A 109,077-nucleotide genomic window follows, 5' to 3' on the forward strand; every position below is an offset into this window, starting at 1 on the left:
TCTCTGTGTGTTTCTGTGTTGTCTCTCTCTCTCTGCTTGTGTGTCCCCGTGTCTATGTTTTGTCTCTCTCAAATTTATCAATCGTTGGAAGAACGTAATCAACCAGGTGGGGCGTTGATTGTTTTGTTGGCCGACTCTGTGTTATATTGCATTATATTTCCAAGTTTACTATGTTTGTTCTCATTCATTTGTACCTGATGATGGTCGCTTGTGTTGCAATCGAAACGTCGTATTCTATTATTATTAAATTTCTTTACCATTACGAATTGTCTGGGAATCAAAGCCAAGCAAGTTTCTTACCACAGTGACCGCACGAGACGTGAAACAAACGCTGCGCGTGTAGTGGGTGCAGGGAGATTGGAGACGGCGTGTAGAGGCAACACGTTGATTTAACGACAACGGTAACAGCAATAGTAGCGGTCCCTAACACAAAGGGGTAACGGCCCCTTAACCCGCTACCTGGGGGTGGTACGGCCCCCGGACAAGCGTGGCCTATCACTGGGACCACGGGCTCTCTCGCCTCCGGCTAACCGTGACCTAGGGGAGGCTACACTAACCCGACCCAGCCAAGGTACGGGTCTCGACCACTGTCTCGCTCGGTCCCGGCCCTTACAAGGACGTCGGGACCCGGGGGCTCCCAGGGTCTCACCACTAGCCCGCTCGGTCCCGGCCCTTAGAAGGGCAGCGGGTCTGGGGGAATTGATAGGACGAGTGGAAATGAAGTAACCTCTGAGCTATTTTAATTAGTCATTAAATAATACAACAAAATTAATGACATTCAAAAAGTAATTTACATTAAACACGTATTAGAACATTGTAACTTCAACCATCTCTTAAAGCAACGTGTATTACTAATTACTCATTCGTTAGCCCCCATTACTCAATCGCGACTTCACGCTCATCAGCCAGCCATCTCAGTCAGTCGACCCGTGGCACCTGGGTCTGCCCCGTGACCTCCTGCCAGCGGGCGTTCGACACTTCACGTGGCCTCAGGGTGCACATAGCCTGGCACAAGCGTCGTGGTGACGTCACCGCCACTTAGTGGCGAATGGCGGTTGTTGTTGTTGTTGTGTATGTGTGTATGTATGTGTGTGTATGTGTGTGTATGTTGGTATGTGTGTGTGTATGTGTGTGTGTGTATGTGTCCGGCAAAACAACCCCCTACCTCCTCGCGGTGCCGGACGAGCAACTCTGTCGTGGACAGTGCTGTGGGGGGAGATCCAATTTTGATTGGCTCCTCCCCTCATGGCATATGTGTCCACCACAGGGGCTAAACGGGGGCTCTGGACGGGTGCGAGGGGCTGGTAACCCCTCCACCTTCAATTAATTACCACGAAACCACGAGGTAAACTGAAATATGTAACTAATAAGCTTGTGCCGGAGGCCCCCGGGGGCCAGGCGTCTATGACGTCTCCTGGCCAAACCCCAATTGGCGGAGCCAGGAGATTGAATATCCACCCTCGGGGCTCCTCCAGAAACAACGAAAAGCCACTACGGGTGGCCACGTGGAATGTTCGAACGCTCACTGCGGAGGAGAGGCTGCCACTCCTCTGTCGGGAGCTGGACCGGTACCGCCTGGATCTATGCAGCATTCAGGAGGTCCGGTGGACCGGCTCTGGCTCCTGCCACCATGAGGGGTGGACAGTCCTCTACTCGGGGCAGCAGACTGCCAAACAACACGGTGTGGCTCTTCTTTTGAACAAAAGAATGAAGGGGGCGTGGGAGCGTGGCGGTGAGGTGTGGGAAGCTGTAAGCCCCAGGCTACTTTGGGCTCGCCTTCCCATCAACCCGAGGCGAGGAATGGTGGTCGTGGTTACTTATGCCCCCACCGAAGATGAACATCCGTGGAGGGATGCAGGCAAAGCCGATGAGTCAGATGCCTTCTATGACCTCCTGTCACAGGTGCTGGCTAAAGTGGCCCCTCCGGATAGAGTCATCATGTTGGGTGGCTTTAATGCCCGAGTTGGTCATGATACTGGCACCTGGTCTGGAGTGATTGGAGGGCATGGGCCAGATCAGCTCAATAACAACGGTAGGAGGCTGCTAGATTTTTGTGCAGCCCATGGGCTTGTAATTACCAACACGCTGTTCCAGCATCGGCGCATCCACACAACATCATGGATGCATGCCGGGTCCAAGCAAGAACATCTGCTGGACTACATAGTGACGGACCAGCGGATGCGAGCCTATGTCCTTGACACCAGGACCTACCGTGGAGCTGATCTGCCCTCTGACCATCGACTAGTCATCTGTAAGATGCGCCTGCCATTCTTCCACTCCGGTGGTGGGTGTACACCCAGGACCCCATTCCAACCTAAAGTGGCCTGGTCTCAGTTATCTGATGAAAGTTGCAAGCGAGAATTTCATCATCACTTGCGGCTGGGATTGGCATCGTCCCCGACTCCTCCTGATGTCGAGGGTAAATGGGCGAGGTTTAGGACTGTGACTCATGCAGCTGCAATGGCTGCTTTGGGTACACGGTCCAGACCTCCCCAGAGACCCTGGCTGACAGAGGAGGTGTTCAGGATGGTTGAGAAAAAGCGACAGGCCCACTGTCATCGGCTACAGAATCCCACGTCAGAGAATGAGGAGGCTTACCGCAGCCTTCGCTCGGAGGTTCGGAGAGCCGTGAGGCGCTGCAAGGATGGGTGGTGGTCGCGGGTTGCTGCGGAGATGGAGTCTGCCTCAGTGGCCTGCGATCACAAATCTCTATTTAACTCCATCAAAAAAGTAACCTGCAGCGCCACACCTATTACCATCATTAGGGGAAAAAACGGTGATCCAATCTCCGACCCCCAGGAACAGGTTTGCAGATTTGCTGAGCATTTCTGTGAGGTCATGGGGGAGGGAAAATCCCTCAGCCAGGAAAACATCGTGGCACAAAGTGAGGATGACCCTGCTGAGGCTGTGGTGCCTCAAATATTGGAAGAAGTCACCCCCTGTGAGTGGCTGGCTGATGTGCCATCTGTTGAGGAAGTACTGAAGGCGATCCGGAGTCTGAGACCAGGAAAGGCAGCGGGCAGAGATGATCTCCCAAGCGAAATGCTGAGGGAGGGTGGCGTTTGTGCACAGACTGCCCTATATGACATCATAACAATGGTCTGGGCCGCTGGACGGGTTCCGCAGGATTGGAAGGATGCCCTGGTGGTCCCCCTCTTTAAGAAGGGGGACTGCATAGACTGTAACAACTACAGGGCCATCTCACTCCTCAGTGTGCCGGGAAAGGTCCTGGCAAGGATTATTCAGCATCGCCTTGCCAGGCACGCTGAGGAGAGGCTTTCGGAGCCCCAATGCGGTTTCAGGAAAGGGCGGTCCTGCACAGATGCCATATTTTCTGTCCGTCTGCTACAGCAGAGGTGTAGGGAATTCCAACAAGACCTACATCTCTGCTTTATTGACCTGGTCAAGGCCTATGATACCATCAGTAGGCCTGGGCTCTGGGTCGTTCTTCGTGCTTTTGGAGTACCTGACCCTCTGCTCACGATCATTAAGGACCTTCATGATGGTGAGCGGGCCCGGGTAAAACTATATGGCCGGGTGTCAGAGCCATTCCCTGTACACCTTGGGGTGCGACAGGGATGTCCTCTGGCTCCCACATTATTTAACATCTATTTTGACCACGTAGTTTGTGAAGCCTTCAATAGCTGTACCGGGGGAATCTCCATATGGTACAGATATAATGGGAGGCTAATCGATGACCGGGTGCGGTCAAGGGATGGCTCCCTATTGCTCAACCACGTTATGTATGCTGATGATTTGGTAATAGCTGCTCAGTCAGAGGAGGAGTTGGAGACGCTGCTGCTGAGACTGGAGCGTGCCACTAAGAGGTGGGGCCTTACCATCAGCCCCACCAAAACTAAGCACCTGCCTGGGTATTTTGTACCATCGGACACTCCACCCCCACAACTCCCAATCGGTGATGGGGCAGTTGTGGAGAGAGTGGAGAGTTTCCCATACCTGGGTAGTGTGCTTATGACTGGCTCCAGTTTAACAGCAGAGGTCTCACTCCGAATCAGTCGAGCGGCAATATCTTTTCATCGGTTGCGTAACGCTGTGTGGAAGCTACCTGGTCTGTCGCTCCGCACTAAGCTTCAGGTCTTCTCGGCCACTGTCATTCCCTCCCTTATCTACGCTTGCGAAACGTGGACCCCCCTAATGGAACATCTTCGCCGGTTAGAAACATTTAGGCTGGCCTGCCTACGATCCATCCTGGGTTTAACCAGACTGGATTGTGTGAGGAGCTCACAAATCCTTGAAAGATCTGGGCAAGGTCCCATCGGTGAGCTCCTCCGGCGGGCAAGGCTGCGATGGCTGTGTCATGTAGCCCGCATGCCCAGCCAACGCATCCCGAAACAGCTTTTGTTCGGCCGGATTGAGGGGGTTAAGCGGGCGCGGCACGGGCTAGAGAGGAGATGGAGTGATGTGGTACAGGAGGACGTGGAGCTGAGTGGACTTGCCGATGACTGGTACCAGCGGTGTCAAGATCGACCTCTGTGGAGGAGGCTCGTGAAGGATGCTACTGGGCAGTTGGAGGTAGTCGCCCTCCAACAACAACGAAGGGCGGAGGAGCGACGCTCACAACAACGAGCGGAGCGCCGGGTGGCTAAAGCACAGCAGGTTGGCACAGTAGGGGGCACAGGTGGTGCATCAGCCAGTCATCTCAGTCAGTCGACCCGTGGCACCTGGGTCTGCCCCGTGACCTCCTGCCAGCGGGCGTTCGACACTTCACGTGGCCTCAGGGTGCACATAGCCTGGCACAAGCGTCGTGGTGACGTCACCGCCACTTAGTGGCGAATGGCGGTTGTTGTTGTTGTATGTGTGTGTGTATGTGTGTATGTGGGTGTGTATGAGGATGTATGTGTGTGTGTATGTATGTGTGTATATGTGTGTGTATGTATGTGTGTGTATGTGTGCATGTGTGTATGTATGTGTGTGTTTGTATGTATGTGTATGTATGTGTGTATGTATGTGTGTATGTGTGTGTATGTGTGTGTATGTATGTGTGTGTATGTGTGTATGTGTGTGTGTATGTGAATGTGTGTGTGCGTATATGTGCGTGTATGTGTGTGTGTATGTGTGTGTGTGTATGTATGTGTGTATGTGTGTGTGTATGTGTGTGTGTGTATGTGTGTGTATGTGTGTGGGGAGCGATAGTGTAGCGGTTAGCGCGCTGCGCTATGAACCTGGCGACCCGGGTTCGATTCCCGCTCACGGCCAACACCAGTGACGATTATTTGAACCGGTCCCGGGCCTCCCCTAGGTCGACTCAGCCTCAAATGAGTACCTGGTGTGGTGTGTAAACATCGCCACTAGGGAGACAAAGGCGGTCGGGCGTGGTGCTGGCCACCCACCCCCTCGTGTACCGTTCCGGCCTTCATAGGTGCTCGCTAACAGCACTTGCCCCTACAGTCTGTTAAGGCTATATGGGGGATCTTTGTCTTTGTATGTGTGTATGCATGTGTGTGTGTATGTGTGTATGTGTGTGTGTATGTGTGTGTGTGTATGTGTGTATGTTGGTATGTGTGTGTATGTGTGTATGTGTGTGTGTGTATGTGTGTATGTATGTGTGTATGTATTGGAAGAAGTCACCCCCGTGAGTGTCTGGCTGAGGTGCCATCTGCTGAGGAAGTATTGAAGGCGATCCGGAGTCTGAGACCAGGAAAGGCAGCGGGCAGAGATGATCTCCCAAGCGAAATGCTGAGGGAGGGTGGCGTTTGTGCACAGACTGCCCTATATGACATCATAATAACAGTCTGGACCACTGGACGGGTTCCACAGGATTGGAAGGATGCCCTGGTGGTCCCCCTTTTTAAGAAGGGGGACCGCACAGACTGTAACAACTACAGGGGCATCTCACTCCTCAGTGTGCCGGGATAGGTCCTGGCAAGGATTATTCAGCATCGCCTTGCCAGGCACGCTGAGGAGAGGCTTTCGGAGCCCCAATGCGGTTTCAGGAAAGGGCGGTCCTGCACAGATGCCATATTTTCTGTCCGTCTGCTACAGCAGAGGTGTAGGGAATTCCAACAAGACCTACATCTCTGCTTTATTGACCTGGTCAAGGCCTATGATACCATCAGTAGGCCTGGGCTCTGGGTCGTTCTTCGTGCTTTTGGAGTACCTGACCCTCTGCTCACGATCATTAAGGACCTTAATGATGGTGAGCGGGCCCGGGTAAAACTACGTGGCCGGGAGTCAGAGCCATTCCCTGTACACCTTGGGGTGCGACAGGGATGTCCTCTGGCTCCCACATTATTTAACATCTATTTTGACCACGTAGTTCGTGAAGCCTTCAATAGCTGTACCGGGGGAATCTCCATATGGTACAGATATAATGGGAGGCTAATCGATGCCCGGGTGCGGTCAAGGGATGGCTCCCTATTGCTTAACCACGTTATGTATGCTGATGATTTGGTAATAGCTGCTCAGTCAGAGGAGGAGTTGGAGATGCTGCTGCTGAGACTGGAGCGTGCCACTAAGAGGTCGGGCCTTACCATCAGCCCCACCAAAACTAAGCACCTGCCTGGGTATTTTGTACCATCGGACACTCCACCCCCACAACTCCCAATCGGTGATGGGGCAGTTGTGGAGAGAGTGGAGAGTTTCCCATACCTGGGCAGTGTGCTTATGACTGGCTCCAGTTTAACAGCAGAGGTCTCACTCCGAATCAGTCGAGCAGCAATATCTTTTCATCGGTTGCGTAACGCTGTGTGGAAGCTACCTGGTCTGTCGCTCCGCACTAAGCCTCAGGTCTTCTCGGCCACGGTCATTCCCTCCCTTCTCTACGCTTGCGAAACGTGGACCCCCCTAATGGAACATCTTCCCCGGTTAGAAACATTTAGGCTGGCCTGCCTACGATCCATCCTGGGTTTAACCAGACTGGATTGTGTGAGGAGCTCACAAATCCTTGAAAGATCTGGGCAGGGTCCCATCGGTGAGCTCCTCCGGCAGGCAAGGCTGCGATGGCTGGGTCATGTAGCCCGCATGCCCAGCCACCGCATGCCGAAACAGCTTTTGTTTGGCCGGATTGAGGGGGCTAAGCGGGCGCGGCACGGGCTAGAGAAGAGATGGAGTGATGTGGTACAGGAGGACGTGGAGCTGAGTGGACTTGCCGATGACTGGTACCAGCGGTGTCAAGATCGGCCTCTGTGGAGAAGGCTCGTGAAGGATGCTACTGGGCAGTTGGAGGCAGTCGCCCTCCAACAACAACGGAGGACGGAGGAGCGACGCTCAGAACAACGAGCGGAGCGCCGGGTGGCTAAAGCACAGCAGGTTGGCACAGTAGGGGGCACAGGTGGTGCATCAGCCAGTCATCTCAGTCAGTCGACTCGTGGCACCTGGGTCTGCCCCGTGACCTCCTGCCAGCGGGCGTTTGACACTTCACGTGGCCTCAGGGTGCACATAGCCTGGCACAAGCGTCGTGGTGACGTCACCGCCACTTAGTGGCGAATGGCGGTTGTTGTTGTTGTGTATGTATGTGTGTGTATGTGTGTATGTATGTGTGTGTATGTGTGTATGTGTGTGTATGTGTTTATGTGTGTGTATGTGTGTGTGTATGTGTGCATGTGTGTATGTATGTGTATGTGTGTATGTATATGTACGTGTATGTATGTGTGTGTATGTATATGTGTGTGTATGTGTGTATATATGTATGTGTGTATGTATGTGTGTGTATGTATGTGTGTGTATGTATGTGTGTATGTGTGTGTATGTGTGTATGTGTGTGTATGTGTGTGTGTGGGGAGCGATAGTGTAGCGGTTAGCGCGCTGCGCTATGAACATGGCGACCCGGGTTCGATTCCCGCTCACGGCGAACACCAGTGACGATTATCTGGACCGGTCCCGGGCATCCCCTAGGTCGACTCAGCCTCAAATGATTACCTGGTGCGGTGTGTAAACATCGCCACTAGGGAGACAAAGGCGGTCGGGCGTGGTGCTGGCCACCCACCCCCTCGTGTACCGTTCCGGCCTTCATAGGTGCTCGCTAACAGCACTTGCCCCTACAGTCTGGTACAGGCTATATGGGGGATCTTTGTCTTTGTATGTGTGTGTATGTGTGTGTATGTATGTATATGTGTGTGTATGTGTGTATGTGTGTGTATGTGTGTGTGTATGTATGTGTGTGTATGTGTGTATGTGTGTGTGTACGTTGAACTCTTTCTGTCACACCACCACCGCACGTTGCCCAACCGTGCTGAAAGACGACAACAACAAGCGGCAATTATAAAGAGTTATCGGTGTAGTGTGTGTTCATCAGGTGAAGGGACGAGACTGTCTCGAGAACAGGCCACTTGTGTTGAAACGTCGTGAGAATTTTATCGTGTTATTTTATTTTATTAATTTATTACTTTACTCTCATTCTACGTGGTGACTTTACCGAAAGAACCAAAGAAGATGAAAACGCGTGTGTAGTGACTGCGACTGTCACCGCGTGGTGCCGGGCTTACGAAGCCACGGCGGACGATGCGTTGGCATCACGTGCGGCCCGCTCACCGGGCGTGGCGCCGCCGGGGCTAGCGGGGGGCCTGGCTGAGCGCCGGTCAGCGCGGAGGCACCGCGAGCGGCGTGCGGCGCGGGCCAGCCGGGCTCGCGTTGGGGCACGACACGCCGGTTGACCCGCCGGCACGCGGCCGGACGACGTTGGAGGGGGGCTGCCGGGCGGTCACGTGGCGTAGAGGAGCTCTCGGGGAGCCTTCGGGAAAGAGGCGGAGAGATCCGGAAGGTGGGCGGGGCGAGGGGCGGAGCCAGCCCCGGCCCGGGCCGATGTGACGGGGGCCCCGCGAGGGCCCCGGGGTTTTTCGTGTTGCCAGCGATGAAGATCCACGTCGGGGGGAGAAGCCTCTAGCCATGCGGTCTGGGACCCAGCTCAGGGTCCGGGCCGGGATAACGAGCCGTGTCCGGTGCTGCCGTAGCGTAGCTAGATGGGCGTTCAACACCCAAGCGTGGCTTGTGTTATGTTGAGTCGGTGAAGTGGTGTTGCTCCCTAGACAACGTCTGCGACTCAGTTGGAGTTGCTACATGTGTATATAAAACATGTAATAATAGTAGGGCTTTTACCCTTTTTTTGGGGAACAAAACTGAAACCTTTTTACAAGGATTCATGCTACTGCATTAACCACAATACCTGCAGTCAAATTGCAAACAAAAAACACACTATGATAATATTTGTGGCATTGTCCTTGAAACTGATTGGTCCACACCAAGGGACGGCTTTCTTTCTAAGGGACAATGCATCATATATTATCACACATACACACACATACACACACACACATACACACACACATACACACATACATACACACACACACATACACACACACATACACATATACGCACACACACATTCACATACACACACACATACACACATACACACACATACATACACACATACATACACACATACATACACATACATACAAACACACACATACATACACACATGCACACATACACAAACTGATTGGTCCACACCAAGGGACGGCTTTCTTTCTAAGGGACAATGCATCATATATTATCATAGTATGTGTTTTGTTTGCATTTTGACTGCAGGTATTGTGGTTAATGCAGTAACATGAATCCTTGTAAAAAGGTTTCAGTTTTGTTGCCAAAAAAAGGGGAAAAACCCCTACTATTATTATTACATTTTGGTACTGGCAAAGGAGGTCTAATGAAGATAAAAACATGCATTTGAACAAACGCAACAATCATCCGGGAAAATTGTTCTCGGAGCGCAGCTAGAAAAAAAAAGCACAAACGTTTTAAGAGACGCAACATATCATTTACTGCAGATAGTTTCACATCAATCACTCAATCTCGGTCAACGCTCACCACCACTATTGCCAGACATTGTGTAACAGGTAAGAGGCGTAGCCCTGCAATTCTTACCTGTGCCACTGCTGACAGATGGGGCTCCACGAGAGGGGGCTCTGGAGAGCCCCTTTGAGGCGGGCGGGGTAATTTTGACTCTTTCACGTTGGCCAGACGTCTTCGAAGAGGATTTTGTACACGATACATATATATACGTTATGAACCTGTGACCAATGCCGACTGTTACACTTCTAATAGGATACTCGTAAGCAATGCTCTTAGGCTTGACAGGAATTGAACGATGTGTTGTACCGCACATTTTCCACGAATGCTCAGACCACTTTGGTGTGTGTGCATGTTGTATACTCCCCACAGGATTATAAGATAGGCGTCGTTGTGGTCTCATAGTTCAACAATCTTTAGGATCCGACGGTGCATTCCATAACTAAAGGTTAATCCTCTGTTCATTATGATGAACGGAACATGAAAATGACTTTTTTTATGTGACTGAGCGTACCCAGCTATATTTTCACATAGCTCAGTGCCATGATACTACTACTCAGATTTATGTTCCATTAGAAGTTAAGATTACGGTTAAAAGTCACGACTTACTTGCACGCACTTTACGTCGGTAACGCTAAACACACAAACGTTCATTGTGAACGATCAAAGACAACTGTCTGACGTTGTGACTTAAAAAAGTGTTTTAACAGAAATTCAGGCAATTTAAAACAACACGTCATCACAATTTCTTGGCTGTACGTTCTGTTTGTGTGTAACCAGTTTTCTGCGGCAAGACATAAAGTCAAATTGTGTATACGCACTCAATAAAATGCATCCCACGACAATTGTTTTTGTGGAATTTCTTTTTTAAAACATGAACATTTAAGTTTGTAGTTGGCACGTTTTTAACGCGGCAATGAAAGTTGTTTAAAAGTCAAAAGCCTCTGTCTCTCTCTCTGTCTCTCTCTCTGTCTCTCTCTTCTCGTCTCCACTGTCGCTGCCCGTCGGAGCTCGGCGTCTGCGGCTCCTCTCATAGGTGGGCGTCCCCGGCCCGAACGCTCCCAGGAAGCCCTCCTGTGTGGCAGCAGAGAAACAGAACGAAAAGAGAGCCCCATCATCATCGTCATCACACAGCTGCTGCTGCTGCTGCTACTCAGCCCCGAGCTGTAAATGCTCTGCTGATACGCCTGGCATTGTCCTTGTGCTGGTCGCCTTTTGCCGTTGTTCTCTGATCTGATACTTGGTGGTGAGTCACTGGTAGAGAGACACTGGGTAGTGAGACACTGGGTAGTGAGACACTGGGTAGTGAGACACTGTGTAGTGAGACACTGGGTAGTGAGACACTGGTTAGTGAGACACTGGGTAGTGAGACACTGGGTAGTGAGACAATGGGTAGTGAAACACTGATACAGAGACACTGGGTAGTGAGACACTGGGTAGTGAGACACTGGGTAGTGAGACACTGATTCAGAGACACTGGGTAGTGAGACACTGGGTAGTGAAACATTGGGTAGTGAGACACTGATACAGAGACACTGGTTAGTGAGACACTGGGTAGTGAAACACTGGGTAGTGAGACACTGCTAGTGAGACACTGGGTAGTGAGTCACTGGTACAGAGACACTGGGTAGTGAGACACTGGGTAGTGAGACACTGTGTAGTGAGACACTGGGTAGTGAGACACTGGTAGTGAGACACTGGGTAGTGAGACACTGGGTAGTGAGACAATGGGTAGTGAAACACTGATACAGAGACACTGGGTAGTGAGACACTGGGTAGTGAGACACTGATACAGAGACACTGGGTAGTGAGACACTGGGTAGTGAAACATTGGGTAGTGAGACACTGATACAGAGACACTGGTTAGTGAGACACTGGGTAGTGAAACACTGGGTAGTGAGACACTGCTAGTGAGACACTGGGTAGTGAGTCACTGGTACAGAGACACTGGGTAGTGAGACACTGGGTAGTGAAACACTGGGTAGTGAGACACTGCTAGTGAGACACTGGGTAGTGAGACACTGCTAGTGAGACACTGGGTAGTGAGACACTGCTAATTAGACACTGGGTAGTGAGACACTGGGTAGTGGGACACTGGGTAGTGAGACACTGCTAATTAGACACTGGGCAGTGAGACACTGGGTAGTGAGACACTGGGTAGTGAGACACTGATACAGAGACACTGGGTAGTGAGACACTGGGTAGTGAGACACTGGGTAGTGAGACAATGGCTAGTGAGACACTGGGTAGTGAGACACTGGGTAGTGAGACACTGCTAGTGAGACACTGGGTAGTGAGACACTGGGTAGTGAGACACTGGGTAGTGAGACACTGCTAGTGAGACACTGGGTAGTGAGACACTGGGTAGTGAGACACTGCTAGTGAGACACTGGGTAGTGAGACACTGGGTAATGAGACACTGGGTAGTGAGACACTGATAGTGAGACACTGGGTAGTGAGACACTGGGTAGTGAGACACTGCTAGTGAGACACTGGGTAGTGAGACACTGGGTAGTGAGACACTGGGTAGTGAGACACTGGGTAGTAAGACACTGGTGAGTGAGACACTGCTAGTGAGACACTGGGTGGTGAGACACTGGGTAGTGAGACACTGGGTAGTGAGACACTGGGTAGTGAGACAATGGCTAGTGAGACACTGGGTAGTGAGACACTGGGTAGTGAGACACTGGGTAGTGAGACACTGGGTAGTGAGACACTGGGTAGTAAGACACTGGTGAGTGAGACACTGCTAGTGAGACACTGGGTGGTGAGACACTGGGTAGTGAGACACTGCTAGTGAGACACTGGGTGGTGAGACACTGGTGAGTGAGACACTGGGTAGTGAGACACTGGGTAGTGAGGCACTGGGTGGTGAGACACTGGGTAGTGAGACACTGGGTAGTGAGACACTGGGGAGTGAGACACTGGGTAGGAGTCTAGGCCATAGAGAAGACTGCTTCTACTGCTGTATCTGGTGTAGGCCGACCAGTTCTCAAAGACAAAGCGTGTGCACTGAGCGACTTCCGAGACACGTCGAGTAGAAGGCTTCTTATTTATTAAGAGCACACGGGGCGACACACTTCGTAACACAGCTGCACATAGACGATCCTAACACACAGCCCATCTCCGGCATACGCTGCGCCAGCTGTCCGACTAGCGTAGCGGCGGCGGCAACGGAGAGGGTGTTGCAGAACAGCCACGTGGTCGGAGACGAAGGGATCACGACGAGCAGAGACGCAGCCAGGACCCAAGACCTGCTAACAGCCCCGAACCTCTGGTTTCGGTCTCCCTTATATATGCCGGGCGTGGCCAAGCTCCACCTCTGGCCACGCCCCTTTCCAAGCTCCACCTCTGGCCACGCCCCTTTCCAGAACCTTCGGGCTGGTTCATCCCCCGCTCCTCCTGATGTCGAGGGGAAATGGGCGAGGTTTAGGACTGTGGCTCATACAGCTGCAATTGGCTGCTTTGGGTACGCGGTCCAGACCTATCCCCATAGACCCTGGCTCACAAAGTAGGTGTTCAGGCTGGCTGAGAAAAAAGCGACAGGCTTTTGTCTGCAGCATCCCACGTCAGAGAATGAGGCTTACCGCAGCCTTCGCTCGGAGGTTCGGAGAGCCGTGAGGCGCTGTAAGGACGGTCGGTTGTCGCGGGTTGCTAAGGAGATGGAGTCTGCCTCAATGGCCCATGATCACAAATCGCTCTTTAATTCCATAAAGAAGTAACCTGCAGCACCACACTTATTACTATGATTAGGGGAAAGAACGGTGATCCAATCTCCGACCCCCAGGAACGGGTTTGCAGATTTGCTGAGCATTTCTGTGAGGTCCTGGAGGAGGGGAAATCCCTCAGCCTGGAAAACATCGTGGCACAAAGTGGGGATGACCCTGCTGAGGCTGCGGTGCCTCAAAGGTGTCGAAGAAGTCACCCCCTGTGAGTGGCTGGCTGAGGTACCATCTGTTGAGGAAGTACTTAAGGCGATCCAGAGCCTAAGACCAGGAAAGGCAGCGGGCAGAGATGATCTCCCAAGCGAAATGCTGAGCGAGGGTGGCGTTTGTTGAAAAGTTTTGTCCACACAGTACACGTCTTTTGGCGTTGCTGAAACCGTTCGTTGCCCGTCCCGCGCTCATGTTGCTGCTGTGATAGGTTATTGTCTTTTATAAATTTGAATGGCGATCCTTTATTTATTTATATATGCATCTACGTAGTTGGTTTACGTCATGTTATTAGAAATGGCAGTACGGGGATTCAACCGCTAGGTGGCAGCTGCAGCATTGCTTTGATGATCCGGAGTAAGAGAGAGACGCCTATTAGCATTGGACACGGAGTAGACGACAGAGGTAGCTCAAATGACAGAGGACAATTATTTACTCATTCAGTTTCTCAACGGGGATAGCTACCCCCCCCCCCAAACCATCAACAAAAGCAGTGGCCATTTATCCCCGCGGCTGAATCATTTTGGTGGCGCATGCCAGCTTTACCACGTTCGCCGCTTGTTGCAGAAATTCACCGTTCAAATCCGGCACTCACCCTGCTCACGGCTGCCGTTGCATTAACCGTAAACATACGCGCCTTCCACTTGACAGTCGGATGTTAAAGACCTCACAACGTCTGTCGCAAGATCACGCCATTGTGTGCTGCTGTCACGGTCCCGATTTGCCAAATAAAAAAAATGACCCGCAGATTGTAATAGACAGCACTCGTAGAAGACCCCTATGGCTGAAGTATGGCAGGGGCCTCCTGAAAGAGTCATGATACTCATTGAGGTTGTCCTTGATAAACAAGCGAACACCTGGAATTACACGCAATTTGGATGACTCTCAGCGGCGAATAATATCTGAACCGGTCCTAGGTCCACACTACTTCACAACCCACACTGATCAGCATGGTGAAGTATGGTCAAACAACCTAAATGACCCAACATGGTGTAATCAGACCATTATTCAGCAGTATTTTCACGAAAGGGCTGGTGGGAAAGCATGGTCCAACAATTCCCATGACCAATACTGTTGGGGAATCCTTCATCCAGCGGCGGATTGACAAAGTGCCGCATAAATCTTTACTGGCGTGCTGCATCAGCAACCGTGATACGCAGTGCATATGAAGAAAGAAACACCTTGATTAAAAAAAAATCTTTAACTTAATTTTTTGCCCAGCTGTCCTTTGTTGACGACGTTTAATGGCGCCGATGCATGTATAATCCATTAACAAGCAAGCAGAGTTGGTGGATAACACAGGCATTGAGATGCCATGCTGCGCAGCCGCCCACCCACCTCCAAGGCAACTGAATGCTGTGTGATCTGTAGCAGACAGTACAGTTCAGCAGTTTTCAAATAATTAAATCGTGGACATTTGTCAATCCACTGCTAGACAGATGGATGCGTCTGTGCCATGTTGGTCACGATGGTTGTATGACCATACTTCGAGGTGGCGAGATGTTAACTACCTCGCCTGGTATATAGGAGGTCGTGGGTTAGATCCCGACCCTTACACGTGTATATTTGGAGTTTTAATTTCTCTCTCATCGTGGTCGCATGGATTTTTCTCCGGGGCCTCCGGTTTTTCCCTCTCCACATTTAGAATCAACGTGCGTTTATAGAGTATTTGGCTGCTATAAATTTCCCCATGATGAGCCACTTCGTTGAGCTATCATTTGTGATAGCCAGATCGTTCATAAAAAAGAGCTATATAGCTCTGGGCCTTACCTGGTAAAATATATATTTTTTATTTAGTTTATATGGTGGAAGCCAGGGACTAGTTCAGATATAGCTCCTCACTGTGATGTTAGCCGTGGCTGGGAGTTGAACTCGGGTTCAATCGTATGGTGTGCTGACCACTATGTATTTTATAGCTTTATTTTGGTGATTTCTAAAACAGATGGTTAAGCCATGTTTCTTGCGGAAGTGCGGAGTTGGCCTGATAACTTGAATGTAACTTGTCTTATGGTTGTTATTGTTTGTCTTGCATCACACTGGGATTTTTGCACACAGCGTTGTAATACGGTGTTTTTTTCTGTAAGATTTGCTGGTTTATCCAGGATGTTTCTGTTGCGCGTCGTCGTCGCTTTAAGATGTTTCTCTGTTCATACTTTGTTGCGGTTGCACCCGACTCAAGAGCCGCATGGCTCACAGGGCTACACCTAATGAATGAAACTTGAAAACTTGAAACTGCCCTACATGACATCATAACAACAGTCTGGACCACTGGACGGGTTCTGCAGGATTGGAAGGATGCCCTGGTGGTCTCCCTCTTTAAAAAGGGGGACCGCACAGACTGTAACAACTACAGGGGCATCTCACTCCTTAGTGTGCTGGTAAAGGTCCTGGGAAGGATTATTTAACATCGCCTTACCAGGCATGCTGAGGAGAGGCTTGCGGAGCCCCAATGCGGTTTCAGGAAAGAGCGGTCCTGCACAGATGCCATGTGATCTGTCCGTCTGCTACAGCAGAGGTGTAGGGAATTCCAACAAGACCTACACATGTCTGCTTTATTTACCTGGTCAAGGCCTATGATACCATCAGTAGGCCTGGGCTCTGGGTTGTTCTTCGTGCTTTCGGAGTCCCTGACCTGCTGCTCACGATCATGAAGGACCTTCATGATGGTGAGCAGGCCTGGGTAAAACTACGTGGCCGGGAGTCGCAGCCATTCCCTGTACACCTTGGGGTGCGACAGGAATGTCCTCTGGCTCCCACATTATTTAATATCTATTTTGACCACGTAGTTTGTGAAGCCTTTTCATCTGGTACAGATACAATGGGAGGCTGATTGATGCCCGGGTGCAGTCAAGGGATGGCTCCCTATTTCTCAAACATGTTATTGGTGGTGGTGTTGGCGGTGGTGGTGTTGGTGGTGGTGGTGTTGGCGGTGTTGGTGGTGGTGGCGACGTTAGTGGTGTTAGTGGTGGCGACGGTAGTGGTGTTGGTGGTGGCGGTGGCGACGGTAGTGGTGTTGGTGGTGTTAGTGGTGGCGACGGTAGTTGTGTTGGTGGTGGCAATGGCGACGGTAGTGGTGTTGGCGGTGGTGACGGTAGTGGTGTTAGTGGTGGCGACGGTAGTGGTGTTGGTGGTGGCGGTGGTGACGGTAGTGGTGTTAGTGGTGTTGGTGGTGGCGACGGTAGTGGTGTTGGTGTTGGCGGTGGCGACGGTAGTGGTGTTAGTGGTTAGTGATGGCGATGGTAGTGGTGTTAGTGGTGGCGACGGTAGTGGTGTTAGTGGTGGCGACGGTAGTGGTGTTGGTGGTGTTAGTGGTGGCGACGGTAGTGGTGTTTGCGGTGGTGATGGTAGTGGTGTTAGTGGTGGCGACGGTAGTGGTGTTGGTGGTGGCGGTGGCGACGGTAGTGGTGTTGGCGGTGTTAGTGGTGGCAACGGTAGTGGTATTGGTGGTGGCGACGGTAGTGGTGTTGGCGGTGTTAGTGGTGGCGACGGTAGTGGTGTTGGTGTTGGCGGTGTGTAACCCCTCACCCAGCCTCCCTGCTCCATGAACCACGGCTTGCGTGTGATCAACAGCACAGCGGCCACCGCGTCCGTCAAGGGCCACGACTTCTCCAAGTCGCCCAGACGACCGGAGGCCCTCAAGCTCTTCACGAGCAGCGCGCAAAACACCACCATGGACAGGACGCCTTCCCAGTTCATGGGCCCGCCGGCGAGAACCTTCCAGGCCATGGTCACGACCAGCCGGAGCGGCTCCGCCTCCCTCGCCAGCTCCTCCGTGCGGCTCGCCAAGTCCGGGATGGAGGCTTCAAGCTGAGCGAGCAAGATGTCCCCTTGGGTGTCGAGCACCTCCTGCAGCTGCTCCACACGCTGCCGGACGAGCCGCTGGGAAGCCTGGAGCTCCGACTGCAACTCCTGCGCCTGCCGCCGCAGTTGCTGCACCTGCCGCCACAGTTCCTGCCAGTTCTTGAACTGCCGCAGCTGCTCAAACTGCTCGTGCTGCGTCAGCTGCAGCTGCTTGAACCGATGCATTAGCTGTAAGTCCTGGAGCCGATACTGCTCCTGCACCTCCTGGAGCTGCTGCTCCTGCACCCCCTGGAGCTGCTGCCGCTCCTGCTGGAGCCGCCGCACGAGCTGCTGTTGCTGCTGCACCTGCTCAAGCTGCTCCTGCACCTCCTGCACATGCTGGAGCTGCTGCTGCTGGAGATTCTCCGCCCGCTGCTGCTGTTGCTGCTGCGCCAGCTGGAGTTGTCGCTGCACCTTCGGGAGCTGCTCCTGCAACTGCTGAAGCTGCTGCTGGTGGTGCTGCTGCAGTCCCTGCTGCACAGGCTGCTGCTGCAGTCCCTGCTGCACAGGCTGCTGGTGCTGCTGTCCCTGCTGCACGGGCTACTGGTGCTGCTGGTGCTGTCCCTGCTGCACGGGCTGCTGCTGCTGCAGTCCCTGCTGCACGGGCTGCTGGTGCTGCAGTCCCTGCTGCTGGTGCCGCTGCTGCTGTCCCTGCTGCACAGGCTGCTGGTGCTGCTGCTTGTGGAGCTGCCGCCGCTGCTCCGCCTGTTCTGTCAGGTGAGCCACGTAGCCGGAGATTAGATCGGAGGTTACGACGGTCAGCAGCTGCATCGCTTCATCCTCCTCCTCCTCCTCGCCGCCGCAGCCACCGACCCTCGCCTGAATCCCACCTGCAGAATGCGACGCGGCATGGGCAGAGGCCGCAGGCTGCATGGCGGTGTAGGCCTCAGTGGCGGGCGTTGACGTCGTTGTTGCTGATTCTGCTGCTGCGGGGTCGTTGATGTCGCGAGGCAACTGAGAAGGTGGAGGAGGGGGACGAGGTGGAGGTAGAGGAGGCAGAGGAGGTGGCGACTTCGTGCCTCGCTGGGAGCTGTTTGTCTTCTCCCTCCATTCACATTTGGTTCTCGGTGATGGCGTAGGATCGATCCGTGGATCTATTCGGTATCGAGGGAAATCGATTCCTCCACGCGATAACGTTCGAATCGACTTCGATTGCAATCCGTCGGTCGATTTTGACCTCGATTCACGATCCGCACGCGAGGGGGCGGGGCCAAGTGGGTCGACGTACAGTGCAAAATCAGTTCTGAGACAGAGATCCATAGACTACTCATAGAGACCCATAGACTACTCATAGAGACCCATAGACTACTCATAGAGACCCATAAACTACTCATAGAGACCCATAGACTACTCATAGAGACCCTTAGAGTACTCATAGAGACCCATAGACTACTCATAGAGACCCATAGAGTCACTGCACAGAGACCCATAGACTACTGATGGAGACCCATATACTACTGATAGAGACCCATAGAGTCACTGCATAGAGACCCATAGACTACTGATAGAGACCCATAGACTACTCATAGAGACCCATATACTACTGATAGAGACCCATAGACTACTGATAGAGACCCATAGAGTCACCGCACAGAGACCCATAGACTACTGATAGAAACTCATAGAGTACAGATAGAGATCCATAGACTACTGATAGAGACCCATAGAGTACTGATAGAGACCCATAGAGTACTGGTAGAGACCCATAGAGTCACTACACAGAGACCCATAGACTACTGATAGAGACCCATAGACTACTGATAGAATCAGAATCAGAAAGGGTTTTATTCGCCATGAAAGTTCACACCGACATGGAATTTACTTTGGCAGGATGGTGCATACATTCAACATATAGGAATCTAAAATCTTCAAAAAGTTTTAAACAAGTGTTACTATAATAAGGGTTAAAAGTCTAACACCAAGGGGCTGAAGTATATAAAATTGAATAAATATCGAATATAAAATAGCTTTAAGATATAATTTAAAAAATACAAATAGGTTAACATAGTTAATATCGGCAAGGTGTCATTATGTAGATAAAATGTTAATATCAGTGTTAGCCCTTGGCCTTGTTTAACAGGCCTGCAGCAGATGGGAAGAAACTGTTTTTATGGCGTGAGGTTTTGGTCCTGATGGACCGAAGCCTTCTGCCGGGGGGGAGTAGCTGAAACAGAGAGTGTCCAGGGTGGGAGAAATCGGCCATAATCTTCCTCGCTTGCCTCATGGACCTTGTCGTGTGCAGGTCCTCGAGGGTTGGTAGATTGCAGGCAATTACCTTCTCAGCAGTGTGGATGATACGCTGCAGTCTGCTCTTGTCCTTGGCAGTGGCAGCAGCGCACCAGACGGTTATGGAGGAGGTGAGGATGGATTCAATGATCGCTGTATAGAATTACACCATCATTGTCTTTGGCAGGTTGAATTTCTTCAGCTGCCGTAGAAAGTACATCCTCTGTGCAGTCTGCTTAACAGCGGATGTCAAACAAGCCACTGTGTCACTCACAACGCACATTGCATGTTGGTGTCACGGTCAAAATTGTGGCAATTCCAGTAACACTATCCAGAAACTCCACAAGGGAGATGAAGCGTCAATGATCGCCCCCTACCGACAGACTCATGTCCACGTGCAGGCCGGTGCAGGGCCACCTTGTGCCACACAGGGGCAGCTGCCACTAGGGGGCGCCCTTCCATTGTTTGAGATGAGGTTCGATACGAAACACCGAGTTGCTGAGGCAATTAGGCAAGCGACTTATGAGTGCAAATATGTTGTTTATAACGTAGTGAATGCTTGGGAGCTTGTCTCTCTCTCCTGCTCACAGATTTACCCAGCCCACAGCTCCACAGATACCAGCCGCTCCTCCTGGGCAGGTTCGGTTACATACGGTGCAAAATAAGTTCCAGATACACACAGAGACTCACACAGAGACCCATAGATTATCACGGTTGGCTAGGTATGGTGCGAAAGAAGTTATATACACACACAGAGACCCATGGATTAACACGGTTGGCTACGTACGGTGCGAAAGTTACAGATAAACAAGTTTGAGTCGCGGAAGTTGACCGGGCGCGTGTTGCTACTGACAGTCGTTGAATACGGTTGGATAGACGCTGATAGAGAGACACACACACAGACAAGACAGGCGGACAGACACAGACAAGAGGAACACAGAGACGACAGAGAGACACAGGCAGAAAGAAACACAGAGGCAAACAGATGACACAGACGGACAGAGACAGAGAGATGTTGAATCGAACACACTGAACTTGCTCCATTGAGATTCCTCGATCTTCGCAATGCCCGGAAGTTATTCTTATTTTTATTGATTTAATTGCGTGTGTGTACGTGCAGGCAATGTGGGATATCGATGTACACAGATATGAACAAGATCAGCAGACAAGACGTCTTTAATTTAATCGGTCTCTCCACGAAACAAAGGAATGTTGAACACGAAATATAAATCCCACGGCCTTCGTGCGAGTCCATAATTACTGCAGCATTGCTTCAGTGCAAGCCAACTGTGGACCGGTTTTGGTGGACACTGTGTGTGTACACTGTGTGTGTACACTGTGTGTGTGTACACTATGTGTGTGTGTACACTGTGTGTGCAAGCCAACTGTGGACCGGTTTTGGTGGACAATGTCTCAACAGCAGTGGGGCTTGCTTCAAGCCATGGTTGTGAACATTCAGACGTTAACCAGCAAGGGGCATTTATAGTCCAAGTTTGACAAAATCTACGTCAACACGTAAGACAAAATTAGAATTCGTGTTGTAGAGAATGTATCTCCTCTACGTGTAACTTTAAGGTGGTATGCCTTGTAACTGATGAATGATCCGAGTGTGCTTCCTATGTCAAAGACAATGAGTTGCTCCAGATGCTTCCTGAAACACAAAAGTACCCTTTGACCTGTATCACGAGAACAACGGGTCTCACCTGAGTTATCTGTACAGGTTACTTCCAAAAACACACACACTTTGTCCTAACATCACTTATTCAATGTTTGACCCTTATAAAAAATAAAGTGATGCATGTACACACAAAATCAGACAAGTGTTCATTCTAAATTTCGATTTAAAGCTTTCGTGACTGCAAGGATTCATCTTAAGTCACGTAGAATGAGAACAATATAAGAAATTAATAAAATAACACAATAAAGCAATTTCTATGACCAGTCTATTTCTATGATCAGTCACAAGCTAATCACTCAGCTATTTCAATGCTAAATTCTCCTGTTTTATATGTAAACCCCTTTGTCAAGGTGCCTCACCTCTCTAAACCAGCTTAAAAGACGCTACGAATCTTAACGTTCATTGAAGCTCTGTCGTCCCGACAGGTTTGTTCCTTTCACCTGAAGGCCACTTGTGTTGTGGCCGAAACGTCGTGAGAATTTCATTGTGTTATTTTATTATTTTATTCTCATTCTACGTGACTTTACCGAAAGAACCAAAGAAGATGTTCATTCTAAATTATTGACTGGAATTTTAACAAAATTTAATTACTGCAGTGAAATCTACTGCATCAGATAACATCTGATTAAAAAGCTATTTTAAAAAAATATGCACCATCTGCTTAACAGTGGATGTAAAACATACTATTGTGTCATTCAAAACGAGTAGGCCCTTGCATGCTGGCGAATTCTAACCATTAGCGACAAATTACACAACTGAGATGAAACATCAATCATCGCCCCCTACTGACAGCCTCTTGTTCACATACTCTTTGGTTCTTTCAGTAAAGTCAAGTAGGTAGAAAAAATAATAATAGATCACGACGTTTCGATCGTAACACAAGCGGTCGTCCTCAGGCGGAAAAAAATAATAAATGCAGGCCGGTGCAGGGCCACCACCCTGTGCCACACAGGGGCAGCTGCTACTTGGGGATGCTCTTCGAGTGTTTCAGACGAGGTACAAAACTCCGAGTTGCCGAGGCGATTAAGCAAGCACCAAGTAAATGCAATTATTATGATAACATAGTGAATGCTTGGGGGCTTCTTGGCTCTCGCTCCTGGCTAGAGATCTCCCCAACCCACAGGTCCACAAAGACTGGCCGCTCGCCCTTACTCTGCAGGTTGAACCTAAGAACTGAGTGTTCAACTTCAAATTCTTGTCATTAAAGGCCTGTGACAAAGGTGCATCCATTGTAGCGACATTGTCTCAAGCTTACACATCTACCGGGTCTCCACTTGACTTTGAATTGTCTCGGAAGAAGTCCACCCACACCTCCACTTCCACAAACTGCTGGGAGTTGCCTCGCTCTGCCTCACAGTCAGAATTCTCCTCCTGCTTCACGTTGTCTCCATTGATGTGAAGGTCCCATTTTGGAGTTGAATCTTCATCTTCACATTTCACTTTCACTTCTTCGCTCTTCACCATCACTTCTTCCCTCTTCACCATCACCTCTTCATATTTCACCTCGATACCTTTAAAAGTGTCCAAGCTGGGATTTTCGTCCGGTTCTTGTTTCATGAGGGATGGGCTTATTGTGGCACTTTGACTTTCACAAGCTGATTTCAGACTCCACTCCTTGCAGATCTTCTGATGCTTCCGTGTTCTCTGGTGTACTTGAAGATTTTATGAATGTGCAAACGCCTTCCCGCAGAGTGCACCTGAAGGGTTTCTCTCCCGTGTGTGTTCTCTGGTGTACTTTAAGATGTGGTGACTGTGAAAACGCTTTCCCGCACAGAGTGCACCTGAAGGGTTTCTCTCCCGTGTGTGTTCTTTGGTGTACTTGAAGACGTGATGACTGTGCAAACATCATCCCACACACACTGCACTTGAAGGGTTTCTCTCCCGTGTGTGTTCTCTGGTGTACTTTAAGATGTGGTGACTGTGAAAACGCTTTCCCGCACAGAGTGCACCTGAAGGGTTTCTCTCCCGTGTGTGTTCTTTGGTGTACTTTAAGACGTGATGACTGTGCAAACATCATCCCACACACACTGCACTTGAAGGGTTTCTCTCCCGTGTGTGTTCTCTCGTGTACTTCAAGATTTGATGACTGTGCAAACATCATCCCGCACAAAATGCACCTGAAGGGTTTCTCTCCAGTGTGTGTTCTCTGGTGTTTTTTAAAAACAGATGACAGTGAAAATGCCTTCCCACACACAGTGCACTTGAATGGTTTCTCTCCTGTGTGTGTTCTCTGGTGTTCTTTAAGAACAGATGACTGTGAAAATGCCTTCCCACACACAGTGCACTTGAAGGGTTTCTCTCCCGTGTGTGTTCTCTGGTGTCTTTGCAGATTTGATGAATGTGCAAACGCCTTCCCACACATCGTGCACCTGAAGGGTTTCACTCCCGTGTGTGTTCTCTGGTGTGTTAGAAGAGCAGATGAATGTGCAAACGCTTTCCCACACACAGTGCACTTGAAGGATTTCTCTCCCGTGTGTGTTCTCTGGTGTATTACAAGAGCAGATGAATGTGGAAACGCCTTCCCACACACACTGCATTTGAAGGGTTTCTCTCCCGTGTGTGTTCTCTGGTGTGTTACAAGAGCAGATGAACGTGCAAACGCCTTCCCACACACAGTGAACTTGAAGGTTTTCTCTCCCGTGTGTGTTCTCTGGTGTATTACAAGAGCAGATGAATGTGGAAACGCCTTCCCACACACACTGCACTTGAAGGGTTTCTCTCCCGTGTGTGTTCTCTGGTGTCTTTGCAGCTGTGATGAATGTGCAAACGCCTTCCCACACACAGTGCACTTGAAGGGTTTCACTCCCGTGTGTGTTCTCTGGTGTGTTACAAGAGCGGATGAACGTGCAAACGCCTTCCCACACACACTGCACTTGAAGGGTTTCTCTCCTGTGTGTGTTCTCTGGTGTTCTTTAAGAACAGATGACTGTGAAAATGCCTTCCCACACACAGTGCACTTGAAGGGTTTCTCTCCCGTGTGTGTTCTCTGGTGTATTTTAAGAGCAAATGACCGTGCAAATGCCTTGTTACACACAGTGCACTTGAAGGGTTTTTCTCCCGTGTGTGTTCTCTGGTGTCTTTGCAGCTGTGATGAATGTGCAAACGCCTTCCCGCACATCGTGCACCTGAAGGGTTTCTCTCCTGTGTGAGTTCTCTGGTGCCGTGTCAAATTTCCAGTCCGATCCGTGCTGTATGCACGCTGGTCGCATTGTTGACTTGTCATACCGAGCTGCGCTGACTGCCTTTGCTCCATCAGACCAGCGTCAGCTGCAGACAGAAAAAAATAATATCCACACCATCTACACGTCAGTATCGAGGCACAGAGGAATGCATATATACACAGTAACACGTGACTTACACGTCTATACTTATTCATATATTCATGATGCAGTGAAAACGTTTCCCAAATTCACCACAGGGCTGTTGTGGCACACAATGAGAGGGCAAATGGTTATAAACATGCCTGGAAGCCCTCGTATCTTCAAAATGAATGTTCACCCAAAACTCCCGAGTACACAATTTCAGCTGTCTGGCTACAAAAGGAATATATACGAGAGCTAAATTCAGATGACATAGCAAAGGGTGTTGAAAACAATACTATTTGTGTTAGGCAGAAATTCATAAATTAATGTTCAATCGCAACTTCGCGGTGTGAATCCATGCTCAGATGTCCTTGAATGCTGGGATGAACAGTTCCGATTTCAGCTGCATGTGCGTGCTGTGTTAACTTCCTGTTTCCATTATTATAAAGAGTTCCAGAGGAAAACAAAAGTAAACTATTGTTACGCTACAACCTCCGTGTTCAACAGAGTTAATAGACGTTACTGCAAACACAAACTGTACACTGTCACTGGGTAAACAGGCGGTGGCGTGTCTAGAATCACGCCTGGCCACCTTCATCTGCTTGGCATGAATGCTTCCTCACTCCACCAAGTAATTAATTGAGGATCAACGAACATATCCGAGGCTAACTGGAGTTGAGATGTTAACTACCTCACCTGGTATACAGGACGTCGTGGGTTCGATCCCGACCCTGACGCCTGCTGTATATTTGGAGTTTGCGCGTCTCTCCGTATAGCGTCTTTGACCGATAGACATTGACACACGTATTCTTGTTGATTTCGGTAAAGTTACGTAGATAGAAAATAACAATAACAGATAATACAATTACATTAAATAAAAACCACTTGTGTTGCGATCAAAACGACATGAGTTTTTTTGCTTTATTTACAATTATTTGTTTATTTTTATTGTTATTTTCATTTAATTTTCTATCTACGTGACTTTACCGAAAGAACCAAGAATATTAATTCATGTAGTCACCAAAGTTTTAAGTCAAAACATTCACACACGTAGACAAAGCCTCACCTTGTGTTGTTGTGGGCAGGTCCCTTCTGATAACAAGAGCGGTATAGCAGCTCAAGCGGGCTTGGCCTGCTAAGAAAAGTACGAAAATAAAAACTGCGTGAATATTTACAATAAAACAAAGTTACAAAGTGGCGAGCCGGGTGAAGACAAATTAAACTTAAGCGAGATAATTAAAGTAAACGCAATCAGGCGAGGGCAGGAGGCAAGGCCCCACGTGGCTAGGCCCCGCGTTGTAAAGTTCCAACCTGGACACCGATTCCCATGCTCGCTGCTACTCAACTGACATCCCTACGAGAGAGAGAGAGCGAGGCTCTACCTTGGTAAACAACAACAACAACCACCACCACCACCACAACAACCACCACCACCACGATGAGAATTTATCACCTCGGATTTCAGTGCAGGAAGCGATAGCTTCCTGCACTGCTTCCTGTTTACCTCGTGACGTCACGCGGCAGCAGGTACCGTGACGTCGCTTCCGGAGTACGAGTCACGCTCCTCCCACAATGAGCTGCTCCGTAAATAAAGAAATTATATAATTAATAAATTGTGCTAATGTAACCCGTCTCATATGTCGTGGGTGCTGAACCCGTCGCAATAAGCTCGTGACGGCTTTAACGAAGACATTATGTTAATGAGTTGCCGTCACTGGGCGTAGCTTTGCCGAAATAAGGATTGCTACTGGAACGCAATCAGCAGTGACCCAAGATGAGGTGACGTCACGCTCAAGAGTGCGGTGGAATACCTTGGTGACATGACGTCACTAGCGAGGTACACCGCCCCCTGGCGTTTCACGCCGATGAAGTAATGCTGAGTGGTGACGTCACAGAGCAGGGATTGGAGTTTAAGTTGATTTAGATTCATTTTCTATTGCTCCCTCCCTTGGGTGCGTGGGCTCAGCTACAACAACAATGTGGACATTATTGTGTATACACTGTGTGTGTATACACTGTGTGTATACTGTGTGTGTACACTGTGTGTGTACACTGTGTGTGTGCACTGTGTGTGTGTACACAATGTGTGTGTGTACACACTGTGTGTGTGTGTACACTGTGTGTACACTGTGTGTGTGTACACTGTGTGTGTACACTGTGTGTACACTGTGTGTGTGTGTACACTGTGCGTGTACTCTGTGTGTGTGTGTACACTGTGTGTGTACACTGTGTGTATACACTGTGTATGTACACTGTGTGTGTGTACAATGTGTGTGTACACTCTCTGTGTGTACACTGTGTGTTTACAATGTGTGTGTACACTGTATGTGTGTACACTGTGTGTGTGTACACTCAGTTTAACACGTAGGCTTTCGCGACCAATATTATTCATAATAAAGGTTCTTGGGTTAGATCGCGTTTATTTATAAATGTGTCGTAACCCTCCACCACCCGACACGGCCAATCAGCAAAAAAAAAGTGTCACGTTGACAAAGACAGATAATTCACTACTTCAGCCCACCGGTGTGTTGAAGAGTTAATCCACATTTACAGTTTGAGTACGACGTTTCGCTGGTAAATACTTCCAGCATCATCGGGCAATTCGCCAAAATGGTAAAGCCCTCGCTTGCTCCCGGTTTCATATAGGGCAGCAGGGTGACGTCATCACTTAACTCATCAGGTGCAGTGATTAGAGGCGGAGGGGGGGGTGTAATGTAATTATATAATCGATTAGTAATCAGTCATTGGTTATGATTAGTAATGAGTTGTAGATTAGTAATTCTTTAAATCAAAATGTAATGTGTATTATTTAATAATACGCTTCCAGGCCGCACTAAGCCGGTAGCTGTCAGAGCGATTAAAGTTATTCTTGTTCCTCTCAATTTCAATGGATTCTCTAATTAGTCTTTGCCAGTAATAAGAGAGGAACAAGAATAACTTTAATCGCTCTGACAGCTACCGGCTTAGTGCGGCCTGGAAGCGTATTATTAAATAATACACATTACATTTTGATTTAAAGAATTACTAATCTACAACTCATTACTAATCATAACCAATGACTGATTACTAATCGATTATATAATTACATTACACCCCCCCCTCCGCCTCTAATCACTGCACCTGATGAGTTAAGTGATGACGTCACCCTGCTGCCCTATATAAAACCGGGAGCAAGCGAGGGCTTTACCATTCTGGCGAATTGCCCGATGATGCTGGAAGTATTTACCAGCGAAACGTCGTACTCAAACTGTAAATGTGGATTAACTCTTCAACACACCGGTGGGCTGAAGTAGTGAATTATTTGTCTTTGTCAACGTGACACTTTTTTTTTGCTGATTGGCCGTGTCGGGTGGTGGAGGGTTACGACACATTTATAAATAAACGCGATCTAACCCAAGAACCTTTATTATGAATGTGTGTACACTGTATGTGTGTGTACACTGTGTGTGTGTACAATGTGTGTGTACACTGTATGTGTGTACACTGTGTGTGTACAGTGTGTGTACAATGTGTAGGCACACTGTATGTGTGTGTGTACACTGTGTGTAGTGGGAGGCACAGGTGGTGCATTGGCCAGTCATCTCAGTCGACCCATGGCATCATTTCGTCATTTTTTTCATTTTTTTTATTTTTTTATTTTTTTATTAAAATGTTAATTTATTTTTATTTTTTATTTTTCTATCTACGTGACTTTGCCGAAAGAACCAGGAATATGGTAGCGCATTCTGTATTTATTGCCGAGGTTCAAGGTTCAAATCCGACAGGCACACCTGGCTACCCCAGTAACATTCACCACAACATGCGCAGTCTGCTTAACAGCGGATGTCAAACAAACCACTGTGTCACTCACAACGCACATTGCATGTTGGTGTCACGGTCAAAATTGTGGCAATTCCAGTAACACTATCCAGAAACTCCACAAGGGAGATGACGCGTCAATGATCGCCCACTACAGACAGACTCATGTCCACGTGCAGGCCGGTACAGGGCCACCTTGTGCCACACAGGGGCAGCTGCCACTAGGGGGCGCCCTTCCATTGTTTGAGATGAGGTTCGATACGAAACACCGAGTTGCTGAGGCAATTAGGCAAGCGACTTATGAGTGCAAATATGTTGTTTATAACGTAGTGAATGCTTGGGAGCTTAATTGTCTCTTGCTCCTGCTCACAGATTTACCCAGCCCACAGCTCCACAGATACCAGCCGCTCCTCCTGGGCAGGTTCGGTTACGTAAGGTGCGAAATAAGTTCCAGATACACACACAGAGACTCACACAGATACACACAGAGACTCACACAGAGACTCACACAGATACACACAGAGACTCACACAGAGACTCACACAGATACACACACAGAGACTCACACAGAGACTCACACAGATACACACACAGAGACTCACACAGAGACTCACACAGAGACCCATAGATTATCACGGTTGGCTACGTACGGTGCGAAATAAATTACAGATAAACACTCCTTTGAGCAAGTTTGAGTCACGGGCCGTGCAAGTTGACCGGGCGCGTGTTGCTACTGACAGTCGTTGCATACGGTTGGATAGACGCTGATAGAGAGACACACACACAGCCAAGACAGGCGGACAGACACAGACAAGAGGAACACAGAGACGACAGATACAGGCAGAGAGAAACACAGAGGCAAACAGATGACACAGACGGACAGAGACAGAGAGATGTTGAATCGAACACACTGAACTCGCTCCATTAAAAGAGATTCCTCGATCTTCGCAATGCCCGGAAGTCGTTCTTATTCTTATTGATTTAATTGCGTGTGGTGTGTACGTGCAAGCAATGTGGGACATCGATGTACACAGATATGAACAAGATCAGCAGACAAGACGTCTTTAATTTAATCGATCTCTCCACTAAACAACGGAATGTTTAACACGAAATATAAATCCCAAGGCCTTCGTGCGAGTCCATAATTGCTGCAGCATTGCTTCAGTGCAAGCCAACTGTGGACGGGTTTTGGTGGACACTGTGTGTGTACACTGTGTGTGTGTGTACACTGTGTGCAAGCCAACTGTGGACCGGTTTTGGTGGACAATGTCTCAACAGCAGTGGGGCTTGCTTCAAGCCAAGGTTGTGAACTGCAGTAAAATATAATGCATCAGATAACATCTGATTAAGAAGCTATTTGAAAAAAAAAATAAGCACCGTCTGCTTAACAGTGGATGTAAAACATACTATTGTAGTGTCATTCAAAACGAGTAGGCCATTGCATGCTGGCGAATTCTAAACATTAGCGACAAATTACACAACTGAGATGAAACATCAATCATCGCCCCCTACTGACAGCCTCTTGTTCACATACTCTTTGGTTCTTTCAGTAAAGTCACGTAGGTAGAAAAAATAATAATATATCACGACGTTTCGATCGTAACACAAGCGGTCGTCTTCAGGTGGAAAAAATAAATGCAGGCCAGTGCAGGGCCACCACCCTGTGCCACACAGGGTCAGCTGCTACTTGGGGATGCTCTTCGAGTGTTTCAGACGAGATATGATACAAAACTCGGAGTTGCCGAGGTGATTAAGCAAGCAACTTGTAAAAGCAATTATTATAACATAGTGAATGCTTGGGGGCGTATTGGCTCTCGCTCCTGGTTAGAGGTCTCCCCAACCCACAGGTCCACAAAGACTGGCCGGCCTTACTCTGCAGGTTGCACCTAGGAACTGAGTGTTCAACTTCCCATTCTTGTCATTAAAGGCATGTGACAAAGGTGCATCTATTGGAGCGACATCATCTCAAGCTTACACATCTACTGGGTCTCCACTTGACTTTGTATTGTCTAGGAGCAAGTCCACCTACACTTCCACAAACTAATGGGAGTTGCCTCGCTCTGCCTCACAGTAAGAATTCTCCTCCTGATTCACGTTGCCTCCATCGATGTGAAGGTTTGCCCATTTTGGAGTTGAATCTTCATCTTCACATTTTACCTTCACTTCTTTGCTCTTCACCATCACCTCTTCATATTTTACCTCGATACCTTTAAGTGTCAAAGCTGGGATTTTCCTCCGGTTCTTGTTTCATGAGGGATGGGCTCATTGCGGCACTTTGACTTTCACAAGCTGATTTCAGACTCCACTCCTTGTGGATCTTCTGATGCTTCTGTGTTCTCTGGTGTACTTGAAGATGTGGTGACTGTGCAAATGCCTTCCCGCACACACTGCACTTGAAGGGTTTCTCTCCCGTGTGTGTTCTCTGGTGTACTTGAAGATTTGATGAATGTGCAAATGCCTTCCCGCACACACTGCACATGAAGGGTTTCTCTCCCGTGTGTGTTCTCTGGTGTCTTTGACAATTTGATGAATCTGCAAACGGCTTCCCGCACAGAGTGCACCTGAAGGGTTTATCTCCCGTGTGTGTTCTCTCGTGTCTTTGAAGATGTGACACATGTACAAACGCCATCCTGCACAGAATGCACCTGAACGGTTTCTCTCCTGTGTGTGTTCTCTGGTGTAATTTAAGATGTGGTGACTGTGCAAACGCCATCCCACACACAGTGCACTTGAAGGGTTTCTCTCCTGTGTGTGTTCTCTGGTGTTGTTTAAGACCAGATGACTGTGAAAATGCCTTCCCACACACACTGCACTTGAAGGGTTTCTCTCCTGTGTGTGTTCTCTGGTGGGTCTGAACAACTGATGAATGTGCAAACGCCTTCCCGCACAAGGTGCACCTGAAGGGTTTCACTCCCGTGTGTGTTCTCTGGTGGGTCTGAAGAACTGATGGCCATGCAAATGCCTTCCCACACACAGTGCACTTGAAGGGTTTCTCTCCAGTGTGTGTTCTCTGGTGGGTCTGAAGAACTGATGGCCATGCAAATGCCTTCCCACACACAGTGCACTTGAAGGGTTTCTCTCCAGTGTGTGTTCTCTGGTGTACTTGAAGATGTGGGGACTGTGCAAACGCCATCCCGCACAGATTGCACTTGAAGGGTTTCTCTCCCGTGTGTGTTCTCTGGTGTATTTTAAGAGCAGATGACCGTGAACATGCCTTCCCACACACACTGCACTTGAAGGGTTTCTCTCCCGTGTGTGTTCTCTGGTGTATTTTAAGAGCAGATGACTGTGAAAATGCCTTCCCACACACTGTGCACTTGAAGGGTTTCTCTCCTGTGTGTGTTCTCTGGTGGGTCTCAAGAACTGATGGCCATGAAAATGCCTTGTCACACACAGTGCACTTGAAGGGTTTCTCTCCTGTACGAGTTCTCTGGTGCTGTGTCAAATTTCAAGTTTTAAGTCAAAACATTCACACACGTTGACAAAGCCTCACCTTGTGTTGTTGTGGGCAGGTCGCTTCTGATAACAAGAGCGGTATAGCAGCTCAAGCGGGCTTGGCCTGCTAACAAAAGAAAATAAAAACTGCGTGAATATTTACAATAAAACAAAGTTACAAAGTGGCGAGCCGGGTGAAGACAAATTAAACTTAAGCGAGATAATTAAAGTAAATGCAATCAGGCGAGGGCAGGAGGCAAGGCCCCGTGTGGCTAGGCCCCGCGTTGTAAAGTTCCAACCTGGACATCGATTCCCATGCTCGCTGCTACTCAACTGACATCCCTACGAGAGAGAGCGAGGCTCTACCTTGGTAAACAACCACCACCACGACCACCACCACCACAACGATGAGAATTTCTCACCTCGGATTTCAGTGCAAGCGCGCACACGGCAGCTTCCTGTTGCCTCGCGACAGCAGGAAGTAGTATGACGTCACTTCCCTCCCACGAGAGGCTCTGTAACTGAATAAATTATGTTAATGTTGCCGGCCCATATGTGGAGGGATTGGGGCGTGGGCGCTGAACCCGTCGCAATAAACTCGCGACGGCTTTAACGAACACATTATGTTAATGAGCCGCCAGTCATTGGGCGTAGCTTTGCCCAAATAAGGATTGCCACTGGAACGATATAGGCAGTGACCCGAGCGGAGGTGACGTCACGCTCAAGAGCGCGGTGGACGGGGGAGGGATGAATACTTTGCTGACATGACGTCACTAGCGAGGTAAACGTCACCCTAGCGTTTCACGCCGAGGTAATGCAGAGCGGTGACGTCACAGAGTTGAAGTTTAAGTTGATTTAGATTCATTTTCCATTGCTCCCTCCCTTGGGTGTGTGAGCTCAGCAACAACGTGGACATTATTGTGTATACACTGTGTGTGTGTACAATGTGTGTGTACACTGTGTGTATACACTGTGTGTGTGTCACTGTGTGTGTGTACACTGTGTGTGTGTACACTGTGTGTGTACAGTGTGTGTGTACACTGTGTGTGTGTACACTATGTGTATACACTGCGTGTCACTGTGTGTGTATGTACACTGTGTGTGTGTACACTGTGTGTGTGTACACTATGTGTATAAACTGTGTGTGTACACTGTGTGTATGTACACTATGTGTATACACTGTGTGTGTCACTGTGTGTCACTGTGTGTGTGTCACTGTGCCTGGCACAAGCTTGGTGGTGGGTGTACACCCAGGACCCCATTCCAACATAAAGTGGCCTGGTCTCAGTTATCTGATGAAAGTTGCAAGCGAGAATTTCATCATCGCTTGCGGCTGGGATTGGCATCGTCCCCGACTCCTCCTGATGTCGAGGGTAAATGGGCGAGGTTTAGGACTGTGACTCATGCAGCTGCAATGGCTGCTTTGGGTACGCGGTCCAGACCTCCCCAGAGACCCTGGCTGACAGAGGAGGTGTTCAGGATGGTTGAGAAAAAGCGACAGGCCCACTGTCATCGGCTACAGAATCCCACGTCAGAGAATGAGGAGGCTTACCGCAGCCTTCGCTCGGAGGTTCGGAGAGCCGTGAGGCGCTGCAAGGATGGGTGGTGGTCGCAGGTTGCTGAGGAGATGGAGTCTGCCTCAGTGGCCCGTGATCACAAATCTCTATTTAACTCCATCAAAAAAGTAACCTGCAGCGCCACACCTATTACCATCATTAGGGGAAAAAACGGTGATCCAATTTCCGACCCCCAGGAACAGGTTCGCAGATTTGCTGAGCATTTCTGTGAGGTCCTGGGGGAGGGAAAATCCCTCAGCCAGGAAAACATCGTGGCACAAAGTGAGGATGACCCTGCTGAGGCTGCGGTGCCTCAAATATTGGAAGAAGTCACCCCCTGTGAGTGGCTGGCTGAGGTGCCATCTGCTGAGGAAGTATTGAAGGCGATCCGGAGTCTTAGACCAGGAAAGGCAGCGGGCAGAGATGATCTCCCAAGCGAAATGCTGAGGGAGGGTGGCGTTTGTGCACAGACTGCCCTATATGACATCATAACAACAGTCTGGACCACTGGACGGGTTCCGCAGGATTGGAAGGATGCCCTGGTGGTCCCCCTTTTTAAGAAGGGGGACCGCACAGACTGTAACAACTACAGGGGCATCTCACTCCTCAGTGTGCCGAGAAAGGTCCTGGCAAGGATTATTCAGCATCGCCTTGCCAGGCACGCTGAGGAGAGGCTTGCGGAGCCCCAATGCGATTTCAGGAAAGGGCGGTCCTGCACAGATGCCATATTTTCTGTCCGTCTGCTACAGCAGAGGTGTAGGGAATTCCAACAAGACCTACATCTCTGCTTTATTGACCTAGTCAAGGCCTATGATACCATCAGTAGGCCTGGCCTCTGGGTCGTTCTTCGTGCTTTTGGAGTACCTGACCCTCTGCTCACGATCATTAAGGACCTTCATGATGGTGAGCAGGCCCGGGTAAAACTACGTGGCCGGAAGTCAGAGCCATTCCCTGTACACCTTGGGGTGCGACAGGGATGTCCTCTGGCTCCCACATTATTTAACATCTATTTTGACCACGTAGTTCGTGAAGCCTTCAATAGCTGTACCGGGGGAATCTCCATATGGTACAGATATAATGGGAGGCTAATCGATGCCCGGGTGCGGTCAAGGGATGGCTCCCTATTGCTCAACCACGTTATGTATGCTGATGATTTGGTAATAGCTGCTCAGTCAGAGGAGGAGTTGGAGACGCTGCTGCTGAGACTGGAGCGTGCCACTAAGAGGTGGGGCCTTACCATCAGCCCCACCAAAACTAAGCACCTGCCTGGGAATTTTGTACCATCGGACACTCCACCCCCAAAACTCCCAATCGGTGGGGCAGTTGTGGAGAGAGTGGAGAGTTTCCCATACCTGGGCAGTGTGCTTATGACTGGCTCCAGTTTAACAGCAGAGGTCTCACTCCGAATCAGTCGAGCGGCAATATCTTTTCATCGGTTGCGTAACGCTGTGTGGAAGCTACCTGGTCTGTCGCTCCGCACTAAGCTTCAGGTCTTCTCGGCCACGGTCATTCCCTCCCTTCTCTACGCTTGCGAAACGTGGACCCCCCTAATGGAACATCTTCGCCGGTTAGAAACATTTAGGCTGGCCTGCTTACGATCCATCCTGGGTTTAACCAGACTGGATTGTGTGAGGAGCTCACAAATCCTTGAAAGATCTGGGCAGGGTCCCATCTGTGAGCTCCTCCGGCAGGCAAGGCTGCGATGGCTGGGTCATGTAGCCCGCATGCCCAGCCACCGCATGCCGAAACAGCTTTTGTTGGCCGGATTGAGGGGGCTAAGCGGGCGCGGCACGGGCTAGAGAAGAGATGGAGTGATGTGGTACAGGAGGACGTGGAGCTGAGTGGACTTGCCGATGACTGGTACCAGCGGTGTCAAGATCGGCCTCTGTGGAGGAGGCTCGTGAAGGATGCTACTGGGCAGTTGGAGGCAGTCGCCCTCCAACAACAATGGAGGGCGGAGGAGCGACGCTCACAACAACGAGCGGAGCGCCGGGTGGCTAAAGCACAGCAGGTTGGCACAGTAGGGGGCACAGGTGGTGCATCAGCCAGTCATCTCAGTCAGTCGACCCGTGGCACCTGGGTCTGCCCAGTGACCTCCTGCCAGCGGGCGTTCGACACTTCACGTGGCCTCACGGTGCACATAGCCTGGCACAAGCGTCGTGGTGACGTCACCGCCACTTAGTGGCGAATGGCGGTTGTTGTTGTTGGCACAAGCTTCGTGGTGACGTCACCACCACTTAGTGGCGAATGGCGATTGTTGTTGTGTCACTGTGTCACTGTGCGTGTACACTGTGTGTGTACACTGTGTGTGTGTGTACACTGTGTGTGTACACTGTATCACTGTGTCACTGTGTGTCACTGTGTGTGTGTACACTGTGTGCACTGTATGTACACTGTGTGTACACTGTGTGTGTACACTGTGTATACAGTGTGTGTACACTGTGTGTGTGTACACTATGTGTACACTGTGTACACTCTGTGTGTACACTGTGTGTATACACTGTGTGTGTACACTGTGTGTGTACAGTGTGTGTGTACATTGTGTGTATACACTGTGTGTACACTGTGTGTGTGTACACTGTGTGTACACTGTGTGTGTACACTATGTGTACACTGTGTGTACACTGTATAAACTGTGTGTACAGTGTGTATGTGTACACTGTGTGTGTGTGTACACACACACAGTGTACACTGTGTGTATAGACTCTGTGTGTACACTGTGTGTATAGACTCTGTGTGTACACTGTGTGTTTGTACACTGTGTGTGTGTGTACACTGTTTGTGTCCGCATTGAACCGAACCCCCGGCAAGGCCATTTACTTAATGACGAGAGAAAATTCACACAAAATGTCCTTTTCAATGAAGTCTTCCAGATGTAAATTGATACAAGCTTTTAATGAGGAAATAAAATCATCTAATTAAAAACACAACACAATTCCAAGATGTTTCATTTTAAAACTTCAAAACGGAGCATGGGGTACTTGCGTGAATGTGTCTTTCGTGTTCAAATGTTGTGACTTTCCTGGCCTGAAGGCCGTCAATGTGTTGGACCCTTATTGGTGCACAGCGTCTCAACAACAGTAGTGGGGTTTGCTTCAACCGATGGTCACGAACATCCAGACGTGAATCAGCAAGGTGCATTTCTAGTCCCAGTTAGACAAAATCTAGGTCAACACGTAAGACAAAACTACAATTCGTGTTGTAGAGAATGTACCTCCTCCTATACGTGTAACCTTTAAGTGGTATGCCTTGTAACTGATGAATGATCCGAGCGTGCTCCCTATTTCAAAGACGATGAGTTGCTCCAGAGGCAGACGCTTCGTGAAACACAAAAGTACCCTTTGACCTGTATCACAAGAACAACGGGTCTCACCTGAGTTCTCTGTACAGGTTACTTCCAAACACACACACACACTTTGTCCTAACATCACTTATTCAATGTTTGACCCTCAGACAAAATATTACATGTACGCGCACAATCAGACAAGTATTAATTCTAAATTATTGACGGGCATATTAACAAAATTGAATTACTGCAGCGAAATTGACTGCATCACGTTACATCGTATTAACAAGAAGTTATTTTACAAATACGCACCGTCGGCTTAACAGTGTATGTACAACGTACTATTGTTGCATCATTCAAAACGAGTAGGCCGTTCCATGCTGGCGTCTGGGTCAAAATGTAGCAAATTCTAAACATCACGCTACAAATAATAGATCACGGCACTTCGATGGCAACACAAGCAATCGTCATCAGGTGGGACAAGCACAGCAGCAAGAAGAAGAAACTGCTGGAGTAGGCGCCTACTACTTCAGCAGTTTCTCTTGCTGTGGTTGTCCCACCTGATGACGATTGCTTGTGTTGTGATCTAAACGCCGTGATCTGTTATGTTTCTACCCACGTGGTGACTTTACCGAAATAACTCAACAGTGTGGATTCCTGCAGTCACGAAAGCTTCGAATCAAGATTGCCTACAAACTACACAACTGAGATGACGCATCAATCATCGCCCCCTACTGACAGGCTCTTGTCCACATGCAGGCCGGTGCAGGGCCACCACCTTGTGCCACACAGGGGCAGCTGCTACTTGGGGATGCTCTTCAAGTGTTACAGACGAGGTACGACATAAAACTCCGAGTTGCCGAGGCGATAAGGCAAGCACCGTGTAAATGCAATTATGATAACATAGTGAATGCTTGGGGGCTTATTGTCTCTCGCTCCTGGTAAAAGATCTACCCAACCCACAGGTCTACAAAGACGGGCCGCTCTTACTCTGCAGGTTGAACCTAGCCATTGAGTGTCCAACTTCACGTTCTTGTCATTAAAGGCCTTTGACAAAGGTGCATCTATTGGAGCGACATCATCTCAAGCTTACACATCTATCGGGTCTCCACTTGACTTTGTATTGTCTCGGAGGAAGTCCACCCACACCTCCACTTCCACAAACTGCTGGGAGTTGCCTCGCTCTGCCTCACAGTCAGAATTCTCCTCCTGCTTTACGTTGCCTCCATCGATGTGAAGGTCCCATTTTGGAGTTGAATCTTCATCTTCACATTTTACCTTCACTTCTTCCCTCTTCACCATCACTTCTTCACATTTCACCTCGATACCTTTAAAAGTGTCCAAGCTGGGATTTTTTTCCGGTTCGTGTTTCATGAGGGATGGGCTCATTGCGGCACTTTGACTTTCACAAGCTGATTTCAGACTGCACTCCTTGTGGATCTTCTGATGCTTCTGTGTACTCTGGTGTGTTTTAAGAGCAGATGACTGTGAAAATGCCTTCCCACACACACTGCACTTGAAGGGTTTCTCTCCCGTGTGTGTACTCTGGTGTGTATTAAGAGCAGATGACTGTGAAAATGTCTTCCCACACACACTGCACCTGAAGGGTTTCTCTCCCGTGTGTGTTCTCTGGTGTGTTTTAAGAGCAAATGACTGTACAAATGCCTTCCCACATACAGTGCACTTGAAGGGTTTCTCTCCCGTGTGTGTTCTCTGTTGTGTTTAAAGAGCAGATGAATCTGAAAATGTCTTCCCACACACAGTGCACTTGAAGGGTTTCTCTCCCGTGTGTTCTCTGGTGTTTTTAAAGAGCAGATGACTGTGCAAATGCCTTCCCACACACAGTGCACTTGAAGGGTTTCTCTCCCGTGTGTGTTCTCTGGTGTGTTTTAAGAGCAGATGAATCTGAAAATGCCTTTCCACACACACTGCACTTGAAGGGTTTCTCTCCTGTGTGTGTTCTCTGGTGTGTTTTAAGAGCAAATGAATCTGAAAATGTCTTCCCACACACACTGCACTTGAAGGGTTTCTCTCCCGTGCATGTTCTCTGGTGTCTTTGAAGATGAGATGAATCTGAAAATGCCTTTCCACACACACTGCACTTGAAGGGTTTCTCTCCTGTGTGTGTTCTTTGGTGTGTTTTAAGAGCAAATGAACCTGAAAATGTCTTCCGACACACACTGCACCTGAAGGGCTTCACTCCCGTGTGTGTTCTCTGGTGCTTTTTAAGAGATGAATGTGAAAATGTCTTCCCACACACTGCACCTGAAGGGTTTCTCTCCCGTGTGTGTTCTCTGGTGCTTTTTAAGAGTAGATGAATGTGAAAATGTCTTCCCACACACTGCACCTGAAGGGTTTCTCTCCAGTGTGTGTTCTCTGGTGTGTTTAAGAGTAGATGAATCTGAAAATGTCTTCCCACACACAGTGCAATTGAAGGGTTTCTCTCCTCTGTGTGTTCTCTGGTGTGTTACAAGAGTAGATGACTGTGCAAACGCCATCCCGCACATCGTGCACCTGAAGGGTTTCTCTCCTGTGTGTGTTCTCTGGTGTGTTACAAGATCAGATGACTGTGCAAATGCCTTCACGCACACACTGCACTTGAAGGGTTTCTCTCCTGTGTGTGTTCTCTGGTGTTTTTTAAGAGTAGATAAATCTGAAAATGTCTTCCCACACACACTGCACTTGAAGGGTTTCTCTCCTGTGTGTGTTCTCTGGTGTTTTTTTAAGAGTAGATAAATGTGAAAATGCCTTCCCACACACTGCACTTGAAGGGGTTCTCTCCCGTGTGTGTTCTCTGGTGTGTTTTAAGAGCAAATGAATCTGCAAATGTCTTCCCACACACAGTGCACTTGAAGGGTTTCTCTCCCGTGTGTGTTCTCTGGTGTCTTTGAAGATGAGATGAATATGCAAATGTCTTCCCACACACAGTGCAATTGAAGGGTTTCTCTCCTGTGTGTGTTCTCTGGTGTGTTACAAGATTACATGACTGTGCAAACGCCATCCCGCACATCGTGCACCTGAAGGGTTTCTCTCCTGTGTGTGTTCTATTGTGTTTTACAAGATCAGATGACTGTGCAAATGCCTTCATGCACACACTGCACTTGAAGGGTTTCTCTCCCGTGTGTGTTCTCTGGTGTGTTTTAAGAGCAAATGAATCTGCAAATGTCTTCCCACACACACTGCACTTGAAGGGTTTCTCTCCCGTGTGTGTTCTCTGGTGTCTTTGAAGATGAGATGAATATGAAAATGTCTTCCCACACACAGTGCAATTGAAGGGTTTCTCTCCTGTGTGTGTTCTCTGGTGTGTTACAAGATTACATGACTGTGCAAACGCCATCCCGCACATCATGCACCTGAAGGGTTTCTCTCCCGTGTGTGTTCTCTGGTGTTTTACAAGATCAGATGACTGTGCAAATGCCTTCACGCACACACTGCACTTGAAGGGTTTCTCTCCTGTGTGTGTTCTCTGGTGTGTTTTAAGAGTAGATAAATCTGAAAATGTCTTCCCACACACACTGCACTTGAAGGGTTTCTCTCCTGTGTGTGTTCTCTGGTGTGTTACAAGATTACATGACTGTGCAAACGCCATCCCGCACATCGTGCACCTGAAGGGTTTCTCTCCTGTGTGTGTTCTCTGGTGTTTTTTAAGAGTAGATAAATCTGAAAATGCCTTCCCACACACACTGCACTTGAAGGGTTTCTCTCCCGTGTGTGTTCTCTGGTGATTTTTAAGAGCAGATGACCATGAAAATGCCTTCCCACACACAGTACATTTGAAGGGTTTCTCTCCTGTGTGACTTCTCTGGTGCCGTGTCAGATTTCCAGTTCGGTCCGTGCTGTATGCACGCTGGTCGCATTGTTGACTTGTCGTACCGAGCTGCGCTGACTGCCTTTGCTCCATCAGAACAATTCTGCAGAGGAAGCGTCAGCTGCAGACAGAAAAAAAGAATATCCACACCATCTACACGTCAGGTACAGAGGAATGCACACGTGACTTACACGTCTATACTTATTAATATATTCATGATGTAGTGAAAAAAATTCCCAAATTAATCAGATTTGATGAACGTGCAAATGCCTTCACGTACAGAGTGCACCTGAAGGGTTTCTCTCCACGGGCTGTTATGGCACGCAATGAGAGGGAAAATGTCATTAATATGCCTGGAAGCCTTCATATCTTCAAGATGAATGTTAACCCAAAACTCTAAGCACACAATTTCGGCTGACTACAAAAGAAATATTTATGAAAGCTAAATTCGGCTGACATAGCAAAGGGTGTTGAAAACAATACTATTTCTGTTGTGCAGAAATGCATTAATTAACGTTCAATCGCAACTCAGGTGTGAATCCAGGCTATGTCCTTGAATGCTGGGGATGAACAGTTCCGACTTCAGCTGAATGTGTGTGCTGTGTTCACCTGTTTCCATTCGTATAAAGAGATCCAGAGGAAAACAAAAATAAACTATTGTTTTTATATATCCTCGTGTTCAACAGAGTTAATAGACTTTACTTCAAACACAAATTTGACACTGTCACACACTGCCATGAGTAAACAGGTGGTGGTGTGACCAGAACCATGCCTGGCCACCTTCATCTGCTCAGCATTAATTCTTCCTCACTCCACCAAGTAATGAATCGAGGATCAATCAACATAGCCGAGGCTATCCGTGTCTCTGTCTCTCTCTCCCCGTGGTGAAGGTGTTCCCCTCCACACATTCAGAGTCAACAGCGGCACGTGCTTAGCGTCTTTGACCGATAGATACATTGACGCACGTATTGTTGGTTCTTTCAGTAAAGTCACGTAGATAGAAAATAAAGATAACAGATTAAATTTAATAAGATAAAGACCACTTGTGTTGCGATCAAAATGTCGTGGGTTTTTTGCTTTATTTAAAAAAGAATATTCTTCATTTAATTTTATTTTCTGTTATTTTAATTTATTTTTTTATCTACGTGACTTTACCGAAAGAACCAAGAATATTAATTCCTGCAGTCACCAAAGTTTTAAGTCAAAACATTCACACACGTTGACAAAGCCTCACCTTGTGTTGTTGTGGGCAGGTCGCTTCTGATAACAAGAGCGGTATAGCAGCTCAAGCGGGCTTGGCCTGCTAACAAAAGAACGAAAGTAAAAACTGCGTGAATATTTACAATAAAACAAAGTTACAAAGTGGCGAGCCGAGTGAAGACAAATTAAACTTAAGCGAGATAATTAAAGTGAATGCAAATCAGGCGAGGGCAGGAGGCAAGGCCCCGGGTGGCTAGGCCCCGCGTTGTAAAGTTCCAACCTGGACATCGATTCCCATGCTCGCTGCTACTCAACTGACATCCCTACGAGAGAGCGAGGCTCTACCTTGGTAAACAACAACAACAACAACGACCACCACCACGATGAGAATTTCTCACCTCGGATTTCAGTGCAAGCGCGCACACGGCAGCTTCCTGTTACCTCGCGACAGCAGGAAGTAGTATGACGTTACTTCCCCCCCACGAGCAGCTCTCTAACTGAATAAATTATGTTAATGAGGCTGGACCCTACGTGGAGGGATGGGGGCGTGGGCGCTTAACTGTTCGCAATAAACTAGCGACGGCTTTAACGGAAACATTATGTTAATGAGCAACCAGACACTGGGCGTAGCTGTGCCCAAATAAGGATTGCCACTGGAACGATATCGGCAGTGACCCAAGCGGAGGTGATGTCATGCTCAAGAGCACGGTAGACGGGGGAGGGCTGAATACCTTGGTGACATGACGTCACCAGCGAGGTACACTTCACTCTGCGCGTTTCACACCGATGAGGTAATGCAGAGTGGTGACGTCACAGAGTTGGAGTTTAAGTTGATTTAGATTCATTTTCCATTGCTCCCTCCCTTGGGTGTGTGAGCCCAGCTACAACAACGTGGACATTATTGTGTATACAGTGTGTGTGTGTACACTGTGTGTGTGTACACTGTGTATACACAGTGTGTACCCTATGTGTACACTGTGTGTGCACTGTATGTACACTGTATGTGTGTACACTATGTGTGTACACTGTGTGTGTGTACACTGTGTGTACACTGTGTGTGTGTACACTGTGTTTGTGTACACTATGTGTGTACACTATGTGTGTACACTGTGCATACACTGTGTGTGCACACTGTGTACACTCTGTGTGTACACTGTGTATGTACACTGTCTGTGTACACTGTGTGTACATTGTGTGTGCATTGTGTATAAACTGTGTGTGTACACTGTGTGTGTGTACACTGTATACACTGTGTGTGTACATTGTGTGTGTACACTGTGTGTACACACACACTGTGTGTACACTGTGTGTGTACACTGTGTGTGTACACTGTGTGCACACTGTGTGTGTACACTGTTTGTGTGTACACTGTTTGTTTCCACATTGAACCGAACCCCCGGCAAGGCCATCTACTTAACGTTGAGAGAAAATTCACACGAAATGTCCTTTGCAATGAAGTCTTCCAGATGTAAATTGATACAAGCTTTTAATGAAGAAATAAAATCATCTAATTCAAAACACAACACAATTCAAAGATGTTTCATTTTAAAACTTCAAAACGGAGCATGGGGTACTTGCGTGAATGCGTCCTTCATGTGCAAATGTTGTGACTTTCCTGGCCTGAAGGCCGTCAATGTGTTGGACCATTATTGGTGCACAGCGTCTCAACAACAGCAGTGGGGTTTGCTTCAACCGATAGGTACGAACATCCAGACGTGAATTAGCAAGGTGCATTTCTAGTCCCAGTTATACAAAATCTACGTCAACATGTAAGACAAAACTACAATTCGTGTTGTAGAGAATGTACCTCCTCCTATACGTGTAACTTTCAAGTGGTATGCCTTGTAACTGATGAATGATCCGAGCGTGCTCTCTATTTCAAAGACAATGAGTTGCTCCAGAGGCAGACCCTTCGTGAAACACAAAAGTACCATTTGACCTGTATCACAAGAACAATGGGTCTCACCCGAGTTCTCTGTACAGGTTACTTCCAAAACACACACACTTTGTCCTAACATCACTTATTCAATGTGTGACCCTCAGACAAAATGATACATGCAAGTATTCATTCTAAATCATTGATGGGCATATTAACATCGAATTACTGCAGCGAAATTGACTGCATCACGTTACATCGTATTAACAAGAAACTATTTTACAAATACGCACCGTCTGCTTAACAGTGTATGTACAACAAACTATTGCTTCGTCATGCAAAACGAGTAGGCCGTTGCATGCTGGCGTCTGGGTCAAAATGTAACAAATTCTAAACATTACGCTACAAATAATAGATCACGGCACTTCGATGGCAACACAAGCAATCGTCATCAGGTGGGACAAGCACAGCAGCAATAAGAAACTGCTGGAGTAGGCGCCTACTACTTCAGCAGTTTCTCTTGCTGTGGTTGTCCCACCTGATGACGATTGCTTGTGTTGTGATCTAAACGCCGTGATCTGTTATGTTTCTACCCACGTGGTGACTTTACCGAAAGAACGAGAGAGTATGGATTCCTGCAGTCACGAAAGCTTCGAATCAAGATTGCCTACAAACTACACAACCGAGATGACGCATCAATCATCGCCCCCTACTGACAGGCTCTTGTCCACATGCAGGCCGGTGCAGGGCCACCACCCTGTGCCACACAGGGGCAGCTGCTACTTGGGGATGCTCTTCAAGCGTCTCAGACGAGGTACGATACAAAACTCGGAGATGCCGAGGCGATTAAGCGAGCACTGCGTAAAAGCAATTATCATGAGAACATCGTGAATGCTTGGGAGCTTATTGGCTCTCGCTCCTGGTGAGAGATTGTCCCAACCCACAGGTCCACAAAGACTGGCCGCTCTTACTCTGCAGGTTGAACCTAGGAACTGAGTGTTCAACTTCACATTCTTGTCATTAAAGGATTGTGACAAAGGTGCATCTATTGGAGCGACATCATCTCTGGCTTACACATCTACCGGGTCTCCACTTGACTTTGTATTTTCTAGGAAGTCCACCCACACCTCCACTTCCACAAACTGCTGGGAGTTGCCTTGCTCTGCCTCATAGTCAGAATTCACCTCCTGCTTCACGTTGCCTCCATCGATGTGAAGGTCCGATTTTGGAGTTGAATCTTCATCTTCACATTTCACCTTCACTTCTTCGCTATTCACCATCGCTTCTTCCCTCTTCACCATCACCTCTTCATATTTCACCCCGATACCTTTAAAAGTGTTCAAGCTGGGATTTTCTTCCGGTTCTTGTTTCATGAGGGATGGGCTCATGGTGGCACTTTGACTTTCACAAGCCGATTTCAGACTCCACTCCTTGTGGATCCTCTGATGCTTTTGTGTTCTCTGGTGTACTTGAAGATGTTGTTGCTGTGCAAATGCTATCCTGCACGGAGTGCACCTGAAGGGTTTCTCTCCCGTGTGTGTTCTCTGGTGTGTTACAAGAGGAGATGACTGTGCAAACGCCTTCCCACACACACTGCACTTGAAGGGTTTCTCTCCCGTGTGTGTTCTCTGGTGTTTTTTAAGAGCAGATGACTGTGCAAACGCCTTCCCACACACACTGCGCTTGAAGGGTTTCTCTCCCGTGTGTGTTCCCTGGTGTACTTGAAGATGTGATGAAAGTGCAAACGGCTTCCCGCACAGAGTGCACTTGAAGGGTTTCTCTCCTGTGTGTGTTCTCTGGTGTTTTGTAATAGCAGATGACTGTGCAAACGCCTTCCCACACACACTGCACTTGAAGGGTTTCTCTCCCGTGTGTGTTCTCTGGTGTTCTACAAGAACAGATGACTGTGCAAATGCCTTCCCACACACACTGCACTTGAAGGGTTTCTCTCCCGTGTGTGTTCTCTGGTGTTCTACAAGAACAGATGACTGTGCAAATGCCTTCCCACACACACTGCACTTGAAGGGTTTCTCTCCCGTGTGTGTTCTCTGGTGTCTTTGAAGATTAGATGAATCTGGAAATGCCTTCCCACACACACTGCACTTGAAGGGTTTCTCTCCCGTGTGTTTTCTGGTGTTTTTTAAGAGTAGATGAATCTGGAAATGCCTTCCCACACACACTGCACTTGAAGGGTTTCTCTCCCGTGTGTGTTCGCTGGTGTCTTTTAAGAGCAGATGACTGTGAAAATGCCTTCCCACAAACACTGCACTTGAAGGGTTTCTCTCCTGTGTGTGTTCTCTGGTGGGTCTCAAGAACTGATCGCCATGCAAATGCCTTCCCACACACTGTGCACTTGAGGGGTTTCTCTCCTGTGTGAGTTCTCTGGTGCTGTGTAAAATTTCCAGTCCGATCCGTGCTGTATGCACGCTGGTCGCATTGTTGACTTGTCGTACCGAGCTGCGGTGCTGACTGCCTTTGCTCCATCAGACCAGCGTCAGCTGCAGACAGAAAATAAGAATATACACACCATCTACACGTCAGTATCAAGGCACAGAGGAATGCATATATACAGTCACATGTGACTTACACGTCTATACTTATTCATATATTCATGATGCAGTGAAAAAGTATCCCAAATTCCTCACACGGGCTGTTATGGCACACGAGAGGGCAAATGGTTATAAACATGCCTGAAAGTCCTCGTATCTTCAAAATGAATGTTCACCAAAAACTCTTAAGTACACAATTTCGGCAAAGGGTGTTGAAAACAAAACTATTTGTGTTATGCAGAAATGCATAAATTAATGTTCAATCGCAACTTAGAGGTGCGAATCCAGGCTCAGATGGCCTTGAATGCTGGGATGAACAGATCCGACTTCAGCTGCATGTGTGTGCTGTGTTCACCTCCTGTTTCCATTCTTACAAAGAGTTGCAGAGGAAAACAAAAATAAACTATTGTTTTGATATAACTTCCGTGTTCAACAGAGTTAATAGATCGTCTTTGGTTCTTTCAGTAAAGTCACGTAGAATAAGAATAAAATAATAAAATAAAACAATAACATTCTCACGACGTTTCGGCCACAACACAAGTGGCCTTCTTCAGGTGAAACGAACAAACCTGTCGGGACGACAGAGCTACAATGAACGCTGCTAAGATTTGCAGCGTCTTTTAAGCTGGTTGAGAGAAGTGAGGCACCTTGACAAAGGGGTTTACATATCAAACAGGAGAATTTAGCATAGACTTTACTGCAAACACAAACTTGACACTGTCACACACTGGCACGGGTCAAGAGGCGGTGGCATGTCCAGAATCATGCCTGGCCACCTTCATCTGCTCAGTATTAATGCTTCCTCACTCCACCAAGTAATTAATTGAGGATCAACGAACATAGCCGAGGCTAACTGGAGTTTGTGTGTCTCTCTCCGTGGTGAGATGTTAACTACCTCACCTGGTATACAGGAAGTCATGGGTTCGATCCCGACCCAGACGCCTGCTGTATATTTGGAGTTTGCGAGCCTCTCCATTTATCGTCTTTGACCGATAGACATTGATACACGTACTTGATGAGACCTCCTTTGCCAGTAACAAGATATAGTAATAGGTTTTACCCTTTTAACTGGCACAAAAACTGACACCTTTATTCAAGGCATCATGTTTGCAATAACCACAACACAAGCAGTCAAAATGCAAACAAAAGGGTAAAACCTATTTCTATATCTTGTTACTGGCAAATGAGGTCTCATCATGTAAATGCTCACCCCGAGCCCTCAATACTCTGATAGTGTGCTGTTTTTGAGTTGTACGCCTTTTGGCGTCTTCTGGTCCAACACCAGTGGAAACTAGGCTCTAAGAAAAGCCGTCTTGGGTGTGGACCAATCAAATTCAAGGACAGTGCCAATATTATTATCAGAGTTGTCTCTTTTGTTTGCATTTTGACTGCTTGTGTTGTGGTTATTGCAAACATGATGCCTTGAATAAAGGTGTCAGTTTTTGTGCCAGTTAAAAGGGTAAAACCTATTTCTATTGACACACATATTCTTGGTTCTTTCGGTAAAGTTACGTAGATAGGAAATAATACAAATAATACAATCAAATTAAATAAAGACCACTTGTGTTGCGATCAAAACGTGAGTTTTTTGCTTTATTTACAATTTTTAAAATTATTTTTATCTGTTATTTTTATTAAATTTTCTATCTACGTGACTTTACCGAAAGAACCAAAATTATTAATTCCTGCAGTCACCAAAGTTTTAAGTCAAAACATTCACACACGTTGACAAAGCCTCACCTTGTGTTGTTGTGGGCAGGTCACACACGTTGACAAAGCCTCACCTTGTGTTGTTGTGGGCAGGTCGCTTCTGATAACAAGAGCGCTATAGCAGCTCAAGCGGGCTTGGCCTGGTAACAAAAGAAAATAAAAACTGCGTGCATATTTACAATAAAACAAAGTTACAAAGTGGCGAGCCGGGTGAAGACAAATTAAACGTAAGCGAGATCATTAAAGTAAATGCAATCAGGCGAGGGTAGGAGGCAAGGCCCCGCGTTGTAAAGTTCCAACCTGGACATCGATTCCCATGCTCGCTGCTACTCAACTGACATCCCTACGAGAGAGAGGCTCTACCCTGGTAAACAACAACAACCACCACCACAATAACCACCACCACAACCACAATCGCAATGAGAATTTCTCACCTCGGATTTCAGTGCAGGAAGCGATATCTTCCTGTTACCTCGTGACGTCACGCAGTAGCAGGTGACATGACGTCACACCGGGGTGCGAGACACGCTCCTCCCACAATGAGCTGCTCCGTTACTAAATAAATTAGAGAATGAATAAATTATGTTAATGTCCCATCCGATATATCGTAGGTGCTGAACCCGTCGCAAGAAACTCGCGACGGCTTCAAAGAACACATTATGTTAATGAGCCGCCAGTCATTGGGCGTAGCTTTGCCCAAATTAGGATTGGCACTGACCCATTCACTCATTATACACAGGTTCACTCATCGTGTGCTGGCTCACTCACACATCAAACACTCACACTGCCGCTGACTCGCTCACACATCATACACCGACTCGCACATCATACACTGACTCGCACATCATACACTCACTAACGCTGCTGCTGACTCACTCACACATCATACACTGGGAGTGTCGTGCTGCCAGCTATGGCTACAGTGTTTTGTCGTCCGTGTTATATGTCGTTTATTGTTAAATTTAAAATCACAGTTCTTATGATTACTGTTGTTACATTGTTTTCTTAGCTTTATTTTGGTGATTTCGAAAACATATGGTTAATCCAAATTGTCTTATGGTTGTTGTTGTTGGCTTGCACCACATTGATTTTTGCACTCAACATTTTAATACGTTTTTTGTGTGTGGAATATTTGCTGGTTTATTCCAGAATGTTTCTGTTACGCGTTGTTGCTTTAAGATGTTCTGTGTTCAAATTTTGTTTGTTGCGGTTGCACCCGACTTAAGAGCCGCATGGCTCACAGGGCTATACCTAATAAATGAAATGAAAACTTGAAACGAAATCGGCAGTGACACAAGCGGAGGTGACGTCACGTTCAAGAGCGCGGTGGACGGGTGAACACCTTGGTGACATGACATCACTAGCGAGGTACACCTCCCCCTGGCGTTTCACGCCGATGAAGTAATGCTGAGTGGTGACGTCACAGAGCGGGGTTGGAGTTTAAGTTGATTTATTCATTTTCCATTGCTCCCTCCCTTGGGTGCGTGGGCTCAGCTACAACAACGTGGACATTATTGTGTATACACTGTGTGTGTGTGTACACTGTGTGTGTGTGTACACTATGTGTGTGTGTACACTGTGTGTATACTGTGTGTATACTGTGTGTGTACACTGTGTGTGTGTGTACACTGTGTGTGTGTGTACACTATGTGTGTGTACACTGGGTGTATACTGTGTGTACACTGTGTGTGTACACTATGTGTGTACACTGTGTGTGTACACTGTGTGTGTGTACACTGTGTGTACGTATATACACTGTATGTACATACACAGTTTGTGTACACTGTGTGTGTGTATACTATGTGTGTGTGTACACTGTGTGTATACACTGTGTGTACACTATGTGTGTGTGTGCACACTGTGTGTACACTGTGTGTGTACACTGTGTGTGTGTACACTGTGTGTACACTGTGTGTGTACACTGTGTGTGTGTACACTGTGTGTGTGTACACTGTGTGTGCAAGCCAACTGTGGACCGGTTTTGGTGGACAATGTCTCAACAGCAGTGGGGCTTGCTTCAAGCCATGGTTGTGAACATCCAGACGTGAATCAGCAAGGAGCATTTCTAGTCCAAGTTCGACAAAATCTACGTCAACACGTAAGACAAAACTACAATTCGTGTTGTAGAGAATGTACCTCCTCCTATACGTGTAACTTTCAAATGGTATGCCTTGTAACTGATGAATGATCCGAGCGTGCTCCCTATTACGAAGACAATGAGTTGCTCCAGAGGCAGACGCTTCGTGAAACACAAAAGTACCCTGTGACCTGTATCACAAGAACAACGGGTCTCACCTGAGTTCTCTTTACAGGTTACTTCCAAACACACACACACTTTGTCCTAACATCACTTATTCAATGTTTGACCCTCAGACAAAATGTTACATGCACACGCACAATCAGATTTGAACAAAATTGAATTACTGCAGTGAAATAGACTGCATCAGGTTACATCGTATTAACAAGAAGCTGTTTTTAAAAAAATATGCACCGTCTGCTGAACAGTGTATGTACAACGTACTATTGCCATTTGCACGCTGGCGTCTCGGTCAAAATTGATAACATTCTAAACATTACCTACAAAGTCACGTAGAAGGGAAATAATAAGATAATAAAATAATCAAATAAAATTCTCACGACGTTCGCAAGCAGCCGAAACGTCGTGAGAATTGTATTATGTTTAATTTTTATTATCTTATTTCCCTTCTACGTGACTTTACCGAAAAAACCAAGAAGATGAATCCCTGCAGTCACGAAAGCTTTAAATCGAAAAATTACCTACAAACTCCACAACTAAGATGCCACATCAATCATCGCCCCCTACTGACAGGCTCTTGTTAACATGCAGGCCGGTGCAGGGCCACCACCTTGTGCCACACAGGGGCAGCTGCTACTTGGGGATGCTCTTCGAGTGTCTGAAACGGGATACAAAACTCCGAGTTGCTGAGACAATCTAGATTTGAAGTTTGTGACTGCAGGGATCCATACTCCTTGGTTCTTTCGGTAAAGTCACGTAGGGGCAATTAAGCGGGCACCATATACATGCAATTGATAAAATAGTGAATGCTTGGGAGCTTATTGGCTCTCGCTCCTGGTTAGAGATCTACCCAACCCACAGGTCCACAAAGACTGGCCGCTCTTACTCTGCAGGTTGAACCTAGGAATTGAGTGTTCAACTTCACATTCTTGTCATTAAAGGCCTGTGACAAAGGTGCATCTATTGGACCGACATCGTCTCTGGCTTACACATCTACCGGGTCTCCACTTGACTTTGTATTTTCTAAGAAGTCCACCCACACCTCCACTTCCACAAACTGCTGGGAGTTTCCTCGCTCTGCCTCACAGTCAGAATTCTCTTCCTGCTTCACGTTGCCTCCATTAATGTGAAGGTCCCATTTTGGAGTTGAATCTTCATCTTCACATTTCACCTTCACTTCTTCGCTCTTCACCATCACTTCTTCACATTTCACCTTCACTTCTTCACTCTTCACCATAACTTCTTCCCTCTTCACCATCACCTCTTCACATTTCACCTCGATACCTTTAAAAGTGTCCAAGCTGGGATTTTCTTCCGGTTCTTGTTTTATGAGGGATGGGCTTATTGTGGCACTTTGACTTTCACAAGCTGATTTCAGACTCCACTCCTTGTGGATCTTCTGATGCTTCTGTGTTCTCTGGTGTACTTGAAGATTTGATGAATGTGCAAACGCCTTCCCACACACACTGCACTTGAAAGGTTTCTCTCCTGTGTGTGTTCTCTGGTGTCTTTGAAGATGAGATGAATCTGAAAATGTCTTCCCACACACACTGCACCTGAAGGGTTTCTCTCCCGTGTGTGTTCTCTGGTGTGTTTAAGAGCAGATGACTGTGAAAATGCCTTCACACACACAGTGCACTTGAAGGGTTTCTCTCCCGTGTGTGTTCTCTGGTGTTTTTTAAGAGTGGATGAATCAGAAAATGTCTTCCCACACACACTGCACCTGAAGGGTTTCTCTCCCGTGTGTGTTCTCTGGTGTCTTTGCAGATTTGATGACGGTGAAAATGCCTTCCCACACACAGTGCACTTGAAGGGTTTCTCTCCCGTGTGTGTTTTCTGGTGTCTTTGAAGATGAGATGAATCTGAAAATGTCTTTCCACACACAGTGCACTTGAAGAGTTTCTCTCCCGTGTGTGTCCTCTGGTGTTTTTTAAGAGTAGATGAATCTGAAAATGTATTCCCACACACACTGCACCTGAAGGGTTTCCTCTCCCGTGTGTGTTCTCTGGTGTGTTTTAAGAGCAGATGACCGTGAAAATGCCTTCCCACACACACTGCACTTGAAGGGTTTCTCTCCCGTGTTCTCTGGTGTGTTTTAAGAGCAAATGAACCTGAAAATGTCTTCCCACACACACTGCACCTGAAGGGTTTCTCTCCCGTGTGTGTTCTCTGGTGTGTTTTAAGAGCAGATGACCGTGAAAATGCCTTCCCACACACAGTGCACTTGAAAGGTTTCTCTCCCGTGTGTGTACTCTGGTGTCTTTGAAGATTAAATGAATCTGAAAATGTCTTCCCACACACACTGCACTTGAAGGGTTTCTCTCCCATGTGTGTTCTCTGGTGTCTTTGAAGATTAAATGAATCTGGAAATGCCTTCCCACACACACTGCACTTGAAGGGTTTCTCTCCCGTGTGTGTTCTCTGGTGTTTTTGAAGATGAGATGAATCTGAAAATGTATTCCCACACACACTGCACCTGAAGGGTTTCTCTCCCGTGTGTGTTCTCTGGTGTGTTTTAAGAGCAGATGACTGTGAAAATGCCTTCACACACACAGTGCACTTGAAGGGTTTCTCTCCCGTGTGTGTTCTCCGGTGTTTTTTAAGAGTAGATGAATCTGAAAATGTCTTCCCACACACACTGCACCTGAAGGGTTTCTCTCCCGTGTGTGTTCTCTGGTGTGTTTTAGAGCAGATGTCCGTGAAAATGCCTTCCCACACACACTGCACTTGAAGGGTTTCTCTCCTGTGTGTGTTCTCTGGTGCATCTCAAGAACTGATGGCCATGCAAATGCCTTGTCACACACAGTGCACTTGAAGGGTTTCTCTCCTGTGCGAGTTCTCTGGTGCTGTGTCAAATTTCCAGTCCGATCCGTGCTGTATGCACGCTGGTCGCATTGTTGACTTGTCGTACCGAGCTGTGCTGAGTGCATTTGCTCCATCAGACCAGCGTCAGCTGCAGACAGAAAATAAGAATATCCACACCATCTACACGTCAGTATCGAGCCATGGAGGAATGCATACAGTCATACGTGACTTACACGTCTATATTCATTCATGTATTCACGACTAGCTGTACTACCCGGCTTTGCCCGGGCCTTGGATCCACCACTTCCGGCCGCCTTTGTCTCCCCAGTGGCGATGTTCACACCGCAACAGTTACTCGTTTGAGGATGAGTCGACCTAGGGAAGGCCCAGAAGCGGTTCAAATAATCGTCACCGGTGGTGGCCGTGAGCGGGTATCGAACTCGGGTCGCCGGGTTCGTAGCGCGGCGTAGCGCTAACCGCTACACTACAATGCGTTACACTTCCACATGCACACAGACACACACAGATACACACATAGACACACACAGACACAGATACACACATACAGACACACACAGACACACACACAGACACACACACACACACAGACAATGCTAACCGCTACACTACAATGCGTTACGCTTCCACACACACACACAGACACACACGGACACACACACAGACACACACACACACACACAGACACACACACAGACAACGCTAACCGCTACACTACAATGCGTTACTCTTCCACACACAGACACACACACAGACACACACACACACAGACACACACACAGATACACAGACACACACACAGACACACACACACAGACACACACAAACACACACACACAGACACACACAGATACACACACAGAGACACACACACAGACACACACACACAGACAACGCTAACCGCTACACTACAATGCGTTACTCTTCCACATGTGAGGGTCACGTGACAGATTTGACGTCACAGCTCACTTGCCGTGCAAAAAATCTATACATTATTGAGCTCCCCTCCCCCCCCCAATAAAACACAAAAGTGTATTTGTATAATGTTTGTATGGTGTACAGTCTGGAAAGTACCCACATGGCAAATTTCCAGTTTGTTGCATGTCGGGAAGTACGCTAAACATTTTGAACAGTCAACACACACAATCACAACTTTGCCTTTTATATATATTTGGAGATGCAGTGAAAAACCTTCCCAAATTCATCACGCGGTTTCAGTTTTTTTATTTTCAGTTATATTTATATTGGTTATAGTCCCGTGAGCCATTCGGCTCTTGAATCGGGTGCAACCACAACAAGCAACAAAACAAAAACACGACCAAGAAAATCATCTTACAGTGACTGTGTGTGACTGTGCAAACAGCACTGTCATGGCACGCAATGAGAGGGCAAATGTCATACATATTCCTGTAAGCCCTCGCATCTTCAACATTAATGTTGCCATAGAAACGTTGTGGGGTTTTTTGCTTCATTGTAAAAAAGAAAAATTATCATGTTATTTTTATTTATTTTTCTATCTACGTGACTTTACCGAATGCACCAAGAATATTAATTCCTGCAGTCACCAAAGTTTTCAGTCAAAACATTCACACACGTTGACAAAGCCTCACCTTGTGTTGTTGTGGGCAGGTCGCTTCTGATAACAAGAGCGGTATAGCAGCTGAAGCGGGCTTGGCCTGGTAACAAAAGAAAATAAAAACTGCGTGAATATTTACAATAAAACAAAGTTACAAAGTGGCGAGCCGGGTGAAGACAAATTAAACTTAAGCGAGATAATTAAAGTAAACGCAATCAGGCGAGGGCAGGAGGCAAGGCCCCGCGTGGCTAGGCCCCGCGTTGTAAAGTTCCAACCTGGACATCGATTCCCATGCTCGCTGCTACTCAACTGACATCCCTACGAGAGAGAGCGAGGCTCTACCTTGGTAAACAACAACAACCACCACCACAACAACCACAACAACCACAATCGCAATGAGAATTTCTCACCTCGGATTTCAGTGCAGGAAGCGATAGCTTCCTGTTACCTCGTGACGTCTCACGGCAGCAGGTGACGTGACGTCACCTCCGGGGTACGAGACACGCTCCTCCCACAATGAGCGGCTCCGTAACTAAATAAATTAGATAATGAATAAATTATGTTAATGTCGTCGTCCGTCACGTCGTGAGTGCTGAACCCGTCGCAATAAACTCACGACGGCTTTAACGGATACATTATGTTAATGGCGGCGCCAGTCACTGGGCGTAGCTTTGCCCAAATAAGGATTGGCACTGGAATGAAAACGTCAGTGACCCAAGCGGAGGTGACGTCATGTTCAAGAGCCCGGTAGACGGGCGAGGGGTGAATACCTTGGTGACATGACGTCACTAGCGAGGTACACCTCCCCCAGGCGTTTCACGCCGATGAAGTAATGCTGAGAGGTGGCGTCACAGAGCGGGATTGGAGTTTAAGTTGATTTAGATTCATTTTCATTGCTCCCTCCTTTGGGTGCGTGGGCTCAGCTACAACAACAACGTGGACATTATTGTGTATACACTGTTTATGTGTGTACACTGTGTGTTTACACTGTGTGTGTGTACACTGTGTGTATACACTGTGTGTGTGTACACTGTGTGTGTACACACGCTGTGTGTGTGTGTACACTGTGTGTGTACACTGTGTGTACAGTGTGTGTGTACACTGTGTGTGTGTACACTGTGTGTGTATACACTTGGCAGTCCCGGGGAGTCCTCCACCCCCCCCACCACCCTTCACCACCCCCCCCCACCACCCCCCACCACCCTCCACCACTACCCCCACCACCCCCACCACCCTTCACCACCCCCCATCACCCTATACCCCCCACCACGCCCCCCATTACCCTCCACCACCCCCCATCACCCTGGTGGTGGTGGTTGTTGTGATGTTCTGACACCAGTCAGATCAACACCTTCACAGCCACTGCTGCTGCTGCTGTTTGTTTATAGGCAGAAGGTGTTCACGCCACGTCCCTTTCTCTGTGTGTGTACACTCTGTGTGTGTGTACACTGAGTGTGTGTAGGTGTTCACGCCACGTCCCTTTCTCTGTGTGTACACTCTGTATGTGTGCACACTGAGTGTGTGTAGGTGTTCACGCCACGTCCCTTTCTCTGTGTGTGTACACTGTGTGTGTGTGTGTACACTGAGTGTGTGTAGGTGTTCACGCCACGTCCCTTTCTCTGTGTGTGTACACTCTGTGTGTGTGTACACTGAGTGTGTGTAGGTGTTCACGCCACATCCCTTTCTCTGTCACCATTTTAATTCTGGGCCAAAGAGGTCCCGCAAACGTAAACATTTTCTGTTTAAAATGTAACACGAACATAATGAATTATATTCTTGGTTATTTCGGTAAAGTCACGTTGAAGGGAAACAATAAAAAAAATATATAAAACAATAAAATTCTCACGACGTTTCGACTGTAACACAAGCAGTCATCATCAGGTGTGAAAACCAACGGCAAGAAACATTTGAAAGAAGTGGCGGTTTGTATTTATTTATTTTTAAACGTTAGCACCACGGAGAGCGATTTGGCAGTTTATTTAGAAGGACTAGTCCATCTATGTTCTGAAAAGAGGAGGGGGGGAGACGAAAAATAAAGTTATGCTGTCTGAAAGCCACCGTAAGCGTGAACAATCAATTAAGACCCGAAATGGTTTATCAAATCCTTCCAATGATTGCTAAGCCAGAATTCCTTCCTCTCGGTTGAAATTGTCTCTGTGTTTGTATATGTGGATAGCCTCATGAACGAATCTCTCATGGTAGCCAGATGGCTTGCAAAGAACTTGGAGAAGTCAATGTCATGTGAGCCTACTGAATTATAACAATGATCTGCCACGGCCGAGGTGTTGGTCCTACCGTGTTTAAGGTCTGCTTTGTGTTCACGAATGCGGTCCGAGACATGGCGTTTGGTTTATCCAATGTAACTACTACCACAGAGGCAACTTAGTTTGTAGACACCAGGGTACTGTATGTCCGGAATCACATCTTTTACAGACGGAACCAGATCACGGATTTTATGTAATGTGTTGTAACGGACCTGGATCTTGTGTTTATTCAAGATTTTTTGAGAATTTTTTTGTGATCCCCGCAATATAGGGTAAAGTGATGGTTTTGAAAGTCTCCTCAAGAGGGTCCTTCTTCATGGTTGGAGTGATAGCTTTGCGGATTGTGTAGTCGGAATAACCATTAGCCTTAAGAGCTTGGTGTACGTGCTTGAGTTCACTGGCTATGTGTTCCTGGTCGGATATGCATTGAGGTCTATGGTGCAGAGTCTTGATGAGGGAATTCTTCTGGGATGGATGGTGGTGGGAATCCGGTTTCAGGTAAGCATCTGTATGGGTATCTTTCCCGTAGACGGAGTGGCTCATTGAACCATCAATTTTTTTTACCAATTCCACTTTACAGTAAAATTGTAGACATGGCACAATATATATTTGTGAATCTTTATTTTTACCAACATTTTAAAAAATATTCTCCGTTAAGGCAAAATTCTGAAATATTGGATTTTTTACAAAGCCTTGTGAATTCACCTTGTATCTGAACAAGTTCAATTTGTGCAAATATTTTTTTTCAAACGTAGAAATAAAAAGTCTGCTTACAAATATCAGCTCTATGTTTTCAAGTAAATATATTTTGGGTAGTGAATAAATTATAGTCTAAATAAGCTACACATGACGAATTGTAGGCAATTAAAGTTATAATCAAAGACATTTTTAAACAATCACGTGGTCCCTGTAGTCGCCGTTAGAAACACAATCTGCGTGAAACAGTTTATCAACATATATGAATACATTGATTCGAATAAGCAGAGTTAATTTCCTATTTATGGCATGCCAGTTACGTGTCAGTTTTCGATATCAACATCACCTTATAAAAGAATAACATTTAAAATACGCACAGACAAGTATTCATTCGTAATTATTGACAGGCATATTAACAAAATTGAATTACTGCAGTGAAATATACTGCATCAGGTTACATCGTATTAACAAGAAGCTATTTTAAAAATACGCAACTCTTGCTTAACAGTGTATGTACAACAAACTATTGCAGTGTCATTCAAAACGAGTAGGCCATTGCATGCTGGCGTCTGGGTCAAAATGTAGCAAATTCTAAACATTAGCTACAAATAATAGATCACGGAGTTTAGATCGTAACACAAGCAATCGTCATCAGGTGAGACAACCACAGCAGCAAGAAGACAAAACTGCTGAAGTAGGCGCCTACTTCAGCGTCTTCTTCTTGCTGTGGTTGTCCCACCTGATGACGATTGCTTGTGTTGTGATCTAAACGCCGTTATCTGTTATGTTTCTACCCACGTGATGACTTTACCGAAATAACGAGAGAGTATGGATTCCTGCAGTCACGAAAGCTTCGAATCAAGATTGCCGACAAACTACACAACCGAGATGACGCATCAATCATTGCCCCCTACTGACAGGCTCTTGTCCACATGCACAGAACATCACTCAGCTATTTCAATGCTAAATTCTATGCTAATTCCTTTGTCAAGGGGTGCCTCTGCGGATGTGTATACTTTAACTTAGCTATTTCAATGAGCCATTTCAATGCTAAATTATATCCTAATTCCTTTGTCAAGGCGCTTTGTTTCTTCTCACACAGCTTAAAGGTCGTGATCTGCGCGTGGCTTTTTCCACTCCAGCGATGTCCTCCAGACAGTCTCGTCCCTTCACCTGATGAAGGCCGCTTGTGTTGTGGCCGAAACGTCGTGGTTTTTGTTATTTAATTTTTTTACCTACGTGACTTTACCCAATAGAACCAAAGAGTATGGATCCTAGCAGTCACGAAAGCTTTAAAATCTAGAATAGAAATGTAATGCAATACAACACAGAGAGTCGGCCAACATAAGAGGCAACACCCCACCTGGTTGATAACGTTCTTCCAAAGATTGCTCAATTTGAAAGAGAGACAAAACACAGACACGGAGACACATAGGCAGAGAGAGATAACACAGAGACACACAGAGAGATACACACATACAATGAGGGAAAAAAGTATTTGATCCCCTGCTGATTTTGTACGTTTGCCCACTGACAAAGAAATGATCAGTCTATAATTTTAATGGAAGGTTTATTTGAACAGTGAGAGACAGAATAACAACAAAAAAATCCAGATAAACGCATGTCAAAAATGTTATAAATTTATTTGCATTTTAATGTGGGAAAAAAGTATTTGACCCCTCTGCAAAACATGACTTAGTACTTGGTGGCAAAACCCTTGTTGGCAATCACAGAGATCAGACGTTTCTTGTAGTTGGCCACCAGGTTTGCACACATCTCAGGAGGGATTTTGTCCCACTCCTCTTTGCAGATCTTCTCCAAGTCATTAAGGTTTCGAGGCTGACGTTTGGCAACTCGAACCTTAAGCTCCCTCCAGATTTCCTATGGGATTAAGGTCTGGAGACTGGCTAGGTCACCCCAGGACCTTAATGTGCTTCTTCTTGAGCCACTCCTTTGTTTCCTTGGCCGTGTGTTTTGGGTCATTGTCATGCTGGAATACCCATCCACCATCCATTTTCAATGCCCTGGCTGAGGGAAGGAGGTTCTCACCCAAGATTTGACGGTACATGGCCCCGTCCATCGTCCCTTTGATGCGGTGAAGTTGTCCTGTCCCCTTAGTAGAAAAACACCCCAAAGCATGTTTCCACCTCCATCTTTGATGGTGGGGATGGTGTTCTTGGGGTCATAGGCAGCATTCCTCCTCCTCCAAACACGGCGAGTTGAGTTGATGCAAAAGAGCTCCATTTTGGTCTAATCCGACCAAAACACTTTCACCCAGTTGTCCTCTGAATCATTCAGATGTTCATTGGCAAACTTCAGACGGGCATGTATATGTGCTTTCTTGAGCAGGGAAACCTTGCAGGCGCTGCAGGATTTCAGTCCTTCACGGTGAAGTGTGTTATCAATTGTTTTCTTGGTGACTATGGTCCCAGCTGCCTTGAGATCATTGACAAGATCCTCCCGTGTAGTTCTGGGCTGATTCCTCACCGTTCTCATGACCATTGCAACTCCACGAGGTGAGATCTTGCATGGAGCCCCAGGCCGAAGGAGATTGACAGTTTTTTTGCGTTTCTTCCATTTGCGAATAATCGCACCAACTGTTGTCACCTTCTCACCAAGCTGCTTGGCAATGATCTTGTAGCCCATTCCAATCTTGTCCCTGACATCCTTGGAGAGCTCTTTGGTCTTGGCCATGGTGGAGAGTTTGGGATTTGATTGATTGATTGCTTCTATGGACAGGTGTCTTTTATACAGGTAACGAGCTGAGATAAGGGGCACTCCCTTTAAGAGTGTGCTCCTAATCTCAGCTCGTTACCTGTATAAAGACACCTGGGAGCCAGAAATCTTTCCGATTGAGAGGGGGTCAAATACTTATTTCCCTCATTAAAATGCGAATCAATTTATAACATTTTCAACATGCGTTTATCTGGATTTTATTGTTGTTATTCTGTCTCTCACTGTTTAAATAAACCTACCATTAAAATTATAGACTGATCATTTCCTTGTCAGTGGGCAAACGTACAAAATCAGCAGGGGAACAAATACTGTTTTCCCTCACTGTAGGCACACAGAGAAACAACGCCTCTGTGTCGAGGCCTTAAATAGAGAGAGAGAGGGGGGCAGAGAGAGGGGAGGGGGTGTAGAGAAATTCGCGAGTCAATGCAAGGCCGTAGCCATGGAGTCAACATTGGGGGGGGAACAAATCTACCAGGGGCTCTGGGGTCTCCCCCCCCCCCAGAAAGAAAATCTAAATTTGAAAACTAATTTCTAAAATATTGAAAAATTTCACTAACAATATTGTATAATATTGTATTGTATTACATTGCTCTGTTGTTTATTTTTTAACTTTTCTTGTTTCATAGTATGTAATGGCAGAGATTAGGGATTCATAAAGTACAACGCAATCATACAAACACAAATCTACGCATTGTTACATGAAGACAAGTCCACATTTTGTGGCCAAGGTTTAGCATATTGTTTTTATTAACATAGCATAGCAATTATTATTTGAAATAATATTTTTATAGCAATATATTTTGAGCATATTTGATTATTGGGGGGGGATATGTCCCCCACCAATATATATTATAACTATTATAACATATTATCATTACGGCCTTGTGTCAATGAGAGATTTGGAACTTTGGTGACTGCAGGAAATAATAATAACACGAGCACACGCAGAGAGAGAGAAAGCTCACTTATAATCTTGGTTCTTTCGGTAAAGTCACCACGTAGAAGGGAAACAATAAAATAATAAAAATATAAAACAATAAAATTCTCACGACGTTTCGACTGCAAGACGAGCAATCATCATCAGGTGTGAAAACCACAGCAACACATGAACATTTTCTTGCTGATGGTTTTCACACCTGATGATGATTGCTTCTTGTGTTGCAGTCGAAACGTCGTGAGAATTTTATTGTTTTATATTTTTATTATTTTATTGTTTCCCTTCTACGTGGTGGTGACTTTACCGAAAGAACCAATAATATTAATCCCTGCAGTCACGAAAGCTTTAAATCAAAAGCACACTTAATCAAACAAACTGAGTAAAACTTGTAAATGTAATGCAATGCAACACAGAGAGTCGGTCAACACACAATAAACGCATAGCCTGGTAGATTACTTTCTTACAAAGATTGCTCAACTAATCGAGATAATTGAAGCAAACACGATCAGGCGAGGGCAGGAGGCAAGGCCCCGCGTGGCTAGGCCCCGCGTTGTAAAGTTCCAACCTGGACATCGATTCCCATGCTCGCTGCTACTCAACTGACATCCCTACGAGAGAGAGGCTCTACCTCGGTAAACAACAACAACAACCACCACCACCACAACCACCACCACAACCGCGATGAGAATTTCTCACCTCGGATTTCAGTTCACGCGCGGAGCGGCAGATTTCTGTTACCTCGTGACGTCACGCAGCAGCAGGAGTGACGTCACTTGCATGGTACAAGAACACTCCCCTCCCGCAACGAGCGGGTCTTAATTTAAATAAATTATGTTAATGAGTCCGGCCAATACGTCGCAATAAACTCGCGACGGTCGACACGAACACATTATGTTAATGAGCCGCCAGTCACCGGGCGTAGCTTTGCCCAAATAAGGATTGTACTTGAACAGATAACGCAAGTTGACCCAGGCAGAGGTGACGTCACGCTCAAGGGCGCGGTAGACGGGGTGGGGTGAATACCTTGGTGACATGACGTCACTGGCGAGGTACACCTCACCCTGGCGTTTCACGCCGATGAGGTGATGCTGAGTAGTGACGTCACAGAGCGGGATTGGAGTTTAAGTTGATTTAGATTCATTTTCCATTGCTCCCTCCCTTGAACTCAGCAACAACAACGTGGACATTGCATCCCACTGGGATTTTTAGCACACAGCGTTGGTGTACGGTGCTTTTTTCAAGAACATTTTGCTGTTTTTTTCATGGATTTTCTGTTTGCAGAGTCACACAAAGTAGTAACTTTAAGATGTGTTTCTTGTTCTTGTTTGTGTTTGTTGTGGTTGCACTTGATTCAAGAGCCGAATGGCTCACAGGGGTATACCAATATATATCAACTGAAACTATTGTGTACACACTATGTGTATGTAAACTGTGTGCGTGTACACTGTGTGTACGTGTACACTGTGTGTACATGTACACTGTACACATACACACAGTGTGCACTGTGTGTGTGTGTACAGTGTGTGTACACAGTGTGTGTGTGTACACTGTGTGTCACTGTGCCTGGCACAAGCGTCGTGGTGACATCACCCCCACTTAGTGGCGAATGGCAGTTGTTGTTGTGTCACTGTGTGTGTGTGTGTACACTCTGTGTGTACACTATGTGTCACTGTGTGTGTCACTGTGTGTGTATATACACTGTGTGTGTACCCTGTGTGTGTACACTGTGTGTATACACTGTATGTGTGTACACTGTGTGTGTACAGTGTATACCCTGTGTATGTGTACAGTGTATATACTGTGTGCGTGTACACTGTGTGCGTGTACACTGTGTGCGTGTACACTGTGTGCGTGTACACTGTGTGTGTGTGTACGGTATGTGTGTATACACTGTGTGTGTACACTGTGTGCATGTGTACACTGTGTGTACATTGTGTGTGTACACTATGTGTGTGTACACTGTGTGTACACTGTTTGTGTCCGAACCCCCGGCAAGGCCATCTACTTAATGACGAGAGAAAATTCACACGAAATGTCCTTTTCAATGAAGTCTTCCAGATGTAAATTGATACAAGCTTTTAATGAAGAAATAAAATCATCTAATTCAAAACACAACACAAGTCAAAGATGTTTCATTTTAAAACTTCAAAACGGAGCATGGGGTACTTGCGTGAATGCGTCCTTCGTGTGCCGGAAATGTTGTGACTTTCCTGGCCTGAAGGCCGTCAATGTGTTGGACCATTATTGGTGCACAGCGTCTCAACAACAGCAGTGGGGTTTGCTTCAACCGATAGGTAACGAACATCCAGACGTGAATCAGCAAGGAGCATTTCTAGTCCTAGTTAGACAAAATCTACGTCAACACGTAAGACAAAACTACAATTCGTGTTGTAGAGAATGTACCTCCTCCTATACGTGTAACTTTCAAGTGGTATGCCTTGTAACTGATGAATGATCCGAGCGTGCTCCCTATTTCAAAGACGATGAGTTGCTCCAGAGGCAGACGCTTCGTGAAACACAAGAGTTCTCTGTACAGGTTACTTCCAAAACACACACACACTTTGTCCTAACATCACTTATTCAATGTGTGACCCTCAGACAAAATATTACATGTACGCGCACAATCAGACAAGTATTCATTCTAAATCATTGACGGACATATTAGCAACATTGAATTACTGCAGCGAAATTGACTGCATCACGTTACATCGTATTAACAAGAAGTTATTTTACAAATACGCACCGTCTGCTTAACAGTGAATGTACAACGTACTATTGTTGCGTCATTCAAAACGAGTAGGCCGTTGCATGCTGGCATCTGGGTCAAAATGTAGCAAACTCTAAACATTACGCTACAAATAATAAATCACGGCGTTTCGATGGCAACACAAGCAATCGTCATCAGGTGGGACAAGCACAGCAGCAATAAGAAGAAACTGCTGGAGTACGCGCCTACTTCTTCAGCAGTTTCTCTTGCTGTGGTTGTCCCACCTGATGACGATTCCTTGTGTTGTGATCTAAACGCCGTGGTCTGTTATGTTGCTACCCACGTGGTGACTTTACCGAAATAACTCAAGTGTGTGGATTCCTGCAGTCACGAAAGTTTCGAATCAAGATTGCCTACAAACAGCACAACTGAGATGACGCATCAATCATCGCCCCCTACTGACAGGCTCTTGTCCACATGCAGGCCGGTGCAGGGCCACACCTTGTGCCACACAGGGGCAGCTGCTACTTCGGGATGCTCTTTGAGTGTTTCAGACGAGGTACGACACAAAACTCCGTGTTGCTGATGCGATTAAGCAAGCACCGTGTAAATGCAATTATTATAACATAGTGAATGCTTGGGAGCTTATTGTCTCTCGCTCCTGGTTACAAATCTACCCAACCCACGGGCCCACAAAGCCTGGCCGCCCTTACTCTGCAAGTTGAACTAGGAACTGAGTGTCCAACTTCACATTCTTGTCATTAAAGGCCTGTGACAAAGGTGCATCTATTGGAGCGACATCATCTCAAGCTTACACATCTACCGGGTCTCCACTTGACTTTGTATTGTCTTGGAGTAAGTCCACCCACACCTCCACTTCCACGAACTGCTGGGAGTTGCCTCACTCTGACTCAGTCAGAATTCTCCTCCTGCTTTACGATGTGAAGGTCCCATTTTAGAGTTGAATCTTCTTCACATTTCACTTTCACTTCTTCGCTCTTCACCATCACCTCTTCACATTTCACCATCACCTCTTCATATTTCACCTCGATACCTTTAAAAGTGTCCAAGCTGGGATTTTCGTCCGGTTCTTGTTTCATGAGGGATGGGCTCATTGCGGCACTTTGACTTTCACAAGCTGATTTCAGACTCCACTCCTTGTGGATATTCTGATGCTTCTGTGTTCTCTGGTGTACTTGAAGATTTAATGAATGTGCAAATGCATTCCCGCACACACTGCACTTGAAGGGTTTCTCTCCCATATGTGTTCTCTGGTGTTTTACAAGAGCAGATGACCGTGAAAATGCCTTCCCACACACACCGCACTTGAAGGGTTTCTCTCCAGTGTGTGTTCTCTGGTGTATTGCAAGAGTAGATGAATCTGAAAATGTCTTCCCACACACACTGCACCTTAAAGGTTTCTCTCCTGTGTGTGTTCTCTGGTGTGTTTTAAGAGCAGATGACCGTGAAAATGCCTTCCCACACACACTGCACTTGAAGGGTTTCTCTCCCATGTGTGTTCTCTGGTGTGTTTTAAGAGTAGATGAATCTGAAAATGCCTTCCCACACACACTGCACCTGAAGGGTTTCTCTCCCGTGTGTCTTCTCTGGTGTTTTTTAAGAGTAGATGAATGTGAAAATGTCTTCCCGCACACAGTGCACTTGAAGGGTTTCTCTCCCGTGTGTGTTCTCTGGTGTGTTTTAAGAGTTGATGACCATGAAAATTCCGTCCCACACACACTGCACTTGAAGGGTTTCTCTCCCGTGTGTGTTCTCTGGTGTGTTTTAAGAGCAAATTAATCTGAAAATGTCTTCCCACACACACAGCACTTGAAGGGTTTCTCTCCCGTGTGTGTTCTCTGGTGTCTTTGAAGATGAGATGAATCTGAAAATGTCTTCCCACACAGAGTGCACCTGAAAGGTTTCTCTCCCCGTGTGTGTTCTCTGGTGTGTTTTAAGAGCAGATGACCGTGAAAATGCCTTCCCACACACACTGCACTTGAAGGGTTTCTCTCCCGTGTGTGTTCTCTGGTGTGTTTTAAGAGTAGATGAATCTGAAAATGTCTTCCCACACACACTGCACCTTAAAGGTTTCTCTCCTGTGTGTGTTCTCTGGTGTGTTTTAAGAGCAGATGAATCTGAAAATGTCTTCCCACACACACTGCACTTGAAGGGTTTCTCTCCCGTGTGTGTTCTCTGGTGTTTTTTGAGAGTAGATGAATCTGAAAATGTCTTCCCACACACAGTGCACTTGAAGGGATTCTCTCCCGTGTGTTCTTTGGTGTGTTTTAAGAGCAGATGACCGTGAAAATGTCTTCCCACACACACTGCACCTGAAGGGTTTCTCTCCCATGTGTGTTCTCTGGTGTGTTTTAAGAGCTGATGACCATGAAAATGCCGTCCCACACACACTGCACTTGAAGGGTTTCTCTCCCGTGTGTGTTCTCTGGTGTGTTTTAAGAGCAAATGAATCTGAAAATGTCTTCCCACACACACTGCACTTGAAGGGTTTCTCTCCCGTGTGTGTTCTCTGGTGTCTTTGAAGATGAGATGAATCTGAAAATGCCTTCCCACACACACTGCACTTGAAGGGTTTCTCTCCCGTGTGTATTCTCTGGTGTGTTTTAAGAGCAGATGACCATGAAAATGTCTTCCCACACACACTGCACCTGAAGGGTTTCTCTCCTGTGTGTGTTCTCTGGTGTGTTTTAAGAGTAGATGAATCTGAAAATGTCTTCCCACACACACTGCACCTGAAGGGTTTCTCTCCCGTGTGTGTTCTCTGGTTTGTTTTAAGAGCAGATGACTGTGAAAATGCCTTCCCACACAGAGTGCACTTGAAGGGTTTCTCTCCCGTGTGTGTTCTCTGGTGGGTCTCAAGAACTGATGGCCATGCAAATGCCTTGTCACACACAGTGCACTTGAAGGGTTTCTCTCCTGTGTGAGTTCTCTGGTGCTGTGTCAAATTTCCAGTCCGATCCGTGCTGTATGCACGCTGGTCGCATTGTTGACTTGTCGTACCAAGCTGCTGTGCTGAGTGCCTTTGCTCCATCAGACCAGCGTCAGCTGCAGACAGAAAATAAGAATATCCACACCATCTACACGTCAGTATCGAGCCATGGAGGAATGAATATATACAGTCACACGTGACTTACACGTCTATATTGATTCATATATTCACGACTAGCTGTACTACCCGGCTTCGCCCGGAACTTGGATTCACCACGTTCGGCCACCTTTGTCTCCCCAGTGGCGATGTTCACACCACAGCAGTTACTCGTTTGAGGCTGAGTCGACCTAAGGGAGGCCCAGAATCGGTTCAAATAATCGTCGCCGGTGGTGGCCGTGAGCGGGAATCGAACTCGGGTCGCCGGGTTTGTAGCGCAGCGTAGCGCTAACCGCTACACTACAATGTGTGACGCTTCCACACACACAGATACACACGGACACACACACAGATACACACACACAGAGACACAGACACACACACACAGACACACACACAGACAACGCTAACCGCTACACTACAATGCGCGACGCTTCCACACACAGAGACGCACACACACAGACACACACACAGACACACACAGACACACACACAGACAACACTAACCGCTACACTACAATGCGTGACGCTTCCACATGCGAGGGTCACGTGACAGATTTGACGTCACAGGTCACTTGCCGTGCAAAAAATCTATACATTATTGAGCTCCCCCCCCCCAACAAAAACACAAAAGTGTATTTGTATAATGTTTGCACGGTGTACAGTCTGGAAAGTACCCACATGGCAAATTTCCAGTTTGTTGCATGTCGGGAAGTACGCTAAACATTTTGAACAGACAACACACACAATCACAACTTTGCCTTTTATATGTATTTGGAGATGCAGTGAAAAACTTTCCCAAATTCATCACGCGGTTTCAGTTTTTTGATTTTCAGTTTGATTTATTTTGGTTATAGTCCCGTGAGCCATTTGGCTCTTGAATCGGGTGCAACCACAACAAGCAAAACAAACTAAAACACGACCAAGAAAAACATCTTACAGTGACTATGTGTGACTGTGCAAACAGCACTGTCATGGCACGCAATGAGAGGGCAAATGTCATAAATATTCCTGTAAGCCCTTGCATCTTCAACATTAATGTTGCCATAGAAACGTCGTGGGGTGTTTTGCTTCATTGTAAAAAAGAATTATTTTTATCTGTTATTTTAATTTTATTTTCTATCTACGTGACTTTACCGAAAGAACCAAGAATATTAATTCCTGCAGTCACCAAAGTTTTAAGTCAAAACATTCACACACGTTGACAAAGCCTCACCTTGTGTTGTTGTGGGCAGGTCGCTTCTGATAACAAGAGCGGTATAGCAGCTCAAGCGGGCTTGGTCTGGTAACAAAAGAAAATAAAAACTGCGTGAATATTGACAATAAAACAAAGTTACAAAGTGGCGAGCCGGGTGAAGACAAATTAAACTTAAGCGAGATCATTAAAGTTAACGCAATCAGGCGAGGGCAGGAGGCAAGGCCCCGCGTGGCTAGGCCCCGCGTTGTAAAGTTCCAACCTGGACATCGATTCCCATGCTCGCTGCTACTCAACTGACATCCCTACGAGAGAGAGGCTCTACCTTGGTAAACAACAACCACCACCACAACAACAACCACCACCACCACAACGACCACCACAACGACCACCACAACGATGAGAATTTCTCACCTCGGATTTCAGTGCAAGCGCGCACACGGCAGCTTCCTGTTGCCTCGCGACAGCAGGAAGTAGTATGACGTCACTTCCCTCCCACGAGCGACTCTTTAACTGAATAAATTATATTTTGATTTAAAGCTTTCGTGACTGCAGTAATTCATATTCTTAGTTTTTTTGGTAAAGTCACGTTGAAGAGAAACAACAAAATAACAAAATATATATAAAACAATAAAAAATTCTCACGACGTTTCGACCATAACTCAAACGGTCATCATCAGGTGTGTCGGTTTGCATAAATTTATTTTGAAAACTGCCACTCTGCGCCCAACCTTATGGAAGAGGTACGTGGATGACACTTTTGTCATCTGGCCACATGGCCGGCCTGCTCTAGACCAATTCTTCGACCACATCAATTCCATACACCCAGCCATCAGATTTACCATGGAAGTCGAAATAGATGGCAAGATACCTTTTTTGGATGTCCTAATTAAAAAGAGACCTGATGGTTCAATGAGCCACTCTGTCTACAGGAAAGCTACCCATACGGATGCTTATCTGAAACCGGATTCCCACCACCATCCATCACAGAAGAATTCTCTCATCAAGACTCTGTATCATAGAGCCCAATGCATATCCGACCAGGAACACATAAGCAGTGAACTCAAGCACGTACACCAAGCTCTTAGGGCTAATGGTTACTCCGACTATACAATCCGCAAAGCTATCACTCAAACCATGAAGAAGAACCCTCTTGAGGAGCCTTTCAAAACCATCACTTTACCCTACATTGCTGGGATCACAAAAAAGATCTCCAAAATCTTGAATAAACACAAGATCCAGGTCCGTTTCAACACATTACATAAAATCCGTGATCTGGTTCCGTCTGTAAAAGATGTGATTCCGGACATACAATACCCTGGTGTCTACAAACTAAGTTGCCTCTGTGGTAGTAGTTACATTGGAGAAACCAAACGCCATATCTCGGACCGCATTCGTGAACATAAAGCAGACCTTAAACACGGTAGGACCAACACCTCGGCCGTAGCAGATCATTGTTCTAATTCAGTAGGCTCACATGCCATTGACTTTTCCAAGACGGAGGTTCTTTGTAAGCCATCTGGCTTCCATGAGAGATTCGTTCATGAGGCTATCCACATATACAAACACAGAGACAATTTCAACCGAGAGGATGGATTCTATCTTAGCAATCATTGGAAAGATTTGATAAATCATTTCAGTTCTTGATTGATTGTTCACGCTTACAGTGGCTTTCAGACAGCATACATAAAAACAAATTTCGTCTCCCCCCTCCTCTTTTCAAAAAATAGATGGACTAGTCCTGGGCAAACTGCCAATCGTTGCGCGTGACGCAAACGTTATTTTTTTAATATATATATAAATAAATGTGCCGTTTTCAAAATAAATTTATGCAAACCGACACACCTGATGATGACCGTTTGAGTTATGGTCGAAACGTTGTGAGAATTTTTTATTGTTTTATATATATTTTGTTATTTTGTTGTTTCTCTTCAACGTGACTTTACCGAAAAAACTAAGAATATGAATTACTGCAGTCACGAAAGCTTTAAATCAAAATTTAATCGCCTCTACGGGGAGGGTTTTCACATAACTTTAAGATCCTTCAACAAACTCCGGGATAAGAAAGCTCAGCTGATCGAGTCTCTCACCTTCCTGAAGAGATGCCGTGACTCTGGGGTAATACCAATCGCATTTACACTCACCTCTGCTACTGTAACTTCTTCTAATGCGAAACGAATTCTTTTCAAAACTAGCTTAGCTCTTATCTCAGAAAAAATCAGACTTATACGCACAGAACTAGATCAGTTAGACAAGACACTCTACAAATCACACTTATCATTGACGGCAATAATGTCCACATCGGATTGGGAACATGTAGACAATATGACTGCCTCTTCAGCTGCTACTATGTCGACCAAATGTAAGGAAAACCTGATTTCCAAATTTAACCTCCTCTTCAACAAAAGACCGGACCCACACACCAAAAAGTTAGACGTTAATAAAGTCGTAATTAATCGCAGTAACAGTTCTATTTCCGATGGTCTGAAATCCGTTTTAGCTAAAGGTCTAAACTTTGCAGTCACACCTAAACACATACCAGTTAATGATATAATTGCCCAAGTAGACGTTGCTCTCAGGGGCCTGGGTCACATCGCTGCAGACGTAGCAAGATCTGAAATCGCTGCAACCCTCAAAAACGCTAAGATGCCAGCTAGCAACCTCAGCAAAGATGAGCGTTTTGAATTATGTAAATTAAAAAAGAGGAATGATATTGTAGTTCTCTCAGCTGACAAAGGCAATGCTACTGTCATCATGGATAAAATAGAATACAACAACAAAATTAAAGAATTACTCGACGATGGTAGTTATACAAAAATAAAAAGAGATCCCACCAACAGCCTCGTCACACAAACCAACAAAATAATTTCTGATTCAACCGCATTAATTGATCAATCTAAACAGTTTTCGTTGAAACCTTCTGCTGCCAGGCCACCAAGATTATACGGCTTACCAAAAATACATAAAGTTGATACACCTCTTCGTCCCATAGTCTCTACTATCAGCTCCCCCACCTACAAACTAGCTCGTTTTTTGTCTGAAATCCTGCGTCCTTTCACTGGAAAGACCACCTCTGCGGTACAAAATTCTACTCACCTGGTATCAACAATCAAGGGTATTTCCCTGTCCCCAGACGACCTGCTTGTCAGTTTTGATGTAGTTTCCTTATTCACCAAGGTTCCTGTACCTGACACCATTGCAATCATTGAAGACTTGGTTCATCAAGGACTAAACACTGAGGTACCCCCCCTGGTGAGACACTGTTTAACCAATACATACTTCACTTGGAATGGAACTTTCTACAAACAAACTGAGGGCACCCCAATGGGCTCCCCCCTTTCTCCAGTTATAGCTAACATTTTCATGGAGAAATTTGAGACTGACGCCATCCAGACTGCCACTCTGCGCCCAACCTTATGGAAGAGGTACGTGGATGACACTTTTGTCATCTGGCCACATGGCCGGCCTGCTCTAGACCAATTCTTCGACCACATCAATTCCATACACCCAGCCATCAGATTTACCATGGAAGTCGAAATAGATGGCAAGATACCTTTTTTGGATGTCCTAATTAAAAAGAGACCTGATGGTTCAATGAGCCACTCTGTCTACAGGAAAGCTACCCATACGGATGCTTATCTGAAACCGGATTCCCACCACCATCCATCACAGAAGAATTCTCTCATCAAGACTCTGTATCATAGAGCCCAATGCATATCCGACCAGGAACACATAAGCAGTGAACTCAAGCACGTACACCAAGCTCTTAGGGCTAATGGTTACTCCGACTATACAATCCGCAAAGCTATCACTCAAACCATGAAGAAGAACCCTCTTGAGGAGCCTTTCAAAACCATCACTTTACCCTACATTGCTGGGATCACAAAAAAGATCTCCAAAATCTTGAATAAACACAAGATCCAGGTCCGTTTCAACACATTACATAACATCCGTGATCTGGTTCCGTCTGTAAAAGATGTGATTCCGGACATACAATACCCTGGTGTCTACAAACTAAGTTGCCTCTGTGGTAGTAGTTACATTGGAGAAACCAAACGCCATATCTCGGACTGCATTCGTGAACATAAAGCAGACCTTAAACACGGTAGGACCAACACCTCGGCTGTAGCAGATCATTGTTCTAATTCAGTAGGCTCACATGCCATTGACTTTTCCAAGACGGAGGTTCTTTGTAAGCCATCTGGCTTCCATGAGAGATTCGTTCATGAGGCTATCCACATATACAAACACAGAGACAAATTCAACCAAGAAGATGGATTTTATCTTAGCAATCATTGGAAAGATTTGATAAATCATTTCAGTTCTTGATTGATTGTTCACGCTTACAGTGGCTTTCAGACAGCATACATAAAAACAAATTTCGTCTCCCCCCTCCTCTTTTCAAAAAGTAGATGGACTAGTCCTGGGCAAACTGCCAATCGTTACGCGTGACGCAAACGTTTTTTTAAAATATATATAAATAAATATGCCGTTTTCAAAATAAATTTATGCAAACCGACACACCTGTTGATGACCGTTTGAGTTATGGTCGAAACGTCGTGAGAATTTTTTATTGTTTTATATATATTTTGTTATTTTGTTGTTTCTCTTCAACGTGACTTTACCGAAAAAACTAAGAATATGAATAAATTATGTTAATGAGTACGGCCCATATGTCGAGGGATGGGGGCTTTAACGGACACATTATGTTAATGAGCCGCCAGTCACTGGGCGTAGCTTTGCCCAAATGAGGATTGCCACTGGAACGATATCGGCAGTGACCCAGGCGGAGGTTACGTCACGCTCAAGAGCGCGGTGGACGGGGGTGGGGTGAATACCTTGGTCACATGACGTCACTAGCGAGGTACACCTGCCCCTGGCGTTTCACGCCGATGAGGTGATACAGAGTGGTGACGTCACAGAGTTGGAGTTTGTTGATTTAGATTAATTTTCCATTGCTCCCTCCCTTGAGTGTGTGGGCTCAGCAACAACGTGGAAATTATTGTGTATACACTGTGTGTGTACCCTGTGTGTGTACACTGTGCATATACTGTATGTACAGTGTGTACACTGTGTGTGTGTACACTGTGTGTGTGTACACTGTGTGTGTGTACACTGTGTGTGTACATTGTGTGTGTGTACACTGTGTGTACACTGTGTATACACTGTGTGTGTACACTGTGTATACACTGTGTGTATATACACTGTGTGTGTACATTGTGTGTACACTGTGTGTGTACACTGTGTATAAACTGTGTGTGTACACTGTGTGTGTGTACACTGTTTGTGTCCACATTGAACCGAACCCCCGGCAAGGCCATCTACTTAATGACGAGAGAAAATTCACACGAAATGTCCTTTTCAATGAAGTCTTCCAGATGTAAATTGATACAAGCTTTTAATGAAGAAATAAAATCATCTAATTCAAAACACAACACAATTCAAAGATGTTTCATTTTAAAACTTCAAAACGGAGCATGGGGTGCTTGCGTGAATGCGTCCTTCGTGTGCAAATGCTGTGACTTTCCTGGCATGAAGGCCGTCAATGTGTTGGACCCTTATTGGTGCACAGCGTCTCAACAACAACAGTGCGGTTTGCTTCAACCGATAGGTAACGAACATCCAGACGTGAATCAGCAAGGAGCATTTCTAGTCCTAGTTAGACAAAATCTACGTCAACACGTAAGACAAAACTACAATTCGTGTTGAAGAGAATGTACCTCCTCCCATACGTGTAACTTTCAAGTGGTATGCCTTGTAACTGATGAATGATCCCAGCGTGCTACCTATTTCAAAGACAATGAGTTGCTCCAGAGGCAGACGCTTCGTGAAACACAAAAGTACCCTTTGACCTGTATCACAAGAAGAACGGGTCTCACCTGAGTTCTCTGTACAGGTTACTTTCAAACACACACTTTGTCCTAACATCACTTATTCAATGTTTGACCCTTATAGATGAAATGTTACAAGTATGCACAAAACCAGACAAGTATTCATTCTAAATTATTGACAGGCATATTAACACAATTGGATTACTGCAGTGAAATATCCTGCATCACGTTATATCGTATTAACAAGAAGCTTTTACAAAAAAGTTGCAAAGTCTGCTTCACAGTGCATGTAAAACATACTATTGTGTCATTCAAAACGAGGCCATTGCATGCTGGCGTCTGAGTGAAAATGTAGCAAATTCTAAACATTACCTACAAACTACACAACTGAGATGACACATCAATCATCGCCCCCTACTGACAGGCTCTTGTCCACATGCAGGCCGGTGCAGGGCCACCACCTTGTGCCACACAGGGGCAGCTGCTACTTGGGGATGCTCTTCGAGTGTTTCAGACGAGGTACGACACAAAACTCCGAGTTGCTGAGGCGATTAAGCAAGCACCATGTAAAAGCAATTATTATGATAACATAGTGAATGCTTGGGAGCTTATTGGCTCTTGCTCCTGGTTAGAGATCTACCCAACCCATGGGCTCACAAAGTGTGCAACTTCACATGCTTGTCATTAAGGGCCTGTGACAAAGGTGCATCTATTGTAGCGACATCGTCTCTGGCTTACACATCTACCGGGTCTCCACTTGACTTTGTATTGTCTAGGAGCAAGTCCACCCACACCTCCACTTCCACAAACTGCTGGGAGTTGCCTCACTCTGCCTCACAGTCAGAATTCTCCTCCTGCTTCACGATGTGAAGGTCCCATTTTGGAGTTGAATCTTCACATTTTACCTTCACTTCATCGCTCATCACTTCTTCACATTTCACCATCATCTCTTCATATTTCACCTTGATACCTTTAAAAGTGCCCAAGCTGGGATTTTCGTCCGGTTCTTGTTTCATGAGGGATAGGCTCATTGCGGCACTTTGACTTTCACAAGCTGATTTCAGACTCCACTCCTTGTGGATCTTCTGATGCTTTTGTGTTTTCTGGTGCACTTGAAGATGTAGTTTCTGTGCAAACGCCTTCCTGCACAGAGTGCACCTGAAGGGTTTCTCTCCCGTGTGTGTTCTCTGGTGTACTTGAAGATTTGATGAATCTGCAAACGGCTTCCCGCACAGAGTACACTTGAAGGGTTTCTCTCCCGTGTGTGTTCTCTGGTGTACTTGAAGATTTGATGAATGTGCAAACGCCTTCCCGCACAGAGTGCACCTGAAAGGTTTCTCTCCCGTGTGTGTTCTCTGGTGTTTTTTAAGAGCAGATGACCGTGAAAATGCCTTCCTACAAACACTGCACTTGAAGGGTTTCTCTCCCGTGTGTATTCTCTGGTGTGTTACAAGAGCAGATGACTGTGCAAATGCCTTCATGCACACACTGCACTTGAAGGGTTTCTCTCCCGTGTGTGTTCTCTGGTGTACTTGAAGATGTGGTGACTGTGCAAACGCAATCCCGCACACAGTGCACCTGAAGGGTTTCTCTCCCGTGTGTGTTCTCTGGTGTTTTTTAAGGGCAGATGACCATGAAAATGCCATCCCACAAACACTGCACTTGAAGGGTTTCTCTCCCGTGTGTGTTCTCTGGTGTGTTTTAAGAGCAAATGAACCTGAAAATGTATTCCCACAAACACTGCACTTGAAGGGTTTCTCTCCCGTGTGTGTTCTCTGGTGTGTTTTAAGAGCAGATGACTGTGCAAACGCCTTCCCACACACAGTGCACTTGAAGGGTTTCTCTCCCGTGTGTGTTCTCTGGTGTGTTACAAGATTACATGACTGTGCAAACGCCATCCCGCACATCGTGCACCTGAAGGGTTTCTCTCCCGTGTGTGTTCTCTGGTGGTTCTGAAAAACTGATGGCCATGCAAATGCCTTGTTACACACAGTACATTTGAAGGGTTTCTCTCCTGTGTGACTTCTCTGGTGCCGTGTCAGATTTCCAGTCCGGTCCGTGCTGTATGCACGCTGGTCGCATTGTTGACTTGTCGTACCGAGCTGCGCTGAGTGCCTTTGCTCCATCAGACCAATTCTGCAGAGGAAGCGTCAGCTGCAGACAGAAAAAAAGAATATCCACACCATCTACACGTCAGGCACAGAGGAATGCACACGTGACTTACACGTCTATACTTATTAATATATTCATGATGTAGTGAAAAAGTTTCCCAAAATTATCAGATTTGATGAACGTGCAAACGCCTTACACACTGCACCTGAAGGGTTTCTCTCCACGGGCTGTTATGGCACACAATGAGAGGGAAAATGTCATTAATATGCCTGGAAGCCTTCATATCTTCAAGATTAATGTTAACTCAAAACTCTAAGCACACAAATTTGGCTGTCTGACTACAAAATGAATATTTATGAAAGCTAAATTCAGCTGACATAGCAAAGGGTGTTGAAAACAATACTATTTGTGTTGTGCAGAAATGCATAAATTAATGTTCAATCGCAACTCAGGTGTGAGTCCAGGCTCATATGTCCTTGAATGATGGGGATGTACAGTTCCGACTTCAGCTGAATGTGTGTGCTGTGTTCACCTCCTGTTTCCATTCGTATAAAGTTCCAGAGGAAAACTGAAATAAACTATTGTTTTGATATAACCTCGTGTTCAACAGAGTTAATCGACTTTACTGCAAACACAAACTTGACACTGTCACACACTGCCATGAGTAAACAGGTGGCGGTGTGACCAGAACCATGCCTGGCTACCTTCATCTGCTCAGCATTAATTCTTCCTCACTCCACCAAGTAATGAATCGAGGATCAATCAACACAGCCGAGGCTATCCGTGTCTCTGTCTCTCTCCCCGTGGTGAAGGTGTTCCCCTCCACACATTCAGAGTCAACAGCGGCACGCGCTTAGCGTCTTTGACCGATAGACATTGACGCACGTATTGTTGGTTCTTTCAGTAAAGTCACGTAGATAGAAAATAAAAATAACAGATTAAATTTAATAAGATAAAGACCACTTGTGTTGCGATCGAAACGTCGTGGTTTTTTTGCTTTATTTTCCATTTTTTATTTTTCATTTAATTTATAATCTGTTATTTTATTTTCTATCTACGTGACTTTACCGAAAGAACCAAGAATATTAATTCCTGCAGTCACCAAAGTTTTAAGTCAAAACATTCACACACGTTGACAAAGCCTCACCTTGTGTTGTTGTGGGCAGGTCGCTTCTGATAACAAGAGCGGTATAGCAGCTCAAGCGGGCTTGGCCTGGTAACAAAAGAAAATAAAAACTGCGTGAATATTGACAATAAAACAAAGTTACAAAGTGGCGAGCCGGGTGAAGACAAATTAAACTTAAGCGAGATTATTAAAGTGAATGCAATCAGGTGAGGGCAGGAGGCAAGGTCCCGCGTGGCTAGGCCCTGCGTTGTAAAGTTCCAACCTGGACGTCGATTCCCATGCTCGCTGCTACTCAACTGACATCCCTACGAGAGAGAGGCTCTACCTTGGTAAACAACAACAACAACAACCACCACCACCACCATGAGAATTTCTCACCTCGGATTTCAGTGCAAGCACGGATCGGCAGCCTCCTGTTACCTCGCGACGTCACGCGGGGTAAGCAGGTAACATGACATCACTTCCGGGGTAAGAGACACGCCCCTCCCATAATGAGCGGCTCTGTAACTGAATAAATTATGTTAATGAGCCCGGCCCATATGTCGAGGGATGGGGCGTAGCTGCTGAACCCGACGGCTTCAACAAACAAATTATGTTAATGAAACGCAGTCACTGGGCGTAGCTTTGCCCAAATAAGGGTCGGCACTGGATTGATATCGGCAGTGACCCAAGCGGAGGTGACGTCACGCTCAAGAGCGCTGTGGACGAGGTTGGGGGGGGAGTGTGAATACCTTGGTGACATGACGTCACTAGCGAGGTACACCTCCCACTGGCACTTCATGCCGACGAGGTCATGCTGAGTGGTGACGTCACAGAGCGGAGATGGAGTTTAAGTTGATTTAGATTAATTTTCCATTGCCCCCTCCCTTGGGTGCGTGAACTCAGCAACAACGTGGACATTATTGTGTGTACAGTGTGTGTGTACACACACACAGTGTGTGTGTGCGGCGTGTAGTGGAGGGTAAAGGCGGTGCATTGCCCAGACATCTCAGTCAGTCGACCCATGGCATCTTCTCATCAATTAATTTTTTTAAATGTATTATTTTTATTTGTATTACATTTTTTCATTTTTTTATATTTTATTTTGTTTATTTTTTGTTTCTATCCCCAGTAATGATGTTTACACACCGCACCGGGTACTCACTTGAGGCTGAGTGGACCTAGGGGAGGCCCAGAACCGGTTCAAATAATCGTCACTGGGTGTTGGCTGTCGTTATGTTCGTAGAGCAGCGTACTAACCGCTGGACTACCGCCGAACACGTTACACACACGCACAGTACACACACACACTACACACACACGCAGTACACACACACGGTGCACACACACGCACAGTACACACACACACAGTACACACACACAGTACACACACACACACAGTACACACACACGGTGCACACACACGCACAGTACACACACACACGCACAGTACACACGCACGGCACGCACACACACACGCACGGTACACACACACGTACAGTACACACACACACAGTACACACACACACGCACAGACTCACAGTACACACACATGCACGGTACACACACACACGCACGGTACACAGACACACAGTATACACACACGGTGCACACACACGCACGACACACACGCACAGTACACACACACACAGTACACACGCACGGCACGCACACACACACGCACAGAACACACACGCACGGAACACACACACACACGCACAGTACACACACGCACAGTACACACACATGCACAGTACACACACACGCACAGTACACACACACACGCACAGACTCACAGTACACACACACGCACAGTACACACACACGCACGGTACACACGTACGCACGGTACACACACAAGGTACACACACACACGGTCCACACACACACGCACGGTACACACACACACGGTACACACACACGCACAGTACACACACACGCAAAGTACACACACGGTACACACACAACACACGCACAGTACACACACATGCACAGTACACACACACGGTACACACACACACAGTACACACACACGCACAGTACACACACAGGGTACACACACACGCACAGTACACACGCACAGTACACACACACGCATAGTACACACACACGCACAGTACACACACACACAGTACACACATACGGTACACACACACGCACGGTACACACACACACACACGATACACACACACACAGTACACACACACACACACGGTACACACACACACGCACAGTACACACACACGCACAGTACACACACACGGTACACACACGACACACGCACAGTACACACGCATGCACAGTACACACACAGTACACACACACGCGCACAGTACACACACCCACAGTACACACACACGGTACACACACAGTACACACACACTACACACACGTACGCACGGCACGCCCACACTCCTTCAGTCACGTGACTAAGGTTGACGCGCCGCCCCGTCTCCCGAGGTGACCTCTTGGCTCTCTCGTCTCTCCTCGACACGTAGATTTATTTCTTACTCTTACCTAGAAACGTCATTGTCTGTCTGTCTCTGTGGACGCAACTTGCGAGGAATTGTACTCACACACTGTGGGGTTTACGTTTCAAATAAAGTGCCCAGATACCACGCGATAAGCCCCGTGGTGAGCCAGTGCTATTCGTAGTTACAATCCGTCAACATGAAAGTAGTTAAATTAACAATTTATTACTAATCTCCATATATACCAAAGGCAAAGTTGTGAATGTGTGCGTCTGTTCAAAATGTTTAGCGTACTTCCCGACACGCACCAAGCTTGAAATTTGCCATGTGGGTAATTTCCAGACTGTACACCGTGCAAACATTATAAAAATAGACTTTTGTATATTTTTTGGGGGGGGGGGCGCGCAATAATGTATAAGCATGAAAACACCACGATACATAGGACTTACTTTGATTAGAATCTTGGAATTGATTGTGTACATGTTGAAATTGTTAAATTAGCATTTTGAGCACACTGCTGTTTTAATAAATGTTCATGATTCTGAGAATATAAGTGTAATTCTGAGCATCATAATGACCATATTGGAAGTGTCATCATGAATGGGGGTACAATGATTTTTTATAACAATAGGAATGCAGTTTTGAGCATGACTATTCATATTTCAGACTCATTCATGACAATAGATTCACGATTAAATTGCGATTTTGTTTTGCTCATCAATCAGGATACTGTTAATGATGCGCATGCCCATAAATTGTTGAAATGACTAGAAATGCAAGTTGTGTATACTCTCCAACCCCATTCCTCTACCTACCCATTCCCTTGACGGGCTCCGTGCCCACTTAAACCCATGATGATGATGATTCCACCTCTCCCTGTAACAATCAAAGCACCTCCAACTTCTGAATGCAAAGGTGCTGGTTGGTGCAACGCCAAAACACATCGTCAACGCCGCTCCCAAGCCCGCCCTACGTCAGTTACATCGTTAGGATCAACAAAATAAAAAGTTCCACAGAGGAAACTAAAACGACATTACGCAATCCCCAAAGTCGCACGCGGTCGGCTACACGACTCGGAGAACAACGTCAGACTTCAAGACTTGCATCGCCATCATCATCATCATTCTTCCTCTCCACAAGTCATCGCACGTCAATATTCAACAAGCTGCACACACGTGCAAGTCACCTCTCGACCCGCCACCTGCACAGTTAACGCGATCAGACCCGGGGGTCAAATTAAAATTGTGTCGTCTTTGGTGACGTATTGCAATCGGTGTAATTTTAATGATGTACGTACAGAAACTGCTGTACGTACATCATAACAATAGGAATGCAGTACAGCAACTGCTGTACGTACATCGAATTATATCATTGACAACGGGGTCCGCTTTTGCGACATCTGCGTGCGGTCTTTTAATTATATAGATACGTAGTCAGTTCATTAGTATGGGGTTCCTCTATAAGAAATTGTAAAATGTATTACTTAATAATACGCTTCCAGGCCGCACTTAGCTTGTAGCAGTCAGAGCAGTTAAAATGACTGCACATGTGTAGGTATGAAATAAAATACATTTAATTTAAATAACATACATTTAACGTAGGTATAAAATAAATGCAAATTAAATAAAATACATTTTATTTATTAAAACATTTCATTTAATTTAACGTAGGTATAAAATAAATGCAAATTAAATAAAATAAATTTAATTAAATGACAAAAAAAATTCATTTATTAAAAAATTAATGTAACGTAGGTATAAAATAAAATTAATTAAAATAAAGTAATGTAATATATTTTAAAAATTCAATTAAACGTAGGTATTAAATAAAATAAATGTAATTTAAATAAAATATATTTAATTTATTAAAAATTTCAATTTAATTTTACGTAGGTATGAAATAAAATAAATTGAAATGAAATTGAATTTATTACAAAATTAAATTGAATTTAACGTAGGTATAACATAAAATTAATTTAATTTAAATTATAAAAAATATTCATTTATAAAAAAAATACGTAGGTATAAAATAAGTTTCAATTAACTTAATTAAAATTTTAAATTAAATTTAACGTAGGTATAAAATAAAAATTAATTCAATTAAATAATAAAAAAATTATATTTTCTACCTCCGTGACTTTACCGAAAGAAACAAACAGTGTGGACCCACGTGACATCAAGGCTGTCCTAGTCTAGGCAAGGCCTCAGGGTGTACTGGGCCTTTCACAACAACAACAGCAGCAGCAACAACAACGGTTCTCTTGAGAAAATGCTTTAAGTCAACGTAGCTTACCTTGACACTCGCGAACTTTAATGATTAAAATAATTAAAACAAAACTAAACACTCACACGCACATGGGCGCGCGGCGTTCAGCGTGTAGGGCATTAAAAATGGTAGCGTCCTCCCGCGATCTGATTGGTCGCCGCGTGCCAAAGTGGGGAGGGGGGTAGGGCCAGCGATCCGATTGGTCGAGAGGCAAACCTGGGAGCGTCTCCGGCGATGGTGCGCAGCGATTGGTCAACGGTTGTCCTATGCTAATTTTGGTATGCTAATTAATTTTAATCTGTATGCTAATGTAGTTTATTTATCCATACTAATTAAGTTTAATGTTTATCCAAAGTTAGTTAAAAATGTATGCTCGTTTAGTTAACCTTCTATGATAGTATCGTTATATTTTTTTATGCTATGATAACAGCAGTGCATATTGCTGTGGTGGTACCTGCTATGATTACAGCAGTACATACTGACTAGTGGTACCTGACACCTCTCCTTCTTTCCACAGAGCTACAAGACAATCAGAGTCTAGTCATCCTACACATCGTCAGCAAGATGGATGAGGTGAGCTACGTCTGGCTGTGTGTGGCGCCGAGCGTGAAGATTTTCTTCTCTTCTGCAGCGTGCGTCCACGTCAACTTTCACCATCAAGCGTGCCCAGACTCCTCCACGGCTCCGCTGTCTCTCCTGCCCTCGTCCTCCTGCTTCCGCTCCGTCCGATCGCCCCCCTCTCCTCCCGCCCCTTGCCGTCTCTCTTCACACGCGCACTCCGACCTCCCTCGCCTTCCACGTCAGGAGGTACGCCCGAGATCATTCGTCCTGCCCGCACCAACAGCTCACCCATCGTCTGACCGCGTCTCCGTTCAGGCAGGTAAGGGCACCATCACGGCGTAGCGGTTAGCGGCGCTGCGCCATTCTCGCTCACGGCCAATGCCAGCGACAATTAGGGGCCGTTCGTGAATGACGTCACACACCTAGAGGGGGGGGGGGTTGAGAAATGTGACGTCACATCAAATTGTGCAACTTTAAATAAATATAAACACGTTCTACTTAATTAATTAGACTTTGTAATGTTTTCTACCTACAACATCAGAGTGCAGCGCCACATTAACTACGCACTACAATGACAATAGTTTAAAGGGATTTGAAGCATGTTTTATTTTTTTGGGGGGGGGGCAGAGCTTTGTGATGTCATATTTGAGGGGGAGGGGTCTGACTTTTCGTGACGTCGTATGACGATGGGGGAGGGGTCAAAAATCCTCTAAAATCGCGTGACGTCATTTAAGGTCGGCCCCTTACCTGAAGCAGTCCCGAGCGTCACTTAGGTGGACTCAGCCATAATTAAGGAGGTGGTAAGGTGGGTGGGGGTGCTAACATCAGAATTTGAGAGCGGCCAGCCATGGTTCTATCCACACCAGCCCCTGGTGTTGTTCCATCAATGTTTGTTCCTCATACAAAATGTTACACGTACGCACACAATCAGACAAGTATTCATTCTAAATCATTGACGGGCATATTAACATTGGATTACTGCAGCGAAATTGACTGTATCACGTTACATCGTATTAACAAGAAGTTATTTAACAAATACGCACCGTCTGCTTAACAGTGTATGTACAACGTACTATTGTTGCGTCATTCAAAACGAGTAGGCCGTTGCATGCTGGCGTCTGGGTCAAAATGTAGCAAATTTAAAACATTACGCTACAAATAATAGATGACGGCGTTTCGATGGCAACACAAGCAATCGTCATCAAGTGGGACAAGCACAGCAGCAATAAGAGGAAACTACTGGAGTAGGCGCCTACTACTTCAGCAGTTTCTCTTGCTGTGGTTGTCCCACCTGATGACGATTGCTTGTGTTGTGATCTAAACGCCGTGATCTGTTATGTTTCTACCCACGTGGTGACTTTACCGAAAGAACTCAAGAGTGTGGATTCCTGCAGTCACGAAAGCTTCGAATCAAGATTACCTACAAACTACACAACTGAGATGACGCATCAATCATCGCCCCCTACTGACAGGCTCTTGTCCACATGCAGGCCGGTGCAGGGCCACCACCTTGTGCCACACAGGGGCAGCTGCTACTTGGGGATGCTCTTCGAATGTTTCAGACGAGGTACGACACAAAACTCTGAGTTGCTGATGCGATTAAGCAAGCACCGTGTAAATGCAATTATTATTATAACATAGTGAATGCTTGGGGGCTTATTGTCTTTCGCTTCTGGTTAAAGATCTACCCAACCCACAGGTCCACAAAGATTGGCCGCCCTTACTCTGCAGGTTGCACCTAGGAACTGAGTGTCCAACTTCACGTTCTTGTCATTAAAGGCCTGTGACAAAGGTGCTTCTATTGGAGCGACATCGTCTCTGGCTTACACATCTACCGGGTCACCACTTGACTTTGTATTGTCTAGGAGGAAGTCCACCCACACCTCCACTTCCACAAACTGCTGGGAGTTGCCTCGCTCTGCCTCACAGTCAGAATTCTCCTCCTGCTTTACGTTGCCTCCATCGATGTGAAGGTCCCATTTTGGAGTTGAATCTTCATCTTCACATTTTACCTTCACTTCTTCGCTCTTCACCATCACTTCTTCCCTCTTCACCATCACCTCTTCCCTCTTCACCATCACTTCTTCCCTCTTCACCATCACCTCTTCACCATCACCTCTTCACATTTCACCATCACCTCTTCACATTTCACCTCGATAACTTTAAAAGTGTCCAAGCTGGGATTTTCTTCCGGTTCGTGTTTCATGACGGGTGGGCTAATTGCGGCACTTTGACTTTCACAAGCTGATTTCAGACTGCACTCCTTGTGGATCTTCTGATGCTTCTGTGTTCTCTGGTGTACTTGAAGATTTGATGAATGTGCAAATGCCTTCCCGCACACACTGCACTTGAAGGGTTTCTCTCCCGTGTGTGTACTCTGGTGTGTTTTAAGAGCAGATGAATCTGAAAATGTCTTCCCACACACACTGCACTCGAAGGGTTTCTCTCCCGTGTGTGTTCTCTGGTGTGTTTTAAGAGCAGATGACTGTGAAAATGCCTTCCCACACACACTGCACCTGAAGGGTCTCTCTCCCGTGTGTGTTCTCTGGTGTTTTTTAATAGTAGATGAATCTGAAAATGTCTTCCCACACACACTGCACCTGAAGGGTTTCTCTCCCGTGTGTGTTCTCTGGTGTGTTTTAAGAGCAGATGAATCTGAAAATGTCTTCCCACACACAGTGCACTTGAAGGGTTTCTCTCCCGTGTGTGTTCTCTGGTGTCTTTGAAGATTAGATGAATCTGGAAATGCCTTCCCACACACAGTGCACTTGAATGGTTTCTCTCTCGTGTGTGTTCTCTGGTGTTTTTTAAGAGTAGATAAATCTGAAAATGTCTTCCCACACACAGTGCACCTGAAGGGTTTCTCTCCTGTGTGTGTTCTCTGGTGTGTTTTAAGAGCAGATGCCCGTGAAAATGCCTTCGCACAAACACTGCACTTGAAGGGTTTCTCTCCCGTGTGTGTTCTCTGGTGTAATACGAGATCATATGAATGTGCAAACGCCATCCCGCACATCGTGCACCTGAAGGGTTTCTCTCTTGTGTGTGTTCTCTGGTGTTTTACAAGAGTAGATGAATGTGCAAATGCCTTCACGCACACAGTGCACTTGAAGGGTTTCTCTCCCGTGTGTGTTCTCTGGTGTGTTACAAGATGACATGAATCTGAAAACGCCTTGCCGCACAAAGTACACTTTAAGGGTTTCTCTCCTGTGTGTGTTCTCTGGTGTTTTTTAAGAGCAGATGAATGTGCAAATGCCTTCCCACACACACTGCACTTGAAGGGTTTCTCTCCCGTGTGTGTTCTCTGGTGTATTACAAGATTACATGACTGTGCAAACGCCATCCCGCACATCGTGCACCTGAAGGGTTTCTCTCCCGTGTGTGTTCTCTGGTGGTTCTGAAAAACTGATGGCCATGCAAATGCCTTGTTACACACAGTACATTTGAAGGGTTTCTCTCCCGTGTGAGTTCTCTGGTGCCGTGTCAAATTTCCAGTCCGGTCCGTGCTGTATGCACGCTGGTCGCATGGTTGACTTGTCATACCGAGCTGCGCTGAGGGCCTTTGCTCCATCAGACCAATTCTGCAGAGGAAGCGTCAGCTGCAGACATAAAAAAAGAATATCCACACCATCTACACGTCAGGCACAGAGGAATGCACACGTGACTTACACGTCTATACTTATTAATATATTCATGATGTAGTGAAAAAGTTTCTCAAATTCATCAGATTTGATGAACGTGCAAACGTCTTCACGCACACACTGCACCTGAAGGGTTTCTCTCCACGGGCTGTTATGGCACACAATGAGAGGGCAAATGTCATTAATATGCCTGGAAGCCTTCATATCTTCAAGATGAATGTTAACCCAAAACTCTAAGCACACAATATCGGCTGTCTGACTACAAAAGGAATATTTATGAACGCTAAATTCAGCTGACATAGCAAAGGGTGTTGAAAACAATACTATTTGTGATATGCAGAAATGCATAAATTAACGTTCAATCGCAACTTAGAGGTGTGAATCCAGGCTCAGATGTCCTTTAATGCTGGGATGAACAGTTCCGACTTCAGCTGAATGTGTGTGCTGTGTTCACCTCCTGTTTCCATTCTTATGAAGAGTTCCAGAGGAAATCAAAAATAAACTATTGTTTTGATATAACCTCCGTGTTCAACAGAGTTAATAGACTTTACTGCAAACACAAACTTGACACTGTCACACACTGCCATGAGTAAACAGGTGGTGGTGTGACCAGAACCATGCCTGGCCACCTTCATCTGCTCAGCATTAATTCTTCCTCACTGCACCAAGTAATGAATCGAGGATCAATCAACATAGCCGAGGCTATCCGTGTGTCTGTCTCTCTCTCCCCGTGGTGAAGGTGTTCCCCTCCACACATTCAGAGTCAACAGCGGCACGCGCTTAGCGTCTTTGACCGATAGATACATTGACACACGTATTGTTGGTTCTTTCAGTAAAGTCACGTAGATAGAAAATAAGAATAACAGATTAAATTTAATAAGATAAAGACCACTTGTGTTGGGATCGAAACGTCGTGGGTTTTTTGCTTCATTTTCAATTTTTTTTATTTTTTAAAATTTATTATCTGTTATTTTTATTTTATTTTCTATCTACGTGACTTTACCGAAAGAACCAAGAATATTAATTCCTGCAGCCACCAAAGTTTTAAGTCAAAACATTCACACACGTTGACAAAGCCTCACCTTGTGTTGTTGTGGGCAGGTCGCTTCTGATAACAAGAGCGGTATAGCAGCTCAAGCGGGCTTGGCCTGGTAACAAAAGAAAATAAAAACTGCGTGAATATTTACAATAAAACAAAGTTACAAAGTGGCGAGCCGGGTGAAGACAAATTAAACTTAAGCGAGATAATTAAAGTGAATGCAATCAGGCGAGGGCAGGAGGCAAGGCCCCGCGTGGCTAGGCCCCGCGTTGTAAAGTTCCAACCTGGACATCGATTCCCATGCTCGCTGCTACTCAACTGACATCCCTACGAGAGAGAGCGAGGCTCTACCTTGGTAAACAACAACAACCACCACAACCACCACGACCACCACCACCACAACGATGAGAATTTCTCACCTCGGATTTCAGTGCAAGCGCGCACACGGCAGCTTCCTGTTACCTCGCGACAGCAGGAAGTAGTATGACGTCACTTCCCTCCCACCAACGGCTCTCCAACTGAATAAATTATGTTAATGACGCCGGCCCATATGTCGAGGGATGGGGGCGTGGGCGCTGTACCCGTCGAAATAAACTCGCGACGGCTTTAACGGATACATTATGTTAATGAGCCACCAGTCACTGGGCGTAGCTTTGCCCAAATAAGGATTGCCACTGGACCGATATCGGCAGACCCAAGCGGAGGTGACGTCACGCTCAAGAGCGCGGGGGACGGGGGAGGGGTGAATACCTTGGTGACATTACGTCAGTAGCGAGGTACACCTCCCCCTGGCGTTTCACGCTGATGAGGTAATGCAGAGTGGTGACGTCACAGAGTTGGAGTTTAAGTTGATTTAGATTCATTTTCCATTGCTCCTTCCCTTGGGTGTGTGAGCTCAGCTACAACAACGTGGACATTATTGAGTATACACTGTGTGTGTGTACACTGTGTGTATGTACACTGTCACTGTGTGTCGCTGTGTGTCACTGTGTGTGTCAGTGTGTGTGTACACTGTGTATATATACAGTGTGTTCCCTGTGTGTGTACACTGTGTGTATACTGTATGTATAGTGTGTGTGTACACTGTGTGTGTACAATGTGTACATTGTGTGTGTACACTGTATGTACACTGTGTGTACAGTGTGTATACACTGTGTGTGTACAGTGTGTGTACACTGTGTGTGCACACTGTGTGTGTACACTGTATGTACACACACACAGTGTACACTGTGTGTGTGTACAGTTTGTGTCCGCATTGAACCGAACCCCCGGCAAGGCCATCTACTTAATGACGAGAGAAAATTCACGCTAAATGTCCTTTTCAATGAAGTCTTCCAGATGACAATTGATACAAGCTTTTAATGAAGAAATAAAATCATCTAATTAAAAACACAACACAATTCAAAGATGTTTCATTTTAAAACTTCAAAACGGAGCAAGGGGTGCTTGTGTGAATTCGTCCTTTGTGTGCAAATGTTGTGACTTTCCTGGCATGAAGGCCGTCAATGTGTTGGACCCTTATTGGTGCACAGCGTCTCAACAACAGCAGTGGGGTTTGCTTCAACCGATAGGTAACGAACATCCAGACGTCAATCAGCAGGGTGCATTTATAGTCCCAGTTAGACAAAATCTACATCAACACGTAAGACAAAACTACAATTCGTGTTGTAGAGAATGTACCTCCTCCTATACGTGTAACTTTCAAGTGGTATGCCTTGTAACTGATGAATGATCCGAGCGTGCTACCTATTTCAAAGACAATGAGTTGCTCCAGATGCTTCGTGGAACACAAAAACACCGTTTGACCTGTATCACAAGAACAACGGGTCCCACCTGAGTTCTCTGTACAGGTTACTTTCAAACACACACACACACACTTTGTCCTAACATCACTTATTCAATGTTTGACCCTTACAGATCAAATGTTACAAGTATGCACAAAACCAGACAAGTATACATTCTAAATTATTGACAGGCATATTAACAAAATTGGTTTACTGCAGTGAAATATACTGCATCACGTTACATCGTATTAACAAGCTTTTAAAAAAATGCACAGTCTGCTTCACAGTGTATGTAAAACATACTATTGTGTCATTCAAAACGAGTAGGCCATTGCATGCTGGCGTCTGAGTGAAAATGTAGCAAATTCTAAACATTACCTACAAACTACACAACTGAGATGACACATCAATCATCGCCCCCTACTGACAGGCTCTTGTCCACATGCAGGCCGGTGCAGGGCCACCACCTTGTGCCACACAGGGGCAGCTGCTACTTGGGGATGCTCTTCGAGTGTTTCAGACGAGGTACGACACAAAACTCCGAGTTGCTGAGGTGGTTAAGCAAGCACCATGAATGCTTGGGAGCTTATTGGCTCTTGCTCCTGGTTAGAGATCTACCCAACCCACGGGCCCACAAAGACTGGCCGCCCTTACTCTGCAGGATGAACCAACGAAATGAGTGTTCAACTTCACGTTCTAATCATTAAAGGCCTGTGACAAAGGTGCATCTATTGTAGCGACATCGTCTTTGGCTTACACATCTACCGGGTCTCCACTTGACTTTGTATTGTCTAGGAGCAAGTCCACCCACACCTCCACTTCCACAAACTGCTGGGAGTTGCCTCGCTCTGCCTCAGTCAGAATTCTCCTCCTGCTTCACGATGTGAAGGTCGCATTTTGGAGTTGAATCTTCATCTTCACATTTTACCTTCACTTCTTCGCTCATCACTTCTTCACATTTCACCATCACCTCTTCATATGTCACCTTCACCTCTTCATATTTCACCTTTATACCTTAAAAGTGTCTAAGCTGGGATTTTCGTCCGGTTCTTGTTTCATGAGGGATGGGCTCATTGCGGCACTTTGACTTTCACAAGCTGATTTCAGACTCAACTCCTTGTGGATCATCTGATGCTTCTGTGTTCTCTGGTGTACTTGAAGATTTGATGAATGTGCAAATGCCTTCCCGCACACGCTGCACTTGAAGGGTTTCTCTCCCGTGTGTGTTCTCTGGTGTACTTTAAGATGTGGTGACTGTGCAAACGCTTTCCCGCACAGAGTGCACTTGAAGGGTTTCTCTCCCGTGTGTGTTCTCTGGTGTATTACAAGATTACATGAATCTGAAAATGTCTTCCCACACACACTGCACTTGAAGGGTTTCTCTCCCATGTGTGTTCTCTGGTGTTTTTTAAGAGATGACCGTGAAAATGCCTTCCCACACACACTGCACTGGAAGGGTTTCTCTCCCGTGTGCGTTCTCTGGTGTAATACGAGATTATATGACTGTGTAAACGCCATCCCACACACACTGCACCTGAAGGGTTTCTCTCCCGTGTGTGTTCTCTGGTGTGTTTTAAGAGCAGATGAATCTGAAAATGTCTTCCCACACACACTGCACTTGAAGGGTTTCTCTCCCGTGTGTGTTCTCTGGTGTACTTTAAGATGTGGTGACTGTGCAAACGCCTTCCCGCACAGAGTGCACCGGAAGGGTTTCTCTCCCGTGTGTGTTCTCTGGTGGGTCTGAAGAACTGATGGCCATGCAAATGCCTTGTTACACACAGTACATTTGAAGGGTTTCTCTCCTGTGCGAGTTCTCTGGTGCCGTGTCAAATTTCCAGTCCGGTCCGTGCTGTATGCACGCTGGTCGCATTGCTGACTTGTCGTACCGAGCTGCGCTGACTGCCTTTGCTCCATCAGAACAATTCTGCAGAGGAAGCGTCAGCTGCAGACAGAAAAACAGAATATCCACACCATCTACACGTCAGGCACAGAGGAATGCACACGTGACTTACACGTCTATACATATTAATATATTCATGATGTAGTGAAAAAGTTTCCCAAATTCATCAGATTTGATGAACGTGCAAATGCCTTCACGCACACCCTGCAACTTGAAGGGTTTATCTCCCATGTGTGTTCTCTGGTGTACTTATAGATGTGGTGACTGTGCAAACGCCTTCACGTACAGAGTGCACCTGAAGGGTTTCTCTCCACGGGCTGCTATGGCACACAATGATAGGGCAAATGTCATTAATATGCCTGGAAGCCCTCGTATCTTCAAAATGAATATTAACCCAAAACTCTAAGCACACAATTTCGGCTGACTATACAAGGAATATTTACGAAAGCTAAATTCAGCGGACATAGCAAAGGGTGTTGAAAACAATACTATTTCTATTCTTAGTTTCTTCGGTAACGTCGTGAGAATTTTTTGTTTTATATATATTTTATTATTTTGTTGTTTCCCTTCAACGTGACTTTACCGAAAAAACTAAGAATATGAATTACTGCAGTCACGAAAGCTTTAAATTAAAATTTAATACTATTTCTGTTATGCAGAAATGCATTAATTAATGTTCAATCGCAACTTAGAGGTGTGAATCCAGGCTCAGATGTCCTTGAATGCTGGGTTGAACAGTTCTGACTTCAGCTGAATGTGTGTGCTGTGTTCACCTCCTGTTTCCATTCTTATAAAGAGTTCCAGAGGAAAACAAAATAAACTATTGCTTTGATACAACCTCCGTGTGCAATAGTTAATAGACTTTACTGCAAACACAAACTTGACACTGTCACACACTGCCATGAGTAAACAGGTGGTGGTGTGACCAGCACCATGCCTGGCCACCTTCATCTGCTCAGCATTAATTCTTCCTCACTCCACCAAGTAATGAATCGAGGATCAATCAACATAGCCGAGGCTATCCGTGTCTCTGTCTCTCTCTCCCCGTGGTGAAGGTGTTCCCCTCCACACATTCAGAGTCAACAGCGGCACGCGCTTAGCGTCTTTGACCGATAGATACATTGACGCACGTATTGTTGGTTCTTTCAGTAAAGTCACGTAGATAGAAAATAAAAATAACAGATTAAATTTAATAAGATAAAGACCACTTGTGTTGCGATCGAAACCTCGTGGGTTTTTTGCTTTATTTTCAATTTTTCATTTAATTTTATTGTTATTTTTATTTAATTTTCTATCTACGTGACTTTACCGAAAGAACCAAGAAAATGAATTCCTGCAGTCACCAAAGTTTAAAGTCAAAACATTCACACACGTTGACAAAGCCTCACCTTGTGTTGTTGTGGGCAGGTCGCTTCTGATAACAAGAGCGGTATAGCAGCTCAAGCGGGCTTGGCCTGGTAACAAAAGAACGAAAATAAAAACTGTGTGAATATTTACAATAAAACAAAGTTACAAAGTGGCGAGCCGGGTGAAGACAAATTAAACTTAAGCGAGATAATTAAAGTGAATGCCATCAGGCGAGGGCAGGAGGCAAGGCCCCGCGTGGCTAGGCCCCGCGTTGTAAAGTTCCAACCTGGACATCGATTCCCATGCTCGCTGCTACTCAACTGACATCCCTACGAGAGAGAGGCTCTACCTTGGTAAACAACAACAACAACCACCACTACAACGACCACCACCACCATGAGAATTTCTCACCTCGGATTTCAGTGCAAGCGTGGATCGGCAGCCTCCTGTTACCTCGTGACGTCACGCGTGTAAGCAGGTAACCTAACGTCACTTCCGGGGTAAGAGACACGCCCCTCCCGTAAAGAGCGGTTCTGTAACTGAATAAATTATGTTAATGTTAACTGGCCATATGACGAGGATGGGGCGTGGCTGCTGAACCCGACGGCTTCAACGAATGCATTATGTTAATGAACCGCAGTCACTGGGCGTAGCTTTGCCCAAATAAGGATTGCCACTGGATTGATATTGGCAGTGACCCAAGCGGAAGTGACATCACGCTCAAGAGCGCTGTGGACGGGGTTGGGGGAGTGTGAATACCTTGGTGACATGACGTCACTAGCGAGGTACACCTCCCGCTGGCACTTCTTGGCGATGAGGTCATGCTGAGTGGTGACGTCACAGAGCGGGGATGGAGTTTAAGTTGATTTAGCTTCATTTTCCATTGCCCCCTCCCTTGTGTGCGTGAACTCAGCAACAACAACGTGGACATTGTTGTGTATACTGTGTGTGTGCACACACTGTGTGCGCACACACTGTGTGCGCACACCACTGTGTGCGCACACCACTGTGTGCGCACACCACTGTGTGCGCACACCACTGTGTGCGCACACACTGTGTGTGTGTAGTGGGGGGCAATGGCGGTGCATTGTCCAGTCATCTCAGTCAGTCGACCCTCAAATCGCTTCTGTAAAATAAGTGAATAGCAGTTCAGTGGGCTTTGCCTGGTAGGACGGGGATGGTTTAGTTGCGTGTGTGTGTGGGCGATTTATTTACCATTGTTGTACTTTGCACTACCATCACGTGTTCTACTTTGTGTTGTTTTAACGTTCTCACCCCGTGCGCCTACTGGACATCTGTGAAAAAGAGCTTCATAGCTCATCGGATTTCTCCAGTTTAAATAAACATTCTGCTTCAGAGGTACTCGCTAACGGGCACTTGCCCCAACAGTCTGTTAAAGGCTACCACGGGGGGGATCTGCGTCTTTTGTTGCCCGGGCTAATGCCACGTTAATTCCCGATGCTTCAGAGACATTGCACACGAGGTTTCTTTGCTAGTGGGAGTCATCAAGTGAGTACCTCTCAGTCAAGCGTCTCAGCCGTACCACTGCAAACTGCAAGGGAGGTCCCCCCCCCCCCCCCAAGACTTGTAGGTCAATTCATCGCGGTGTGTCACGATATTTGTTGCGATATTTCATATTTGTTCATGCGTGTTTGATTTTCGCGAATGTGTATTGCGTGCACATATTTGTAATACGGTTCGTTTTTCGAGAGAGAGAGAGGAAAATATAAAATGACGTCTTTAATTTGTTGTTGATAGCTGAGGATATATTTGACGCGGTGTGATGGCGGAAATTAAAAACTCTAACTGATGTAGCACAGCAACACTGAGTGTACGGCGTCTCGCTGCACGTGGTCTGTGCCCGCCAGACCAGAGACACGTGACTAGTGTAGCTAGCCAGGTGGTGACCACGTGACTGGTGTAGCTAGCCAGGTGGTGACCACCAGGCTAGCTACACTAGTTATCACGTGACTAGTGTAGCTAGCCAGATGGTGACCACCAGGCTAGCTACACTAATAACCACGTGACTAGCCAGGTGGTGACCACGTGACTGGTGTATCTAGCCAGGTGGTGACCACCAGGCTAACTACACTAGTTATCACGTGACTAGTGTAGCTAGCCAGGTGGTGACCACGTGACTAGTGTAGCTAGCCAGGTGGTGACCACCAGGCTAGATACACTAGTTATCACGTGACTAGTGTATCTAGCCAGGTGGTGACCACCAGGCTAGCTACACTAGTTACCACGTGACTAGTGTAGCTAGCCAGGTGGTGACCACCAGGCTAGCTACACTAGTTACCACGTGACTTGTGTATCTAGCCAGGTGGTGACCACCAGGCTAGCTACACTAGTTATCACGTGATTGGTGTATCTAGCCAGGTGGTGATCACTGAGTTTACGGCGTTTTGCTGCACGTGGTCTGTGCCCGCCAGACCAGAGACATCAATCGCACACCCGACCCGACCCACGATTAGACTGGCAAAATAGCTGCGTGCGTTATAAATTGTGGATTCAAATGTCACAAGCAGTAAACAATTGAAACGGCGCATATTTTTGATAGTTCAACACGTTTATAACATTTCACATGTTAAAGTTATTTGAGGATATTGCCACGAATTTAACCTACCATATATAAAATCAAACGTAGCAACGCAACGTTTTGATTGGCCATCGAACAAGGACGGCCACCGCATCGCACGCTTTCAGATGCGCTGCCGCGGCCGTCTGGAACGCTCTTCCTTCCGATATTAGGAAGCCACTTGAGCTATGTGCTTTTAAATCATCTGGATTTAAAATGTATTTCTTTAGAACTGATTTTATTTTTCCCCTGTGGGATGCCTAAACAGAGATGAACATGTGATTAATGACGAGTGATCAATGTGATTAATGACGAGTGATCAATGTGATTAATGACGAGTGATCAATGTGATTAATGACGAGTGATCAATGTGATTAATGACGAGTGATCAATGTGATTAATGACGAGTGATCAATGTGATTACGGACGAGTGATTAATGTGATTACTGACGAGTGATCAATGTGAAAACTGACGCGTGATTAACGTGATGTTTCGTACGTAACGAACGTGATGATTCAATGGCATCGCCTTCTAAGTTTGACAATGAGATGATGTCACACGACGTCATGCTTTCTGACATCATCACCTTGGCCAGAAAACGTTTTGGGAAACCCTTTGGTCAAATTGTCTCGTTTTCTTTTTGGGCAAGTCTCTAGTAACGCAAGTTAAAACTAAAGTTGTACGCGTATTGGATCATTTTGACGAGAGCAATTGTGAGCCCAAGTTACAGACAGACAGAGCTAAAGTATTAACACCCCCAACCTTAGCCGCAACAAATATTTGTTTAAATGTCTACTTGACCTCCGCCCTTCCTCTCTTGCCGATGTTTGGTTCTTCTAATCCGATTTGCAGGTGTATGGAACCAGAACGCTTTTGGAACTCACAGGAATACCTCTGACGTATGAACAAATCAGCTCCAGAGCAGATTTGTGCTCCCAAAAGGAAATAATGAAAATGAGATGTGTGTGTGTGCTTGTCCAATCAAATTCCCCAGGAGTTTAAAAACGAGAACTTTAAGTCATAGATCGATAGTCATTACAAGTGCAGTAGTAAATACAAGTTTAGAACACGGTGGCAGCCAATCATCCCACTGCTAATGTACCAAGGATAGGTTATATCACACACATATATATGAGCATGCCAACCTTGGATGGTACATTACAACTAAACTATTACAACTATTTATTACTTTACCAGGTAAGGCTCAGTGAGCTATATAGCTCTATTTCAGAAGCGACCTTGCTATCTCAAATTAAAGCTCAACGAGCTTTAAATTTGTAGCAGCCAAAAACTAAACATTAATCTTGCCTTTTTAAAGCTTTCGTGACTGCAGGAATTCATCTTCTTGGTGCTTTTGGTAAAGTCACCACGTAGAATGGAAATAATAAAATAATGAAAAAATAAAAATAAAACATAATAAAATAAAATTCTCACGACGTTTCGGCCACAACACAAGTAGCCTTCCTCAGGTGAAGAAACAGAACTGTCGGGAAGACAGCGCTTTAGTTAATGTTTTATTTTTATTATTTTATTATTTCATTCCCATTCTACGTGACTTTACCGACAGAACCAAGAAGATTAATCTCGCCATCCCAATTGCTTGGGTTGCCGATTGAAAGCGTCCCAAACATTACGAATAACGCCTGGCCTACGTAACATCAGCGCCAACGTCACGTGGCAATATGCCTGCAGGAGCTCATCGTTCAAACAGGCGTCTGGCTTTAATGAAAGACTCCTTGAAAACAAAGCTCCATGCGCGTCCCGGTCTCATTGACGGTTCCCATTGCGCACACGGACAGCTGCTCTTCCGCTCCGCTGCTGGACGAAGGTCTGCTGGACGAAGGTCTCCCCTCACGACGTTTCGACTGCAACACAAGAAGCAATCATCATCAGGTATGAAAACCACAGAAATAATTTTTTTTCAAATTTTCTTGTGTTAAAACCACAGCAATAATTTTTTTGAAATGTTCTTGCTGTGGTTTTCACACCTGATGATTGCTTCTTGTGTTGCAGTCGAAACGTCGTGATAATTTTATCGTTTTATATTTTTATTATTTTATTGTTTCCCTTCTACGAGGTGACTTTACCAAAAAAACCAAGAATACTCATCTGTTCCAGTTATCGACGTCACTGATGATTTGAGATTAGAATGTATATGCTCTGAACCCTCAGCCCTGTTCACAAAAATGTAATGCTGCTTTGGTTAATTCATGAGAACCAGACAGGAGTTAATTAAGGGTAGACACTCGGATAGTAATACAAAAATGGTTATGACAAGAATGTTTAACTCAATTATAATTGCCCAAACGTTGTAGCATTGAAATGGTTGTGGTGGCTTTTGAATAGTGAAAAACTCCTTTTAAAAACGGTTTTATTTTAAAGTGCACTAAAAAGTAAAGAACTCGATTGGACAACGGGAAGTGGACGACATCTTGAGTACAAGATTTGACCAAAACATCAAACAGAGGAATGAAGTTTAATAACTTTTTTCTCACAACTTCGTTCAACTCACCGTCAAGAAGTACGTCAATGATGCGGCGCCTGCTCACACATCAACGCTTACTTGAATTAATTGGTTATTTTATAAATCAATCTTCAATGTACAACTTTTGTTTGTGTGGAGTGAGGGTGCCCGTAACTCGTTCACACGGAGCAGGCGAGGCGATTCCACAGTTTAGAGACCGCGGCGTTTTTGACCTACACACAAATATATAAGAATAATAAGGCGTCCATACAAAATGTTAATCGTTTTAAGGGAGCCAATTAATTGATGCCGATTTTGATACAGGCATGCATTGTCACCGGATCTGAGTACCGTGTGCAAAATGTGGAATTGATTGGACGATGGGAAGTGGACGAAATCTTTATCACAACATTTGACCACGACAAACAGAGGAATCAAGTTAAGTAAAACCATTTTGAACGCTTAATGAGAAATCCCCCCCCACCCTCCACCGATGACGCGCGAGCGTTGCTAGGAGCAACCCCCGGGCAGCTTTAGCGGCGCAAGGAAATACTTAAATAATGCGAAATAGCACAAAATTGTTAATTTAACAACTTTAAAGTTTACGGATGGGAAAACGGAATGGCGCTGGCTCACCACGGGGCTTACGGCGTGGTACCCGGCTACTTTTTAAAAAGTAAACTCCACGGTTCGCGAGCAAGTGTGCATCCACACAGAGACAGACAGACGGACAGACACACAGAAAAAATGCCTTTTATAGGTAAGAAAAGAAAAACGATGACGAGACTCAATGTGTGAAGAACACGGGATTTATTCGGTTCACAAGTCAACGGATATAACTTCAAAACACTTTTATCGGTCATCTTTTTCTCGATACAGCGTTCCCGTGGGATTATTTCCAAGTCGATAGACGACACCTTTTTTTTACTCATCCTGGCAGACACACACACAGACACACGCCTCTGTCTGTGTGTGTCTGTCTCTGTGTGTGTGTGACTGTGTCTGTGAGTATGTCTGTGTATTTCTATATGTGTGTCTGTGTGTGTCTATGTGTCTGCCTATGTGTCTCTGTGTGTGTCTGTGTCTCTGTGTGTGTCTATGTGTCTTGTGTGTGTCTGTCTATGTATCTCTGCGTGTGTCTGTCTTGGTGTGTTTGTCTATGTGTCTGTGTCTATGTGTCTCTGTGTGTCTATGTGTCTGTGAGTATGTCTGTGTGTGTGTCTGTTTGTGTATTTCTACGTGTGTGTCTGTGTGTGTCTACGTGCTTTGCATGTGCCTGTCTCTGCCTGTGTCTATGTGTCTTGTGTGTGTCTGTGTCTATGTATCTCTGCGTGTGTTTGTCTGTGTCTGTGTGTGTCTGTGTCTCTGTGTGTGTCTATGTGTCTGCGTGTGTCTATGTGTCTGTGTGTCTATGTGTATGTGTCTACAGTGACACGCGGTGGCGGTAGTGATGGCGGTAGTGGTGGCGGCCGTGTGGTGCGTGTCGAACTTCTTTCACGCCGTACGTATCGTAAACATCGCCACAGGGGAGATTAAGGTGGCTGCGGGTGCTGGCGATGATTACTGGGCGCCCCCCTGCCCGCCTACGCCGCTAAACGTCGCTCGCCAGTCTGTTCCAAGCTATGGGGTAGGGGGAGCGAGATAGAGAGGGGGGGGGGGGTGGTGGTGGTAGACCTTTGTCTTGCGGCGTGTAAATATTGTTGCGTGCGTGCGGGGTTTGTCCATGTGGTGGCGGTAATGGTGAGTCGAGCAAAAGCGGTGAAAGTTTGTGGGGTCGCTCCGAGGTCACCCTGTCACCCATCGCTCTCGAGCTCCCTCCTAGGGGAGGATGACGAGGTTGACGAGGTTGATGATCCTCATCGTTTGTGGTTGTGAATGCAGAAATAAACATCAGAATCTGGTGGTTTCATTCTGACCTCCGATCCTGGTCAGCAATTGAACGTCGGGAAACCCTCGCACCGAGGGGCCCCACCAGTGGGCGTGGCCGTGCCCCACCAGTGGGCGTGGCCGTGCCCCACCAGTGGGCGTGGCCGTGCCCCACCAGTGGGCGTGGCCGTGCCCCACCAGTGGGCGTGGCCGTGCCCCCATCACGTGGCGTGTGTAGTGACGGCAGCTACGCTCGGAGTGGCTGGATAATAAAGCTTGAAACGCACAACAAACCACGTGGCTTCTGAATTATTGGGTGACACGCGATGCGAGGAGGACAGGCAGCCTATACAAAGACAAAGGCACCCCCAGTAGCCTCAGCACACTTTTGTGGCAAGTTCTGTTGGGAGTAGCAATTAAGGGCAGCACTGTAGGGCACTCCGGGGTGGGGAGATAGGGGGGTGGACAGCACCACAGGCCATCAGCCAGCTGCAGAAACATTCCCCTCCTCCACTCACCCCACTCACCCAGTCACCCCTCCACTCACCCCTCCACTCACCCCACCACTCATCTCACTCACCCCTCCATTCATCTCACTCACCCAGTCACCCCATTCACCCCCCCACTCACCCCTCCACTCACCCCTCCACTCATCTCACTCACCCCTCCACTCACCCCTCCACTCATCTCACTCACCCAGTTACCCACTCACCCCTCCACTCACCCCTCCGCTCACCCCTCCGCTCACCCCTCCACTCATCTCACTCACCCCTCCACTCACCACTCCGCTCACCCCTCCGCTCACCCATCCACTCACCCCACTCACCCCTCCACTCATCTCACTCACCCAGTCACCCACTCACCCCTCCACTCACCCCTCCGCTCACCCTCCGCTCACCCCTCCGCTCACCCCTCCACTCATCTCACTCACCCCTCCACTCACCCCTCCGCTCACCCCTCCACTCATCTCACTCACCCCTCCACTCACCCCTCCACTCATCTCACTCACCCCTCCACTCACCCCTCCACTCACCCCTCCGCTCACCCCTCCGCTCACCCCTCCACTCATCTCACTCACCCCTCCACTCACCCCACTCACCCCTCCGCTCATCTCACTCACCCCTCCACTCACCCCACTCACCCCTCCACTCATCTCACTCACCCAGTCACCCACTCACCCCTCCACTTATCCCACTCACCCCTCCACTCACCCCACTCACCCCTCCACTCATCTCACTCACCCACTCACCCCTCCACTCACCCCACCACTCACCCCTCCACTCATCTCACTCACTCACCCCTCCACTCACCCCACTCACCCCTCCATTCATCTCACTCACCCAGTCACCCACTCACCCCTCCATTCACCCCACTCACCCCTCCACTCATCTCACTCACCCACTCACCCCTCCGCTCACCCCTCCGCTCACCCCTCCACTCATCTCACTCACCCCTCCACTCACCCCTCCGCTCACCCCTCCACTCACCCCTCCGCTCACCCCACCACTCATCTCACTCCGCTCACCGCCCAGCCCCCCAGTAGCCCGAGCTGCTGCTGCTGCTGGGGGGCGTTGTCCCCCAGCGCCGCGTTGGCCCTCAGCAGGAACCTCGTGCGGTGACGCCTCCCCCCCCCCTCCCTCCCCTGCCAGCAGCGCCCTCCTGCACCACCACCTCGTCTGCCTCCTCCTCCTCTGCGTAGGCCGCTGCCAGCAGCAGCTCCGCAATGCCTCCCACCGTGTCGCCGTCCCTCAGGGCCCTCCCCGGGGGGGTCGCCCCCCCCCCACCGCCCCCCCCGCCGCGTGGATCCGCGCCGAGCGGCGCACCGGCGTCACGAGCCGCGGCCGCGAGGGGGGGGCCGCCAGCGCTGCGGTGGAAGGGGGGGCCGTGATGTTAGGGGGGGCAGCCAGGGTGGTGGTGGTGGTGCTGGAGATGTGGGCGGCTGGGGTGGTGGTGGTGGTGGTGCAGGAGATGTGGGCGGCTGGGGTGGTGGTGGTGCAGGAGGTGTGGGCGGCTGGGGTGGTGGTGGTGGTGGTGCAGGAGGTGTGGGCGGCTGGGGTGGTGGTGGTGGTGCAGGAGGTGTGGGCGGCTGGGGTGGTGGTGGTGGTGGTGCAGGAGGTGTGGGCGGCTGGGGTGGTGGTGGTGCAGAAGATGTGGGCGGCTGGGGTGGTGGTGGTGCAGGAGGTGTGGGCGGCTGGGGTGGTGGTGGTGCAGGAGATGTGGGCGGCTGGGGTGGTGGTGCAGGAGGTGTGGGCGGCTGGGGTGGTGGTGGTGCAGGAGGTGTGGGCGGCTGGGGTGGTGGTGCAGGAGATGTGGGCGGCTGGGGTGGTGGTGGTGCAGGAGATGTGGGCGGCTGGGGTGGTGGTGGTGGTGCAGGAGGTGTGGGCGGCTGCAGTCACGAAAGCTTTAAATAAAAAATGTTCGACTTTAAATTAAAAAAAATATTTGACTAAATGAAATTAAAAACTTAAAACATTTTTCGACTAAAATAAATTAAAACAAATTTTAAAAAAAATTCGCCCTCAAAAGCACTCGAACCTTGGGCAGCTGAGGCGCGCGAGTTCTCTTTGTCCATCGTAGACATCGCCGGAGAAGTTGTTGTTGTTGTGCTGTTGTTTAGTCGTCGTTGTATAGCTGTTGTATAGTCGTTGTTGTGCTGTTTAGTCGTCGTTGTATAGCTGTTGTATAGTCGTTGTTGTGCTGTTGTATAGTCGTCGTTGTATAGCTGTTGTATAGTCGTTGTTGTGCTGTTGTTCAGTCGTCGTTGTATAGCTGTTGTATAGTCGTTGTTGTGCTGTTGTATAGTCGTCGTTGTCTAGCTGTTGTATAGTCGTTGTTGTGCTGTTGTATAGTCGTTGTTGTGCTGTTGTATAGTCGTTGTTGTGCTGTTGTATAGTCGTTGTATAGCTGTTGTATAGTCGTTGTATAGCTGTTGTATAGTCGTTGTTGTGCTGTGGTTTAGTCGTCGTTGTATAGCTGTTGTATAGTCGTTGTTGTGCTGTTGTTTAGTCGTCGTTGTATAGCTGTTGTATAGTCGTTGTTGTGCTGTTGTTTAGTCGTCGTTGTATAGCTGTTGTATAGTCGTTGTTGTGCTGTTGTTTAGTCGTCGTTGTATAGCTGTTGTAGAGTCGTTGTATAGCTGTTGTATAGTCGTTGGTGTGCTGTTGTATAGTCGTCGTTGTATAGCTGTTGTATAGTCGTTGTTGTGCTGTTGTTTAGTCGTCGTTGTATAGCTGTTGTATAGTCGTTGTTGTATAGCTGTAGTATAGTCGTTGTTGTATAGCTGTTGTATAGTCGTTGTTGTGCTGTTGTATAGTCGTCGTTGTATAGCTGTAGTATAGTCGTTGTTGTGCTGTTGTTTAGTCGTAGTTGTATAGCTGTTGTATAGTCGTTGTTGTGCTGTTGTATAGTCGTCGTTGTATAGCTGTTGTATAGTCGTTGTTGTATAGCTGTTGTTTAGTCGTCGTTGTATAGCTGTTGTATAGTCGTTGTATGGCTGTTGTATAGTCGTTGTTGTGCTGTTGTTTAGTCGTCGTTGTATAGCTGTTGTATAGTCGTTGTTGTGCTGTTGTTTAGTCGTCGTTGTATAGCTGTTGTAGAGTCGTTGTATAGCTGTTGTATAGTCGTTGTTGTTATGTTGTATAGTCGTCGTTGTATAGCTGTTGTATAGTCGTTGTTGTGCTGTTGTTTAGTCGTCGTTGTATAGCTGTTGTATAGTCGTTGTTGTATAGCTGTAGTATAGTCGTTGTTGTATAGTTGTTGTATAGTCGTTGTTGTGCTGTTGTATAGTCGTTGTTGTGCTGTTGTTTAGTCGTCGTTGTATAGCGGTTGTATAGTCGTTGTTGTGCTGTTGTATAGTCGTCGTTGTATAGCTGTAGTATAGTCGTTGTTGTGCTGTTTAGTCGTAGTTGTATAGCTGTTGTATAGTCGTTGTTGTGCTGTTGTTTAGTCGTAGTTGTATAGCTGTTGTATAGTCGTTGTTGTGCTGTTGTATAGTCGTTGTTGTGCTGTTGTTTAGTCGTCGTTGTATAGCGGTTGTATAGTCGTTGTTGTGCTGTTGTTTAGTCGTCGTTGTATAGCTGTTGTATAGTCGTTGTTGTGCTGTTGTTTAGTCGTCGTTGTATAGCTGTTGTATAGTCGTTGTTGTGCTGTTGTTTAGTCGTCGTTGTATAGCTGTTGTATAGTCGTTGTTGTGCTGTTGTTTAGTCGTTGTTGTGCTGTTGTTTAGTCGTCGTTGTATAGCTGTTGTATAGTCGTTGTTGTGCTGTTGTTTAGTCGTCGTTGTATAGCTGTTGTATAGTCGTTGTTGTGCTGTTGTTTAGTCGTCGTTGTATAGCTGTTGTATAGTCGTTGTTGTGCTGTTGTTTAGTCGTCGTTGTATAGCTGTTGTATAGTCGTTGTTGTGCTGTTGTTTAGTCGTCGTTGTATAGCTGTTGTAGAGTCGTTGTATAGCTGTAGTATAGTCGTTGTTGTGCTGTTGTATAGTCGTCGTTGTATAGCTGTAGTATAGTCGTTGTTGTGCTGTTGTATAGTCGTCGTTGTATAGCTGTTGTATAGTCGTTGTTGTGCTGTTGTATAGTCGTCGTTGTATAGCTGTTGTATAGTCGTTGTTGTGCTGTTGTTTAGTCGTCGTTGTATAGCTGTTGTATAGTCGTTGTTGTATAGCTGTAGTATAGTCGTTGTTGTATAGTTGTTGTATAGTCGTTGTTGTGCTGTTGTATAGTCGTTGTTGTGCTGTTGTTTAGTCGTCGTTGTATAGCGGTTGTATAGTCGTTGTTGTGCTGTTGTATAGTCGTCGTTGTATAGCTGTAGTATAGTCGTTGTTGTGCTGTTTAGTCGTAGTTGTATAGCTGTTGTATAGTCGTTGTTGTGCTGTTGTTTAGTCGTAGTTGTATAGCTGTTGTATAGTCGTTGTTGTGCTGTTGTATAGTCGTTGTTGTGCTGTTGTTTAGTCGTCGTTGTATAGCGGTTGTATAGTCGTTGTTGTGCTGTTGTTTAGTCGTCGTTGTATAGCTGTTGTATAGTCGTTGTTGTGCTGTTGTTTAGTCGTCGTTGTATAGCTGTTGTATAGTCGTTGTTGTGCTGTTGTTTAGTCGTCGTTGTATAGCTGTTGTATAGTCGTTGTTGTGCTGTTGTTTAGTCGTAGTTGTATAGCTGTTGTATAGTCGTTGTTGTGCTGTTGTATAGTCGTTGTTGTGCTGTTGTTTAGTCGTCGTTGTATAGCTGTTGTATAGTCGTTGTTGTGCTGTTGTTTAGTCGTCGTTGTATAGCTGTTGTATAGTCGTTGTTGTGCTGTTGTTTAGTCGTCGTTGTATAGCTGTTGTATAGTCGTTGTTGTGCTGTTGTTTAGTCGTCGTTGTATAGCTGTTGTATAGTCGTTGTTGTGCTGTTGTATAGTCGTTGTTGTGCTGTTGTTTAGTCGTCGTTGTATAGCTGTTGTATAGTCGTTGTTGTGCTGTTGTTTAGTCGTCGTTGTATAGCTGTTGTATAGTCGTTGTTGTGCTGTTGTTTAGTCGTCGTTGTATAGCTGTTGTATAGTCGTTGTTGTGCTGTTGTTTAGTCGTCGTTGTATAGCTGTTGTATAGTCGTTGTTGTGCTGTTGTTTAGTCGTCGTTGTATAGCTGTTGTAGAGTCGTTGTATAGCTGTAGTATAGTCGTTGTTGTGCTGTTGTATAGTCGTCGTTGTATAGCTGTAGTATAGTCGTTGTTGTGCTGTTGTATAGTCGTCGTTGTATAGCTGTTGTATAGTCGTTGTTGTGCTGTTGTATAGTCGTCGTTGTATAGCTGTTGTATAGTCGTCGTTGTGCTGTTGTTTAGTCGTCGTTGTATAGCTGTTGTATAGTCGTTGTTGTGCTGTTGTTTAGTCGTCGTTGTATAGATGTTGTATAGTCGTTGTTGTGCTGTTGTATAGTCGTTGTTGTGCTGTTGTTTAGTCGTCGTTGTATAGCTGTTGTATAGTCGTTGTTGTGCTGTTGTATAGTCGTCGTTGTCTAGCTGTTGTATAGTCGTTGTTGTGCTGTTGTATAGTCGTTGTTGTGCTGTTGTATAGTCGTTGTTGTGCTGTTGTATAGTCGTTGTATAGCTGTTGTATAGTCGTTGTATAGCTGTTGTATAGTCGTTGTTGTGCTGTGGTTTAGTCGTCGTTGTATAGCTGTTGTATAGTCGTTGTTGTGCTGTTGTTTAGTCGTCGTTGTATAGCTGTTGTATAGTCGTTGTTGTGCTGTTGTTTAGTCGTCGTTGTATAGCTGTTGTATAGTCGTTGTTGTGCTGTTGTTTAGTCGTCGTTGTATAGCTGTTGTAGAGTCGTTTTATAGCTGTTGTATAGTCGTTGGTGTGCTGTTGTATAGTCGTCGTTGTATAGCTGTTGTATAGTCGTTGTTGTGCTGTTGTTTAGTCGTCGTTGTATAGCTGTTGTATAGTCGTTGTTGTATAGCTGTAGTATAGTCGTTGTTGTATAGCTGTTGTATAGTCGTTGTTGTGCTGTTGTATAGTCGTCGTTGTATAGCTGTAGTATAGTCGTTGTTGTGCTGTTGTTTAGTCGTAGTTGTATAGCTGTTGTATAGTCGTTGTTGTGCTGTTGTATAGTCGTCGTTGTATAGCTGTTGTATAGTCGTTGTTGTATAGCTGTTGTTTAGTCGTCGTTGTATAGCTGTTGTATAGTCGTTGTATAGCTGTTGTATAGTCGTTGTTGTGCTGTTGTTTAGTCGTCGTTGTATAGCTGTTGTATAGTCGTTGTTGTGCTGTTGTTTACTCGTCGTTGTATAGCTGTTGTAGAGTCGTTGTATAGCTGTTGTATAGTCGTTGTTGTGCTGTTGTATAGTCGTCGTTGTATAGCTGTTGTATAGTCGTTGTTGTGCTGTTGTTTAGTCGTCGTTGTATAGCTGTTGTATAGTCGTTGTTGTATAGCTGTAGTATAGTCGTTGTTGTATAGTTGTTGTATAGTCGTTGTTGTGCTGTTGTATAGTCGTTGTTGTGCTGTTGTTTAGTCGTCGTTGTATAGCGGTTGTATAGTCGTTGTTGTGCTGTTGTATAGTCGTCGTTGTATAGCTGTAGTATAGTCGTTGTTGTGCTGTTTAGTCGTAGTTGTATAGCTGTTGTATAGTCGTTGTTGTGCTGTTGTTTAGTCGTAGTTGTATAGCTGTTGTATAGTCGTTGTTGTGCTGTTGTATAGTCGTTGTTGTGCTGTTGTTTAGTCGTCGTTGTATAGCGGTTGTATAGTCGTTGTTGTGCTGTTGTTTAGTCGTCGTTGTATAGCTGTTGTATAGTCGTTGTTGTGCTGTTGTTTAGTCGTCGTTGTATAGCTGTTGTATAGTCGTTGTTGTGCTGTTGTTTAGTCGTCGTTGTATAGCTGTTGTATAGTCGTTGTTGTGCTGTTGTTTAGTCGTAGTTGTATAGCTGTTGTATAGTCGTTGTTGTGCTGTTGTATAGTCGTTGTTGTGCTGTTGTTTAGTCGTCATTGTATAGCTGTTGTATAGTCGTTGTTGTGCTGTTGTTTAGTCGTCGTTGTATAGCTGTTGTATAGTCGTTGTTGTGCTGTTGTTTAGTCGTCGTTGTATAGCTGTTGTATAGTCGTTGTTGTGCTGTTGTTTAGTCGTCGTTGTATAGCTGTTGTATAGTCGTTGTTGTGCTGTTGTATAGTCGTTGTTGTGCTGTTGTTTAGTCGTCGTTGTATAGCTGTTGTATAGTCGTTGTTGTGCTGTTGTTTAGTCGTCGTTGTATAGCTGTTGTATAGTCGTTGTTGTGCTGTTGTTTAGTCGTCGTTGTATAGCTGTTGTATAGTCGTTGTTGTGCTGTTGTTTAGTCGTCGTTGTATAGCTGTTGTATAGTCGTTGTTGTGCTGTTGTTTAGTCGTCGTTGTATAGCTGTTGTAGAGTCGTTGTATAGCTGTAGTATAGTCGTTGTTGTGCTGTTGTATAGTCGTCGTTGTATAGCTGTAGTATAGTCGTTGTTGTGCTGTTGTATAGTCGTCGTTGTATAGCTGTTGTATAGTCGTTGTTGTGCTGTTGTATAGTCGTCGTTGTATAGCTGTTGTATAGTCGTCGTTGTGCTGTTGTTTAGTCGTCGTTGTATAGCTGTTGTATAGTCGTTGTTGTGCTGTTGTTTAGTCGTCGTTGTATAGATGTTGTATAGTCGTTGTTGTGCTGTTGTATAGTCGTTGTTGTGCTGTTGTTTAGTCGTCGTTGTATAGCTGTTGTATAGTCGTTGTTGTGCTGTTGTTTAGTCGTCGTTGTATAGCTGTTGTATAGTCGTTGTTGTGCTGTTGTTTAGTCGTCGTTGTATAGCTGTTGTAGAGTCGTTGTATAGCTGTAGTATAGTCGTTGTTGTGCTGTTGTATAGTCGTCGTTGTATAGCTGTAGTATAGTCGTTGTTGTGCTGTTGTTTAGTCGTAGTTGTATAGCTGTTGTATAGTCGTTGTTGTGCTGTTGTATAGTCGTCGTTGTATAGCTGTTGTATAGTCGTTGTTGTATAGCTGTTGTTTAGTCGTCGTTGTATAGCTGTTGTATAGTCGTTGTATAGCTGTTGTATAGTCGTTGTTGTGCTGTTGTTTAGTCGTCGTTGTATAGCTGTTGTATAGTCGTTGTTGTGCTGTTGTTTAGTCGTCGTTGTATAGCTGTTGTAGAGTCGTTGTATAGCTGTTGTATAGTCGTTGTTGTGCTGTTGTATAGTCGTCGTTGTATAGCTGTTGTATAGTCGTTGTTGTGCTGTTGTTTAGTCGTCGTTGTATAGCTGTTGTATAGTCGTTGTTGTATAGCTGTAGTATAGTCGTTGTTGTATAGTTGTTGTATAGTCGTTGTTGTGCTGTTGTATAGTCGTTGTTGTGCTGTTGTTTAGTCGTCGTTGTATAGCGGTTGTATAGTCGTTGTTGTGCTGTTGTATAGTCGTCGTTGTATAGCTGTAGTATAGTCGTTGTTGTGCTGTTGTTTAGTCGTAGTTGTATAGCTGTTGTATAGTCGTTGTTGTGCTGCTGTTTAGTCGTAGTTGTATAGCTGTTGTATAGTCGTTGTTGTGCTGTTGTATAGTCGTTGTTGTGCTGTTGTTTAGTCGTCGTTGTATAGCGGTTGTATAGTCGTTGTTGTGCTGTTGTTTAGTCGTCGTTGTATAGCTGTTGTATAGTCGTTGTTGTGCTGTTGTTTAGTCGTCGTTGTATAGCTGTTGTATAGTCGTTGTTGTGCTGTTGTTTAGTCGTCGTTGTATAGCTGTTGTATAGTCGTTGTTGTGCTGTTGTTTAGTCGTAGTTGTATAGCTGTTGTATAGTCGTTGTTGTGCTGTTGTATAGTCGTTGTTGTGCTGTTGTTTAGTCGTCGTTGTATAGCTGTTGTATAGTCGTTGTTGTGCTGTTGTTTAGTCGTCGTTGTATAGCTGTTGTATAGTCGTTGTTGTGCTGTTGTTTAGTCGTCGTTGTATAGCTGTTGTATAGTCGTTGTTGTGCTGTTGTTTAGTCGTCGTTGTATAGCTGTTGTATAGTCGTTGTTGTGCTGCTGTATAGTCGTTGTTGTGCTGTTGTTTAGTCGTCGTTGTATAGCTGTTGTATAGTCGTTGTTGTGCTGTTGTTTAGTCGTCGTTGTATAGCTGTTGTATAGTCGTTGTTGTGCTGTTGTTTAGTCGTCGTTGTATAGCTGTTGTATAGTCGTTGTTGTGCTGTTGTTTAGTCGTCGTTGTATAGCTGTTGTATAGTCGTTGTTGTGCTGTTGTTTAGTCGTCGTTGTATAGCTGTTGTAGAGTCGTTGTATAGCTGTAGTATAGTCGTTGTTGTGCTGTTGTATAGTCGTCGTTGTATAGCTGTTGTATAGTCGTTGTTGTGCTGTTGTATA

At 46.3% G+C, this 109,077-nt stretch overlaps 2 protein-coding genes and 1 long non-coding RNA gene across 3 annotated transcripts; all 3 read right to left on the reverse strand.

Moving 5' to 3' along the window:
- Positions 1-10,658: 10,658 nt before the first annotated feature.
- LOC142920252 (uncharacterized) lies at positions 10,659-18,158 on the reverse strand. The gene is made up of 2 exons (XM_076062763.1): positions 17,271-18,158; positions 10,659-10,887 (listed from the first exon to the last, which is right to left on the reverse strand). The coding sequence occupies exons 1-2, from the start codon at positions 17,769-17,771 to the stop codon at positions 10,741-10,743; spliced, it is 648 nt and encodes a 215-aa protein (XP_075918878.1). The 5' UTR covers positions 17,772-18,158; the 3' UTR covers positions 10,659-10,740.
- A 4,919-nt stretch (positions 18,159-23,077) lies between these two features.
- On the reverse strand, positions 23,078-74,786 carry LOC142920269 (uncharacterized). The gene is made up of 3 exons (XM_076062785.1): positions 74,778-74,786; positions 30,896-32,025; positions 23,078-24,704 (listed from the first exon to the last, which is right to left on the reverse strand). Exons 1-3 carry the CDS (start codon positions 74,784-74,786, stop codon positions 23,078-23,080), a joined length of 2,766 nt encoding a protein of 921 aa, XP_075918900.1.
- A 23,409-nt stretch (positions 74,787-98,195) lies between these two features.
- On the reverse strand, positions 98,196-100,885 carry LOC142920253 (uncharacterized). The gene is made up of 2 exons (XR_012938705.1): positions 100,794-100,885; positions 98,196-99,022 (listed from the first exon to the last, which is right to left on the reverse strand). It is a non-coding gene; the product is annotated as an uncharacterized LOC142920253 (long non-coding RNA).
- Between the last annotated feature and the right edge of the window lie 8,192 nt (positions 100,886-109,077).

Source organism: Petromyzon marinus, unplaced genomic scaffold, assembly GCF_048934315.1.
Source record: "Petromyzon marinus isolate PM22_M1 ecotype Great Lakes invasive population unplaced genomic scaffold, UKy_Petmar_22M1.pri1.0 PM_G_Scaffold_70, whole genome shotgun sequence".
Lineage (NCBI taxonomy): Eukaryota > Metazoa > Chordata > Hyperoartia > Petromyzontiformes > Petromyzontidae > Petromyzon > Petromyzon marinus.

Excerpts from the sequence above, each read along its gene's own strand:
- LOC142920269 (XM_076062785.1), bottom strand. Across the intron at positions 24,705-30,895 it reads CATCAGAAGATCCACAAGGA|TCAACAATGCGACCAGCGTG; the intron begins GTGGAGTCTGAA and ends CGGTATGACAAG.
- LOC142920252 (XM_076062763.1), bottom strand. The coding sequence starts at position 17,771 with ATGCATCGGTTCAAGCAGCTGCAGCTGACGCAGCACGAGCAGTTTGAG. Across the intron at positions 10,888-17,270 it reads TCATGGAGCAGGGAGGCTGG|GAGGGCTTCCTGGGAGCGTT; the intron begins GTGAGGGGTTAC and ends GCTGCCACACAG.